Raw genomic sequence first — 144,179 nt, forward strand, 5'->3', positions numbered from 1 at the left:
CTGACGCATCTCAGAAGGACACTGCAAAAAATACTATGTGTGAAGTGCAGTGCAGCTTGATGGTGAGAGGTGCCATCCATTACCTCAAAGGAGGATATGGAGCTAAATTCAAAACCCATTACAGGCAAGGTATTCTTACTGCTCTTTTTCCACATGGAGAGATACTGCCCATTAGCAGAGATTAAATAATTTACCTGAGTTTGTCTTTGGCACTCAATGCCAAGGAAGAATGTATGAGAATGCTAAGAATTTATCTTGGAAGTTGCTTGGTCTACTAAATTACAAATAATCCTCTAGAGAATATTTTATCCTTGTTTTTTCTGGGACTAATAGTAATTATTTTAAATGGAAATGTGAATAATTCTCCTTTGGTGATCTTACGTAGTTTATTTTAAGTTGAATCACTGAAATCTAAGTTCAAAAATGAACCATCAGTATTTATGACCAAAAGAATGTGCTTATGCCTCTTTCAAGGTCTTCATCTTTGAGGCAGGGTCAGTCTTTCAGTGTGTAAAATGGTTAGATGACTATTTTAAATGTGCCACTACTTGTCTTAGGGTATCACGTTTGATGATCTTGATCACTTGTGCCCATTCTTCATTTCCTAGGAAGCCACTAGGAAACATAATTAAGAAATACCTCTCAGGAGCTCTACAGAAACATGTGGTTTCAAGATACTTTGTTATGAAATGAAGAGGTTACAACTAAAAGGAAGGCCCCTTGGAATCACAGCCCTTTAATGGGATGCCTGCACAAATGTGTGAGAACACCTAAGCAAGTTGAGCAGGTGGCTGTGGAATAAAGAGTATAGAGACAGGTGGGGCAAAAATAAAACTTACAGATGGTTTACAGGGGTGACTCATTTCTCTACCCCTTCCAACTTCCAACCCCTTTAGTGTTTAGTTTTGTTTTTAACATTTTGATTGCGAAATTTTTACTAAAAGTGTCAAATCTCCCAATTCTTCTAGTCAAGACAGGAAGAGTGTACCGAAGAAATCCATTTCTATAGCAGTCTCTCCTCATTGCCAAATCTGATATTCAAGAATTTTTTTAATGCTAAAGTTTTGCATGAAATTCTCTTCTCTTTCTCTTACATTTCCCACATCCAGAAACAAATTTTTTTTGAAAATGAAATCAGCAGACTGCACATTGAAAGACACAAATTCACTGCACTAGAATGCCATACTTGCCTTCCAGTCATCAGCTTAAATATATTCAGGAGACACACAAGTACACCCTACACCCAGCTCTGGGGGATTGTATGCTCTGTACATGGCAGGGTCGTGGGTGGACTATCTGGTAATCCCGAGTTTTACATAAAACTTTATTTACTGAATTGACCTGCATATATACAATCACCAGTTCGGTCTCTGCCAAATAGGAGGTACCTAGCATAACATTTAGCAGCTTCCCAGGTGTCAGAGTGGTAAAGAATCCACCTGCCAATGCAGGCGACACGGAGACCGAGGATCGATCCCTGGATCAGAAAGATCCTCTGGAGGAGGAAATGGCAACCCAAGTCAGTATTCTTGCCTAGGAAATTCCACCGAGCCTGGTGGGCTACAGTCCATGGAGGTCACAAAGAGTTGGACGACTGAGCGCGCGCGTGCACACACACACACACACACATACACACACGTCAGATAACCTTCTTCTCTGTGAATAGGGGACAGTCTCCACTTACTGGATGTTTGAGGCTAAGGAGGATTAACCCATACTCCTCCTTGGCTGTGACGTTTTGAATCCAAGCACTGCTCACCGAAGCTCTCAAAGATCCGGTTCGCCCTCGTCAGCCCTGCCCATGACCCTCACATCGGGCCACTCTCGCTGAGCTCTTTTCTGTGCTAGATCAGGTGGGCGCTCCAGGGCCGTGTTGATAGCAGACACAGGGTCTGGTTCCGCTCGCGCAGCGCCCGCGCAGCCCGCCAGGGGGACCCCGACCAGCCCAGGCAGCGTCTGATAAGAGAGAGTCCGAGGGGCGTGGAGCGAGGGTCCTGCCGCGTCGGCTCCAGGAAAACCCGGAATCAGCCGGGGCTTCCCCACTGGTCCAGGGGCTGGTGGGACCCCGGCTCCGAATCCTGGGGTTCCAGTGAGAGGCGCGCCCGGGTGGTGGGTGTGTCCTTTTACACCCTCTGGGCTTCCAGCCGGGAGAAGAGCCCCCAGAAAGCGGGTATTTTGTTCCCAACGATAGGTTTTGTCTGCGGTGATGCCTGCACTGCAAGTACAACTTTGAGGCCAGGGTACGCCTCCTGGGGGCTGGGAGTCCGGGGGAGGGAGATTGGATTTTGTCTGCATCCTCAAGGAGGAGGCTGGCGGCGAGAGTGGGGGCGGCAGGGCCGGGGGAGTTCCTACCGATGGTGGGCAGCGGGAGACTCGCGCGCACCCGGGTCGCGGTCGCGTGGCCACGCTCCTGGAAGCCCGCCCGGCACCCTACGCGCCGCCCCCAGACGCCTCTTTCTGCGACTGGAGCGTGAGGTTCGGTGGGGATCTCTTCAGTGGGAATCTGAGCACTGCTGAAAACTTTTCTCCTTTCAGCCCCCGTGAGTCTTTTGTCTTGTGCGGCTGCGAGTCCCTGTCCGCTGCCCGGCGCACCGCGCCGGCTGACCACCGAGGGCAGGAGCGCTCGGACTCCGTGCGCCCTATGGCTGCGGCCGGCGGCCCGGCGACCCGCGGCGGGCACAGCCAGCGGCGCGCCCCCAGCCCCGAGGCCGCCGCCCCCACCCACCTCGGCCCTCCGGCAGCCCTCGCCGCCCGCCCCCTCGCCTGACTCATCCGCCCGCGGTGGCCGCGCCGCGTCCGCTGCCCGAGCCCCGCCGGGATGGGGAGGGAGACAGCGGCTGCCCAAGGCTGCGGAGGTTTCTGCTGACGCCCCCAACCCCGCTGCCTCCTGCGCTCTACTCCGGAGGCGCCCGACGTCCCACCCGCTCCGGGAGTGAGAGCCGTGAGAGGCGACTGGACCCCCGAGGCCCCACGCTCCGGACAGGTGAGGGGGGAATGAAAGGATGCTGCCAGGGATAAGAAGGTGGGTGGGCAATCGGTGCAGTTGAAACGGGGCGCTGCTTCACCACCCTTTTCCTCCCCGCCCCACCTCGGCCCCCAGAGTTAGGATAAACACTGTCTCCTGAAGTTTGGGGAATAAACCAAACCTGCCATCAGTTCTGGAATCCCCAGTCCCCGGAGCGCAAGAGGAGCGGTGTAGGGCAGCCTCCCAGGACCCCGGAGCCTTGGAGCGCCTGGCTGGGTTTCTCCAAGCTACACCCTCCTTTGTCTCCGTTCCAGAGTCGGCATTCTCTTCAAGATGTCCACAGTGTTAATTTATAGTAGTCCTTGGCAAGAGCCAAGTGTGGTCAGGGTTTCCTAAAGCAAGATCTGTATGTGGTAGGATCTTCACAGACAAAATGGAGAGGCGAAGCAATTATTTGCCAAATTCAGCGCTATTCTTCTCCCTATATAATCTGTCCTTAAGAGAAAGGGCTGACGGTTTGCAAGATTTGCTCCATTAATCATTCTTTTGCTCTGATTAATTGCTCAAGCCAGCATTTCACATTTTGTAGGTACAGGCTCTCTGTGGGTATTTACTGCCACTAGTTTTCCACTGAGAAGTATGTGTCTGTGTGTGTGAATGGTATATATAATCAAAACAATTCATTATTCAGTACCAGGCATAAGCAATGCCAGAAAGTCAGATGCTTCCCATATATGTAATTAACTCACTGAAGTCAGATCAAGTACACCTTAGCCTGGTATTGGACTATGTATGTTGGACCGAAGTGTTTATTACCCCCTTTTTTTTTTTTCTAAAGACCTTCAGAAGTACTTGTGGACAGCAGAAAGCTTTTCAAGAATCGACAACTGTTCTGATTTGTCAGTAAGAATATTAAACTCTTTAGGTTTTGCTGTCAAACCGAGTTCTAAGTTACACTTTTTGTAGTTCTTTATGAAGAACTACAAATTATGAACAAATATTAACAGCTCTATGAAAGCTATTAACTTTGCTGGCTTGTCATGTCTTGCTTAACAGAAACTCATAAAATGACCTTCAGTTTGTTATTTGGCCACCAATACCAGAATATATCACCATTTTGTGAAAAGTAGGCTGAACTTCAAAACTTCTCAAACCTTACTTTATTTTTCCACTAGTTTTTCCCTATACAGAAGCATCCACTTTAGTTTCATGCTTCTCAGACAGCTTAAGTGAAGGAGTTGTTCTTAACAGAAAATAATGTTTCTCTTAAGTAAATTAATGTTTGAGGTTTTTTTTTTTTTACTCTTAAAATATATCTTCTGAAGTGTTAGGAATGATTTTTCTCTAATGAAGTCTTACTATAGAGCTCATTATTGTGAGATGATTTAACTATAATTTGTAACCTTGGTTATAATTAGCTTTGTATCCTAGGCTGGGGAAGCTTTCAGTGAAAGAGAGTTGTGTGGGGAGCATCTGTATGTGGTTTGCAGGCAGCTGGCACAGAGAGATTTAACCTGTTGCTTCTGAGTCAGGTTCAGGGAAATACATGTAATATCCAAAGGCTTTCTGGAAGGGATTCTTCAGGAAAGGTCACTGTGAAGTGTGATGGCTGCTCTTTTTATTCCAATTTAGAGGAATTACTAGTGAAGCTTTAGAACATTCCAAGAGTTAGATTGCTATACTTGAACTTTTGTAGCTTCAGCATTTTGACAAGAGCTCATTGGACAAAGATAACTACTAGCATTTAGGGGGAGAGGATTCAAACCGTTTATTTAAATTCTCTTATTCTCATGATAAATCTCAGCATAAAGGAACAAAAATTTAAGAAAATAGAGAAGAAGAACAGATGTCACTTTTTTATGTTTCTTCAACAAAATCAGTAGATGATAAAATTAAGTCTTCATGGCAATACCTATTACTTATCATATAGAATGCAGAGTCTAAAAGAGGAGGCAGTTTTAAAATAAATTTCATTTAGTGTTAACGTGCGCTAAATGAGAGACAGTATGAGGAGTTCAGTCAAGCAAAGCACATTTGGGAAAAGAACTTGTGTAGAGATGGAAAAAATGTGTGCAGTAAGATGGACCCTTCATTTTATTAAGGGATATATGATTTGCAGTTTTGTCAAGGGTGTTTATTTCAGGATTTAAGATATGCTTTGTCTGCTAAGATCTGATATGTGTCCAACCATTCAGGAAACATGTGTGAACCCTTGTCGTGGTGCCAGGTTTGCTGATTGGTAGCAAACTAGCCTCTTCTCTGGGAGTTTGCAGGCTGGCAGGGAGGGGACTGGGAAATGTGTCAGATCACTGAGCACCTGCAGTAGTCCTTGAGCATCAGGGGTCTGGTCCACACTGGATTTCCAAGGGCATTGGATGGGGAGCTGGAAAACCCAAGTTGTTATCCTGGCTGAGACACTGGTTATGTGGCCTTGGATACCTTTCTAGGCTTTTCAGAGTCTCTCTGCTCTCGTTGGCAGACCAAGGACTTTGGACTGTGATGTTTTCATCCTCTTTGTAGAATGCTGCATGATGAAGAGAAATTGGGATGTGGCAGGGGTGGTGTGGTGAGCAGAGTTTGGGTTTGGGGAAGACAGGCTGGAGACTGAATTGGACACTGGGAAAGAGTAATAACCATGATAGTAGGAGGTCAAGGAGACCAGACATCTGGCCCATCACTGATTCTATGAGTTCAAAATACATAACAAAATAATGAGTTAGCAACGTTCACTTAGTCCTTGATGGTTTTCAATGAATTTTCACAAATAATGGCAGTTGATTTTCATTAGAGTTTCAAGAGGTTATTCAAGTAGAAAGGTGATGAAACCAGGACTAATTTCGCAGAGCATATTTGTGCCAGTATGCTCCATTGCTTTTTTGCAGGATCTGTAGAGACAAGAGACGCTAGAACACACTTGGGAAACCTTGTGTAAATAGGAGACAGAGATAAGGGTAGCATCAGATTTTAGTGGAGTTTCAAATGTCTGAGGAAAAGTTTAGGTTATATTCTGGAAGATGTGTGCTTGCCAAGTTGCTTCAGTTGTGCCTGACTCTGCGATCCCCTGAACTGTAGCCCGCCAGGCTCCTCTGGCCAAGGGATTCTCCAGGCAAGAATACTGGAGTGGGTAGCTCTGGGGGATTTGCCCCGCCCAGGGATCGAATCCATATCTCCTGCATCTCCTGCATTGCAAGCAGATTCTTTACTGTTGAACCACTGGGGAAGCCCATACTGCAAGCTAAGAATCTCCAACTCTGGTATTAAGACCTGAAACATCTGAAATTCTGATTGTTAATCTTTAGTTTGATTCCTCCTGTTCCGGGCTTCCTCCTCATCTCATTCCCGTCCCCATCCCCAGCAGGAATTTTGGTGATTTGAATCTTATAGTCATGGATAAGACTCTTCCAAAAACTTTGAGTGCAATTGGAAAAAGAAAATTCTCATGTGAAGATGGGCTTTCTTGGGCCATTTGTACTATTGATCAATGGAATATGTTCCAGTAGCAAGTTATTCTTTGGAAATTTTGTCACCGGAGGTGAAATTACACAAAATTCATGGGAGTGTGAATGAAGTGTGAAGATGTGGACATGTAAGTTCCTTTCTACAGTGTCCTTGTCACTCTGCTCCAGACATTAAGTACAGTAACGGGGGTCAAGTCCCCTCCCCTTTACCCTGTGTTCCTGCAGAAGGGAGTTATCAGGATTCATCTGGTTATCCACATGAGGAACCTACATTTAACTGTGTTAAGCAAACAAACAAACAAACAAACAAAAAACAAAAAAACAAAGTGTATTTACTCGCTCATATGACTGGAAAATCCAAAGGTGGACTTTACTTTAGTCATGGCTGGAACACAGAGCCTCTTTCACTGTCTCTCTCTCCCCATTTCTCAGTTTCTCTTCTTTCTGAATCAGCCTCATTCTGAGGTCCCTTTCCATGTGTTCCACATGCTGAGAAAGGTGAACATTGGTAGTTCCAAACCTGCATTCCTGGACTTTTGATTCATAAGAAAAGAAGTCTTGTCTCTTCTAGTTCCCATTTATGGAAGTCTCCTGAAAGGTCTCTGATTGGCTGTGCTTGGTGGTCATTGACTCAGTCTCCATGTCTGGCCAAGAGTGCTGCTGCAATAGTCTTGGACTGGATGGAGTGCCCAACCCTGTTTGTATGTGGTGCTGGTGCTGGGGTGGGGCAAAGGACTAGGAGGGGCACCACGACTGACAGTTCTGTCAAGATCATATAGATCCCCCAAACTTGTGAGGTTGCCAGTCAAAAACAACATGTCTATTACTGGGGAGAATTGCTCCCTCCTTTTTGGGGACAGCCGCCTGCACAATGATGTGAAGTTTGTGTGTAGAAGCAACTCAGATGCCCAAGGCCATGCAAATTCCAGAAGTGGGACCTTCCTCCTAGCCAAGGCAAAGTCAAGGGATGAAATAATTCCCTCCATGTCTAGACTTTGGTAATAGGATCCAGAGGATTACAGAGTGAGAAACCCACCATTTATCCACGTCCATGTGCTTTTAGGAAACACCCTTGTGCCCTGTTTTCAGCCTAGGGATTTTACTTTCAGAAGCCTTGGTCATCCTGGAATCATGAGATTGGACACCCCCTACTTTGAGCATTACAGATCTAGTGACACAGTGACAGTCTGAACAAGGAAGTAAAGTGATGAACATAGAACTATTGTTTAAACAGGTTTGTTGAGACTGTGGGAACTGAGCAGAGAGGAGCCTGTGGGCAGAGATTAGGGTTATCACTTAGGAAGCCTAAGATGATTGGTCCCAAGCTAAACTATTGGCTTGTGTGAGCAACTTTATGAAGGTCTGATGAGGACTAAGGAGGCTTTGTGTTGACAGAAGCATTGGAAGGATAAAACAAATCAGGAGGGACAAGACCAGAAGGTAGGCTGGGTCAGTAGGTGAAGTGGCTGTGTGTTGTACGTTTGTTCATAGCAAATGGGCTGTATCGAGAGGCGTCCTGTAGCCACCATACATCCTAGGGGCAAAAACTTTATATGTGTAGCACTGACATTTATCAAAGACCTACCTAGTATGCCAGGTCCCATGTTACATGCTTTACATCCATTACTCATAAAAGCCCTCTAAGGTGAGAAAACAGAAAGTAAGGGAGGTAAATGACTTGCTCAGGGTTATATGGTCATTAAGTGGGTTCAAACCCTGGCAATCTGAAACAAAAGCCTGTGCTTAAACTATGCAACACTATCTCTCAAAGTCAAGATAAGAATCCAGTACATTAGGCCAATTTGAAGGATGGGTGCCGAACTGGACCATCCAGGGGGCAACCAGACTGCCAGGAATACAGGTTAGACAGAGGAGATGGAATGGAGGCTATTGGGGTGAAGAGGTAGAGCATCGGGGTTCAGTAGCAAACTTAGTGCCTCAGTAAGAAAGGCTCAGGCAGCTATTCATGGCTTGGGGTTCGGGTGCAGTGAGGAACGTGGGTAGGAACAGCTCAGGAAGTTGAACAGGTGGGCAGATCAATAGAACAACTAGAGCTTGATTGTTGATTTGAGGCCAGGAACTCTGCCATCTGCCTCGCTTTAAATATCCTTCGTGATGTAAGTCAACACAAATATGGCATGGGCAGCTCCTTAGAGGGAGACGGAGTTCTATTAGTTGTCAGGCACTATACATAATCTCACCAAATCTTCATTAGAGTCCTGGGAGGAGATGTATTGTGGGTTTTTTTTTTTTTTTTTTGGTTGTTGAGCCAGGAAATGAAGGCTTAGAGAGGTTAAATTACTTGCCTGAGCTCCTGGAGCCTGACTGGAAGTTGAAGGAGCTGTCATGGAAACCGAAATCTATCTGTATCTCAACCTCATCCTGAGTCTTCAGGGAGCCATCCTGGTTCTGGCAGGGCAAGGTCAATTTCAAGTCTGGGCCATAGACTTGGGGAAGTCAGCAGAGGCATATGATTGGAAAGGGAGATTGTGAGTTGAACATTTAGACATTTGAATGGGAGCTGAGAGCAGGTCATCTGAACAGAGTTGTCCAGCAGGACTGTATCTGGTTTTGGCAGAAAACTCAATAACCCAGTAGATTTTCCCCCTCAGTGCAGGACCTCTATCATTACGCAAGATAGATACGTCAGCAAGTCAGATGTTTGGAGGGCTTAATTTTAGTCACTGATTTCAGTTGAAGAGAAGAGACCTCTGCCAGCTGCCATGGCCTGAATTTACCTTTATACATGCAGGTATTTTTCCCAGAAATATGATAAATAAGAAATAGATACATAGAGAGAGGAAGAGCATTAGCACATACTCAATGTCGCAAGAATGTAGAATACACTCCAGCTATAAATGTCCATACTTGAAGATGCTCTAAATGGTGAAATATTTAGAGTTATTTACTGATGAAATATGAGTGATATATCATTTCCCAACAAATGCAAGGTCAAATTGGTCTCTGTAAATTTATGACAGAATGTAGGTGTTTGCTATGTGCAGTGAACTGTGTATGCATATGGTAAGAAGAAGGGGAATGACAAGGTACATGAGAAGAAATATTTGAGACATATTTTTGAGACTCCATAGCTCATTTGGAGAGGTAAGACAATCATGTTTAAAATGTTAAAGCAGCAGAATAGAATAGTATGATTTTAGAGTTGACAGGATTTTTCAGACGGTGATCAAGATCACAGTGCTAGCCAGTACTATGAAATACAAACTTATTAGGAGCAGTTGAACATAAATGTTATGGAAACTAAAAAGAATGGAACTGGAAGACAGATCAGGAGAGGTTTCCTAGAGGAGGCAAGTTCTGATGAGTATGTATGGGCAGAGAGAAGACAGAAGGGGTTTCCAGGTAGCATGCTGCTGCTGCTGTTTAGTCACTAAGTCATATCTGACTCTTTTGCGACCCCCACGGACTGTGGCCCACCAGGTTCCTCTGTCTGTGGGATTCCCCAGATAAGAATACTGGAGTGGGTTGTCATTTCCTTCTCCAGAGGATCTTTCTGACCCAGGGTTTGAATGCAAGTCTCCTGTTTGGCAGGTGGATTCTTTACCATTGAACCACCTGGGAAGCCCAAGGTAGCATGACCAGGAACTTATCAATATCCTGCAGCCAGAGACCACCGGAAAATGACTTGTAGTTGGACAGGTTGTGTTTGCTACTTGTTACAGTGAGGGAAAATGTACACTACAGGAAAACATGGAGTGTTGCAGTAAATGTTAGAAATGAGTGATTATAGGATTTGGTCTTGTAAGTGATTTGGAAGAGGGTTTAAAGAAATAGGACTTTGCTCTGCACTGAAGCAGAAATAATTTTATGAGTTTGTATCTTAATAAGTCTTATCTAGAAGGAGCAAGACTAGAGAGGCTACTATAATTGGCAAAGACGAAGCAAACTCTCATTAGCCAGATTAGGAGACTATTGGTCATTTAGGGGATTGGATAATGATTGTGTTTTTGTGTTCAGATAGGATTACACAGTGGTCTTATTTTTGTCCTGATCCATCATGGTCACAGAGTGGCCTTATCTGGTGTTGATGCTCTGTGAAATCATTTCCATCCAACAAGAGAGCCCCAGGGCCAGCTCCCAGATGTCTGGGCTACTTTTGTGCTCTTTCATAAACTGGAAATTACATTCTACAGTGTATCTGATTTTATGCACTGACCAAGATTCCCATTTACAATACGAGCCTGTTAGTGAATGCTTCTTTTGGGGATTATTGAGGTGATTTTCTTCCTTACAATTCTGTAAAGTTGTATTTAATATTAACAGCGTTTATTAAGTTCTCACTGTTTACTGGGTACCCTGTAAGATTCCAGGGATGACAAAATAACAAGGATCTCAAGAATCTCATAATCTAATGAGAAAACCACATGTGAATCAGTGATTATGATGCATTGAAGTAAAGCTGGTAGAGATATGAGAATAGGTAAAGAATAACAGGGGCTTTGGAGATGAAAGTGATGCTGAGAAGAAGCAGGCTTTTCTGCAAACAGTGAGCTAATCACAGAGGTGCTGAATAGGTTGGCTACTGCTGAGGCATGTTTGCAGTTTTGGGAATCAGCATCTTTGGGCTGAAATGCAGTATGAATTCAAAGATTCTCCATCCTCTCTCTAAGCTGATCTTGGCATAGAAGAGGCACGCATTTTTGGCTCACTTGGCAAACCAAGTATCAGATCATCTCAGTGCAAGAATGAGAACATGCAAGCATTTGTGATACAGTTGGGTTACTTAGCATTTCTGAAGGATGTTATTATTTCTAATCATAAAAGTATACATGCTTCCAATGAAAACTTTGGAAAATACATTATGTATTTAAAAAACTCAGGGAGAAAGTTTGCCTATAATCCCATGACCCAAAAGTACCCATAATATTTTGGCATTTTTCTTCCTCTATTTTTAATGAAGTTTTTCCATAGTTAAATGTGCTCTATTTGCTTAACCTTATGCCCTAAATATTTTCCAGCTTCTCGGAAAGCTTTATTAATGTTGTATAATATTTGATTGCGTGATTTACCATAATTTATTAACTATTCCCTTAAAATTGGACCTTTAGGCTGTTTCCAAATATCTGGTGTTATAACTGGCATTTTGATGAAATCTTTGTTCATATTTCAGATTACTTCTTTAAGGAAGATCCATGGAAGGGTAATTCCAGGGTCAAAGAGTAAGAATACTTTAAGATCTTTAGTACTTATGCCAAACCGATTTTCAGAGTAGATGAACTTGTGATTGCCAGTGCACAGAAATCCCCTCTCACCTATTTGCATGAGGGATTATTTATTTTTTTTCTTAAGTGATTAGCAGTTATGCCAATTGCTGATTTTGTTCCTTTGTTACCAAGACCTCTCTTTTAAAATGGTGATTGGTTAGATGTTGCGATGAATCACTCCATTTAAAAAAAATTATTCACAGAGTGGTCCTGAATATCCAGATAGGGGCCCATGACAAAAAGAACATTAGTTTGTGAATGATTTCTTAAAGCCAGTGACAGTCAGGCCCATCTTGTAAGGGCACTCTTCAGACCTTTGTGTGGAGCACCTCCTAGTGAAGATGATGCTGGACAAAGGCCCCACTTTTCGGGCCAAAATCCTCTGCCAACTCTGTCTCTGAAGCTTGGTGGTTGGGTGCTTGGACTCCTGGACTTCTGGAACATTTGGGGTCATTGTGCTTGTGGTCCCTACATTGTTGGAAGGGGCTGTCACCCAGGGAGTGTGGGGCTGTGTCTGTTTTGTTCATGCTGTTCTCTGGGCAGGCGACCCACGAGCAGGTTGTGCTGGTGGGTACAATGTGAGGTCGGCTGTGCCCTGATGTAGGATGTGGACACCTGAGAGATACCCCCTCCCCAAAGCCCTCTGCCCTCTTAGTCACTGATCCCCCCCAAACAAGTCAAGCAAAGATCCTGAATTTTGAACCTTCTGGGTTTACTCCCTTTCCCAAAGCCTAGCCAACCATATCAAAGTGTCTTGTTTTCAGAGTGATAAACCTTGCCTTATTCCACAAGAAGGAGGGACTTGGAGCTTACTCAAACCTCCATGGGGTGTTTGTTGCCCAAAACATTGCTTCAGACTACAAGGGAACTATTGAACTTAACGCTGCAGTCAATTTGAGGTGGTTTTTAAGTTCCAATTTCAGTTTTTTCCACAACTGCTATTTTGCTGCAGAAATAATTTACAACTACAATAAAAATACTTCTGGTTTTCTTCTAAAAGTTGGAGAAGGAAATTATTATAGTGTTACGATTCCATTTTCTTTTGTGGCTCTCAGTCAATAATTTTGAGCAAAATTGTTTTCATTCATTTGTTCACCAAATCATTATTTAGTGAGATTCATTTAGTAGTTGCTGTTGAATCATATTTATGACCCATTTTGTCAAATGTGAGGTGCATCTTATACATGGTAATGTAGAAATACAGGGAGGAAATCATGACCTAAACATTTATTGGTTGCTTTCTGATGAGACATATAAAAGTTCACATATCTTGCATAAAGTGGTATCCAAAGTACCTAAGCTCTGTAGGAAGTTCATTAATTAATAATTGATTCAATAAATGTTACATGCTGGTAACTGGGGATATGGTAGGCATCAAAACAAAGGTTGTGGTGGAGTGTACATCTAAATGGGAAAGACAGGTCTGCTTCAGAGAGTAGAAAGTGCTTGTGAGGAAAGTAAGAAATCTAATGAAGAAAGCACCTGGGTTTTTGTAGATTGAAGGGTAGGAAAGACCTCTCTGTGTTTGAGACATTTGAACTAAGACCAGTCTTGCATACTGGGGAAGGGTGTGTGCTTGCATGCTAAGTCGCTTCAGTCATGTCCAGTTGTGTCCAACTTTTTATGACCTTATGGACTGTAGCCCACCAGGCTCGTCTGTCCATGGGATTCTCCAGGCAAGAATACTGGACTGGGTTGCCATGCCCTTCTCCAGGAGATCTTCCCAACTCAGGGATTGAAACCACGTCTCCTGCAGCTCCTGCATTTCAGGCGGATGCTTTACTACTGAGCTCCCGAGGAAGCCCATTGGGGAAGGGAAGTAGGCTTTATTCTCAGGGCACTGGGAAACCATTAGGAAGTTTTTCTTTTGGCGCATGATATCTGAGGTCATTTATTAAAAATAGGGTTGAGGGAGTTTCCTGGCTAAGTGGTTAAGACTTTGCCTTTCAATGCAGGGGACGCATATTTGACCCCTCATTGGGGGACTAAGGTACCACACACCACAGGGTGCAGCCAAAAATTAAAAACATAATCACAGGGGTTGAGATTAAGAACGTTAAGCAGTACCTCACAGTGACGATGGTATTGGAAGCGGGATCAAAAGTGGCATTCGGACTTAGAAACTTCTTGGGTTGTTCTGTTCAAGGTGTGCCCTATATCATTAAGTGGCTGAAAACAGTCCATAAATAGTATGCATATGTGTGTGTGCGTGCTAAGTCACTTCAGTAGTGTCTGACTGTGACCCTATGGACTATAGCCCTCCAGGCTCCTCAGTCCATGGGATTCTCCAGGCAAGAATACTGGAGTAGATTGCCGTGCCCTCCTCCAGGGGATCTGAATCCACCAGGGATTGAACCCAGGTCTCTTATGTCCCCTCATTGGCAGGCTGGTTCTTTATCACTAGTTCCACCTCCATAAACACTATATCCACCTTTAACAGTATATCACCCTCCATAAACAGTATATCCACCTTCAAAAAGTTTTTAATATAAATACAAATACTTATTTATCCATAGAATATAAACAGCTTAATGAGTCTACCACGAAGTTCTTATGTAAAGCTTTTTTTTAAAAAAAACTGTTTCTAGCACAGTGGGGCTTCCCTGGTAGCTCAGCTGGTAAAGAAGCCACCTGCAATGCAGGAGACCCTGGTTCTATTCCTGGGTAGGGAAGATCCCCTGGAGAAGGGATAGGTTACCCACTGCAGTATTCTAGGGCTTCTCTCGTGGCTCAGATGGTAAAGAATCCGCCTGCAATGAGGGAGACCTAGGTTCAGTCCCTGGGTTGGGAAGATCCCCTGGAGGATGGCATGGCAACCCACTCCCATATTCTTGCCTGGAGAATCCACATGGACAGAGGAGCCTGGCGAGCTACAGTCCATGGGTCACAAAGAGTCGGACACGACTGAGCAACTAAGCATAGCACAGCATAGTGACTTGTGTATGGTATGCATTCAGTAAATGTTTGCTGAATCAGTTATATTGAATCTTCTATACTGTCAGTAAAATAGGATATAAAATCACATTGAAGCCACAGTATTTTTATGAAAAGACCAAATAATATCTTTGGAAAAAAATTAGATAAAATGTCAACTGTACTATGAATATTAATGATTTTTAATTAGAGTCAAAATTAACAGTTGAAATATTGAAAATAAATATCTAATACACAGCTATAATTATCTTCTTTAAATACTTCTCACCACACACTATAGGTGGAAATGTCTGCAAAGTCCACACATTAGATAAAGGTTTTGCTAGTATCAGTTGGTTTTTTCACACTCTATTTAGCACATGTGAAAATTCCTTATTTATTTTATGAATCTCCCAATTGTTGAACCAACCTCTGTTCAGAACTCTTCTGCCAACACCCACAGAATGGAATATAGATGGTGATAGCATATAATCAGTGATGTTTGTTAATGAATGTTTAACTCAGTGTCTTCCAGGAGATTGAGTTCAAAATATACTCTGTGAGTCATCAGACATTTATGGAGAGCGTGCCAAGTGCTGTCCATTGTGGTCAGTTCTGGGACTTAACAGGCTTCTTACAAGGAACTCACAGTCTTGAGGGCAGTCTGGTCAGTACTTAGAGCAAAGAGGAGAGTTTTGAAAGATGATCTTTGGGTGGTGTTCCTGAGTCTAAGCTTGGGGAAAGGAGAGAGTATGAGTGAAGCTGTGCATTATTTCACAGAAGCCTTCAATGTGGAATTTGGTTAAGTGTTTTTTTTAAAGACAGATTACGAAAAGAAGACAAAGATGAAAAAGGCAGCATGTGCCTTCCATCTTTAGGTAATAAGGCCACCTGTGTCCTGATTCTCATTTCTATTGATATTACCCTGGGGATTCCCTGGCTGTCAGTGACTCAGAGTTCATTTGGCACTGACTGGCAATATCCTCCTTGCTTCAACACCAGGCCCCATGAAACCCGCCCCCTTGGCTCACGAGTCTTGGGATCTAACTCATGGCCTCCACTTCTGCTGATCCTCACATACTCCTGCAGCTTTATTTTGTTTTATTTTATTGACTGCACTGTGCAGCACGTGGCATCTTAGTTCCCTGACCAGGGATTGAACCACATCCCTGCATTGGAAATACAGAGTCTAACACACTGGACCACGAGGAGAAGTCCCCACATATTCCTGCAGCTTTAGATTGGCAGATTCTTGATTCTGCTGCCTTCTTGGTTGCTAGCAAAGCATCACTTATTCATTGCTTTATTCATTCATTCACTCATTCATTCTTTCAATAACTATTTTTCTGAGCATCTACTCATTTAAACACTGGCTATATAACGGAAAACAAAGCCAAGTTCCTCTCCTTATGATCCCTATGTTCTAGTTGGAGGAGACAGCCAATGTGTGTATAGTTGTAATGACAAATATTAAGAAGAATGAAGCCCAGCTCAGGAACTGAGAGCACTGGGATGGGGGTAGGGGGGCGGGTAGTATAACCTAGACACAGAAAGCCTCGGGAATCAGGTCTGAAATTTGAGCAAAGACCTGATTGAAAGGGAGGGAAGGAGTCATTAGAATGTCTGGGTGGGAGGAGAGCTCCAGGCTGAGAGCAGGAAGTGCAAAGGCCAGAGGAGGCAGCAGGAGAGGTGGGAGTAGGTTTGGAATGTTTGAATAGCAAAGAGACTGGTGTGTTAAAACAAAGCAAGGGCTTATAGAGGGCCTTGGGACCTTGAGGGAACTTTGGACTTTACTCTGAGAAGCATAGGAAGCACTTGCCAGGATCCTAACCTACAGTCGAGGCTTTGCTAGGCCCAATCCTCATAGAATTAACTAGTCTCAGAAAGGAATATGCAGTGAGTGGAGGCCTATTCATTTCTGGTAGGCCCTGCCTGATGGGCCTGAACTCCAACTCAAGATTCTTGAAAGTGATGTGATCAAATGAGAGGGACATTGACAAAGACTTTGAAGCAAGGATAACCCAGAGAATTTCAAAGGGGATGTTTTACTTTGGGTGTGAGCAAAATTTTGTTGTGGATAGAAAACAGTATGCATTCACAGATTCAGAGCCCTGAGGAGACTTTTTCATACAGTAAGAAATCTGAAGACTGGAGAACCTGTCCACTTTTGCTAAAGTTCACTTACTAAGTATTAGATGCAGATACAAGATTACAATCCAGGCCTTTCTCCTCTTGATCTTGACTCTGGAGGAATGGGGTGACGCACATGGGTTAAGGAAGAGAAACAATATGAAATTTGGCCTGAGATTAGCTACCTAATGAGAACCAGAACTGTCAGGGTTAGAGACTTGGAGCATGCCCAGAAAGTCTCCTTAAACCTCAGCATTCGTTTGGTCAACAGATGCCTGTGGAGCAACTGCTGTGTTCTCGGTACGACTGTATGTGATGCTGAGGGAACAGGGAGCTGTGTTCACAGGGTGAACAGGAAGCTTGTACTGTAGTAATGGAGGCAAAGAAAAATAATAAATCATAAGTAGTAAGTGTGGTTTGTAACATGAAGATGCACAGGCTGCTAGAAGAGAGGGTCATGAGTCAGAGAGGAAATGAAGGCTCTCCTGAGAAATGTCTTGTTAAGATAGGACCAGAGACCAGAGGAGCTTGTCTGGAGAGAAAAATCCAGGCAGGAAGGTTGAGAAAGGAAGGAGTTGGGTTGTTTTTGAGGAACAGGGAGTGAGTTGTGTTATTGGATCAAAGTGAGCCTAGGAGAGAGGGTGGAAGGAAAAGATGTAAGCTGGGCCAGCGCCATCCTGTAGTGTCCTGAGGGAAATGGAAATCCAAAGAGCCAGCTTTGAGAAAAAGAGGAATGACAAATGATTCGCGTTTGGATATCATTCTAGGAGTTTCCTGGTGAGTGGCTGGAGGAAGCAAGAATGCATAAAGGAGATAACAGGGCCTTGGATTGGGTGGTGGCAGAGATGAGAGAAGTGGAGAGAGAAAAGGGAGGTTTTGAAGGCAGAACCAGTGGAGCTTGGTAACTGACAGCACATGGGAAATTGTGGCCCAGGATGCTCCAAGATTTTAGCAGGGATGGTGGTAACATTCACATAGGTGAGGAAGACTTTTCCCAAGTTCCGTTCATGAGTTCCGTTTTGGACACATAACATTTGAGTTATAGGTGAGATATCTCAGAGGAAAGAGCAAGTAGGCGTTTGGACAGATGGGTGTGGAACTTAGATGATAAATTTAGAAAGGGCTGAGCCCTTTCTGAACATTTGGGTTCAGTCTCTTTCTCCAATTTAACCTACCAATGCAACCATAATGTAGCCTGTAAGCTTTTGGGTGAGATGTGATTAGAAGTTACTGAAAATCTTTTTTTTTTTTTTTTTGTATTCCATGGGCATAGTTGTTGATACTAAATTAGAATAGAATAAATGCTCAAATCATACCTTCACAATAAAATGATAATAGAATAGCATATCTGAAGGTCAGTTTCATCTTTATCATGTTCATTACTCATCTGTTTCTGCTATCAATTCCATGGCTGCCTTCCAGTTTAGCAGGTCTTTGAACTTTGTAAAGTATTTGCACATATACTTTTAACAAATTGAAATATAATTGATGTGTAATACATTGGTTTGGGGTATACAATACAGTGATTTAATATATGTATGTATTGTGAGATGCTTACCCCAATAAGTCTTACTAAATTAACATCTATCACAACACATAGTTACAACTTTTTTTTCTTGTGATGAGAATTTTTAAGAACTACTTTCAGCAACTTTCAAATATGCAATACAATGTTATTAACTATAAGTCTCCATGCTGTACATTACATTCCCTAGGACATTTATTTTATAACTTTATTTTAAACCATTACTACATCATATTTAATATATTATCTGTGTGATAGGCAATTTTAAAACCACAAATAGAAGTTTAAGCTATTTTCTTTTCCAGGACAATATAAGGAAAATATATCATGTAAAAGGAAGTTGCTTGGATACCTAGCAAAAGACTCAGAGGATTACCCTGGCTCTTATTATTAAAATGCATTTTAGCTCATTAAAACTGAAGAGAAAAGACACCTGTTAATTGAGGTTGCCTTTCGGCTCTCCCCTTGGGAACTTAGCCCATCCTGTATGTGACAGTGGACCCTGAGGGAGCATCATATCTTTGTTCCTTTATTTTCCTACAGGGAAAGATGCAGTTGAAAGTCACTAGTCACATGAAGCTAATGTACAAAAATTGAAAACCATCTTGTGTGTGCGTTTTCAGATTAGAAGGGATTAACTACATTTACATTTTCTCTAATCTTCTAATGTAGTCTTTTCATTTTTTAAATATGTTTCATCATATTAAAAGACTGTTTAAGATTCAGAAATAACCTTATTTATAAGAGGAGGTTATAAAAGCACTTAAGAGTGCTTATTATGTCCATTGTTATTTTAGTCGCTAAGTCGTGTCCAACTCTTTTGCGACCCCATGTACTGTAGCCCACTAGGCTCTTCTGTCTGTGGGATTTCCCAGGCATGAATACTACAGTGGGTTGCCAGTTCCTTCTCCAGGGGATCCTTTTGACCTAGAGGGATTGAACTCATGTCTCTTGCATTGGCCGGCGGATTCTTTACTACTGAGCCACCAGGGAAGTCCATATTATGTCCATAGTACTTTCTTAAGCTATGATTGAAAAATATATAATAAAAAACCTCTCCTGGACTTTGAGTGTTTTGAGAGTTTGCTCAGGATCCCCTGGATCAGTGAGAATCCTCCAGACCTCCTCGGGCACCTTTCTCTTCTTACCTGAATGCTTAGAAAGTGAGCCTACTGATGGTTTTATGTGTCTTGGCATAAGTGTCTGTCAGTTATATGAGACCTTCACAGCAGTGTGTCCTAAGTAGTACTAAGTACTTGCTGGCTATATTTGATGATCCATCTTCTTGCTTGCTCTTAACAACAAAAAAAAAGAATTTCCCCCCAAATCCATGCCTTTGGGTGAACCACTGCTGAAGATAATCTTTGAGGAGGGAAGTGGGTTTGCGTTCAGCTTCAGAGAGGAATTCTGTAAGTGTTTGTGGAAGTTGGCTCCCCTTGGATAACTATGTCTGGTGCAAAAGTTGAGTGAAAAATAACTCTCAGCCCATGGGATACTGTGCTGGGGACTCCAGTAGCTTTCCTGCAAGTGCAGTGCTGTTAGAATGTCAGCCACTTTTTTCTGTATGACTGCAGTAAATTGAGTGACAGTCCCTAAGCTGTCTTGTGCTATGTTAGACACACATTACAGCATATTATTCCTCAAAGTGGGAGACAGACTTTTTTTTTCTGTTGAGGTACACATTTAAAAAGCAGTTTGTGGAAAGAGAGTGCCATTTTAAAATTTAAGTGTAAGTGCCAGAAAGGTTTATTTGGTTCTTATCTTTTATTTCCGGGCTTCCCAGGTGGTGCTAGTGGTAAAGAACCTGCCTCCCAATGCAGGAGACATAAGAAACTAGGGTTTGATCCCTGCGGGGAGAAGATCCCCTGGAGGAGGGCATGGCAACCCACACCAGTATTCTTGCCTGGAGAATCCCATGGACCGAGGAGCCTGGTGGGCTATGGTCCATAGGTTCGCAAAGAGTCCGATACGACTGAAGCAACTTAGCACACACATATGCATCCTTTGCCAACAAAGGTCCGTCTAGTGAAAGCTATGGTTTTTCCAGTAGTCATGTATGAATGTGAGAGTTGGACTATAAAGAAAGCTGAGCGCTGAAGAATTGGTGCTTTTGAACTGTGGTGTTGGAGAAGACTTTTGAGAGCCCCTTGGAAAGCAAGGAGATCCAACCAGTCCATCCTAAAGGAGATCAGTCCTGAATATTCATTGAAAGGACTTATGCTGAAGCTGAAACTCCAATACTTTGGCCACCTGATACGAAGAACTGATTCGTTCGAAAAGACCATGATGCTGGGAAAGATTGAAGTCAGGAGAAGGGGATGGCAGAGGATGAGATGGTTAGATGGCATCACTGACTCAATGTACATGAGTTTGAGTAAGCTCTGCGAGTTGGTGATGAACAGGGAAGCCTGGCGTGCTGCAGTCCCTGGGGTCGCAAAGAGTCGGACACGACTGAGGGACTGAACTGAACTGAACATATCCTTTATTTTTATAGCTTAGCCAATGAGATTTGAGGAATTGCTAATTAAAGGTTAACCTTTGATAGTCTGGTTCCCATATCTGAGTGTGATGCCCTCTCTGATCTGAACTCTCTCTTCCATTTATTCCAGAATCCCTACCACTTGGCTATTTAGCTGAGGTGGTTCCCCTTCAAGTTTGGTTCAGTTCAAAGATATTTTTAAATATACCTTTGATTATCTGGGCTGTTGATTTAAATGAGATTCTTTTTTGAAAAAGAGTCCTATTGCCAGGGATAATTTGATAGTCACTGGAGAATTTGAACTTTACCCCCAAGAGCCGTGTGATTTTGTTCAGGTTACTTAACCTTGCTGAGCCTCAGTTCACTCTGCTTAGCATGCATGGGACAGTGTAACCTCCTTAGAAAGGTAGTTGGGTCATAAATGGTGGTATTGGTAAAGGGTCTGGCACAGGGTGAAGCATGAGGTGGAAACAGTATGAGGCAGCAAGTCTGGGCATTCTAGCATTCCAGAATGAGGCCAGAGGGGGAGTGCTGTCTCATCAGCTCATGCTCAGTTGTATCCGACCCTTTGTGACCCTGTGGACTGTATCCCACCAGGCTCCTGTGTCCATGGGCTTCTCCAGGCAAGAATACTAGAGTGGTTTACCATTTCCTACTCCAGGGGATCTTCCCGACCCAGGGATCAAACCCATGTCCCTTGCACCTCCTGCATTGGCAGGCAGATTCTTTACCACTGGGCCCCCTGGGAAGCCCGTAAGAGGGGGAGTATTCCATGACAGTAGATAATCCAGTCCTTTACTTGTCCTTTTTCTCCACTGGCTCCCACCACCATGCCCCGCTTTTGCACATATGCTCTGTGTGAAACAACTGTTTTCTCTGTCTGCTACTTAAGCTGAAATTCTTTCTTGGAGTCAGGGAAGTGCTTTTCATTCTAGACCCACTTTGAGGTGCAGTCAAGCACCTCTTCTGTAGAGTCTTCCCCTGCCTTTCCAGGGAGGGTAGGTGTACTTTCCAGCACCTTTCAGATGCTTTGCTCATGCCAGCAGTTAAAACTGATACACAAAGAGTGACTTCTCTACTGTCTCTGTTGCAGACGTAAGAGCATAAGTAGTAAAAGTGGACATAATGTCTCCCTCAGGACAACAAAAATAGTTGAATGGAGAGTGAAAGGGGAATTATTTTCTTCCACTGGTGGTATCATCACCAGCAATGTTACTGGAAAAAAAAAAGGAACCATTTCAGCTCTAAGGATGCTGGCTTGAGCACTTGCATTTTGGAGACCAGTGGACAGGGGTCTCAAGAAGGGCTGCAGCCCTGAAATAAGTCAGGGTATGCAGTGAAGAGATACAAACGAACTACTGTGTATAACATTGAATAGCCACCAGGATATACTGTATAGCACAAGGAATTATAGCCATTATCTTGTAATAAATTATAATGGAGTATAATCTATAAAAATACTATTTTACTGTGCTGTACACCTGAAATTCTGAAACTAAACATTGTAAATCAACTATTGTGTTTAGTTGCTAAATCGTGTCTGACTCTTTGTGACCCAGTGGACTACAGCACGCCAAGCTTCCCTGTCTTTCACTATCTCCTAGAATTTGCTCAAGTTCATGTCCGTTGAATTGATGATGCTATCCAACCATCTCGTCCTCTGCCACCCTCTGCTTCTTTTGCCTTCAATCTTTCTCAGCATCAGGGTCTTTTCCAATGAGTTGGCTCTTCTCATTAGGTAGCCAAAGTATTGGGAGCTTCAGCATCAGTTCTTCCAGTGAAAATTCAGGGTTAATTTCCTTTAGGGAAGTCAACTATACTTCAGAAAAAAAAAAAAACAAACAACAGTAGAAGTACCTCCTTCCCATCCCCAAGAAGCTTCTCTCTCTCTCTTCTGGGGGCAGGGGCAAAGTAGATACACTGGGCATGGAAGTTTCTCTCCTGAGTTTGCTAAGGTCCTGCTATTAAGTTTCTCCTGTGGCCAGGCTCCCGGCACCTGCTCTGGCCCCAATGGGACTCCAGACTGGAAGTGCACCCTCTTACCTGATGAATGGTGTGAGCTCCTTAAGGCTAGGTGTGGCATTCTGTCTATTGTGTTTAAGACTCCTCTCTAGTTTTTGGATGGTATAATTCAGTTGATTTAAGGCAGAAGCTCTGAGGGGTTCAGAGGTGCCTGTAGCATCAGATGGGATAATGTCACCTTGATTGATGGGCAGGTCTTATCAAGTCAAAGGTATTAACTAGTTCAGAGGAAGAGCTACCCTAGACTTAGAGGTTGTCTTCTTTCTGACAGCTGAGAAGTCAGCAGTGGCATCCTGAGTTGAATGAAACAGTATGAGGCAGCAAGTCTGGGCGTCCTGGCATTCCAACTCATAGCCACATGGAGAGTATTAAAAGACAATAGATAACCAGTCCTTTTCTTGGCCTTTTTCATTTTGATATTTTGAAATATCCATGAAGCTATCTTAGTAAAATTGAAAATTGAACACTTGGAATGCCTGGTGGTGACAGATAATCTGCTTCCCAAACATAGTGCATAACTCAACTGTGTATCTAGATATTACTTCCTGGATCTCTCTGAAAACACTGATCAATAAATTATGAGCTGTCAGGTTCAAAACCCAATAAATGTCTTCAGTTTTAATTTTTAGTGTTTTAGTATATCATATTTTGTTGGCATAGAGATAAAAATGAATATCCAAAAGTGTGAATATTGTCTTCATTATAAGTACAGAGGATTATTCATGTATTTTAAAAGTTTTCTGAATAATTCTGACAAATATTAAAATTTTGAGGGCCAATGGACTCAAAGAATGTGATAGGAATAATTTATTCAAAAACATGAAAAAAGAAGAAATCATTTCTTAATTACTTTCTCAACATTATAAGTTGTTTTTATGAGTACATATGTAAAATAAGTTTATTATTTATGAAAATTTTTATTTTATTATAAATATCTGCCTTGTTACTTAAGTTTTGATAAGCATACCTTTCTAAAGACCACATGATGGTCTGTTACCAGCATTTCTAAATTATAGTTTTTAATTAATTAAAAAGGAAATATTGATTCTTCTGATGTTTAAAACTTTGCTTTGCAATTTATTTGCAGTCTTAGGAAAGAAAAGCGTGTTTTTCAGCTGTATCATTGGACACTTTGGTGTTTTTTAAATGAAGCTTAACCTTTAAAGTGATGATCAGATCGTGCTTGTTAACTTGTCAGAGGGCAGATAGCTATTCCCGAAAGTGTTTTGATGGAATTTTTTTCTCTTCTTAGAAGCTTCACTATGTCAGACACTTCGACATTATTTTTGCTTTTCTTTTAATATTACAACAGTTAACATTTGAAGTACATTTATTATCTTTTTTGTACAAGGATGTATCTTTCTTACCATCTCATCCAGTGGTAGAGAGAAACAAGGAAGACTATCAATCAGGTTTAATACAATCTTTTGAATATAAATATGGGAGAAAAATGTCTTTATCTAGAAATGGGATTTTCTTTGTTAACATTATGCTCCATGCATGCATTCTGAAGGAATTATCAGTTACAGAGACTACATGATAAAACTTTTAATTTCCACTAGCCTTAAGCCACTGCAAGGTTTGACGGGGACCAGGGCTCCCTACTGGGACCATGTGCATGGAGGTGAGTGAGCGACAGTGTGGGCTGAAGTCAGGGCCCTGGTGGACTGTTGTCACCCTGAAGGTGGCTTTTTATAATTATTTTTATAACCTGTTTATTCTTCCAAGGATCTAACAGAGTTCCTTTAAATTCCTAACAGTTTATTGTCAGGGATTTGGCAGGCCGTTTGTTTTGTTAACCTGATTATATAACACAGTTGTCTTATTTTGCCAAGTCAAAGTTTCTCCAATAAATACTTTTAACACACAATAAAGATAGACCACTACTCTGGAAAAACACTCACCCTATAAACGAGTTTACAGATTGTTTTGTTGAGGAGGCTTTTTCGCAGGATTGCTCCTCATTCCTCCCAAAAAGAAAATGTCCTTGATTAGAAGCTCATTGTTGAAAGGAAAAATTAATTTCTTTGCACTTCTGTAATTTTATAATTACATTATGTTCTACTTGAGATTAAAGGAGGTTTATAACCTTGCAACCACTGATCTTACCTGTCCTTTTCCTTTTGAAAACCTTTTAAGAGTCTGAGCATCAACTAACTCATAACACTATGTTTATTATAAATAAACTGCAAGAAGAATTTTCAGATGAGTTTTTAAGGATGACCTTTTGCCCTTTGATCATGCTTTGAAATGCAAAATAAACAGTTGAGAAAATTATCCTTCAGTTGAGGAAGAAATTCCTCTTTTTCTGAAATCCTATTGCTGTTCTAAGGAAAACTGTTAATATATTTGTTAGCAGAGGGCTTTTAAATTTACATTATCTAGAATTCTCCTATCTTTTTAATTTCATTTGTGTTTGTATCTGGGTTTATACAGTGACTGTATAGTCATTGGGAAAAAATATCTATAAAGTATGGAAAAGTATTTCAGTATCTAATGTATTAAAAGAAATTTGGGGGTTTCTGCAGGATTTGGTTCCCATCCCTGAAATGATCTCTAATAAAGTAAAACAGGAGTTCCCCCCTGTCCTGTTCACCAAAGCTCAGAAGTGTGTGTGATATCCATGGCACTTGGGTGTTTTGAAATCTTCTGTGCTGAAAGGGTAGTGGCTAAGTTTTGGCAAAGCTGAAAGTTGCACTGGACCCAGATTCTGTATGTCAGAACAAGCTGTGATGCCCTAATAGTGTACATTTACAGTCTGTTTTTTACAGCCACTGAAGGAAATCTTGTATTGTCAGCCATAAACACTGGCACATGGGAATCAATGATCTTTTCAGACCAGTAAAGAGAATCTGAGAAATTGATTAGAAAAGCCTTCTAGCCTCATCAAGCTTCCCTGGTAGCTCAGCTGGTAAAGAATTCACCTGCAATGTGGGAGATCTGGGTTCGGTCCTTGGAATGGGAAGATCCCCTGAGGAAGGAAATGGCTACCCAGCCCAGTATTCTGGCCTGTAGAATTCCAATTCTGTTGCCCCCAATACAGATGTAACAATGCCAATCCCTATCTTTTCTGAACATCAACATTTTAGGGCAGAAAGGAAACTACAGCTCTTTAAAAGCAACTCTAGGTCATTGGCATTGAAATAGTTTTTTACCCCACCCTCGCATATCCAAAAAAGAAAGAAAAAAGAAACTAGTAAAAATGTAATCTCAGCAGATATGACCTTGGAACATATTATAATAAATTTGCTTTGCAAATTTTGCTTTGTTAATTTAGAACCATGCTCAAAAGTCAGCATTTCTATTTCTCCATCAGCAGCAGTTGAAAGCCAAGTCCTTTTATAGATTCCCCTGAAGGATTCCCAGGCACTCCCTTCTGAAGGACCTATTTCTAAACTGGAAACCTTTCCTTTCTCATGAAGGCAGTAACACAACACAGCTCATTCATCAATAATCCTTTAATGCTGTTAAAATAAGTGGGTAGAAGAGGGCCCTTTCATTATTGATTATGAGAACATCTAACCTTTATGATCCTCTTCTATTATCTTGTGATAGTATATCTTTTGTGAAGTTGGTGGTGCAAGACTTTGAAATGCATGAAAAGAAAGAAGGAGGGGTTGGCTGTCTGTAACTGTCTCCTAGACCTATTGTGTTTATAATAAAAATACACTAAATGCCCATAATTCCTTTGTATCAGAGGGGATGTTTGTTTGCAAAGGGTTTTAAAAGGGTAGGTGACCTGGTGCGTTTTGAGTGGATTCAACCATGTGACTTTTCAAGTTTGTTTACAAGTGGTTGAGCCAATGTGACTCAAATCTGTAGAGGGAATTCTAGACCAAAATCATAACACAGTTTCCATACCCTTAACTATGTTTTCCTGGAACAGTTATGTGAAGCTCTTTGGCAGCCAGACTTGGGAACATGTTATGCTGTCTTGTCAGTCGTGTCCAACTCTTTGTGACCCAATGGACTGTAACTGGCCAGGCTCCTCTGTCCATGGGGATTCTACAGGCATGAACACTGGAGAGGGTTGCTACTTGCTACTCCAAGGGATCTTCCCGACTCAGGGATCAAACCCACATCTCCTGTAATGGCAGGCAGGTTCTTTACCGCTAGTGCCATCTGGGAAGCCCTGGGAATATTTCAGTGTAAATTTTCTGACTAGAGCAGCTCAGAGCCCTGTCCAATTGCTGGGGGTATTCTCTTTGGAAGTTTCAAAAATCCTGTTTGCCTTTGTGAAAGTAGGAAAGAATACAGAGATGTGAGGAGTAGGTATGCCAGTGTCTTAGAGAACTGAAAATTTAGTTTCTGCTTCTCAGAATAGTTTTTTCTCACAGATGGCTGTTTTCACAATGAGTAGTATGGGAGTGGAAGGGAGAAAGGCACACTCCCCTCTGGAAAGAGGAGAGTGAAACTTTAAATGTCAGTAACTACCTTCTACTGTACCCTTGTGGATGGCCCATGGAGATTATTGTGTCCACTTCAGTGGTCTCCAAATGAAGAGGGATGTGAGGGAAATCAAAGTTTAGGTGAGCCATAAGGCCTGATTAAGATGTTGCAAAATGCGAAAGGAACTAGAGTTATTCTGGAGAAGAGAAAGTTTATATTAATGGCTTTCAAATACAAGGATCAGATATCTCCTCCTTAAGAAAAAAAATTAAAAAGGAAATTCATTTAAATAATGGTATTAGGAAATTAGCTACCTGGATACTTCCTGAATTAAATAATCCCCAGAATGCATTCTCAAGAGAGGTATTATATATGTACTCAGGGAAAATGGGACCTGTCTTCAGAGTGCGACAACTCACTGCCTAGATAAGCACAGAGTCTGTTGATGTGACATGCGTTTTTGATTATATGTGCTTTCACTCCATAATCTAAGTTCATATAGTTTTTCTATTTTTCCTACTAATGAATTTTTTTGTAAGTGGCATGGTTAGGTAATCATGCTTTCTCAATCTTATTACCAGAAACAAAGACAATTAATTTTTGTGTTTGTAAGCACATATCTGATTTTTAAAATAATTCCAGTACCTAAAAAATACTTGCCTTACTCAATTATAAACACTAAAATTACTAAGACTAAAAAAAGGAAGCATTTCAGTATCCTTACAGAAAGCATAAATTGCACATTCAGTTTATGTAAATTACATCAACCATTAAAGGTATATGTGCTTATAAAACCATATGACTCATGTCATTCAGCATATCACTGAATGGCAATAATTTTAACACTGATCATTATATTTAAGGAGAAGACAAAAATGCTTATAAAAAAACCTGTTCATCATTCATCTAATATTTTATCTTGAATATAAAAATAAAATAAAATATGAAAATACTACTATAGTCTAGCATAGATTATAGATTATAGAAAATCTTCTAATATAGTCATCTAATTTTTACCTATAAGAGAACAAAGAATTAGAGTTAGGACCTGGTCATATAGCAAGATATTAGTGGAATATTAGTGAAAGCAGGAAGCAGACTGGGAAGTGGGGAAAGGGTCTTCTGGTTCCCAGCCCAGGGCATGTTCTACTGAAGTGCACTGTCCAGAATGCTAAGTGTAGATTTTGAAAAGGGCAGTGAAGGCCTGTGCTGGGAATAAGGGTGAGGGAAGTAGATGTGTCAGTGTTTGTACCATTAGGGGAAGAGGGAGGTGTGAGCTTGCAGAACAGGATTAAGGAAAGCTAGGAGCAGGAACTGGGCTTCCCAGATGGTGCTAGTGGTAAAGAACCTGCCTACCAGTGCAGGAGACATAAGAAATGCGGGTTCAATTCCTGAGTTAGGAAGATCCTGTGGAAGAGGGCATGGCAGCCCACTCCAGTATTCTTGCCTGGAGAATCCTGTGGACAGAGGAGTTTGGCGGACTGTACAGCCCATAGGGTCACAAAGAGTAGGACACGACTGAAGCAACTTAGGATGCACACATGAGCAGGAACTGGATTTCACCAAGCCAGCTTCACTGTAATGACCCCTGTGCAAAGTGGCCTTTCCAAATATAAAGGGCTATATGAGGTAATTTTCATTTTAGAACTTGAACTTCATCTTTCTGTGAAGGAAAATGTCTAATATCTGTTAGTATGTACTATGTGTACCTTGCTAGGTACTTTGTTCATACCTTCTCCCTTGATTCTCACCTGACCATGTGAAGTAACAATTCTCCACCTAAGAATATTCTATTAAAGTGAAGGAACTTGTTCTTGGTTGTTCATCAAGTAATGCTATGAATACTTTATCGGTTTCCAAAAGAGTGTAAAACATTAAATGCCCAACAGCCTTCAAACTATTTTTGACTATAATTTAATTTTCTTTGATTATAAGATTTCAGGCCTGATAGACATGATTATAAATCATATAATTTTATTTATTTTATCTCAGCTGTTTGGATCTTGGAGAAACGAGATCTTATTATACCTCTCAGTTATCTAGTGTGTTCTTTTTTAAGATTTTATTTTATTTTCATTAACGTATAGCTGATTTACATTAAAGTATGCTTGATTTAAGGGCTTCCCTGGTAGCTTAGCTGGTAAAGAATCCACCTGCAATGTGGGAGACCTGGGTTTGATCCCTGGTTGGGAAGATCCTCTGGAGAAGGGAAAGGCTATCCACTCCAGGATTTTGGCCTGGAGAATTCCATGGGGTCGAAAAGAATCAGACACGACTGAGTGACTTTCACTTTCACTTTCTTTCATAGTTGATTTACAATGTTGTTATAGTTTCAGGTGTACAGTAAAGTGATTCAGTAACACACACACACACACACATATATATATTTATTCTTTTTCAGATTCTTTTTCATTATGGGTTATTACAAGGTGTTGAGTATAATTCCCTGTGCCATACAGCAGGTCCTTGTTGTTTATCTATTTTGTGTGTGAAAGTGAAAGTTGCTTAGTCGTGTCTGACTCTTTGAGACCCCAAGGACTATACAGTCCATGGAATTCTCCAGGCCAGAATACTGGAGTGGGTAGCCTTTCTCTTCTCCAGGGGATCTTTCCAACCCAGAGATTGAACTCAGGTCTTCCACATTGCAGGTGGATTCTTTACCACCTGAGCCACCAGGGAAGCCCAAGAATACTAGAGTGGGTAGCCCTCCTCTTCTCCAGCAGATCTTCCTGACTCGGGAATCGAACCAGGGTTTCCTGAATTGCAGGCAGATTCTTTACCAGCTGAGCTGCCAGGGAAGCCCATTGTATGTATAGTAGTGTGTATTTGTTAATTCCAAACCCCTAACTTATCCTTCCCCCTGCCCCTGCCGTCAGCTAGTTTTAACCAAGAAGCACTCTGAAGTTCTTCACTGTAGCTATAAAGCAAACTTTCTGTGTCCCATTTTGGTGGAATGACAGGTGTCTTTTGTCGTGTCAGGTGAGTGTGACCCACATTCTGCAGGGTGCTGTCATGCAGGGAGAAGGAGGAGCAGGAAGTGTCAGTGTTTGGAGTAGCACCACTACTTTCTGTGTGGTCTGAAGTATGTCATTTAATCTCAGTGAGCCGTTTCTGAATTTACAAAGTGCAGCAAGTACTACCTGCTTCACAGGAATTACTCTGAGATTTAAATGATGAAGGATGTGAAAAAGTTTGCTAAGAGTTAGTATTCTTTATACCCTTAAGGGTGTGAACTCATCTTTCTTATGAATAGTTCTCCTCCATATCATGGGGAGGATTGCATTGCATATGTGTTAGACTCTCAGTCATTTCCAACTGTTTGCAACCCCATGGACTGTAGCTCACCAGGCTCCTCTGTCCATGCATATAGTAAGTGCTTAATAAATGCTGATAATGGATTGGGACTGTAAAAAAAAAAGAATACTGCTCAACAAGGAACATGGGTGCACCAAGATCAGATATCCACTCATTTTCCTGGCAAATTTCTTCTCTTGGAATCGGCTCCAATGTTGAGGTTGCTCTGATCCTCCAAGGCAGCCTTGAGTTTTCGTCCCTCTGCCCTGGACTTTGTCTCCTCCCGCTCATTACAGCAGGATTTCTCAGCCTTCTCACTATTGATAGTTTGAATCAGATAATCCTTTGTTGTGGCAGATTGTCCTGTGTGTTGTAGGATGTTTAGTCACATCTGTAGTCTCTACTTCTCTTTCTGTGCTGGGCTCAGTCATGTCTGACTCTTTGCAATCCCATGTACTATAGCCCCCAAGGCTCCTCTTGTCCACGGGATTTTGCAGTCAAAAATACTGGAGTGCGTTACCATTTCCTTCCTCCAGGGGATCTTCCTGATCCAAGGATTGAACTCGCATCTTCTACATCTCCTTCTTGGCAGATGGATTCTTTACCACTGAGCTACCTCTTGCCAGTAACTTCAGCCTTACGAGCAGACCAAGTTGAACAATAAAAAAATATCTCTAGACATTGCCTTTTGTCCCCTGAGGACAAAATTGCCCACAGTTGAAAATCACTGTATACAACAGTCATACAACAGCCCCGAATGTGTGAAAGTGAAAGTCTCTCAGTCGTGTCTAACTTTTTGTGACCCCATAGACTATACAGTCCATGGACTTCTCCAGGCCAAAATACTGGAGTGGGTAGCCATTTCCTTCTCCAGGGGATCTTCCCAACCCAGGGATCAAAGCCAGATCTCCCACATTGCAGGTGGATTCTTTATCAGCTGAGATACCAGGGAAGCCCAATGTGTATGTAATCATTATTAATAGCTTGCCTGTGTCCTGTCCCCACCAGACTGCCAACCCCTAGGGGGCAGCACTGTGTCTTTCTCTGAACACAGGTCCCACGCCAGGCAGAAGTACACTGAATATGGAAAGAAAAGGAAAAGACGCTTAAAGAACTACTCAGTTATAGTAATTGTGTTGGTTCATTATACGGATTTTTTGTTTTCTTCTGGACCAAAAGGGCAAGGACTCACCAAAACCTCAAGTCTCGTTTCTGAAACCATTAGTGTCACCACCTTTTTCTCAAGCTTCCTTTTCCCATGCCCTGATTGCTGACAGAATTATTCACTGTGTTCACTCAAAGTGGCATTGGATACTTGAGACTTTAGGCTTCAGTGTCCAGGCAGAGATCAAAGGTGCCTCTTTCTCTCTTTCTCTCCACCTCTTTTTTAAAACTTCATGACACCTTCTACCCCCAGGTTCCAAATACCACTTTTACCTTGAAGATTCCTAAATTCCTAGCTTAGAACCTCCCAATGAATTCCAGAATCATGCATCCTAGCCCTACTAAGGTATCTTCTCTTACATATTTCACAAAATCCTGAAACAAAAACCCCGTGTGTGTACAGTTGAACTCATGATCTTACTTCCTTGCCCATTTTCAACTTCCTTCCGAATTCTTTATTCCAGGGACTGGAGCAGGGCTCTGGAGTCAGAGTCTTCCTTTGTTCCTTGATAACTCAGTGATCTTGTGCAGATGATTTCTTCTTTGTTGCGCTATTGTCCTCATCTGTTAAATGGATACTTGTCTTCCAGGGTTCTTGAGAAGATCAAATTAGGTAAAGCATGTAAATCACTTAGAAAATATTGCCTGAACTGCTTAATAAATGCTAAGTGTTGTTATTGTCCAAAAATATGACTTGCATGTTTACTTATGTTTACCATACTCAACTGTAAGTGGTTATTAAATCCTATTATGTGCCAAGAGATGAGCTACTCACTATAGAAACCAAAATGAGTGAGAAATCAGAATGATTCTTATCTCTTACTCCTCCTTTCACCATTTCCCTGTTTCCGCTCAGCAAATCCCTATGAATCCCTTTTGTTAATCCCACCAGTCATTTTATTCAGTATGGTCCACTCTTATCTATTTCAAGTGCAATGGCTTCCATGAAGATTTTTATCCTTTCTTGCTTAGATTATTACAGCAGTCCTTAAAACCAGCCATTTTGCTTCCAGTTTCATATCCAGCTTGTCTGTTCATTATCTTGCTTCCTAGTGTCTTTCATTGCCTTTATAATGAAGGTCAGCCTCTATAGCATGATGTACATGGCCCTTGGTGACCTGCTTATCTTTTAGGCTCACCATGGGTGGTATCCCAACATACTTTAGCACTCAAACTCCAACATGCCAGATTCACTCATACTTTCATACCTTTCTGGCAACTGTTCCCTCCTCCTTGTTTTCTCTCTTTTCTTTGTTAAGCTAACATCTATTCATCTTTAAGTCAAAGCCCATAATTCCCTAAATTGTGAATTTTTGATATTGTATTCATTTTGATTTCTCATTCATTTTAGTTTCTATAGTAAGTAGCTCATCTCTTGGGACACAGTAGGATTTAATAACCATTTATAGTTTAGTAAAGCTACGATTCCATAAGACTAAGTCAGCCAGTGCAGCCTTATAGAACTGCAGGAATAAAACTCAATCGGAATAAATTGACAGAATTAAACAGCAAGATTAAGAATGAAGAAAACGTGTAGGCATCTCTAATGGATAGAATACAGTGGTCACTAGATACAGAATCTTAAAGCTGAGATCAAGTTAGAAGTCTTGGCAGAAAAAGCTCATCTGTAATAGATAATAGAGGGAGGAATACCTAGGGGCCTGGGGGTTAAGACATGCTACCTCCTTTTTCTGTCCCTGCTTTCAAGGATTTTGATCTCATGAGGGAGAAACACTAGAGAAAAAAGTGAATAATTTGTTACAATAGAGTACTATTTAAAAAGGTACACACCTAGTGTTATGGCAAAAGAGATGAAGTAATTTTTCAACAAATGGGGTCACGTCATTGCCCGGGGGCCAGAAATGACCAGCTCAAACATCAAAGGCACATATGCAGTGGGCAGATGTTTTACATCATTTCCAAGCCTCCCGAGCCAGTAACAGCTTCATAGAAAGAGCCTGATCAAGGATCGCGTTCAGTGGACCAGACTGCCTTGGGATCACATGGCCTGAGCCACAAAAGATGCCAGTGTTTCGTCATTTTCTACCTGTGTTTTTTTGACTAGTTTGCTGCTAAAAGCAAGTCCTTTTTTGTTTTTTTGTTTTCTCTTTTTCATCCCTTTATTTTAACTCAAACTGTTCTGCTAAAAGATTACTCTCAACTTATGTTACCTCCTAACAGTCTCTGCCCACAGTGTGGCCTGAGGCTCTCAAATCCTCCAACTAGCCAGGTGGATTGGGTCAGAGCACAGCACATGCCAGGAAATGGCCATTTTCTGCAGGATACGTGTGGTCCCCGAGTCTGGAGGCCGGCATGGTGGAACCCTGAGAATACCCCCTGGACTGCAAGAGGACTGTCCTGGGCTTCTGAGCCCAGTCCATCTTTTGCTCAGAAGCAGCCCTGGTTCTCCAGAAACCTTCAGCTTCTCTACTTGAACTGCTGGCTGAGGACAGGACCAGGCAGTGTTTGCCCAGGAAGCTGGGAATTTAGGCAGAGCAAGGGAACAGTGGCTCCTTTGTGAGCCTCCATGGGCACCACCCCTCACAACCCTGCCAGCCCCCTCAAATCATCAGATAGCCGATAGCTGGGGCTGAGCTAGAGTTCTGTCTCAGGCTCCCGAGGGAAGAAGGAAGGAAGCCCACCCAGTCTTTGGTGAAGCTGAAATATCCCTGATCCGACAGGGGGCCGGTTGCAGGGAGGAGGGGGATTCTTCTGATTTGATTTTAATAATTACAACAACATCAAAGGTATGAATGTTTAGCACATCCTCTGCATGCGTGTGTAAAAGCACCTCTTTTTTTCAGGAAGATTATTTTTCAGACTTGACATGTGAAGTGGGGAAGCATAGGATACAGCTTTCTCAACACTAAGGAGATGGCCAAAACGTCATTTCGTATCACTAATCGGGAAGATCCTCGGAGAAACGGCAACTCACTCCAGTATTCTTGCCTGGGAAATCTCATGGACAGAGGAAATGGGAGGGCTACAGTCCACGGGGTCACAAAAGTGTCAGACATGACTGAGGGACTAAACAGCAGCAATAAACCATTTTAATCCATGAGTTCCTTGAAGGAACCACGTTGTTCTGGTTGGGTCAAGGAACGCATTTCTTTGTTGTTCAAATATGTGCCTTTATAAATTATATTGGGAAAATCTCTAATCATGTTTTATCTTTTGAATTGTCAACTCATCTTCTTGGGAAGGATTTCTCTTCCTTTTTTTGTTTGACAGATTGAGTATCACATGCTGCCCTTCAATTAGGGTAATGAGACAGTTTCCACTCCTGTAATGTGTACACCACTTCATCGTTGAGGTGAAATAGCAGTGAATCACATCCTTGGTTGTTTTTCAGGATTCAATAAACTGTATTTTCAAGCCAGTTGTTAGCGTTTGAAGTCAATATTTGTCCATTTCTCAGAAACCTTTTACCAACCCCAGAAGATTTGGCTCTTGACTGCTTTGTATGAAAGGAGCCACCACCCTTGCCCTCTACCCAGTCTAGAGTCTGTAAAGCCTGGGACTGTTTTAAGGGAAATGCTGAACTGATGTGCAAGAAAGACCCTTTATGAAGACTTAATCTGATTTTGCTGTTGCACAACTGTCCGCTCCTACAGAAGGGAATACTTACTTCTGCCAGCAGCTTCCTGCCAGAAGTTGGAATGCTTCCCTGTAAATACTTGGAGTAGCGGGGGTGGAAGAGCTTTCTTCTCTCCCCACGCTGCTTCTGCTTCTGGCAAAGGTTTGGATATTGGCAGGGGCGCCCCGCCTCTGCACAGTCTGTTCCTGGAGGTGGGGGATTCCTCTTACTTCCAATTACCAGTTTCTTTACACGTGGGAGGGCATTATTTGGCACAGATTATCCTTTTCGCTTAATGTCTGGCTGACAGTGCCCTTGCTAATTTATTTTTTTTTGGCATTTTTTATGCATTTGTTAAGATGTCAAATGGTACGCGCAGAGCTTTGGAGTGAAGGCTGAGTTTACATCCTGGAGCTTGCAGTAGGTATGGGATGTTGGAAGATCTCTTTGGAATAGAAGTTATAGTACTGGGTAAATAGAGGGTGTTAAAAGTCGTTCAGTTGGGTCTCTTTGCGATCCCATGGACTGTAGCCCACCAGGCTCCTCTGTCCTTGGAATTCTCCAGACAAGATTACTGGAGTAAGTGGGTAGCCATTCCCTTCTCCAGGAGATCTTCCCCACCTAGGGATCAAATGCAGGTCTCCCAAATTGCAGGCAGATTCTTTACTATCTGAACCACCAGGGAAGTCCAAATATAGGGTATCATGTGTGATTTACTTGTCTTCTTGAAAAAGTCTCATGACCCTTTAGTGAAGAGTGAATCACAGAATCCTAAACTTGTAAGTGGGCCAGGATTTGAAAATTCATGTTTCCCATTGCCTTCATTTCCCTGCTGAGGAAGTTAAAGCCCCAAAACACTTAAGTGACTCACCCAAGGCCACCCAGCTGGCCAGTGCTGGAACCTATGCCAGAATACCAGTCTTCTCTCCTTGTCTTGCATTATTTTCACTATATGTCAATGCTTTGAAAGTACTGGTCACTTAGTACATTGTATTAGGTACAGTAGATTTATCTTCATAGTTCCTTCTGTGTAGGATGGGGAAAAAAAAAAGAAAAACCTCACCCCTTTCCCTCACCAAAACAATTCTGACTAGCTGTATAGCCATTCTCGATGGATTGGCTATAATTCTTGCAACTAGATTGAGTTGCCTGGAAAAAGGGTCACGTCAGTAGTTTTCCCCTCTCCCAAGTGGTTGGAACCCTTTGTGGAAATGCCAGCCAGCTGAAACATGTCAAAACCAATCTGTAATTTTGGAGGCTGTGGAAAAGCAGTTCCCATTGCCTGCCCTGGACAGTCTGTTCTATTATACTATCTGAAACATTAATAGTGCATTTGTGAAGGCATACTCAGGAAGAACAGAGCTCACAAATTGTCTCTTCCGAGGGAGTGATTATAATAAACAACTAATTTGAGTGAAAGTGGCTCAGAAAATATTTCAGGTTCTGGCTGAGACTCCTGTATGCTTAATTAAGTAATTTTTACAAATCTCTTATGAAACCTGATATTAGGAAGTGATTTTTTTTAAATAAAAAGATAATGAACACGATATCTGTTTAGAACAATTGCTTTTAAATTCACTGGTCAGATGGGGAAGGTTTTGCTGGTAATGATGCTAGAAGAGACTCACCACACACTTCTTGACTGGATTGTGTTATATATTCTAGAAGGTTACTAGCTGGATCAGAGTCTGATTTAATTTTTTTTTTTAAGCACTGATCTTCTGACTTGAATTTTAGTGCCCTTTATCTTACAGCCCATTATTTTATTTATTTTATTTGTTTTGGCTGTGCTGCACAACATGTGGGGTCTTAGTTTTCTGACAAGAGCTCAAATTCGAACCCTCTGCATTGGAAACCTGGAGTATTAACCACTGTATGCCCAGGGAAGTCCTGTGATTAAATTTAAAGGAAATTTGAACCCCCTGCATTGGAAGCCTGGAGTATTAACCACTGAATGCCTAGAAAAGTCCTGTGATTGAATTTAAAGGAAATACTGCACTAAAGGTAGTTAAAATCCAGAGTGCATAACAATGTGGTCCTTTTTTTGACAGCAGTTATAAAAAGGGCAGGGATATCAAACTTGTGATGGTGTCCTTAGTGGCTAAAACTTAACACTTTAACATTTAAGTATGAAAATGGTGATAAAGGACATTTGGTGTTGGAGTCATTTTCAAATGAAAGTATCAGACATACGTTAGGAACTTCTGTGCAAAATCAGTATGGTTTACATTTTGGAGGGGGGCTTAAGAAAACAACTAAAGCCTTTAAAAATGTTCTCTATTCTCAGACTTTATATTTATTAGTATTTCTGACATTTATGTACATGGGACTGACAGTTTCTTACACATGGTGGGTGTTATGCAGATATTGGCAGGTCATAGTATAGAAGATTAAAAATTTTAAGGTAAATTTTTGCATCAACTTTTTATTCATGTATTTTAAAAATTTATTTTTTGAAGTATAGTTGATTTACAATGGTGTGTTAGTTTCAGTTGTACAGCAAAGTGATTCAGTTTTGCATATACATATATATATTCTTTTTCTATTTTCCATTATGATTTATAATAGGATATCGAATTTAACTTCCTTGTGCTAAATAGTAGGACCTTGTTGTTTATCCATTCAGTATATAATTCTTTTCATCCGCTAATCCCATACTCCCACTCCATCATTCTCCTGTCCCCCATTGGAAACCACAAATCTGTTTTCTAGGTCTATGAGTCTGTCTCTATTTTGTAAATAAGCTCATTTGTGTCGAAGTTTAGATTCCACATATATGTGACATTATATGGTGTTTGTCTTTTTCTTTCTAACTTACTTCATTTATTCGTTTAGTATGATAAGTCTCTAGGTCCATAAATGCTGCTGCAGATGTCATTATTTTTTTTTTTATATTTTATGGCTGAGTAGTTTTCTGTTGTATATATGTACCACATCCTCTTTAACCATTCATCTCTTGATGGACATTTAAATTGTTTCCATGTCTTAGCCACATTATTTATGTATTTTTGTTTGCTTAGAATTTTATTGGAATTTTGAGAAAATCCTCAGACGTTTTGGATTTTTACCAGTTCTTTTAAATTAGTAATATTCTAAATTGACATGATAAAAGTTATAAAAATTCAAATTTCCCAAGAGGAAATGAGGGGGCTGTTTTTGTGGTTGTTGCTGGTGGTGGTTTTGTGAAAATAATACTCAACTTTTCTCTTTAAAAAATCATATAATTTAGGAAAGTTCAGTTCAGTTCTGTCACTCAGTTACATCTGACTCTTTGCAACCCCATGAACTTCAGCATGCCAGGCTTCCCTGTCCTTCACCAACTCCTGGAGCCTACTCAAACTCATGTCCATCATGTCGGTCATGCCATCCAACCATCTCATCCTCTGTCGTCCCCTTCTCTTTCCGCCTTCAATCTTTCCCGGCATCAGGGTCTTTTCCAATGAGTCAGTTCTTCACATCAGGTGGCCAAAGTGTTGGAGTTTCAGCTTCAGCATCAGTCCTTCCAATAAATATTCAGGACTGATTTCCTTTAGGATTGACAGGATGGATATCCTTGCAGTCCAAGGGACTCTCAAGAGCCTTCTCCAACACCACAGTTCAAAAGCATCAATTCTTCAGTGCTCAGCTTTCTTTATAGTCCAACTCTCACATCCATACATGACTACTGGAAAAACCATAGCTTTCACTAGATGGACCTTTGTTGGTAAAGTAATGTTTCTGCTTTTTAATATGCTGTCTAGGTTGGTCATAGCTTTTCTTCCAAGGAACAAGTGTCTTTTAATTTCATGGCGGCAGTCACCATCTGCAGTGATTTTGGAGCCTAAAATATAAAGTCTGTCACTGTTTCTATTGTTTCCCCATCTATTTGCCATGAAGTGATGGGACCAGATGCCATGATCTTAGGTTTCTGAATGTTGAGTTTTAAGCCAACTTTTTCACTCTCCTCTTTCACTTTCATCAAGAGGCTCTTTAGTTCTTCTTCACTTTTTGCCATAAAGGTGGTTTCATCTGCATATCTGATGTTATTGCTATTTCTCCCAGTAATCTTTGCTCTTTAAAAAATCATATAATTTAGGAAAATATAAAAAAATAAATACCCATCAGTATACCCTTCATCTTCCCAATCTGCCATGGCTTAATTTCATATTATTTCTGTCACTGGCAGCCTTGCTTTGCATCTCTTTTTTCCATCACTAGGTGCAGCTGCACCAGGTTAAAACATGGATGGAACATCTGTCAAATTCCTCACACTGATGATCCCCTCCATGCTGAGAGGTATCTGACATGTGACTGCATTAATGATCACTAATTACTTATTTGAATTCTGTTGATAAATGTAACAGAACGTTCATAATAATTAGTTTTTGGTGACAGTAGATCACAGATTTCCTTTCTCCTTGTTCAGACACAATGTATGACCAAAGAAGGTATCACTTTCACACCAAGCAAATTCTAGATTATGTTGAATAGTGGAATCTTCTTTATTATTGTTATTATTTTGATAAATGGTGTCCAGACATAGTTCTCTCTTTTTTTTTTAATTCGAAGACTTTTTTTCCTGCTAATTTACACTGGTGATCATTTATATGATTAGTGTTATTGGAAGAAGCAAATGTATGTTTAATATTACAGAATTTTAAAAGAAAAATGTATAATCTTTGATAGCTCATATTTGAACTGCAAAAGCATGGATCATTTTATGGTTTTTTCGGTGAATCATTCTTATCAAAGAAACTTTGAAGAATTGCTCTACTCACTTAAATCCACTATGGCAGCAATTTGTTTTGATTTCTTCATACCATTTACTTTCCATTAGCTGATTGTGTCTCATGGCAGGAGAGTCATTCTAAGGGGGAGAAAGGATGTGCACTCACATTCATATGAACAGTCACTCACCTCTGACAACTGGATTGCTCAGGGCTGCTGGAGACAACACCGCAACTTTTCAAATCACTGCCCTTACACAGTTGTGGCTTCAGCCTGGAGCTTGCTGTCAGCATTGCCTGGAGGTCCTCTTGGGAGTCTCTTGGCCTCTCCATGTGCTGGCTTACACCATTCCCTCAAGTGTCCTCACCTCCTGTTTCCTGGTCCAGATAACAAACCTGCAATGCTTACCACCTCACTGTACCACAGCCTTTCCACATATTGAACAGAAATATGAAATTGTCAGTGTTTGACTGGTTTTGATTTGCAAAATCAGTAGTCACATCTGCTTCAAGCCACTGCATGCTTACTTTCATGTTTTCATCCTTCTATCGTTCCCTGACTTCTGGAAATAGTTGACCCTCCCCTGAAAGTTTCATTTATCCGTCTCAGGAACCCATAAACTGTTTCTCTTCTGGGATCCATGTCCACCTCCATCAGTTATCCTTTTCTTTTCATAGCTTCCATTTCTGACATTCACCTTGGCTCTTTTCATTAACTTACAACGTAACCAAGTAATTTCTGTCTTTATATTTGATTTTAAAAACTATGGACAACATTCCACATGTATAAACAAGAAATATAAAATGTGTGTGCAGTGTAAAGAATAATTGCATAACAGACACAATTAGTTTAACTTAAAACTAGTTCCTTTCTGATACTTCTGAACAGTTATGTGCTCTGATCACTCTTCCTTATCTCTTCCAAACAATATCCTGAATTTTATATTATTTTCCCCTTCTTCTTTATAGTTTAATCACATATGTATGTCTCTTTAAAAATCTTTCGTAATAATCTCACATGCTATTTAATATAAATGTTGCTGGAGAAGGAAATGGCAACCCACTCCAGTATTCTTGCCTGGGAAATCCCCATGGACAGAGGAGCCTAGTGGGCTACATTCCATGGGGTTGCAAAAGAGTCAGACATGACTTAGAGACCAAACAACAAGTATATTCTACAAGAAGTCCTTAAATAAAATATAGAGTCTTTAAAAAATATAAATACAATGATAATATCTTCTGAAACCAGGCTTTTCACTCACATTTGTGAGATTAATCTACATTAACACGTAGTTTTCTCCATCTGATTTCCATTTTCCAGCTGTGCTGTTGTAGACTCTATACCTGACCATTGTTGTTGTTCAGTCACCAAGTTGTGTCTGACCCTTCGTGACCCCATGGACTGCAGCATGCCAGGCTTCCCTGTCCCTCACCATCCTCCAGAGTTTGCCCAAGTTCATGTCTGTTGAATCGATGATACCATCCAACCATCTCATCCTCTGTCACCCTCTCCTTCTGCCTTCAATCTTTCCCAGCATCAAGGTCTTTTTCAATGAGTCAACTGTTCACACCAGGTGGCCAAAATATTGGAGCTTCAGCTTTAGCATCAGTCCTTCCAAAGAGTATTCAGGGTTGATTTCCTTTAGGATTCACTAGTTTTATCTCCTTGCTTTCCAAGGGACCCTCAAGAGTCTTGTCCAGCAACACAGTTCGAAAGCATCAATTCTTCAGCCCTCTGCCTTCATTATTGTCCAACTCTCACATCCATACATGACTACCAGCAGAGCTATACCTGGTACACGTCCTGAATTCCAAACAAAGTAACTTCTCACTTTTTATTCCCTGACTTTAGCTTGTTTTGTTTCAATTTGTCAGTTTTGTTTCACTTTGTCAGTTTTGTTGCCAGAAAGAAAACTCTTCTGTCTTAAACAGAAAGGCAATACCCTCTGCTTAATTGTGTCTCTACTTCTCACTGCTGTCCTTTCTCTTTTCCTTCAAGACTAAAATCTTAAGAGTAGTTTACACTGATTGTCTCTATGTCTTGGCCTCCCAGCCAGGCTTCGTTTGACCTCTTGATAGTTGACTTCTCCACGTTTTTAATTTATTTTTCTTTAATCTTCGAGACAAAGCTCATGACAGGCTCTTTTTTTTTCTTTTTCTACTTAATGTTAAATGTAAGCCTCCAAGAGTGTATAATCAGATTTTCTTGGTTTGAGAGCACTGTACCTGATTTTATTAAGTGTTCCTTTTATTTTCATATTAATGGCATAAAGACTCCCTTACATAATGTAGAAGGCTCCTGGAACTATAATTATGCTCTTAAAGTCTCATATTAAGACAGTGTGGGCGAGGTGGTAAGAGAAGGAGGAGAAACAACTTTGTATCAGAAAGTGCTTAAACATATTTTAAGTACCTTCTGAATAATAGTGATAGAAGTAAAATTGGAAAAAATTCTAGTGGAATATTTTCTTTTATCCAGGGATTCACTTCACTTTGGAATGTGACAGTTATCAAGACTCTGAAATATCACAGATGTTTGGCAACGGGATTAATAGCTTCTTCTCATTTAGACCAGGAGATTACTAGTAGGATTATTGTGCTTAACACATATAGTTTGTCTGTATTTGCAAAGTTTAGCAAAGATTATTAAAATAATGACCTAGGTAATTCAAAACTAAGAATTTTTTTGCCTAAATTATGAATATCTATTCAAATAATTATCTCAATAATTTAACATCGATTATACCTTTACACCTATGTACATGAAGATACTCAATTTGGTCAATATCATGGGGCTGCATGGAGAAGGAAATGGCAACCCACTCCAGTATTCTTGCTTGGGAAATCCTACAGACAGCAGAGCCTGGTGGGCTACAGTCCATGGGGCTGTAGAAGTCAGACAAGACTTAGTGACTGAAACACCACCCACCATGGGGCTGCAAGAAACCCAGTGATGAATAGTAGAGATAGCCCTCAAGTTGCTGCCAATCTAGAGGAGAAAAAAAAAATCAAAGTAGAGAAATAATTTATATTGCAGAGCAGCCTACAAATGGCATTTACAAAACAGAAAAAGTATATAAAGATTCATGTGAAAAGGGAACTTGACTCTCACAAACCGTATGACAATTTTCTTTTGGAGCAGATTTAAGAGACTACATCTCAAACCTGATTTATGAAATTCCTTTTATTTTTATATAGCAACTGTATTGATGGGTTATTTTCATGTTATCTGTATTCTAACACATGATAAATTTATTTCATTCATCAAACTTGTATTGTTACTAAACTATCTTCTACTACAAAGAGCAGGCACACAAAGCATGATAAGATGTAGTTGAGATGTTTAGGGTAGTAAGGAGGTAGATATGGACCATGGGGTGAGGGAAGGAAGCATTAGAAATTTGAGATTAACAGATGCAAAATATTATATGTAGGATGAATAAGCAACAAGGTCCTACTGTATAGCACAGGGAACTATATTCAATATCCTGTGATAAGTCATAACAATGGGCTTCCCCGGAAGCTCAGCTGGTAAAGAATTTACCTGCAATGAGGGAGACCTGGATTTGATCCCTGGGTTGGGAAGATCTCCTGGAGGAAGACATGGCAACCCACTCCAGTATTCTTGCCTGGAGAATCCCCATGGACAGAGGAGCCTGGTGAGCTACAGTTCATGGGGTGGCAAAGCATCACATGTGACTGAAGCAACTTAACACAGCACAGCACAGCATAAACCATAATGAAAGAGAATATGAAAAAGAATATATATATATATATGTATAACTGAGTCACTTTTGTGTACAGCAGAAATGAAACACAACATTGTAGATCAACTATGCTTCAATAAAATTTAAAAAAAAGAAACAGTATTCTCAGTACAATATAAAAAGTGCTCCAATGTGTACAGTATTATAGTGGTCTGATGGAGAGAGGCAGGTGGGAGCTCTGACTGATGAGATAGAGCAGATTGCACAGGCTTCCAGACCCAGTGGGGCTCTTGAAGGATGAATAGAAACTTACCAGAAGGACACAAAAAAAGAGTGTTCCAGTTTTTCTGCCCAGGTGGATATTTTTCAAGGATTTTTCTCCAGCTACGCGTGGGACTGGCAAAAGTCTATGATAGACCTCTTCCGAGACACTGGGATTAATTCTAACATTGCTCCGGCCTCCACCCTCCATCCTCTGATCCCAGCCTCCTATTTTTTTTTAATCTACTTTCCCTGAATTCTGACTCTAGGCTCTGGATGGTCCAGTATGCATTTGTCAGATGTTGTGGTTTGGATAAGGCTGGGGAATCAGACACAACAGGAAAGAAAGGAGCCTGAGATGAGTCAGAGAAGCAAAATGGGCACGTGGGGAGCATGAGTGAATATGCCTGACTGGAGCATAGGTGGGATGCTTGTGGAGAAGAGGTGGGAATGGAGTTGACCGGAGAAAGCAGGGTCCAGAACCCAAAGCAACGTGTGTGCTTTGCTGAGGAGTTTGGACATGATCATGTTCAAAATGAGAAAACCCTGAAAGGCTTTCCAAGTAGCAGAATGACGTGAAAGGCTTGTGTAGTAAGTATATGTGTACTGTTTAGCTTGTTTTATTGTTTCTACATTGAAGCCATTGATGAGGTTGCTGTTCTGACCTGCTTTCAGGAGGGAACTGCTGTGAGAGTATTAATAGTTGGCCAGCAGCCTGCAGGTGCCATATCTTCTGCTTTGCCACTGCATGCCCACAGGGCTTCAGGGGTGATGACTGAGCATGGCAAGGGACTGGGGCCAGGCCATTTCTGCCCAGAGGGGACTCATTCTAGTGAGCAGTATGCTTGAGGCGAAGCTGGCAGACTTTCTTAGAGCCGAACACATGAGTTTCCTCCTATTCAATCCTTCTCTTTCTTTTCATGGTTGCCAAGGGTTTATGGTGGTCTGTGGGTTCCTCTCTTTCTTCCTGAACCCTCCCTCTTTATCTGTCACAGATGTTTCTCTCAATAATCTCTTTTCGTTCTAATTCTGTCTTGACATTGGCCTTTCATAGGGTATGAACTGACATATGATGCCTCAAAGCCTATTTTTAAATTTTAGTATGTACCTTTAAGTGGCTGTTTACATTTTTACTCTCTGAACTAGCATGTCTTCCTTATACGAACACTGTTTTATGAAGTCAGAGGAAATCTTAAATAAATTATCTCAGGACAGTTTGGACCCCTGGGCGTGCCAAGCATCTCTGCACAAGTTTATCATTACAACTACTTGAGATCTGACAGGCTTCTGGGGGACTAGGGCAGAACTGCCAGCCTTACTTAATTCTACTTAATAATGTATTTCCCACATCCCATCATGGCAGGATTGGCTCAAGTTCAATGAGTTGATGGACAGGAAATGCTTCAGACAGAGGGGATTTTGTTTTTTTCTTGGCTGTCATTCTTATAAAGTATTTTGATATCTCATGACTAGCAGGTGGTTAGATAAAGGAGGAAGATAATTTAGCATCTTAAAAGCCTGTGACCTAGCGTTTGGGAAGACAGGATTAAGGTGATTTACAGCAAATCACCATGTGATTTTTGCGGCAGTGTTTCTCTCTGGAATAGTGTGCCTTATGGATGAAGAGCAATTCCTCTCTGTTTCTTTAATAAAAAATCACTCTAAGTAAAAACAGTGAATAATGTTCTTGAAGTAGGTTGTGATCTTCAAACATGAGAAAAGCATATAAGTTAACTTTTTTGTTTTTAGAAGGTCTGTCATATTGCAGTTTATATAATATGACTAATGGCAAAACTGTGCACATATTTATTTAAAATAAAATGCTAGGCTGAGTATCAAGATTTTTGAAACTAAAATGAATTTGTTCAAGTTGTAGAATTTAATCTCCTGGGCAGACTTTCAAGTGTCCCTGTGGTCAGAGCTCTTCTGTGAATTCTCTGTGAATGGGGATTCCCTGTGTGGTCCAGGATTTAGGGAGGGACAGAAAACCAACCTCATGGTTTTGAGTGTACTGCTTTGCTCTCATTTTATACATTAGGATCTCTTCAGTAAGTAACAACTAAAAGGCTGAGAGAAATTCAAATGGATTCAGAATATATGAAATGATAAAAAGTTAAATATCTTTAACATTAACTTTTACATTAAAGATATATATCTATTAAGTCCTAATGATATAACTGTAATTTGGGGCATTTTCTAGTAGGTTTTCATTTAAAGAGAATACAGTAGGTGCTTAAATGTGAAAAGAACCATGTGACAAAAGATCTCTTATTTCTTTGAATTTGTTTAATAGTACTAGGAAATCTATCTGGTAGAAGGATTTCATCTGATGTAATTTTATAGTATTAAGACCCATGCACAATTGAGATATTGCTCCTGTTCATGTGACACATTCCTTGTTTAAACAAAGCTAAATTATAATCAGTGAACATGACAAGAGAGATTATTTCAAAAGCCCAAGTGAAATACTAATGAACTCATGTCTTAATTTTGATAAGATTGAATTGGGGGGGGAGTGACCTTCTTATTCAATTAAGAATAGGTTATCGGTGTTGTTATCGGTGTTGTCCTTGCTCTAGAGAAACACCAGTGGATTGTAGACTTGGCTACTGTTGGGAGGCTGCATTTGTCAAGTGGAAGTTTTGGAAAAGTCAAAATGGCACCTCCCATTGACACTAGAGATTTCTTTTAAACCAGTAATTGATCGTGTTGGGATAAGTGGATAAGGCAATAAAGCAAATTAGTGCCATTTTTGGAAGTGTTTGTTTATTTTTTAATCGTATGCTTACAGAATTTTTGCAAGTATAGTACAAAGAACATTTTTTCCTAAATCACTTGAAAATATTCAATAACTTGTTGGCATGATACCCTCACCTTCAAGGACTCTAATGTGTGTTTCTTACAAACAAAGACATTTTCTACCTAACTTACACTATAACCACTGAATTCAAAACTTTCACATTGGTACATTACCACCATCGAATATTCAGGCTTTACCCAAGTTTTGCCAGTTATCTCAGTAAAAGATCCAGTCCAGAATCATGTGTTGGATTCAGTGGTCATGTCTCTTTAGTCTCCTTCAATCTGGAATGCTTCTTTAGTCTTTCCCAGACTTTCATGATCTTGAAAGGCCAGTTATTGTAGGATGTCTTTTCGTGTGGGTTTGTCTGATGCTTCTTTGTTAGATTCAGGTTTGGTGGGAATATCAAAGAGGCAGTTTTAGGGGTGGAAAATAACTTCTTTACCATCTTTAGTTCAGTGTTTGGAGGCTTTTGAAATAAACTGACAAAAGACAGATTAGAAGAGGAAAGAAAAATGAATTTAATGCACATATGCACATGAGTTCAGAAAGAAATATGACTCAAAGAAGCAGTTAGGATTTGGGGCTTTTATACCATCTTAACAGGGAATGGGGAGGGCCAGAGGGACACTTCTGGGAGAACAAGTAACTTCCTAGAAGGGGAGTAGAAAGAAAGAGCACTTAAGGAAAAAATGACTTTTTGAAAGACAAGTAAACCTTAGGAGAATAGATGGGATATATAACAGTTTTGTAACTGTTTGGTTGTAATACCAACTTCTTCTTCTGAAAGAGAAGATTGGAGTTGTTCCCAGGGATGGGATTTATGACAATTGAATTTTTTTAGTTCTTTTGAGAGGCTCTGCTTTTAGGCAGATAAGGAATTTCAGGAACTCAAATGGCTTTAGCTTAAAATCATTTTTATGCCACAGTGGCTTATTCTGGATCCCTTCCTGGCACTGTATTCTCATTGTGTCATTTAGTGTACAATTTCAGTTCATCTCATGATAATGATGCTCACTTTGATCCCTTGATAAAGGGGTATCTGCCATTGTAAAGTTTCACATTGTTTTTCATTTTTAGTTAATAAGTAGTTTGTGAGGGGTGCTTTGAATTTATGCAAATATCTTTAAATTTACAAATATGTGAGCTTCTGTTCTTATGGTCACCTGGTTTAATACGTTATAATCTGCTGGGCTGTGCTTAATCGCGTCTGACTCTTTGTGACCCCATGGACTGTATGTAGCCTGCTAGGCTTCTCTGTCCTTGGGGATTCTCCAGGCCAGAATAGTGGAGTGGGTTGCCATGCCCTCCTCCAAGGGATCTTCCCAACCCAGGGATTGAACCCAGATTTCCCTCATTGCAGGCAGATTCTTTACCATCTGAGCCACCAGGGAAGCCCAAGAATACTGGGGTGGATAGCCTATCTCTTCTTCAGGGGATCTTCCCGACCCAGGAATCGAACCAGGGTCTCCTGTATTTCAGGCAGATTCTTTACCTGCTGAGCTACCAGGGAAGCCCTATAATCCCTACTATCATTTATTCTGATGCTCAGTTATCCCATATTTGGCTAGTGGTAGCTTATTCAAACTGACTTTTCTGTTGACACACCCCCATTATTCTTTGAGCATTTCCTTGCTTTTTTGGAAAGCACATGTTGTTTTGAGATCATCTTGTACTTTCCTTGCCTTAGTTCTGAAATTAGCCATTTTCCCAGAAGCCCTGATTCTTAGAAACCAAGATCTGGATGACAAGTGTGCTCATTGCTATCAGGGTGTTGGCTGCTGCTCACAGACCCTCTTAGTATGTATATAATCTCTCATCACTGCTGCTCCCACTCTATCTCTTGGGGACACCCTCTTCAGTATCAGTGCTCTGATGCTCTTCATTGGGCTACTGTGCAATAACACTCCTTCCTCGGGCTACTGTGCAATAACACTCCTTCCTCATGTTGCCCAGATCTCAACACCCCCATCAGACCATCTTGCCCCCTCCCACAGGGAGTCCTGCATCATGTTGCTCAGGCTCTGATACCATGTGCTGGGTCACAGCGCCAGGTAGAAATACTCTTTGTTTCACTTGGGCTCTGAAACTCTGTAACTGGACACCTGCCACTCCTGCCTCCCAAGGGGATGCCTTCTTTCCTCCACTCAAAGTCTGACACCTTGGTTGGAGCTGCCACCCCTCTGAATATACATCGTTCTCATTCTAACAAGGATCCAGTACTCCACTCTCGGTCATCATGGTTCCTCTACTTCTGTGTGGATTTCTGCCTTGCTCAGCTCCACCAAATGACTTTAGAAATGAATTGTTAATGAAGGGGCTGCTGCTGCTGCTGCTAAGTTGCGTCAGTCATATCCGACTCTGTGCGACCCCATAGACGGCAGCCCACCAGGCTCTTCTGTCCCTGGGATCCTCCAGGCAAGAGTACTGGAATGAGTTGCCATTTCCTTCTCCAATGCATGCATGCATGCATGCTAAGTCACTTCAGTCGTGTCCAACTCTGTGCGACCCCATAGATGGCAGCCCACCAGGCTCCTCTGTCCCTGAGATTCTCCAGGCAAGAATACTGGAGGGGGTTGCCATTTCCTTCTCCATCATGAAGGGAAATGGAGCTCAATTACATTTTAAAGTGTGGATTTAGAAGTTATATAATAATTTACTAAACTTGGAAGATCTGCAGTCATAGTTTTTAACCAAGATTCTGAATATATAATTGAAAAGAAATTATTGCATGAGTCTCCGTGTGTCAATTTTTTAAAGATTTATTTTTAATGTAAAAGTACATGTTTTAATAACGAAAAGCTCTGATGTTTAATCGAGTCTGCAATCAATGAGAAACAGACATATTTACAGCTTATCTTCTCCAAAATGTACACGTGCATTAATTACTTAGAAATAAGTTGTCTTCAGAGAATTTTGTGTCCAAAACCCATGATGAAAATTTCAGAATCCCAAGTAGCAGCGAGTTCCTCATTTACATTCCATCAAACTTGTGGTCTTTTAAATCAGACAAAAAGGTCTAAGTTATTTTCTGTTTTACACATGGAATGTATACTTAGGACATGGAATTTATATTTCCAGCCCAGATCTTGACCCTAGAAATACCTTCAAATTCCTCCTGTTTTCGACTACCCTTTAGTTTCAATTGTGCACTGAGATGCTTGTGACATAAAATGCAGATGTCAAGTAGGCATCCCCTGTGCTTACTGCTCCTATAGCCAGTGCCTACGTGACATCTCCCTTTTGATGTGTCATGGGCATCTCACGGGCTTCCTGGTGACTCTGAGATAAAGAATCTGCCTGCAGTGCAGGAGACTCAGGTTCAATCCCTGGGTTGGGAAGATCCCTTGGAGAAGGGAATGGCTAACTCAGCATGCCCACATCTGAACTTTTGATTCTAGATACTGCCCTCTGAGCACAGATCTTCTTTCCAATCTCAGTGAATGGCAGAACCACCCCACCCAACCCTGGCCAGAGATCTGGAAATGTTCTTGGTTCTTATTTTCTTTTGTGGAGAATAGATCAGTGTATTCTGTGGTCTGTTCTGGTTTTTTCAGCACTTCCTGTCTCAAGCCTAGTCCAACCCACCAACATCTGTCATCTGGTATGCTTCTTACTCCATTCTTGCCACCTTGTGATTCATTATCCTCACAGCTGTCAAAGTGATGTCTGTATATTGGATCATCTTTCTAACCTACTTAAACACACTTAACAAATTCCACAATTTTTATATACACCTGCATGACCAGCCCCCTGCTCACCTCTCTAGCTTCACCTGTGTTCTTCACTCCCAAGCACTTGGGCTTCTTTCTGTTCCTGGAACATATCAAATATTTTGCTACGTTAGAACTTTTGAATACCATCTCCCTAAAATATCATTAACTTCCTTGTTCCAAATAGAACCTTTGTATCTTTACACTAGAGCCAAATGCTTACTGATGAGTATGATTTTGGGACCAATTTCTGTTCTCTTACATATTACTTATTTTGTAGTCAAAGGAGAATTTCAGTGACAGTATGAGATAATTGTTAAACTTAATTTACTATTAAGAAAATAACATTAAAGCTGCTTCCAACTGCTCCCAAAATAAAAATCTTAATAAAAGTCAATGTAATTATGACATTTAAAATGTAAAAAAGAAAAAAAGAAACTGTGTTTATAAAATATTCAATATATGAAACACTTTGAAACCTTAGGAGGAAAGAGAATTCAATGTATTATTGTTACCAAATTATTACTAGTTTAATTTTCACAGGACTCATTTCAGTAAGGATGGTGAATTTTTATTAATGGTCTTCATAAATACCATAAAATAATTCCTTATGTATACACTGCACAATCCATTGTGTGCATGCATTGTTTTTCTTGAATTCTGACTCATGAGCACAGAGAAGTGACTTGTAGCATCACTTGGCCAAGTCCAGTCCTTCAGACTTCATCTTCATTCAAGAAATATTATCTGGAAGTATATTGTGCTACTTTGCCTGCTGCTGCTGCTAAGTCACTTCAGTCGTGTCCAACTCTGTGCGACCCCATAGATGGCAGCCCACCAGGCTCCCCCATCCCTGGGATTCTCCAGGCAAGAACACTGGAGTGGGTTTCCATTTCCTTCTCCAATGCATAAAAGTGAAAAGTGAAAGTGAAGTCGCTCAGTCGTGTTGGACTCTTAGCGACCCCATGGACTGCAGCCTACCAGGCTCCTCCGTCCATGGGATTCTCCAGGCAAGAGTACTGGAGTGGGCTGCCGTTGCCTTCTCCGCTACTTTGCCTACAAAGGTCCATATAGTCAAAGTGATGGTTTTTGCGGTAGTTATGTATGGTATTAGAGCTGGACAATAAAAAAGATTGAGCACCAAAAAATTTATACCTACGAACTATGGTGCTGGAGAAGACTTTTGAGAGTCTCTTGGACAGCAAGGAGACCCAACCAGTTAATCTTAAAGGAAATCAATCCTGAATGTTCATTGGAAGGACTGATGCTGAAGCAGAAGCTCCAATACTTTGGCCACCTGATGTGAAGAACTGACTCACTGGAAAAAGCTGTGATTCTGGAAAAGACTGAAGCAGGAGGAGAAGGGGACGACAGAGGATGAGATGGTTGGATGGCATCACTGATTCAATGGACATGAATTTGAGCAAACTCCAGGAAATGATGAAGGACAGAGAAGCCTGGTGTGCTGCAGTCCATGGAGTTGCAAAGAGTTGGACATGACTGAATGACTAAACAACAAATATTGTGCACCCTGTAGAGAGGATAGGATAAAACTGGAAGTTGAAGGGATGAACCATTTAGTATGTGCTTCTCAATTCTGTGTGCTTGACTTACCAACAGCAAGCTTCATTATTAATGAATTACATCATTACTTGGTGAAGAAGTCAGCTCTTTATAATTTAAAGAAAACTACGTGTCAGTAGTTAGCAAAAAAGAGAACCAAAGTCGCCATAACATAATAAATCCTTAACTTCTGAAAGGATATTGGTACTCCTTGGAACCCCATTTTTGTAGTTTACTAAATAATTATAATTAATGTGCCCCCCTTTCCTGCTCATGAGATCTATTTTTCTCTGCTTAGGTGTTATTAGATGTTTCCTTTCCACTGCCCACAAGACAATTCTTGGAGGGTGTCTGAGATTGTGCCCTTAAAAAGGACAACTGCAATCTGATGTGTCATTGAGTTACTGTGCTGTGTGTGTGTGTAAGGAAATGAAAATTTGTTATCTTTATTGAAATAAATCATTGAAAATTAACTTGAAATAATTTGGTTAACAATTATACACTGAATTCCCTTTTCTTCCAAAGCTTCAAAGTATTTCATATACTGAATATTTTATAGACATTGCAGCCTTTTTTCTTTTTGCATTTTACATGTCATAATTACAATGATTTTTATTAAGACATTTATTTTGGAATCAAGCTTTTTTGGGTTGTTGTTTTCTTAATACTAAATTAAGCTTAGCAATTATTTCATACTAATTGCTACTGAGATTCTCTTTCAAGTTATGAAATAAATAATACTGTAAGAGAACAGAAACTAGTTCCAAAATCACATTCATCATTTAGTATTTGACTAGTGTAGAAACACAAAGATTCTATTTCACTATGGAAAAAAACATTATTATGATTCATAGTCATTAAGCCTTATGCTTATTTTATGGATTGAATTTTCAGCTTTTGATTATCATGTGTATATGTCTGTGTGTATATGCATTGTCAATTAACAATAAGTCTTTAGGAATGTAAGATCCAATAACATGATCAAAACTTAAATTTACTCTCCAACAGCTTCGTTTCATTTGTTCCTTATTTCTCTAAAAGTTGCCATCATCCGCATCTAATTGCTCAAGCCAGCCACTGGGCATTGTCTTGACAATTTTATCTCCTTTATCTTCCACATCTACCCTAGTGCCAAGATCTGTTTATTCTATCTTCTAAACTACCTTCTTAGTTTTTCCACTTGTTGATCCCATAGCTGCCACCTAGGTTCAAGTTATGATCATCTCTTACCTGGATTGCTGTTGGGCTTCTTAACTGTTCTTCCTAGACTGTTTTTGCCTCCTTTCCATATAGCAGCAGAAATCTTATAATAACGCAGATCTGATCCTAGTCTGGGCTTCCCAAGTGGCTTGGTGGAAAAAGAATCCGCCTACCAGTGCAGAAGATGTAAGAGACTCAGGTTTGATCCCTAGGTTGGGGAAGATCCCCTGGAGGAGGAAATGGCAACCCACTCCAGTATTCCCACTCCAGTATCCTTGCCTGAAAAATCCCATAGACAGAGGACCCTGGTGGGCCACAGTTCATGGGGTCGCAAACAGTCGAACACAACTGAGCACGCATGATCCTAGTCTGTCTCGGCATGAAGCCCATTCACTCTGTCTCCTAAGATAAAGTTCAAAGCTCTTAATATGATCTGTGAAACTTCATGTGATCTTTCCCCTACTACCTTTTCTCTCATCCCTTTGCCAGAGTGCCACTGCCTCTGTTCATTTCTTTGAGAACCGGGTACTTGATCCTTTCAGCATCTTAGAACATGCAGTTTTTCCCTCTCTTCTGTACACTGTCTCAGTGTGAAGTCAGATCCTTATGCTTCTCAGACTAAGATAGGCCACCTTGACATTCACTTCCATGCCATCCTACATTTTCCCTTCTTAACACATGTAATACATAATTACTTATTCAAAGTCTAGCTTTTCCATTCAACAGATAAATCTAGGAGGTGAAGATCAAGTCTGAGCTGTTCATCATTTTATTCGTTACCCCAGCCGAGTGCTTGACATATAGTGAATGCACAGTAAGCATTTGTTGGGTAAATGAAAATGAATGAATGGAAGACACATATGAATATCACTCAGATATTTACTTTTGATGTTGAATTGTGACAATTGAAGTTAAAAAAAAAAATCAAATAATGAACATTTGATCCCAGGTGAGTGGTGCTTTTTAAGTTTGTTTGAAAGTGTCATCACCAGTTGTGTCCATTAGGCTTCTTGGCAATGTATGGGTACATATAGAAAGAATCTTTCAGGTGAAGAAACTTAAATATATTGGTAAGCCCTGAACAAGTGAAAAGGATTCCTTTTTAGAATACACATGGAATGTAAAATCTAGATGAGATTTGTTTTCCCATAAGCATTTTCTTTTAGCTGTTTAGTCATCTAAACAACTCTCACACATATGAAGGATGATTATATAATTTTAGAATCACTGGAAATTTGCAGATGTAATAAGAATGCAGCAAAAGAAGAAATAGGCACACACCCCAAAAGTCAAAAAGCAAGTCAAATAGATGTCATAAAGCCCAAAGCATATGTATCCTCAAAGTCTTATTCCAACTTTGATTGCTCTTATTTTGCACACAGTGTCAACACACCTATTGCTTGGCTTTTTCATTTCTGAAACCAAAGCCCCAAATAGGAACTGGAGAGGGAAAGAAGTCGTAGGAATCCACTGTTCTCAATGGCAGGGTTAGCAGACAGCAGAGTCATCTCACCCTCATCCAGACTTCTGTGGAAATCTGCATGGCAGCATTAACCATATTCACTTAGTGGCATGATTATGCTTTTAAAAAGTCATTTTCCATTCTTGATCATAAGCTTGTAAGGAAAAACCTTGACTTTTTACAAGGCTTTCAGAGTATCATACAAAACCATGTCATTGTTGATATTCATAATCAAAACAAAGCAAAACAACTCTGAGTCATCAAGAGAAAATTAAATTATGTTCAATATTGTTTGAGGAGCCTGGAAAGAAATACTGTATTTTACAAATGTTTTCTTCTCTAATAATGGAAATAAAAAGCTTTTCTTCTAAAAGAGCTGAATATAAAGTTATTGCTTCCATTTTTTAGAGGCATTCATGAACCATGGAGTGTCTCAGAGCTAAAGTTTTATTATTTACTACTGCTAATTCTATTGATGTTTAGTTAACAAACCCATTAAACAACCTAGCTGATAGCAACCTGTGAAGAAGAAAGGTAAGTGTTCTTACAAGTAAAAACCTGAAGCTGTAACTTAAATTATCATCTCAAGATCACAGCTATTAAAGACCAGAAACATTTGGTCTTTCTGGGTACACTTAGCCATAAAAACAATGTAGCATTGTGGTAAAATCACAAGCTTTAGTCAGAAGCATCCTGGTTTGTACCTTTCCTTTGGTCAATACCAACTGAGCCACAGTGGGCAATGTGCTTAATCTCTTTAGATGAGAAAAAAACTGAGCAACTACTATTTGTTGTTGTTGTTATTTAGTTGCTAAGTCATGTCCAACTCTTTGCAACCCCATGGACTGCAGCATGCCAGGCTTCCCTGTCGTTCACTATCTCCTGGAGTTTGCTGAAACTCATGTCCATTGAATTATGAGTTGTGGTGATGCCATCTAACCATCTTATTCTCTATCTTCCCCTTCTCCTTCTGTCCTCTGTCTTGCCCAGCATCAAGGTCTTTTCCAATAAGTCAGCTCTTAGCATCAGGTGGCCAAAGTACTGGAGCTTCAACTTCAGCATCAGCCCTTCCAATGAATTTTAAGGGTTGATTTCCTTTAGGATTGACTGGTTTGATCTTCTTGCAGTCCAAGGGACTCTGAAGCTATTACAAGCCTAGGCAACGTATTAAAAAGCAGAGACATCACTGCTAACAAAGATCCATATCGTCAAAGCTATGGTTTTTCCATTAGTCATGTATGGATGTGAGAGTTGGACTATAAGGAAGGCTGAGTGCTGAAAAATTGATGCTTTTGGATTGTGGTGCTGGAGAACAGCAACTATTAGTCATGTGATATTATCACTTATCAGTTTGGCAAAGTATGAACTGGAGCCAAGAGGGGAAATCTTTGAGAAATCAGCTAATGAATTTCCTTTGGGTTTTGAAGCCAGTGTGTGTGTATTAGTTACTCAGTTGTGTCTGACTCTTTATGACCCCATAGACTGTGGCCCACCAGGCTCTTGTGTCCATGGTGTTCTCTGGGCAAGAATACCAGAGTGGTTTGCCATTTCCTTCTCCAGGGGATCTTCCCATCCCAGGGATCGAACCTGGGTTTCCTGCATTGTAGGCCGATTCTTTACTGTCTGAAACACCAGGAAAGCCCTAGGATCAGGTATTAAAAAGACATTTCCCAATGACACCAACCCTGTGTGTTTTAGTAAGTTATTTTTTAGTTCATCTGACCCTCAGTTTCTCTGGGTATAACGCTGAAATAACAGTATAACTATCTGTATCAGTCAGAATAGATCATGTGCAGCAACAAACAGACCCCAAATCACAATGATTTAAAATAACAAAATGTATTTCTCATTCACTCATGTCAGTTGTGGGTTGACCAGTAGCTCTTTCACATCATCCTTATATGAGAACCTGGAGTGATTGACTTTTTTTATCTAGAAGGTTGTCAATCATCATGGCCAAGGGGAAGAGACCATAGCAAATCACACACTGACTCTTAAAGGTTTTTGCCAGGAAAAGACATATATCTCTTCACTTACATTTAACAAATCATGGCAATTCATCTCTCTTGCCTAATGTTATGGAGTTGGGACACTGAAATCCAACAATGGGCTGATAGGTCTGGAAAGAGAACTGAACTATTGGTGGACAGCCCTAACGATCACCACTTGGCTTTATTACAATTGTCAGGAGGGTTCATTTAGTGAATGTAAAACACTAAGGCTCATTCCTGGTAACTTACAAGAACTAAGTCAATGTTAGGGACTGTTATGACATACATTGATTACAAACTTTCTTCATAATGATGACTTAAATAAAAATTTTTAAATAAATCCTGTGTCTGGGAAAAAATAGAGTTCCATAAGAAAGCAATACGCATTCCTTCATAACCTGGCATGAAGGAAATGCCTCAGTGTGCTGGAGAGACTCAGCATCAGGCCTTGGATGTCTTAGATGTTACAGTAGTCAGTTATTCTTTCTGTCTAGTTGGGAAATTTGTTATTTATAAACTGCTAAATAACAAAGAAATTTGAAATTATACATTTTATGTTATGGAACCAACTTCATAGTTTTTGAGTGTCCAACCCTGTTTCTGCACATTCCTTGTAAAGGTAATGTGTATTAAAATTGTGGACATGTAAAGCTGAATGTAAAGCTGCAAAGCCTTGCTTATGGTTCAAGGGTTCTTCCAAGTTGAAGATAGGCAGGTCAGATCATAGTCAAATTCATTTAGGCAAAAAATAGGTCTTCTTAGGTTTTAGAGTCCTCCTTCATTTCCCTTTCTTCTTGGGAGGGGACCTTTCTCTTGCCTATTTTTTCAGTCGTTCCCGTTAAACAGGCAAAAACTTGATCTTTGGGTCATTGTGGTGGATGGTTGATTGGCTACATTTTAGCACAAATGACTGTGTCTGTTAGTTGGCTCTTTAGTCTTAAATGCGTTATTCTGGCCTGTGAGCTTCTCTACAGTGAAGACTCTATCATCCTTGAGCTTGGGTCCCCAGTGCCCAGAAGCATCTGGAACTTGGTCTTCATTAACTGTGAGTGAAGAACAGAACGACTGTACAACAAAGGTATTGTTCCCCCAAAAAGCTATTTTGGGCATCAAGAGAGAACAAGGGGGCATTTTCTTAGTGCCGGACCCCTGAAATCCTATGCCAATTTTCTTTTTCCTTTCTCATTTCTTTTGTCCTCATGGCTGGTGGTGACCATTAGGGAGACAAAAAGGGGGTCTCCTGATTCTCCAGCACTGCGGGACACTGTCGCCTCAAGCCATATTTCTCTAGTAACAACATTCCCTTCCCGCTTCCTTCCACCCCCGAAAAAGCATCTGATTTAGAAGAAATAGTCAGCAGTCCACTGCCACTGTTTAATTAGAGTAAAGACAGGGTCTGTTAAGAAAATCCCTTCATCTCAGTGGCTCTCAAACTTCAGTAGCATCAGCATCAACTAGAGGGCTTGTGAAAACAGATTGCTGGGCCCATCCCTAGGGTTCCCGATGCAGTAGAGAGCAGTAAGCCCATTAATCTGCATTTCTAACAAGCTCATGAGTTATACCAATGCTGCCCTCCTTTGAGCGCACTACTCCATCTGAACTCTTCCAGGGCTCCTTCCCCATCCTGCCCCCAAATTTCCCAGTGCTAGTTTTTCTCCAGGTACTGGTTTTGCTTTTTCATATTGCTTTTGAACTATTGGAATGTTCCTAATTATTTCTCTTTCTGATATTTTACGTGTCTACCCAAATGTTGTTTTGATTGTTATGGATTATGAATTCTTACTCTTGTGAACTATCTTATCCCAGAAGACTTTCTAGAGAGAGAAATCTGATGGAATTGCCTGCCCAGCTCATATGAAGGCCGTATTTGGTCAGTAAAGGGATGGTTTCCTTATAGCAAACATCTGGGCCCTTTAACTAATTATTTAAGAAAGTTATCATTTTTGTTGTTGTTGTTATACTCCTGGTATCTAGCTTATTAGCTGGTCGGCCTTTTAGAAATCATTAAAAAAAGAATTACTTCAGTATATTGGTGAAAGATAAAATTAATGTGTCTGCAATTTTGCACAAGGAGTTTTGTCATTTGGTTGACTGCTTCAAGCTTTAAATTCATGGTTGTAGCTCTTAAGTTGACCTTGACATAACAACAGAGTAATTTGAGTCTTTTTAAGAATAAAGACACATGTGAGCCTAAAGAAATGAAAGTCCAGGGGCTTCCCTGGTGGCTCAGTGGTAAAGAATCCACCTGCCAATGCAGGAGACACGGTCTTGATCCCTGATCCAGGAAGATTCCACGTGATGCGGAGCAACTAAGCCCATGTGCCACGACTATTGAGCCTGTTCTCTAGAGCCCAGGAGCCACAATCACTGAACCCACGTGCTGCAGCTACTGAAGCTTGCACACCCTAGAGCCCTGCAACAAGAGAAGCCACTGCAATGAGAAGCCCTCACGCTGCAGCTAGAGAGCAGCCCTGCTCGCCTCAACTAGAGAAAAACCTGTGCAGCAGCGAAGACCCAGCACAGTCAAAAATAAATACATAAAATTCTCAAAAAAAGGAAGCCTAGATTTTGAGTGACCTTCTGTTTGAAATGTTTGTTAATAAAGGAGTAAACTAGAATTTACATTTAATTAGACCATAAAATCAGCTTTTTCCAGATGGCTTATCTGGGTATTTTCTTTATGTATATCTTTTCTCTGTGTATATCTCTGGTTACAAGTGGGGCATTTGTATACCTCAATCGGTAGATTATGAACAGCTGTGTACATTTGGTGTCCGTTCTCCAGTGGTGTGTGTGTGTGTGTGTGTGTGTGTGTGGTATATAAAATATATTTTTTGAATAAATAAGAGCTTACTACATTTTTCTTTTTATATTAATTAGCATATTTATTGAACATTTCTTCCTGTCATTAAATGATTGTCTACATTTTTAAAACTGACTACATAGTATCCCTTTATTTGAATGTATCCTAATTAGTAAATCAAATCATTGTGCTAATATAGTCAAAAGAAAAAAGAAAACCATGCTGCCAAATTACCCTCTGGAAAGAGAGAAAAAACTTTTTGTATAAACATTACTAGCAAAAAACTTTTTGCTGATATTTCCTTAGTTTATACTTCTTATCTGATACTTTAGGTAAAAAGTGAAATCTTTATATTGATTGGGTGCTAAAATATTATCTATGAGTTTAGGGTAATAGGAGTCAATTTTTTTATATTCTTTTCAGTTTGGGAAATAGATAGCCCAATCTGTAGCAATCAAAAGATGAAATACCAAAAATTATGCCCCAAAGTAATGAGATACATAAGAAACTAAATAGATTGAGTGTTACCATCTGTTACTTTCTTTGGGGAATATTTGATCTTTATTTTATCTATGCATTGGGTGATATCGTGTTTGTTTTTGTTTTGAGGAACTTGATTACTTCTCACATACCATCTTGATAATTTTTATGCAACTAGTTCTTATAAAGGTTAGAAGCTGAACTCATTTTGTCATCACAACACTTGGAAGTTATTGAGGGCATGCCACTGTGCCATTCAATTCAGAGATGCATATGATTTCATTCTTCAACGTATTTTTTCTTTAAATGATAAACTTTGTTCTTTCTTTAAATAACATATTTTTCCTCACTACATTCTAAATTCATGATCATAAGCTCTTCTTTCTCCCCTTTATCTCCTTGTTTTCTCTCAGCCTTTCCAATTAGACCTCCTTCCCCTAATTCTATTTCTGTTAACAAGCAGTACATTTGAAGGAGGAATCACATGATTTCAAGCTAAACAGCTCTGGACTTGAAATCTTGCTTTTCTACTTCTTCACTGTGTGCTGTTGAGCAAATTACCCTCTCTGAGCATCAGTGAAATGGTACAGTTTTTCCTCCCTGGCAGACTTTTTCTGAAGATTAAATATGATGATATGTATTAAGTTCCTAAAAAAACTTCAGTAAACACTAATACCTTTCTCATCTTAAATTTTTCATTCTTTCTTCTCAAGTTGCATCCTTTCCCCCAGAGTCTCCAGATGACTCATTTGAAGTTCTTGGCAGTTCTCTTGGAAAAGATTCAGAATAAACCTTTTCCCCTTCTTTCTGGGATTCATCAGTATTAAAAAGTCACCATTTAACTAACATTTACTTTGATCTCAGTAAGTCCATAGAGTTTAGTTTAGTCAACTTTATTCCATTTAAGTCTGAATGAATCCTAAAATGACTTTTTAAGCAGGACATAGTCCTCAAGTCTTTTATAAGAAGGAATTACTATCTGAGATCAGGGGTCAATCAGGGAGCTATGATGGTGACTAGTGTCTCCATCAAGCAAGGCTTAAGTATGTTACTACTGAATTCTGTGTTCTGCTTGGGAATTGCTGACAGAAAGTGATACTTCTTGGGTTTAAACCTCCAGCCAGTCTGAGTTCATGCGAGTCCACTTGTGGCTTATCTTGCTTCTGTTTCCTCTGCTGGGAATTCCTCTGCCTCTCTGCTTTCGCTCCTCCCTTCTTTTAAGACAGCTTGAGGGTCATCTTCTTTATGAAATCTCTCCTACTCATTCCTTCTCCTCCCCCATCCCAAGGTCATTATCTCCTTTTGACCTTCTCCATACCCCATGATACTTGCGTCATTGTGCCGAGAACATTTTTCAGGACTTGCTTGTCCTCCTGCTCTAGGCGCTCAGCCTGATAAGAGCACAGAGGATGTCAGATTTACTTTGAAGCTCTGGACAGTCTGTTCAATTGGAAGAATTAGGAATGTTATTTGATTTACTTAATTACTTGATTTCATTATCTTACACAGATTTTAAGAAGAAGGAAAAGTCCTCTTCATCATTCAAAAAGTAATAAAAAAAAAATAATCCAGACACCCTATAAATAAATGGTTTAAAGCAAAGGATACTGAATCCTGAATAAGCTGGGTGATCAATTCTCTACACTGTTTTTGTTTTAATGATACAACCAGTTCTTCAGGAAGTGGTGTCATGGCTACAGAAGTTGTATAGTCAGAACTGCAGTTGGAGATCCTACAAAATAGTTGTTGTTGTTTAGCTGCTAAATTGTGTCCAAGTCTTTGTGACCCCATGGATGCTAGCCCTCCCGGCTCCTCTGTCCATATTTCCCAGGCAAGAATACTGGAATGGATTGCCATTTCCATCTTCCCAACCCAGGGATCAAAACTTACATGTAAATTACATGTGTTCTTGGACTCTTTGTTCATTGGTATGATGGGGATGTTGATAACAGCTTTTCACAGTTATTGAGAATTTACTGAGGCAATACGAGAATAAGCCAACCTATGTTTGGTTAAACTCCAAGAGGCTATAAATAAAAGCTGTGGTATAAGCATGTAACTACAGAAAAAAAAAACCTATATATATATATATATATATGTACCCAGTACACAAATGAAAATTTACCACTTTAACCCTACTAGTATTTGATTTTGATGAAAAAAAATCAAGATTGAAAGCATTTTATTCATTTATCTGGAAGAAAATTCCTTTACAATGTTATGTTGGTTTCTGTGAACAACAAGGTGAATCAGTCATAATTGTATATATAGTTCCCCTCCCTCTTGAGCCCCCCTCCCTTGAAGGCATTTTAAAACTCAGATTGAAGTCAAGTGATTAGAAAGCTCAAACTTGGCATAAACTCATCTTAAATAAGCCCCAGGGATGTTAATGCCTTGAAGAAAAGTTAAATGTAAATATTAATAAACTAGTTACTCAGTCATGTCTGAATCTTTGAGACCCTGTGGACTGTAGCCCACCAGTCTCCTCCATTCATGGGATTCTCCAGGCAAAAATACTAGAGTTGGTAGCCATTCCCTTCTTCCAGGGTTCTTCCCTATCCAGGGATGGAACTCGGGTCTCTTGCATTGCAGGCAGATTCTTTACTGTCTGAGACATTAGATTAAGCATGGAAAAGGCACGTATAAGGTAACCCTTGAGTGCATGCATGGTTTCCATGCAGCTTCTGCCATAAGGACCTGCTAAGTCAGACCCACGCACCGGGATAACTCATGGGTCTCTGTAGACATTAGCTGTGTTGCACATGAAGCATGAAACAGGGTAAATGGAGGGAGCAGAAGAGAGAGTTCATTGCAGAGTTTGCAAATTAAATAAAGTTTAGTCTTGCTCCATCATCTTTAGGAGAAGATGAATGTAACTCAGGTTAAGTGGAAGACCCCTTTCCGGAGCCCCAGCCCAGTTTCCCTCTCATAATGAAGCTAAAGATCTCCATCCAGCCTTGGTGGCTGCATGCTTTATGAGAATAATAATTTTGAAGTTTCAGAGTACTTCTCCATAAGAAGCTCATTTGCATAACTGAATCAAAACTAGAGGTCAGAGTAACTGAAGGCTGTGAGCAAGGGCTGAGCATTGGGCAAAGGAAGCAAACCACACCACCTCCGAAAGCCAGAAGGGAGTTGTGTGAATAAGTTAGGATGACCCAGGAACAGAGATAGCTGATCGATCCTGATAAAAGATTTGCTTTACAATACACAGAATCATCCTTGAGAATATTCTAGATTATAAATTTCTTCAAGACAGATACCAGTTCTTGATTCATCCTTTATATTGCCTTGTATCCAGTAAATACAGGTGTTACCAGAAAAGGAGAATTGTTTTCTATGTTTCAAGATTGTGATGTACTGTAAGTAAACCTTTCATTTCTGAATTTCTGGTTTAGTCAATTTCTGGTTTAGTGATTTTAGCCATTTTCTACTTTTTCAAGCTCTGCATTTTTGCCTCAAAGGTTATATTCACCTGTTTTTAAATTAGCAAGTCCACTGAATTACCCAAAGATCTAACAGGTCTACCTTTTACTCTATTTTCCAAGTTGCAGGACCTTTTTTGTTGTTGTTGGTCTATATTTAATTAGAGTCCCACAATGGAAATGAAATAAAAGTAACGCCTGCTTCATGCAGAGGTGAATAATTAGATATGCAGAAAGTGAGTGTTCTGTTTCATGTTCTCCACAACCCCACTCTTCAAGCATAAGCCTTGTTAACGGTGATGCTGCTTCCCACATCACTTCAGTGCATATCCAAACACATATCTGTATGTTTGACGTAAATAGGACCTTACTCTTACAGTTGTTATAAAATCTCAAAAATATGATGTGAATGTTTTTCCTTATTGGTGCATATTAATCATTTTGAATATCTGAATAATATTCTATTATACAGATGCAGCACAATCTTCTGTTGATGAGTCTTAAGTTGTTTCCAAGCATTTTCTATTATTGTAGCACTGAATGCATGATTTTCTATGTACTTGTGCAAGTCTTTCTAAAGGATGTCTTCTTAGAAGTGAAATGGGGGGCATTGCAAAGAGAATGAGCATTTAAACTTGGAAAGTCATTCCCATATTAACCTCAAAAAAAATACCAATTTGTCCTCTCATGCCAGCTTGTTAGAGTTTGTTTCCTTGCACCTCACCAGCAAGGGGCATAATTAATCTCTCTTTTTTCCCCCATGTTTATCAATTAGCAAGTGAAGTTATAGCTTTACTTCTGAAATAGCTTTTGTTTGCATTTCTTTGCTTACTACTGAGTTGCCCCCCGTTTTTTATCGGAGTATAATTGCTTTACAGTGTTGTGTTAGTTTCTGCTGTACAACAAAGTGAATCAGTGTAAACATATACCTGCTCCCTCTTGAGCCTCCCTCCCATCCCCACCATCCCACCCCTCTAGGTCATCACAGAGCACTGAGCTGAGCTCCCTGTGCTATACAGCTGCTTTCTGCTTGCTGTCTGTTTGACACGTGGTAGTGTAATACACATCTCAGTCCTACTCTCCCAGTTCCTCCGTCCAACTTACTGCCGTTTTCAGTTGTTAACTGGACATTTGAATTTTTTCTTCTGTGAATTGGCTATGAATGTCTTTGTCCATTTTTCTCTTGGATTGCTATCTCTCACAGGAAACTACCAATGAAGCAAACCATTCTAAAGTATAACAGATAGTTGAAGCTAAAAATATTTCAGGCGTGATCGCCAAATGCCCTGCCCCTGTAGAAAATCATAATGCGTATGTATAATGTTTTTAGAAACACGGTGTTATGCCCCGTTGATTTTAGGTTAGGTCTCTCTTGAATCATTTTTACTGCTAAGCATTCTTTCCAGTCTTTTTCATATTCCTGACATTTCATGTAGTCTATCATTCTTCTCAGTTTTCCCTTTTTAGCTAATCTGTTTAGAGCTAGGATTTGTGGAAGATTCAGTCATCCCAGCAACCCTAGGAGGACAAGTCCAGTCCTTATATGAATGTTTTTTCAAAAGAGATGAAAAGAAGCGAGGACTTTAAGGAAATATACGGGAGTTGTTTATGCCTTCAGGTAGTTAATGTTTGCAATAATAATCCATAGTTCCCCCCCCAGTACATTCCTCCTCCGCCACTTTTCCCACCTTTCCCTCTTCCTTCTTTTCTGTCTTTTGCCCATTTTCTCTGTCTCTCTTCTCCAGCAGCAGCTCTGAATCCATTAATTTTGTCTCCTGGAATTTTAGATAGAAACTCTCAGTAAAATAGGTATTATTGGTATTTCTTCAATGGTGAAACAGTGGTTGTTCCCATTCAGTAGACCAGAGAAAGGCAAGGATGTCCACTTATCCTGTTGTTTACTTGTTTGCCTTTGCTCTCTGGGTGGTAGGGGATATAGCTAAGTAATAGCAATTGTAAGTTTAAACTTGGGCTTCCCTGGTGGCTCAGATGGTAAAGAGCCCACCTGCATTGCAGGAGACCTGGGTTGGATCCCTGGTTTGGGAAGACCCTTGGAGAAGGGAATGGTTACACCCTCCAGTCTTCTTGCCTAGAGAATTCTATGGACAGAGGAGCCTGGTGGGCTACAGTCCATGGGGTTGCATAGAGTCAGACATGACTGAGTAAAGATTTAAACTTGGGAAAAGGGAAGCTAAAATATATTTGGATGCTATAATTATATTTCTAGAACACCTAAGAGAATGAACTGGAAAGTTTTTTCTATTTTATTAATAAGTGAGCAAGTTCAGTAGAAGTAGCTTAGTTCAAAATTAATGTACAAAAATCAGTAGGCTTCCTACATCCAAACAGCTACCTGAAGATCGAAATGATACTGACAGAAAACATACCAATGTGCAACAGAAATCCAGTGACAAAATACCCAAGAAATAAAAAGTAACAAAAAATAAGAAAGATCAATGTTTAAAAAAACTATGACATAAAACTTTTTAGATAAAATACAGCAGTGGTATAACAATGCCAAGTTTCCTTTGGCATTATCCCATAAAAATACTAACCAGATTTTTAAAAATCAAATTCATAAGTTCATAGGCAACATAAAATATGTAACAATAGACTAGAGACTTTTGGCTAAGCAAAATGAGAATGGGCTAATCTTATCAGATATTCAAATATATACTTTAATACAAATGCTAATTAAATCAGTTTGATTCTGGCAAATTAATAGACTAGTTAATGGGACAAAACGGTAAGTCTTAATATTGACCCATGTGCACATGAGATTTGGTATATAGTACAAATATATGAAATTAGTATGTAATGGAAGTAGCATTTTAAACCAAGGAAGGAGAGATTGGTTACCTGTTCAACAAAGTAGATCTTTATCTCAGTTCTTACACAAAAAGAAATTCCGGATACATTAGAAAGTTAAAATGAAAGAGAATTGGAACATAGAATTATTGAAAGAAAACATGGGGAATTTTTAAAATATAATCTAATCTTGAAGATCTTTCTAATGATTGTATGAGGCTGATCTTGGGTGGCCTTGACCTGCCTGCCACGGCTTGAAGTGGAGCTTAGCTTTCCAGGCAGAGATTGAGACTGGGTCGTGTTGGAGAGAGCACCAGATCCTAGCCACTAGACCAGTGGTCAGTGACAAGGGCCCTGGCCCTTCAGAAAAGAATTTCCACAAGGGAGGAAAGTAGTGAAGCAAGTATTTATTAGGAGGAAAAGAGAGGATAGTACACGTGGATAGACACACAGGACACAGGTGGACTCACACACAGAGAGAGGGAGAGACGTGCCCTTGTGGTAGTTTAAATCACTTATGTGGGACATTTCTCCTGACTTTTCTTTGGCTAGTCATTATAGTTTGCCCGGTTCACAGTCCATATCTGGGCTTCCTTGGTGGCTCAGTCGATAAAGAATCCACCTGTAACGCGGGAGACCCAGGTTCAATCCCTGGGTTGGGAAGATCCCCTGGAGAAGGGCATGGCAACCCACTCCAGTATTCTTGCCTGGAGAATCCCCATGGGCAGAGGAGCCTGGTGGGCTGCAGTCCATGAGGTCACGGAGTCAGACACGACTGAGTGACTGAGCACAGCACAGCTCTGTCCATATTTGGTATATCTCAGGATCCTCCCTTGTGTGTGCATGCATCTCCTGACATCACTCCCCTTTGACCAACAAGGAGCCTTTCTGCATGTGTGGTCAGGGAGGTCTTCTGAGTTGAGAATGAGAAATATGTGGTCTGGGCAAGGCCCAGCCGCCTCCTTAAATTGTCCTACTAGTCTCACCTTGGAGTTTCCTCCACAGGGAATGAATCTCCAATTGCTTTACCCTGGGGTGGGGGAGGGGGGGAATCTACCTCCTGCCTCAAGGCCATCAATCAACATACTGATATTTTCTATTTGCTTAAAGATACAATCAAAAAAAGTAAAAAATATAAATTAACTATGGCTGCCAGCATATCACTACCAGAGAGCTGATTTCTTTGGTATATAAACAGCTTGTATAAATCAATTCTAAAAAACCAAATGAGAAAAAATTCTCCCCCTTCTACAGAAAGTGGTATGAGAAATCCAACACTGGGCTTACCTCTGGGAAGGGGAGCTAGAGAAACCAGGAGTGGGAGAGATTTCCTCTTTACTTTGTACTGTGGGGTTTTTATAATACCTTGAGCACAAGTAGTTCCCAAATAAAGAAGAGGAGACAAAGACAGATTGGGCACTGAGTACTTGTTGAAGCTGGAAGCTTCAAAATCTGTTTTCCCCAATTCCCCTTGCTGCCACCAACCTGTACAAGTAGGAGAAGAGGGGGAAGAAAATGAAAATAGAAATAGTTGCATGCATCCCCACTGCCTTCTGGTTTTTTTTTTTCCTTTAAATACATTTACCATTAGCAGAGGCTTCCCTGGTGGCTCAGATGGTAAAGAATCTGCCCACAGTGTGGGAGATGTGGGTTTGATCCCTGAGTTGGGAAGATCCCCTGGAGAAGGGACTGGCAATCCACTCCAGTATTCTTGTCTGGAGAATCCTATGCACAGAAGAGCCTGGCAGGCTACAGTCCATGGGGTCGCGAAGAGTCAGACACGACTGAGCAATTGACGCGCACACACACCATTAGCAGCGTTTCTCTAAAGGACCTATGGAAAATGTCTTGCTCTGCTCACTGCAGGATAGGCCAATAAATCTGAGACAAAGTATTGAGACAAAGGGACCTTATTTGGGAGCTGGCTGACAGATAAGATGGCAGGCTAGAGCCTCAAAATAACCATCTTCTCAGGGCCTGGATGGTTCTTTTAGGGATCAGAGAGGGGGTGGGAGGTGAGGAAACAAACAAAAAAAACATTTAATTCTTGCAGATAACTCCTAGAGCAGCAAACCTCAGGCAGGGGGATGTATTAGTTTCACTTCCATACAATGCTTCACTGGTGGGCAGAGTCAGGCTATCGCCCTGAGGCAGGCCATGATGTATGCCTACAATAACAAAAGTGGCTAGATTAGGGATCAAGTCACAGAAGCAGATTCAGTATGAATTCAAAATTAACCACTCCTGGTTACATATCCTCTAAATGCTGAAGGGCTTTTGTATTTCCAGGCTTAATAGATTACTTTGTGTGTGTGTGTGAGTCAAGAGGAGTTTGATCTTGCCATCCCTCACAAGGCCTCTCTTCATACCACTTTCTATCTTGCCTGAAAGGCATGCCTGCTCAGATTTTACTTATGGGAAAAATAAGTTCTCTAGAAGGAATGATGGACTTTGAACTATTTCCTCGTGTTTTTCTAGGATTTTTAAAACGCTACGTAGCTTAGCGTTACTGAAATTTGATGTACTATCTTGTTACTGAGGATTAAAAAGATGACGTGTGTGTGTCTGACTTTTGTGACCCCATACACTGCAGCCTGCCAGGCTCCTCTGTCCATGGGATTCTCCAGGCAAGAATACTGGAGTGGGTTGCCGTGCCCTGCTCCAAGGGATCTTCCCAAACCAGGTATCAAACCCGTGTCTCTTTTGTCTCCTGCATTGGCAGGTGGATTCTTTACCACTAGTGCCACTTGGGAAGCCCAAAAGATGACAGGGCTCACCTCTAATTTAAATGGTGTTTTTGCTCTGGTGCGAGATGTTCCTTCTTTACAGTAAAGAACAAGGTAAGACCTTTTGCCTTATTAATGGTATTGGCACAGCTGTGTCACACACAAAGCTGATAGATGTATACAAGATACTGGCTTCAAAGTGGAGCAACTGGAATTGAAACTTCCTAGTGCACTCTTGCTTTTCCCCTCATCCCATAGGAATATCAGCCCATGTTTGGATTTTCCAGGCATTTAAAATCACCGGAAAGGACATTGCTAATACTTAGAGTCTCACTTGGAGAAGGAAATGTCAACCCACTCTGGTGTTCTTGCCTGGAGAATCCCAGGGACTGGGCAGCCTGGTGTGCTGCCGTCTATAGGGTCGCACAGAGTTGGACACGACTGAAGCGACGTAGCAGAGAGAGAGTCTCACTTTCCAAAACTGTCTTCAAAAACATGGTCATGCTACCTGTAAGTGAAGTTACCAGGTATGCTTTCCTGCAGAGGAGGAAACCATATAAAAGGTCCAGTTTGTGATTTAGATACTTCAGCTCTTTTTCCAGGAGTATCTCACCTAATTTCATGCACCTTAGTAAGTTTGTGACTTCTTTAGCGATAGCTTCTTTACACCAATTCCAAGTCCACACCTGCCAGGAAATGCAGTGAACATGGGTCATTACAATCCACGTAAAAACTTATTCAGATTTGAAGAACTGGGGTCCAGGGTGAGAAGTATATTTCAACTTGGGGGAAAATAGGTTCTGATTTCTTCTGTTCCTGCAGAAAATATCTCCCACTGGCTCTCTGCAGGGTTTTACAAAACAACTCATTATGGGGCTGTTATTTGGCCTCCTGAAGATTTTTGTCTTCTGTCGGCTTCCTGGCTTGTAGCCCTTGGAGAAAATTGTTCCATGTCATTGTTTGACAGCTCATAATTGGTTTAGGCCCATATTTTATAGTTTGTCAGGCTGGCAGGTTATGGAAACATCAGTAACAAAGAATATATATAGATTTCCAAGTGCATTCTACATCCTTAGCATTTTCTGTATGTTTAGAGGGTACTTGACCATAAAGTGACATTTTATCTTTAATAGCTGGGTATCGTGTTGATAATTATAAAAAATTCTGTATATCCCCTTAGTTCCAGCATTCATGTGGAAGTTGAACTATAGTAAGTATAAAGAAACCATTCTCTCCAGGGCAGACCAGCAAAGGTCTTCAGAATGTACATAAAATCATAGCTTAAACTTCTTGTCACAAAATTCACATTTCTTAAATTTTCGCTTTCTATCAATATCTTCCCTAGTTCTCATATTCCCAACTTATATTCTTCATTTTCAATCAGTTTTATGTTCAGGTGTCCCAGTGGAAACAGAATGGTGCTTGCAGAATTGATCAGATTACTCAGGCATTTGTTTTAATTGCATCATTAAAATAAGTAAAAATATCAGATGAACTGGCTTGGGTTTGTCTACTTTGTTTTTATTATTGCTAATATTATTTTTTGACAGAGACATATCTCTAAATCTCAACAAATAGAATGAATTGAAAAAGGAAATCATGCTTTATTCTTTTGGTAGTATATTTCCCACCTATCTCTCTCTTATATACATTCAACTCTTCTTGCAACTACCAAATTATTAATGCTTCTGCCACTAAAATACGCAGACTCCACTCAGATAGTTTTTGACTGTAAATCCCAGAACAAACTTGCAGTCATAATTTCCTTCCCATGTACAGTGACCCATCACTAACTATTTAACTCAATATATTAAAATATGCTTTCAGTTTGCCTACCCGAGCAAAGAAAGGGTTGATAATATTGAACAATGAGTTTAAACAACACTATAGTGGACAGTTTACATATATATATATATATATATATATATATATATATATATATATATATTCAGTTCAGTCGCTCAGTTGTGTCCGACTCTTTGTGACCCCATGAATCGCAGCACGCCAGGCCTCCCTGTCCAACACCAACTCCCACAGTCTACCCAAACCCATGCGCATTGAGTCGGTGATGCCATCCAGCCATCTCATCCTCTGTCGTCCCCTTCTCTTCCTGCCCCCAATCCTTCCCAGCATTAGGATCTTTTCCAATGAGTCAACACTTCACATCTGGTGGCCAGAGTATTGGAGTTTCAGCTTCAACATCAGACCTTCTAATGAACACCCAGAACTGATCTTCTTTAGGATGGACTTTTTGGATCTTCTTGCAGTCCAAGGGACTCTCAAGAGTCTTCTCCAACACCGCGGTTCAAAAGCATCAATTCTTCAGCACTCAGCTTTCTTTATAGTGCAAATCTCACATCCATACATGACCACTGGAAAAACCATAGCCTTGACTAGATGGACCTTTATTGGCAAAGTAATGTCTCTGCTTTTTAATATGCTGCCTAGTTTGGTCATAACTTTCCTTCCAAGGAGTAAGCGTCTTTTAATTTCATGGCTGCAGTCACCATCAGCAGTGATTTTGGAGTCCCCAAAAATAAAGTCTGACACTGTTTCCACTGTTTCCCCATCTATTTCCCATGAAGTGATGGGACCAGATGCCATGATCTTAGTTTTCTGAATGTTGAGCTTTAACCCAACTTTTTCACTCTCCTCTTTCACTTTCATCAAGAGGCTCTTTAGTTCTTCTTCACTTTCTGCCATAAGGGTGGTGTCATCTGCATATCTGAGGTTATTGCTATTTCTCCCAGCAATCTTGATTCCAGCTTGTGTTTCTTCCAGCCCAGCGTTTCTCATGATGTACTCTGCATATAAGTTAAATAAGCAGGGTGGCAATATACAGCCTTGACACACTCCTTTTCCTATTTGGAACCAGTCTGTTGTTCCATATAAATATGCTGTGCTTAGTCTCTCAGCTGTGTCCAACTCTTTGCAACTCTTTGCAACTGTAGCCTGCCAGGCTCCTCTGTCCATGGGGATTCTCCAGGCAAGAATACTGGAAGTGGTTGCCATACCCTCCTCCAGGGCATCTTCCCAACCCAGGGATCGAACCCAGGTCTCCCACATTGCAGACAGATTTTTTTTACCATCTGAGCCACCAGGGAAGCCTATGCATGTGTAAGTGTGTGTGTGTGTGTGTGTGTGCGTGTATAAAACTTAGCTTTATCCCTAAGATCTTAAAGTCAGACACAGATGCTCTCTCTGATGTAGACCTTAGCTCCCAGACACTGAGCTGTATTATTTCCTCTGCCTATTAACAACCCTATCAGTATTATCTTCACTTTACAGGCAAGGAAACTGAGGCTCCAAGAAGATGAACCAGTTTTTCAAGGAGAGTTGTTAACCGATATGTAGGGATTCAAGTTCCCTCAGGTCTTCTGCCACCAGTGTACTGTATCCTCTGTATTCAGGACAGGTTTTGTCATTTTACACACGGAGGAACCAACGTAAGAAAAGTTTAAAATAACATGTCCAAAGTTGCATGGCTATCAAGTGATGAAGCAAGGGTGTGAACTCTTGTCTTTCTGATTTCAAGGCCCATGTGCAAAACCATTATGCTACACATTAAAAAATAATTTCTAATCTATCCTTATTTTTTAAACTTTTATATGATTGAGCTATAAGTCACCCATAGGCATTTTCTCTTTCAACTCTGGGAAGTATGTAGATTAGAAATACTCTTCTCAAAAAGTTTCAAATGTCTCTACAGGGAAGAAAGTCCTAAAACTGTTCTAGCTTGAACAGAAAATATTTCCATCTGTCACATTTGTGGATACCACATGGGATTTTTATATAATGCTTTTGTTTGGTCCTGAAGGCATAGATTAATTTTTACTTCCCTTTGGCAGATAGCCGCACCGTCTGGCAACTTGTTAAACCTTGAGATAAGAATAAAATTCAAACAAAAAGTAAGGCGATATCAAGTATATTTAAAATAATAGGCAGACTTCAGCTGAGAAGATGAAGAAAAACCATGGAGCAAGGACCCCTGTGAAACAGTGAGAAATAATGATGACTTTGAATCTGTGTGGCAAACTCCTCCTGATGCACCAGGTGTCCATGACCTGCTGCTGCTTCTTGGAAGCCTCCCTAATTCCTCCAGGTAGTATGGAAGAGCATTCTGCTGTAACTCCATCAGAGCTGTTCATTCATTCAATTTTAAATATATACTTTGTGTTCCTGCTGGACTCCATACTCTTTGAAATCAGGGACTGAGTGTTATTATCTTTGTGTCCCTAGTACCTAGCATATTTCAGTTGTATTTAAGCTTTCATCAAGGCAGTTCACAGTCAACAGATAAACTTGCTGAACACTTTTTACATTCTAGACACTGTGTGAGGCATTGGAAGATAGCACGAAAAATAATAGAAAAAAGGATGTCTAACCAAGAATGAACATTGGACTGGGAGTTGGAAAACTTGAATTCCAGTCTTATTTTCTGCTACTTCATTGTTGGATCTTAGACAGCATTCTTGGTTCTTAGTTGGCTAGAAGGAATGTCTAGATTCAGAGTCCTCTAAAGCTTTTAACTCTACAAATCTAGTTACTTACCATTACCTCAGATATAAGCATGTGAATGCATCTAGAATCATGTCTGGTGGATAGTAGGCTCATGTGTGGTCAAAATAGTAGGTCAGTGTGGTTAGCAGAAAACTTAAGTGTACAGGAATAAACTTCCATGAGGCTCTGTATATTAAAAACTGGATTAGGGCTATGAACAGCTAATGCTAGGATGTACTTAAACTTGTAAAAAAAAAAAAGTAAAGGACAACAAAAGTAAGGATTTCAGAATTACAATCAGAGCAAGAATAAGAGAGGATAAATCTGACGGTTAGATGAGATGGTATAGTGTTGATATGTAACACACAGGCAGAAATCTTCATTGTCAAGGAGAAAGAGCTTTTGGCTGAGATGGGTAGAATAAAAATGATATGGAGGGGATATGAGCTCGAGGTGATGAGTAGATGGTAATAGAGTCCCTGAAACAATGCAAGAGTCTGCATGTCTAGCCAGAAAGGTAGCCAATAAGACTGAATTCCTACTGATGATTTCTGAGATCTGCAATGAATGGGTATGATCGCAAAGGCCTGGACATGGCCCAATAACATCCTGGTATGCACAGTGAAGAAGCAAGCAAGTTATGTGAAATTGAAGCTGCTGATCCTGATAGCTAGCAATTTTGTTAGCAAAATTGTAACTGATTTATGACCACTGAGCATGAAAAATAGGGTAATTGATATATAGCTAAAAGTTAATCCAAACTAATTTTTTGTTGTTGTTGTTTTGGGTTATTTACAGAAGAATATCTGTCAGCTTGTCATTTCAAAAAAATCATATCTCTTGGGAGAATATGGAACCACCGAGTGTAGTTGACTCTCTTGTTAGACTTATTTATAACTAGTTGAATGACTGCCTAAAAAATAGCTGCTAATTATTATATTCTTCAGGCCAGGATGCATATTTTGAGTCCTATATCTACTATAGTACCAGATACCATTTTTTACCAATTACATGAATGAATATCTATGTAAATTAAAAATGCCCACTTCGGAGGAGGTCTCCAGTGGAATACCACAGGGTGTAATTCAAGTTTCAGAAGCTTGGGTGAAGCCTTGGATCCAGAGAGATGGATAAACAAAAACTCTGTGCCCAGGTTAACAAAGGGAAATTCAGTGTAGAAAACTTCTTCACTTGGATCTTTGAGAAAATAAGTCCCAGCCCTACTCTATCCAGGGTGGTGGAGAAAGGAGGAGAGTTGGGGTGGTGACTGGTTTGTTCTGAGTCTGCGACTTCATAGGCTGAAAGGGATCTAGACGGATGTGAGAGGTCAATGCTTACCCAAGGACACGCCTTCACTCTCATCTACTCCCAATAAAAATGGAAATGGAAGTCAGTTGGTTCATAGTCACCATTCTAAAGAGGGCTTCCTAGGTGGCATAGTGGTAAAGAATCCTGCCATTGCAGGAGATGCAGTTCCATCCCTGGATTGGGAAGATCCCCTGGAGAAGGCTATGGCAACCCATTCCAGCATTCTTGCCTGGAAAATTCCATGGACAGAGGAGCCTGGTCGGCTGTCCATGGAATTGCAAAGAGTCAGACACAACTGAGCAACTGAGCGTGTAATCACTGTTCTAAAGGTACAAAGCATTCTTTAGGGTCTGGTGTTCTGATAGAAACAGGAATCAAAATTAAAAAAATAGGTGGGTAAAGAAGACCTCAAGTGAAAGCAAATGTGGAAGCGCATGACATCTCAAATTCTGTAAGAGCACAGGCTTTGTAGCCACCTCTGAGCCATGCGACCTTAGGCAACCTACCTAGACTCTCTGAGCCTTAGTTTTCTCATCTGCAAAATAGAGATCATAATGATTGTGTCCATTTCCAGAACTGCTGTGATAATAAGTATGTTCTTATACCAAAACACTTGGAATGGTGCCTGACTGTGACCAGTGTGTTACCTATTATTACTATTATTATTATTAAAACTTAGAAGGATGCTATGATTTGTTATGGTAAGAAGACTGTAGTTTACAGGATCCCTATTCTCCCATCCCTTCATCTCCAGCAAAATTAACAAAAAGTGGTAAAATATAGAATAGAGGAGATGTAGCTTTGCAGAGTAAATAAACAAGTAGACTTAGGCTATTTTGCACATACTGAATACTTTGGATCAAGTTGACAGTGCAGTTTGAAGCTGCTGAAGCCTGTGTATTCACTGCTTCTAGATTTTATAGTTTCACTAGGTTTCTTATTGTAAAACTGCCTTTGGCATCCTCATGTGATTTTCCAATATCAACCCCTCATGTACAAGTTGAGATTAATTTTCCTAAGATGACGACAAATGTATTTTGCATCTTCCTCTAACTCCACTGAGAGTGAGTCTAGCATTGAAGCATTTGGGAATGACTGTTGCTACCTTCCAAGACCTGGCCCTCCGTGTCTCTCTAGCCCAGCCTGGTTCCCTTCCTTGGTGCTGTGCTGTGCGCTAAGGCTGGCAAGAGCTCTATTCCTCAGCCTTTCTTTCTTGACCTTATTTGAAATGCCATTCACTTGCTTTTTTTACTCTGATGAATGTTAGAATGCTCTCTTCTGCATGAAGTCTGCTGTAAAAGTCCTGCCTGATTGAAACTTTTATTCTAGGGGTTACCACATTCTGTTCTAGGTAAATATACCAGCCCCTTCATTAGCTTTCAAGCTCTTTGAAGCAGTGATTGAGTGTGCATATTTTTGCTTTTCCTTGAGGGTCAGTTTGGGGCTCTGAGTCCTGAAAGAGGCTCACTTAGTGTTGAATTGTTTTGAATGGAATTGAGGGAGGACATTGACATCCAACCTGAACTTGCTAATCCTTGGGCGTCTTGGTGCCTCTGTCTGGCTGGTCAGGGTGGTCTGGCTGAAGAAACTGTGTGAGCTCTTATTTTCCCCTCATTCTAGACTTAATTTCCTTACTCCTTCAGGTATCTTTCCTCCTCTCAGTCACACTGTCATTCAGCCTGTGCTTTTTCTTCCTGTCCTGTCTAACCAGCTTTGCTTCTTCCTAAAAGAACCCAGTCCCTCACTGCTCTTTTCCACCTTCCTCTCCTCGTCTGTATTTCTCAAAATACTTTTTTCTCTTCCAGCCCCTTTTCCTCTATCAACCTTAGGAATAGAAAATGGCATCATAAGGAGAAAATGATTTAACAAGTTGGGGAGGACTCGGAATGTATATGGAGTGGGAATTTACCGTGGTTGCCTTTAATCCAGATGCAAGCCTTTTGCCCTTGTTTTCATTCTATCCAGACAGATTTCAGACTAAATCCTTATCCTCCTAAATGGAAATAACTGAGTTAGATGGCTGCTATCTAATCTAAGCATTTTTTTCAAACACTCGAACTGGTATTCGGTTTAAGAAAACATAAATGGACACAGCTTTGTTTTACCCAAGGTTTAGTGGATGTCCTCAACTGTAGTGTGCATACTTTGCTAAACTTCATAGGCTAGAGATGTGGGTTAGATTATGGTTTGTTCTTCCAACATTCAACTATTTTAATCCAAGCTATAATTCCAATGAACGCTGGATTTATTCACCAGCTTGTTCAGCTAACTAAAACCGTAGGTACCATCCACCACCATGTTATTTAAACACAATTCAGAAATCATAAATAGAAATCCAAAAGGAGAGCTTGACTTCACAAGACAGAATTTGATACCATGAAGAAACTCGTGTAGAAATTTGCAAGAGACCTTGCAGGTCTTAAAATATTCTCTGTTTTCTACGAGCCAGATTTGGCAGCTTGAGAACTATTCATTACAAGTAATGACAAATATTTTACCAACTCACAAAGTGTTGTTTTTTTGTTTTGGCATTACATTTGTTCAAATTTTAAACTAGGAAAGTTAGTATAGTAGTCCTGTGGTCATACAGAAATCTCAGGAGAAGTATTATTCCCATACTGAGCATTTTAGCAAATATTTCTTGACACTAACTATGTGTAAGGTATTATACCAAATATTTCTGGTAACAAAAATGTGAGTTAAACTTGATATTTGACCACAAGTAGTGGAAGAACTAAGACACTGGAACATGGTAAAGTGAAGTCGCTCAGTCATGTCTGACTCTTTGCAACGCCATGGACTGTAGCCTACCACGCTCCTCCATCTATGGCATTTTCCAGGCAAGAGTACTGGAGTGGGTTGCCATTTCCTTCTCCAGAGAATCTTCCCAACCCAGGGATCGAACCTGGGTATCCTGCACTGTAGGCCGATGCTTCATAGAAAATTTGCTAAAATGCTCTGAGGCATGAACTCATGTGGGATTTGCTTAGCCAGAGAAGGCTTTATAAAGAAATGGAATATTAATTAGCTTTATAGATTAGCCAGAGGATAATATGTGAAATATGTGAAACAGGTAAAGGAGGATCTAGACAGATGAAACATTATTAACGAAGTCTCAGAAACATTGTATGGAGTATAGGCAGTATGGTTGGGTTTTAGTTTTACGTAACTGAAAGAGAGTAGTTGGAGATGAAGCTAAATTCCATGGGTCTTAAAGCCCAGATTAAAACTTTGGTGAGTAGTGAGAAATATTTTATCTATTCTTCCACTCTTTAAACAACTTCAGAACCATATTTTTGGATAATTAATCTAAGCTTGATTGCGGAGGAAGAGAAATGGAGTTTGGAAGACCAGTAGGGAGACTATTATTATAATAGTCTAGTAAGTGTTAATAAGAACAGCACTAAGCTGGGAAGAGCAGGATTGGAAAGAAGGAGTAGAATTGAAACATTCTATAGTGAAAATTTTTAGGATTTAGAACCTGATTAGAAGAGGCAGAAGAAAAGGAGGACTTAAAGATAACTATGAAGAGTCAAGCACGAGAACTGAGGCCACTGAAAAGTCAGACAACTCAAGTGGTAGGGTGGAAGGTGAGTCCACCTCTGTGTGGTATGGGATGGAGGGGGAGCTCAACTTTGCTGGAGGAGCATGATTGTACGTAAATATGTTCCCCAGTGGGGAGCTGGAAGTGTGAAACTAAAACTCAGGCTAAAGTTCAAAATACAGACCTGGGACTCATTAGTGTTAAGGAAATAGTCGAAGGTGTAGGAGGGAATATGAATGCCAAGGGAGAGCATAAAGAGAAGATGGCCACAGGCAGGACACTTGGGGGAAGCTTGTCTACTTTTAGGTGAGGAAAAATAAGCCAAAATCAAAATAGTCAGTGAGGTCAGGGAAGAGCCATGAAGACACAGTATCATAAAAAAGCTGGACAAGAGTGAGTTTGAAGAAATGGGGGGTCAGGTTATATCATGGAAACAGAGAAGTCAGGAAGATGAGAATTAAGCAGGAGAAATTAAATTTGATAGTTGAGAGTTCATGGGTGACTTTTGCAAGAATAATCTTAGAACTGTGAGCTGATGGAATGTATTCTATTTGTAAACCTAAGGTTTGTTTGGAGCCTGTTAGGTGTTTTGGATGTTTTCATTTCTTTAAAATAATAGATAATGAAGGATGGGGTGTGTGTGTGTGTGTAAGAGAGAGAGAGAAAAAAAGAGAAAATGTGTGCCTTGTGACCAGGAAACCATTTTATAATTTTTAGCAATAAAATATAATTTTAAGCAACAAAATATAATTTTAACTGATAAAGTTACTTAAGGAAAATGTACCTTGATCTCACATTTTCTTAATAATGGAAACACTAATTCAGCCAAAAAAGAAAATCTCTAGAATTTTATATTAGCCGATAAGCAAAACTTCTACCCAAATTATGTTGATTAGAAAGACAGTCTTCTGCCCCATCGCATTACATGAAACAGTAACAACAAAAATATAGAAAACTTACTGAAATGATGAGCGTATCTCAGAACATAGATTTATCATCTTCTTCTCTTCTTTCCAGAATAAAAGACCAAGCTATGATAGCAACTGGTGGAGTGATAACTGGCCTGGCCGCCTTGAAAAGGCAAGACTCTGCCAGATCACAGCATCATGTCAACCTTAGCCCGTCGCCTGCTGCCCAGGAGAAGAAACCAGTCAGGCGTCGACCTCGGGCCGATGTTGTGGTTGTTCGAGGCAAAATCCGGCTTTATTCCCCATCTGGTTTTTTCCTCATTTTAGGGGTCCTTATCTCCATTGTAGGAATCGCAATGGCAGTCCTTGGATATTGGCCTCAGAAAGAACATTTTATAGATGCTGAGACGACATTGTCAACAAACGAAACTCAGGTCATCCGGAACCAAGGCGGTGTGGTGGTTCGCTTCTTTGAGCAACATTTGCATTCTGATAAAATGAAAATGCTTGGCCCTTTCACAATGGGGATTGGCATTTTCATTTTCATCTGTGCCAATGCCATTCTTCACGAGAACCGTGATAAAGAAACCAAAATCATACACATGAGGGACATCTATTCCACAGTCATCGACATCCACACTCTGAGAATCAAGGAGCAAAAACACATGAATGGCATCTACACTGGTTTAATGGGAGAAACAGAAGTAAAGCAGAATGGGAACTCCTGTGCTTCGAGACTGGCAGCAAATACCATTGCTTCTTTTTCAGGTTTCAGGAGCAGTTTTCGGATGGACAGCTCTGTCGAGGAGGATGAGCTTGTGGTGAATGAAAGTAAGAGTTTTGGGCATCTTGTGCCACCGTTGCTCTCGGACAGCTCTGCCTCTGTTTGTGGTCTCTATCCACCTCCTTCCAAGACAACTGATGATAGAACCAGTGGCCCTAAGAAATGTGAAACCAAGTCAATTGTGTCATCGTCCATCAGCGCTTTTACATTACCTGTGATCAAACTTAATAATTGTGTGATTGATGAGCCCAGTATAGATAACATCACTGAGGATGCTGATCACCTCAAAAGTAGGTCAAGGAATTTGTCAATGGACTCCCTTATGGTCCCTTTGCCCAATGCCAGTCAGCCCTTCCAGCCAGTCAGTCTGATGCTGCCAAGGAATAATTCCATTGGAGAGTCATTGTCAAGTCAGTACAAGTCCTCTGTGGCCCTTGGACCTGGAGCTGGACAGCTCTTGTCTCCTGGGGCTGCTAGAAGACAGTTTGGGTCCAACACATCCTTGCATTTGCTCTCATCACACTCAAAATCCTTAGACTTAGAGCGGGGTCACTCCACGTTAACTGTTCAGGCAGAACAACGAAAACATCCAAGCTGGCCTCGGTTGGATCGAAGCAACAGCAAAGGATATATGAAACTAGAGAACAAAGAGGACCCAATGGAGAGACTTCTTGTGCCCCAAGCTGCAATCAAGAAAGACTTTACTAATAAGGAGAAACTTCTTATGATCTCAAGATCTCACAATAATTTGAGTTTTGAACATGATGAGTTTTTGAGTAACAACTTGAAGCGGGGAACTTCTGAAACAAGGTTTTAATGTGGAAAACATATCTTATTTTACAAGGATATATATTTTAAACCTATTTTCACTGTTGTTTCCTTGTTAAAGTTTTGGTTACAAGCCTTTTTAATCAAATAGTTTGTAGTATATTAGACCTGGCTGCTTAACTGTGTAATGGAGATGGTTATATGTTTGGATTACTTATGATTGCAATACTCTGTATACTATGTGTGATTTTATTTTTTCCAAAAGCATGGTCTCTTTTATTAATATGAATACAAAATACTTCCATCCAAATTAAAGTTCCTTTCCTTTCAAGTTCTTTCATCGATGATCATGTTCTTTCATCGATGATCACACAAAGAGCAAAGTGTCCAATTTAGAAAAGCCAGGGTACCAAAGTGTGGGCTGGAAGTATAAATGCAATGCACATCTTAGGTGTCATTTTCTGAAAAATTGCTTTAGGATAGGTTAAATTATTTAAAAGGCAAAATATTTGGCTTCTATTCAAGCTAAATAATTGGATTGGTTAAACTTGTTTAGTTCTGTGTGAGTAACTGGTATGAATTGGTAAAGCTGGTTGTGACTAGTACCCTGAGCTCTAGGTAGGTTGTATTTTTTCAAAATCAGTTCTATTTTAGTGATATTTTAGTAAGAAACCATGTATTCAAGAGCTATGGCTGAGAATGCCAGATATTCTTAGGGGTAAGTATCAAAATGCTCTTAGCTTTAACTTTAGATATTCAGGATTGACATTTTTTTGCAACTGACTTGAAAAATGAGTGAAACAATTTAGTGTTTAGAAGTGCTATCTTGAAATAATTATATATATGAAGAAAATGTTGACTAATGAATGAAAATATATGCTAGTAAATGCTAACTAGTCTCAGTACCTTTCCCTAGCCATCTCTCTCCTTATCTAATATCCACTCATTCCTACATCCTTGTTTTCTCCTAATATTTCTTAGTTCCTGTTATTTGGAAGAAAATCAGCTAACCTTGACATTTCTTTTATCTTCGCATATCACTAAGTTGGTGGTTGAAGAAAATTTAGTCCTTGGTACATTGCCTTGAAAGTTACCTTGTTCTAGAAAAGCCTTATGATAATTCCAAAGACTTTCTTATGGTATAATAAATATTTAGGATTATAGTTCTCAGTTATTGAAGATAATAAATATTAAAATAGATTTTCCACCAGGAAAATTTCATGTTTTCTGTTCGGGTAACCTAACTTAAAAAACTTGTTTAATGGAACACTCAGGAAATTTTACAAGTTTTTCTCAATGTGTAAACATTTCTGAACATCAGTATTGCAGTTGTAGAAGACAAAAAGGAAGATATCTCTGTATTTGTAATTCCCCACAATTCCACCTTGTATTGGCATCACAGACTTCCCTGGATTGAGGCACAGTGTTACTTGTTAGAACATCAAGCCTGTGTATTGTAATAGTGTGGGCTTAATATTTTATGATAAAGCATTTAATAAACCTCCAGTCTTAATATAAGTGTGTGTTCTTCATACATTTGCTATTATTTTTTGAATGAAATACATTTCGCTTAAAGTACTGTTTTTCAAACTTTCAGATACATTCTACCAAAGGCACTTGATACCCTAACATCTGCACTGGGTGCTGTGACTTCTTTATTTTATTTTTTTATTTTTTATTTTATTTAGATTAATGAGCTAGGTCCATCCACCTATTGAATTAAGCTATTTTGATATCTTGTTATTTGGATGTGATGCTTAATTTTATGTGTCAAGTTAGCTAGGCTGAAGGATGTTCAGATTTCTAGGTGTGTCTATTAACATGTCTCCCAAACAGACTACCGTTTCAATTGGTAGACTAAGTAAATTGCCCTTACCGATGCAGATGGATATAATCTAACCCACTAAAGGCCTGAATAGGACAAAAAGGCAGAGGAAGGATGAATTCCCTCTCTCTACGTTAGCTGGGGCATCATTTTCTCCTGTCCTAAGAAGTCAGTGCTCCTGGGAACTCCGACTGTGACTTATACCATTGCCTTAAACAAAAGCTCCTTGGTTTTTAGGCCTTTGGGTTGGGCTAGAACTACCACCTGCTTTCCTGGGCCTTTCTAGCTCAAATAGTGGGACTTCTTGGCTCCAGAGGTAATCCTTCATAATAAATATATGTATATATATCTAAAAATATCTACCTGTTAATATCTATCTAATCTCCTATTGGTTTGGTTTCTCTGGAGAACCCTGACTAATACACTGAGGATCATTTTCACTTAAAATTTCTCTGATTTTCAGAAAAATAACCAGATACATAGCATCTAGCAAATGTCAGTGATACTCCTAGATTTGAAAACAATGGCTCACAACACCCCTGATGTGACAAATGACTAAAGCAATATAATTTGCTCAGCTCACCCCTGAAAGAGCTCTAGCAATTTGAAGAGGATTAAACAGCATGGGTCTTGGAAGATTTAAAAAAAGGAATTGGGAGCTCAAGCAGTGATTTCCGTTCAATCTCCTCTCCATCAAAAAGCCTGAGTTTTTACTTCTAAACAAATCAGTTTGTTAAGCAACAAATAATTTTCTTATTTTAAATTAATCAAAAATGCATATTGCTAAGTAAAGCTTTCGATAAATGTGAAGTAGCTATGTTGCCATATTGACTTGATGTCATTCCACCCCAAAGCAATGAAGCTGGAATTTATTAGTTAGACTATATTTTGAACATTTCCCTTAGTCTTTTACAAATACTGCAGATTATTCATAAACTTCATGTCTTCTTCTAGTAAACCCCAGAAATCTGAACCGTGAACTAGCTGCCTCCAGCCTAAAAAGGTTCTAAGGCCTGTGACCTATCTGGGTTATATTAGTTTGCTCAGGCTGCCATACAAAATACCACAGATTGAGTGGCTTAAAAAATAGTACTTTATTTTCTCACAAGTCTGAAGTCTAAGATCAAGGTGTTTGGCCTGTCTCCTTGGCTTACAGAAGGCCACCCTCTCACTGTGCGTCTCTAGTGTGTCTTTGTCTTCTTATGACCATACTAGTCATGTTGGATTCAGTCCCTACCCTCAAGACCTTATTTCACCTTAACTACCTTTTAGAAGGCCCTGTCTCCAAATAGGGTTACATTCTGATGGACAGGGGGTTAGGACTAAACATATGAATTTGGGGGGTGTGCCCATCAACTGAGGTGTGCCCTTAAGAAGCAGGAAAGCTGAGTGTTCTTAGCCTGGAGTAGGTGACAAGAACACAGTATGCAAAACAAATGGCTTTGTCACCCCCGCTGTGTAGCTTTGAATAAGTCACTTAATCTCTCCCTCTTGATAAATACAATTTCAACTAATTTCTTAATTTCAAGTCTTTGTTCCTCAAACGGGTAGTAGAGATGAGTAAGAACAAACTATAAAGTACTTCCTAACTCTAAACGTCCAGGGTTTTTGGTGCCATGGGGTAAAGATCCATTGCTATATATTAAATGGTTCAATGCTCATAGAGAATCCAGGATGTGCTTGAATGGGCCCATAGTGAACATTCAACACATATAAACTATTACTTCCTGAAAGTATCACCTAAGAGCTTTTCAACCTTCATGCCACCCCTACCCTATGCCCCTGTGGTAGGGTGAATAAAAGGCCTTTAAACATGTCCATGTCCCATATAGCAAAAAGGACTTACAACTCTAAATTAAGGATCTTAAAGCAGGGGAGATTATCCTGGGTTATTCAGATGCGACCAGTGTAATGAAAAGGTCTTTGTAAGGAGGAGGCAGAGGAGAAGCTGAGGTGAGCAAAGCAGCCAGAGAACAGAAGATGCTGATTGGGCTTTAAAGGTGGAGGGAAGAGCCATGAGCCAAAAAATGCAAGGAAGGATACTAGAAGCTGCTAAATGCAAGGAAATGGATTCTGCCCTCAGCGCTTCTCTAGAAATCAGCCCTGCTGGTTGGCCTTGACTTTAGCCCAGTGAAAATGACTTTGGACTTCTGGCCTCAGGAATTGTAAGAGAGTACATACATGTTCTTTTAACCCACTGATTTTGTGTGGACTAGCTAATTAGCACATGAGCCAGTAGTCAGCAGACTCGTGTGTGTGTGTGTGTGTGTGCTCAGTCACTAAGTTCTGTCTGATTCTTTGTAACCTTATAGACTGTAGCCTGCCAATGTCTTCTGTCCATAGGATTTCTCAGGCAAGGATACTGGAGTGCACTGCAATTTCCTTCTTCCAGCAGACTCACAAGCAGGATCATAAGCAGACTCATACCAGGTGATAGCAGGTGGCACAAAGCTTATGTGATCAATGTATGATCAATTTTAGGTTTACGTCAACACTGATAATGTAAGTGTAATCATTTAAACAAAAGTGGTAGAGCTTTTTTGAAGCAAGAATTACTGATTTTGATACATAACAAAAAATAGAATAGTTGCTTAGGAGCAACCATCAATTATAAAAGCTTTCAGGCTCAAATTAGTGTTTCCATGTACATAATTTTAGAAGAAACAGCGGTAGTCAGTAGAAATCAGTAAAAAGAAAAACATTTTAGTGAAACTTTGTCTCAGAATGGATATTATGCCAGAATTTAACAATTTGCTAGATGAAGATGGGTTTTTAGCTATTTGTTTTAGCAGTAGAAATGTAATCCTTTTTAATTCTTATGGGAACACACCATGAAAAACTAAAAAAAAAGTAAAATAGATTCTTGAAAAGACCCACCAGTTTGCCAAAATTTTATAGTGTTTTAAATATTAAGACATTGACCTTCCCAGTGGAGTATATTCAACTTCTATAGCATTTAGCTTGTTCAAAGGTCTTAATCACTAGTTCTCTAAGTAGGAACCATAAAAGCCATACATAGATTACTCTGTCTCATACTTTCAATAAATTGCCCTGTTCCCCTTCACCCACCTTACATGTAATTCTGTTTAAGACATTATATCAATAATAAGGCACATAAACTTGATATTAGATCCCCATTTGATGATTTTAGTTCTTTGTGATCTGAATTCAAACTGAAATAATTTCATTGGTTTCTCTTTATATGCTCTTTCTCCCAGGATGATGGCACAGGTGTAAACGCCCACTTCATTGAAGTGCCTTTTATCAAATAGTTGATGTCATCTTGATATAATAATTTAAAAATCAAAGAATTAAATATTGCCATTTATGGCAACATGGATGAATCTAGAGAATATTGTACTAAATGAAGTAAGTCAGACAGAGAAAGACAAATGTTATGTGATATCACTTATATGTAAAATCTATTAAATGAATTTATTTACAAAAGAGAAACAGACTCACAGACATAGAAAGCAAGCTTATGGTTATCAAAGGTGAAGAGGGGATAGACTAAGCATTTAGGATTAAAAGATACACATCGCTATATATAAAATAAACAACGAGGATGTACTGTATAACACTGGGAACTATCTTTCAGTATCTTATAATAACCTATAATGGAAAAGAATCTGAAATATATATATATACACACACACATATGTTTCAGTCACTTTGCTATATATCTGAAACTAACACAATATTGTAAATGAACTGTTCAGTTCAGTTCAGTTCAATCACTCAGTCATGTCCAACTCTTTGATACCGCATGGATTGCAGCACGCCAGGCTTCCCTGTCCATCACCAACTGCCGGAGCTTGCTCAAACTCATGTCCTTTGAGTCAGCAATGCCCTCCAACCATCTCATCCTCTGTTGTCCCCTTCTCCTCCTGCCTTCAATCTTTCCCAGCATCAGGGTCTTTTCCAATGAGTCAGTTCTTCACATCAGGTGGCCAAAGTATTGGAGTTTCAGCTTCAGCATCAGTCCTTCCAATGAACATTCAGGACTGATTTCCTTTAGGATTGACTGGTTGGATCTCCTTGCAGTTCAAGGGACTCTCAAGAGTCTTCTCCAACACCACAGTTCAAAAGCATCAATTCTTTGGTGCTCAGCTTTCTTTATAGTCCAACTCTCATATCCATACATGACTACTGCAAAAACCATAGCTTTGACTAGATGGGCCTTTGTTGGCAAAGTAATGTCTCTGCTTTCTAATATGCTATCTAGGTTGGTCATAGCTTTTCTTCCAAGGAGCAAGTAAGTGTCTTTTAATTTCATGGCTGCAGTCACCATCTGCAGTGATTTTGGAGCCCCAAAATATAAAGTCTCTCACTGTTCCCTTGTTTCCCATCTATTTGCCCTGAAGTGATGGGGCCAGATACCATGATCTTAGTTTTCTGAATGTTGAGTCTTAAGCCAGCTTTTTCAATGAACTGTATTTCAATTAAAACCTTTTTTTTTTTAGTAATAAAAGTCAAACCTGCCCAAGAATAGGGCTCATTAACATGACAATTTGGTCACTCAACCTTCATGTGTTAATAGGTCAATTCATATTCTTAAAACACAAATTTAGTAAACCTGTATGTAAAAAAGAAAAAAAAAATATATATGTAAGACAGTATAAGAAAAGAGAAAATAGGCCATAAAGAAGATATAGGAAACATCTATACATAGTATCTTGTCATTCTCACCTCAGGTTGGCTTTTTCCACGATCTTAAAATTCATTTATTCTCTTTTTTTTTGTTTCCCTCTACTACTGGTTGATTCAGCAATTGTTTTATACCACAAATGCTTGAGAAAATTACTTTTATTTTTGTCTCTTCCCCTATTAATTCACTATTTAGTGGTTTGAGATTTTCTATTAATTTTCTATTTCTCTCTCATTACCAGGTAGTATAGACTTTCCAATGGCTCCCCTGATAACTCAGTTGGTAAAGAACCTGCCTGCAATGCAGGAGACCCCAGTTCAATTCCTCGGTCAGGAAGATCTGCTGAAGAAGGGATAGGCTACACACTCCAGTACTCTTGGGCTTCCTTTGTGGCTCAGCTGGTAAAGAATCCACATGCAATGAGGAGACCATGGTTTGACCCCTGGGCTGGGAAGATCCCGTGGAGAAGGGAAAGGCTACCCAGTCCAGTATTCTGGCCTGGAGAATTTCATGGACTGTATAGTCCTTGGGATCTCAAAGAGTCAGACACGACTGAGTGACTTTCACTTCACTCTAGACTCTCCAGGAGCGTGTATTCTCTACAAATTAAATGTAGAGATTTTGTTAACAGTCTAATGGTTTATAATCTAAAAAGGTCACAATAATTTTGGTACAAAAGATAAAATACTTGCTAATAGAAACATACAAATCTAGAATCAAGAAGCAATAAGAACATAAGTGTTAACGCACAGTGGAACATACAAGTTCATGGCAGCATCAAGACTTGAATCCAGAACTATTGATTCCCAATATCAAAGTCAATTAAAATCAAATCAAGCTTTTTTAAAAAATTAGTTGAACTGAAGTAGGCAAACCTAGAGCCTGTTACATGGAGTGAAGTAAGTCAGAAAGAAAAAAACAAATATCATATATTGATGAGTATATTAATGAACATATATAGGGCTTCCCTGGTCATTCAGTTGGTAAAGAATCTGCCTGTAATGCAGGAGACCCAGGTACAATCCCTGGGGTAGGAAGGTCCCCTAGAGAATGGAATGGCAATCCATTCTAGTAGTCTTGCCTAGAGAATTCATGGACAGAGGAGCCTGGGGAGCTACAGTCCATGGGGTTACAAAGAGTCAGACACGACTAAGCAACTAACACACACACACTCACACACGTGTATACACACAAACACAGGCAAACCTAGAGCCTGTCATACAGAGTGAAGTAAGTCAGAAAGAGAAAAAACAAATATATATTAATGCACATATATGGAACCTAGAAAAATGGTACTGATGAACCTGTGTGCAGGGCACAAATAGAGATGCAGATGTAGAGAAGAGACTTGTAGACACAGCAGGGGAAGGAGAGAGTGGGATAAATTGAGAGAGTAGCTTTGAAATATACACATTACCACGTATAAAATAGATAGCTAGTGAAAGTTGCTGTATAACAGGGAGCTCAGCCTGATGCTTTGTGATGATCTAGAGGGGTGAGTACTCTTGCCTGGAAAATCCCATGGATGGAGGAGCCTGGTAGGCTGCAGTCCATGGGGTCGCTAAGAGTCGGACTCGACTGAGCGACTTCACTTTCACTTTTCACTTTCATGCATTGGAGAAGGAAATGGCAACCCACTCCAGTGTTCTTGCCTGGAGAATCCCAGGGACGGGGGAGCCTGGTGGGCTGCCGTCTGTGGGGTCGCACAGAGTCGGACACGACTGAAGCGACTTAGCAGCAGCAGCAGCAGCAGAGGGGTGAGATGGTGGGGTGGGAAAGAGGCTCAAGAGGGAGGGGATATATATATATATGTATATATATATATATATACACTTATGGCTGATTCACATTTTTGTGAATTCACTTTCACATTTTGACAGAAACCAACACAAAACTGTAAAGCGATTATCCTCCAATTACAAATAAATAAAGATTTTTAAAAAAACATACATTCAAAATCTGATAAATAGATTTTGGGTTTATTATGCTAATGCTAATGCTAAGTCACTTTAGTCGTGTCCGACTCTGTGCGACCCCACAGACGGCAGCCCACCAGGCTCCCCCGTCCCTGGGATTCTCCAGGCAAGAGTACTGGAGTGGGTTGCCATTTCCTTCTCCAATGCATGAAAGTGAAAAGTAGGACTGGTTAAAATTTCAGCCAGAATCTATAGTTCAAACTTTTCATCACATCTTAGAAGTGTATGTGGGGTTATTGGGGGTGTGGTAATATACTGGAGACTAACATTAGAGAAAGCACAGTGTTTGGAATGAGAATTTTCAATACCTATTTTATAGTTTGGCTTCCTGTGTTTGATTTATTAACTTTGTAACTCTGCCATGAAAATTATGCCATTAAGCCCTTCTGAGCCATTATGTTATCTTTGAACAAGATCTATGGAACTAAAATGAGTCATTTGCATCCATATTCAATAAACCACATGTACTAGAGGAAAGACAGCAAGATAAGGAGGAGGGCAGGAAGAAGTATGGGACTAGGGGGAGAGGAGAAAATGCCATATGTTTTTTCTGCTTATTAAAAACCCATGCCCAGCAAAAGGCATTCCATTTATATTTTATTTTGGAATAAAAGCAAGCTTATAATTTTTAATCACTGAAGCAGTGAGGAAATATTCTTAGTTGATTTTAAATACATTTTAGTACACATTAATAGTGTTTGTTATACAGCTCATTTGAATCAGTCACCCTCAGGGTTTGTGAATTAATCATTAACTTTAGGTTGTCAACTAATGATTCATCAATAACTCTAAGATGCTCAGAGATTATTATTCTAAAAATGAAATCACTTTTTGCTGCACTCAGATATTTTCTGTGTTCATTAAGTATATATTTTTTCTTAAAGCATTTCCAAACTCCAAATGTGTTACTTTCTGTTATCAGTTATAATGTTAATACCCTGAGACGTCATATTGACTTTTCAGCCAGTTAGCTGAGGAGTTAGGGAAATATCTTTCAAAGGCTCTTACATTTTATGAGCACACTATTATAGTTTCTTACAGTTTCAGCATTAAGGGGGTTGAATAAAATATATAGGAGCAAAAATATGGAGAGCATTTAGAACCTGGATCATATTCCATATAGGCTATAAATAATTGTCCTGTACAGTGTAGCATGCTCATTATCATTTGACAGATAGGAAAAAAATTATGAACTAATCTAAGTGAAATATATTCACTTTGGCATGTGAATACTACCTTGTATTTTATATTGGCTAACAAAATATGCAGCAGCTTACAGAATAAATTTCATATAAACCGTCCTTTTCTTACTCTAGAGGTCTGGCAATGATATGCACTAAGAAATTCCAACACAAAATTATTATGTGTTTATAAAATTATACCAAAAAGGCCTAGTCCTACAAGTATAGCCTCAGTCAGTCATTCAGTTGCTCAGTCATGTCTGACTCTTTGCAACCCCATGGACTGCAGCATGCCAGCTTCCCTGTCCGTCACCAACTCCCAGAGCTTGCTCAAATTCATGTGCATCGAGTCAGTGATGCCATCAACAAGCACAGCCTACTCTCATATATTTATTTAGTGTTTAATATATGCATTATTCACATTCCTCTCTTTCAACTTTTAAAATATATCTGTATATTTTATTATTTACGTTTGTTAACATAATGTTATGGTTATGTTCTCTTTGGATGACAGGTTAAAGGAGAGGTAACATTGAATACCTGAGAAGGCAATGGCACCCCACTCCAGTACTCTTGCCTGGAAAATCCCATGGATGGAGGAGCCTGGTAGGCTGCAGTCCATGGGGTCGCTAAGAGTCGGACACGACTGAGCGACTTCACTTTCACTTTTCACTTTCATGCATTGGAGAAGGAAATGGCAACCCACTCCAGTGTTCTTGCCTGGAGAATCCCAGGGACGGCGGAGCCTGCTGGGCTGCCGTCTATGGGGTCGCACAGAGTCGGACACAACTGAGGTGACTTAGCAGCAGCAACATTGAATACTGACCATTCTGCAACAGAGTAGTAACACTGCCATGGGTTCACAATAGAAGCAAAGAGAGAATATCTGAAAAAATGGGGGTATCTCAAAGTATGTATTCTATATTTGTTATTTTTGTTCTTTCACTCTTGTTGCCACAGTCTACCAAGAGCTGACTCTTGGTCAGAATAGAAGTTATTGTTAATTCAGATATGTGATTGAATTATTTATATATGGGAAAGTTTGGGAAATTCTGGAATTGATTTTAACATATTCTTTGTAGACTCTTTTCTCAATATTTCTATTTTTCTAGACTTCAGACTTTATTCATCAAGATGCCTCAGAGTCTTGCACAGTGTTGGTACTTATTAGACTCCCAGTAGACACTGATAGAATTAATTTATATTTTTTTTCATGGGTGAAAAATAAAGGTTATATTTCGATGTACTACACTTAAGGGTCAGTTCCCAAAAGACCCTATGATAAGAAAGGGAGAACATACGTGGGTGATTATAAAATATTAACTTTTAATTTAACTATAAATTAAATTTTAATTTTCAATATTTACTGGAAAATAGCATGAACTGGCCTGTAAACCAGTTTCTAGAAGTGAAGAAGGAATTAGTCCAGTGGAACTCTTGGTCCTTTAATCCTAGAATGAATAAGGAAAGTGATTTCAAAAGCTAGGTTATCTTTTCTAAAACAAAGAACATAGAAAAGCTATTTTTGAAATGCAAAAGCAATTCAGTACCTGCAGAGATGGTCAATGGCCTTTTTGAAAATTAACTTTGTTTTATCTGTCTGCCATATACTTGCTTTTTAATTTTAATGCCCAAGCTCTATTTGAAGTAAAGCAGATATTTCCATTTGACCAATGGAGCAGTTCCCCGGTGTACATAATAATTCAATTTCATGAATTTATATGTCAAAATGATCATTTGCAGTTAGTGTTTCTAGAGAGCCACAGGTTACAATCCATTTACCAAGGTCTTGTGATTGGTGTGGCACATCTTCCTCATTCTCCAGTCTCACAGGAATTCCAGCATTACCTCAGCATGCAAATTATCTTCATTTCATAGATATAAACCTGAAATAGAAACTTGATCTTAATGAGATTTTATACCTATGAGCTAACAGCAAATACCAGAAGCGTGGGAAAATTGAAATTTAAGATGCAAATATCTCTCTTTCAAGTTATGTGAGAAGAAATTCAGATGTTACTCATTTTATTAAAAAGGTAAGGAAATTGATTTTTTTAAAAACTCAAGTATTTCATGGGCTTCCTAGGTGGTGCTAGTGATAAAGAACCCGCCTGCCAATGCAGGAAACGTAAAGAGACATGGTTTTGATCCCTGGGTTGGGAAGATCCCCTGGAGGAGGGCTTGGCAAACCATTCCAGTTTTCTTGCCTGGAGAATTCCCCGGAGCCTGGTGGGCTACAGTCCATAGTTTTGCAAACTGTTGAGCACTACTGAAGCGACTTAGCATGCATGCATGCAAGTATTTTATATGCATTCATGGGATGCTGTTGATGGCATTGGGAACCAATTATGAGAACTGCACTATTCTTAACACCCTGAAAGAATATCAAAGAGAAGGTAATGCTCTCTGGAAGAAACAGCTTGAGGTAGACTTTGAAGATTTGTATAAAACAAGGAACCATCTCAAGAAAAATCACTTAGAGGAAAATAGCAGCCATAGTTAAGAGTTAGAACCAGGAAGAAGTAAAGCCTGCAAGACACATGGCCTGTCTGAAGTACTGAGTTTGAACGGAAGAGACCAGAAGATAAGTTGCAAAGGAACAGAGTTCACATTCACACTAGTCTGCTAGTCACTAGTCTGCTTTTCTCACCCTCATCTTTGGCTCCTTGGACACCATATCTTGATTTTTTTTTTTTTCCTGCCTCATTAGTTCCTTCTTCTCAATCTCCATGGCTGGTCTTTCCCTTTCTTCACTAACACTGGAGTGCCCTAGGGCTCAGCTCCTGGTTCTCTCTTCTGGATCTACCCTCACTTACTTAGTGATCAGATAGCTTTTTAAACCATCTCATGTCCATGACTCCTAAACTCTCCCTTTTCCACTTGTATACCTACTAGACAAATTAAATTTAACATATCAGATAGTGAACTCCTGTTTTTCTCTCTAAACCTGATCTATCTGTAGTCTTCCCCTTTTCAGTTGTTGGTGACCCCATCATTCCAGTTGCTTGGACTCACAACCTTACCACCTTCACTGACTCTGGTTTCCCCACATCCAATGTTTCAGCAAATGCTATTGGCTCTACCTTCAAAATATATCTATAATCCTGACATTTCATACCCACCTTCACTGTTTCAATTCACCATAATATCTCACCTGGAAATCTGAAATAGTCACATAACTGGTCTTCCTACTTCCATCCTTCAGTGTAGTCTACTCTCAACGTGGCAGCTGGATGAATCTTGTCACCTGTCTCCTCATGCCCTGCAGTGGCTTCTCAACCCTGGCAGGACCTGCATAGCCTTCCCCTTTGTTAAATGCCTCCAATCTTCATCTATTACTACCTGCCTTGCTCAGCTCCACCCACTCATTTTCCTTCCTTATCATTGAACACAACAGACATTTGCCTGTTTCAAGGTTTTCCGCAGTGTGTGCCTTTTTTCCCAAAATGTTGTTCCTTCAGATACCTGTCCCTGCCCAACATCAAATGGCATGCCTGGGGAACTGTTGAGCCACTTCTTCATTTCAGAGCCTGAGATAAGTATTTATGGATTACTCTTTCCTTTCCTGCCCCGCAAGGCATAGATTGAATTTACCTGTGGGTCCTGACTCATTTGGACAATGGATGCTGATTCTGACCAGAGCTCTGTCATCTACATCTCCCTCTCTTACTCTTCCTGCCACTTACTAATTTCTGTCTATTTAATCTCTCAACAGTATCTAGGGTTTTTCCTTTAGATTTGAGCATCCCAAGCTACTGCTTCACCTTTGCTTTCAGGACTTTCTTCAACTATTATTCATACGTCTAAAATCATTTGCATGACATTACTAGTTTGGAAATAATCTGCAGTCATTATTATAAAAAACACACATATCCTCAAAAGAAGAAACTGCATAACTTAGAAAGTGAAATATCTCCCATGATCCCATCCTCAGATAGCCACAGCAACAATCACTTTTAGCAAGCCCACTGGGCACCAGGCATTGTGATAAGTACTGTGGAAACAAAGCAAAATAAGACATAACCTGACCTTCAAGGAGTTTACAAGCTCAAATAACCAAGTACCTCTTTGCTGCACAGGAATAGCCACTGTGCTATGACCTTTAGCTAATACCTTGCTCTGGACACTAACCATCCACTCTGGATGCCTGCTCTGGCCCTGCAGATGCACAGAACCCCCTGCGGACAGCATGAAGGCTGAGGAGGTGGAAACAACGGACTCAGAGTGAAGAGGCTGGATGAGACCAGGAAGACCAAATGCAAACAGTTTTGAAAAGACTGTTGCTGAGATGATCCAGAAACTGAAAAATTATTCTCATGTCACCTATGCTTGAACGGATTTGAGTATACTCTGTTTCTTTCTTTCTCAGTGACAGATCTCAGAACTTTTAAAATTATTTTTTAAAAAGTCCCTTAGTCTAAAGCAAAATATTCTCAAAACTTGAGAAGCAGAGGAACGCATCGTCTTAACTACACTTGAAAAAAAAGCCAGGCAAGGAGGGGTATTTGACCCAACTCAAGAGGGTCCTAGGAAATTTGTAGTATATGTCTGTTTGCAATTCAGCCTTTGTGACTCTCCTCTTCCTATCTCTACATATGGCTCTTTGGAACAACTTCCTCCAGCCTCTGAGCTTCTAAGAGGAGAAGATCTAAAATGACAATTCATGCTATTTAACTATTAGTAATTGATGACACTTTGATTTTTAGCCTTTTTATCTCTAACTGTAGGATGAATGTCTTTGTTCTACAGTTAAATTATCCCAGTCTTTGCAAGAAGTTGGGGCAGGGGAAAATAATACTTCTACAGGCTCTATTCTTCTTCTGGAAACTTCTTTCTCAAGAAGAAAAAGCCAGGCTGGCTAGCTACCAGAGAACTTTTCCAGGAATTCCTGGGAATGAAAGAGCTGAAGTCCCAGAATACCTGCTATTTCTAGGACCTAGAAAAGCCTCTGCATTCCCTCTAGGACCTAGAACTGCCCCTACCCCAACTCCTCCTCCTCTCTTCTTGAGTTTGGACTCCATTCTGTCTTCTCATCCTTTCGCCTTATTTTCTCCTCCAACTTCCTTAGTCTCTATTCCAAGTCTCCTGAGCATTAGCTTTATGGTTTTCATTATTGCTACATAGCTGATCTAAGCCAATATGGACACAAATAACCAAGAAGTTCTCACCAACAGCTACAGATCAGAGTAACTAGTCTCTTTCTTGCTACCAGGTTATAATGAAGGCAAGTCTCTTACTGACTTGTGTGATAAGATAGACATTAATTAGCAAGTAAGAGGAAAAACTGTTCTGTAAGTTGAGCAAAGTTCAAATGTTTTCCAAAATGTATACACTCCTATTACACCATAGCAGAAGAAAAGTGTCCCTCCACCTTCTGAGAGTCCTTGGTTGGGTCTGAAATTAAACTGACAAAGGCAGACAAGCAGGAGAAAAGCACAGACATTTTAATACATTTTTATGTATGCATGGGAACCTTCACCAGAAAATGAAGACACCTGAAGAACTGATCAGAGCAGGAAGCTTCCATAGCCTATTAGACAAAGAAACAATGAATGTGTGAAAAATTGACACGACAAAGGGGTTTGGACTGGGGTAGTAAATGGTAAAGTAACAAGTTTGTTTATTCAGCTTTCTCAGCTCAGTATTCCCTATCCTTCCCCCTTCCTCCAGAAACAAGGAGGGTGTGTTTCACACAGGGCATTTATCTCTTGCTTTCAGGGAAAATAATATGAGTGGGGAATATCACAGTGACCTTCCTTTTTCTGCCATTTTCTCAAATTTCTCCATCTTAAGATATTCAAAACATCAAGGTGCCATATTTTGGGGTAACATGTCCTGAACCCCCTCAATATCTTCCATGACAATTTCACTCAAGGCAGATATGGTCATCTAAAGAAGGGGTTCCCAAACTTTTGGAGCTCAAGAATCCTTTACATTCTTAAAATTTATTGAAGACTCCAAAGAGATTTTGTTTATGTGTCTTATATCTGTGGTTATTTGTTGCATTGGAAGATACAACTGAGAACTTAAATAAATATAATGACATCTCCCTCTAGTTGTCAGAGCAATGATGCTTTCACATATGGAGTCTCTGGAAAACTCCACTGTGTACTCATCAAAGAATGAGAAGGAGAAAAGCAAATAGAACCTTATTATCAGGGAAATAATTTTGACCTCATGGACCTCTTTCCAGCCTCTAGAGCCCCCGAAAGTCCCCAAACTGTACTTTTTTTTTTTCCTAAAAAAGGGTTTATGTATTTATTATGTATGTACTTTTGTTTTTTGGCTGTGGTGAGTCTTCACAGTTGCAGTGAGAAGGGGCTACTCTTCATTGTCATGTGCGCAGGCTTCTCATTACAGTGGCTTCTCTTATTGCAGAGCACAGGCTACACCCTGCTCGGGCTTCAGTAGTTGCAGTGCATGGGCTCAGAAGCTGTGGCTCACAGGCTTATTTGCTACATGGCATGTAGGATCTTTCCAGATCAGGGATGGAACAAGTGTGTCCCCAGCGTTGCAAGGTGAACTCTTAACTACTGGAACACCAAGGAAGCCCATGAACTATACTTTCAGAATCACTCATCTGCGGTTACAATTCAGTAAAAGAACAGATGCAGCTAGAATCTTCTGAATCAATATCTTGGATGTTTAAAAATAAAATTCTCAGGCACAATCCCTATGAATAAAAGAAGAAGAATGAGATAAAAGGTATCTCAAGTCTTTAGAACCTGCTCATAAAAGTGTGGGAGAAACTCCAAAATGGTTCAGCCAATCTCCTTGCCTTGAATATCACAGATTTCATAAATAGGAGCTCATCTCTCACAGCCATTTTGCTTTTAGAAAGCCACTGATTTTAACAATGGAAGCTTCCTTCTAATATCATAATACTAGTTAACAAAGTCTCTGTTGTTGCTAGAGATTGAAAAAACAAAAAGGTGAAGGTCTCACCACAACTACCCCTACCTCTAAATTACCTTGGAGCAGATCCCAGATACCCCAATTCTTCTGTAAATGTTTCAGCATTTATCCCTAAAGGAGTCTTCTCTCATCTTAATCTGATAACATCATTATCATACCCAAAAGTGTAACAAGAATGTCTTAATATTATCAAATACTCATTTGGTATTAAAATTTCTCCAGTTGTTCCATAGTTTTTTCTGTCAGTTTCCTCATATCAGGATCCAAACAAGATCCACACCTTACAAGTGAATAGTGTCTTTTAAGTCTTCTTTAATCTGTAGATTTCTCCTTTTTTCCCCTCTTGCAATTTCTTTGTTGAAGGAAATAAACCATTTGTCCCATATTGTTTTCCACATTCTGGATTTAGCTGACTACATCCCTCTGGCGTTATTTGACAAGTTTCTCTGCCCCATATGTCCTGCGTATGGCTTGTCAGGACTGAGGGTTTTTTTGGATCCCCTTAAGGAGGCACATGAAATGCATGGACTCTTTTTTGTGAATTGCAATAACAAGAAATATATGTAATGGTCTCTACTCCCAGTTCCTGGCAGCAAGCTCCTGAAACCCTTGTCATGTCCTAAGTGATAAGAGCACTAGGAGCATCTCTTAGTCTAATATTTGTCTTTGACTTGACCTCATTCCTGACACAGGGCTCCTTAAAGTGTTATGATTTCCTAAGTGATAAGAACACTAGGAGCATCTTTTGTTCTAATGATGCAACTCTAGGTGGGTTCCTGGATGACTCCTGGGTGGGGACTGGCCACCAGGAAGACCAAGTCATGATTAGAAGCTTGGAATTTTCAACTCCAATCCTCATTTTCCAGAGAGGAAAAAAGGAGGTGAAAATGGAGGTAATAATTGATCAGGGCTGCATGAAGAAGCCTCTGTAAAATTCCCATGGTAGGGTATGCAGAGCTTCCAAGTTGGTTGAACTCATCCACACCGAGGGGACACACCCCAGCTCCAGGAAGACAGAAATTTCTGCACTCAGGACCTTCCCAGACCTCTTTCTATGTATCACTTTATCTGGCTGTTCATCTTTTATCATTTCTTTACAAAAACTGGTAAGCTTGAGTGTTTCCCTGAATTCTGCGAGCTTCTCTAGCAAATCAGTCAAGCCCCGGGGTGGGGTGGGGGAGGTCTTTGGAACCTCTGACCTACAGCTGGTTGGTCAGAAACACAGGCATCCAAAGTGTGTATGGGGGAGGTGAGGGAGGTCTTGTAAGACTGAGACATTACCTGTGGTATCTGACACCATCTTCAGGTAGATAGGCTCAGAATTATGTTAAACTGTAGGACACTTGGCTGTTGTTGCAGATAATTATTGGTGTGGGGAAAACCTCCACATATTTGGTGATCAGGAGTAAAGTGTTTTGTTAAGTCATAAAGGTCAACTCACAGGGGAGAGAAACACTTTAGGGAAGAACTCAGTTTTTCCTTACATAGCCAGGGAAGAAACGGAGTTTTACTCAAAATAGTGGCATTAAGGTGAAGTGAGCTGTTAAAATTGGATTGTGTAGGGATTGAGAAAAAAATCTTCATTGAATTAAACCCTGTGATTTATCAGATTATCTGCTACAGAAGCCATGTTACTTACCACTATTAATAAACCTATAGTAATATCACTTTGTCCAGAAGAAACTGAAAGTAAAAGTTTAGTCACTCAGTCGTGTCCGACTCTTTGCAACCCCATGGACTGTAGACTACCAGGCTCCTCCATCCACGGGATTTTCCAGGCAAGAGCACTGGCTTGGGTTGCCATTTCCTTCTCCAGAGGATCTTCCCGATCCAGGGATCGAACAAGGTTTCCCACATTGTAGGCAGACGCTTGACCGTCTGAGCCACCAGGGAAGTCCAGGAGAAAGTTCAGTTCAGTTCAGTCACTCTTTCATGTCCGACTCTTTGCGACCCCATGAATCGCAGCACGCCAGGCCTCCCTGTCCGTCACCAATTCCCGGTGTTTACCCAAACCCATGTCCATCGAGTCAGTGATGCCATCCAACCATCTCATCCTCTGTCATCCCCTTCTCCTCCTGCCCCCAATCCTTCCCAGCATTAAGGTCTTTTCCAATGAGTCAACTCTTCATATGAGGTGGCCAAAGTATTGGAGTTTCAGCTTCAACATCAGTCCTTCCAATGAACACCCAGGACTGATCTCCTTTAGGATGGACTGGTGGGATCTCCTTGCAGTCCAAGGGATTCTCAAGAGAAAGTACTATAAAGTAAATTACAGGCATCTCAATAATCATCTTTAACGCTATCAATTTTAATAATATTTTCCTAATGTGGCCTTCTTTACCTGAAAAACACAACTATTTCGGTTATTATTTCTCCCTCTGATATTTAAATTTCTGAGAGCCATATGTGACTGAAACAGTATTGATAATGATTTTATTGTCTTCTAAAGTTAGGGCATTCTAATCTTCAACCAATGATGCCCAGTGACAAAGACATTTTATTGTCTCAACATCCTGTTAAGAATTTTTTTTATTTCAGTTCAGTTCTGTTCAGTCTCTCAGTCATGTCTGACTCTTTGTGACCCCGAGGACTGTAGTACGCCAGGCCTCCCTGTCCATCACCATCTCCAGGAGTTTACTCAAATTCATGTCCATTGAGTCGGTGATGCCATTTAACCATCTCGTCCTCTGTCATCCCCTTCTCCTCCTGCCCCCAATCCTTCCCAGCATTAGGGTCTTTTCCAATGAGTCAACTCTTCACATCAGCTGGCCAAAGTATTGGAGTTTCAGCTTCAGCATCAGTCCTTCCAATGAACATTCAGGACTGATTTCCTTTAGGATGGACTGACTGGATCTCCTTGCAGTCCAAGGGACTCTCAAGAATCTTCTCCAACACCACAGTTCAAAAGCATCAATTCTTTGGCGCTCAGCTTTCTTTATAGTCCAACTCTGACATTCATACACGACTACTGGAAAAACCATAGCTTTGACTAGACGGACCTTTGTTGGCAAAGTAATGTCTCTGCTTTTTAATATGCTATCTAGGTTGGCCCTAACCTCTCTTCCAAGGAGTAAGCGTCTTTAATTTCATGGCTGCAGTCACCGTTTGCAGTGATTCTGGAGCCCCAAAAAATAAAGTCTGACACTGTTTCAACTGCTTCCCCATTTATCTGCCATGAAGTGATGGGACCGGATGCCATGATCTTAGTTTTCTGAATGTTGAGCTTTAACCCAACTTTTTCACTCTCCTCTTTCACTTTCATCAAGAGGCTCTTTAATTCTTCTTCACTTTCTGCCATAAAGGTGGTGTCATCTGCATATCTGAGGTTATTGATATTTCTCCCGGCAATCTTGATTCTAGCTTGTGCTTCATCCAGCCCAGCGTTTCTCATGATGTACTCTGCATGTAAGTTAAATAAGCAGGGTGACAATATACAGCCTTGACGTACTCCTTTTTCTATTTGGAACCAGTCTGTTGTTCCATGTCCAGTTCTAACTGTTGCTTCCTGACCTGCATACAGGTTTCTCAAGAGACAGGTCAGATGGTCTGGTATTCCCATCTCTTTCAGAATTTTCCAGAGTTTATTGTGATCCACACAGTCAAAGGCTTTGGCGCAGTCAATAAAGGAGAAATAGATGTTTTTCTGAAATTCTCTTACTTTTTCGATGATCCAGCAGATGTTGGCAATTTGATCTCTGGCTCCTCTGCCTTATCTAAAACCAGCTCGAACATGTGGAAGTTCACGGTTCACATATTGCTGAAGCCTGGCTTGGAGAATTTTGAGCATTACTATTACACAATAATAATTTCAATAATAAACTTTCTCGATAGCATCATCATGTATTTGATGGTTCTGGTAAAGTTCTCTCAAGCAGGGCAGCCTCTGGAAAAGTCAGAAATTTTTAAAACCTCAAGGATCGTAATAATTTAATTCACCTGATTCTCAAAAGATGAGGTTTCATAGCAAAAGGAAAATGATAATGGGAAAAATAAGCTTGAGAGTTTTCCTTTATGAGGTGGACTTCCTTTTCTGCACCATTCAATACCCCCTACATTTGAACTAGAAAAAAGTTGTTCAGTCTATGGAAACATACTTGTTTACCAGGAGACTTCTTTACTCACATAGAATAAAGCTTGATAATGTAACCAAAAGTGGGGTCTGGGTGCTTGGCACTTAAGGTTGGTGGAAAGAGAAGTTTGCTTTATTTTGGATGCGGGCAACTGAGGGTGGAGGAGAGAGGACAGATGCCTGTCGAAAGTTCAACCCTCTACACCACCCCAGAAATCAGGGGGCAAGAGCTTTTATAGGCAGCTGGTTGGTGGGGGGACTACGTCTAGAAACAGAACAGTTAACTCTGACAGTCATCTCGAAGTTTTCTTCGGTGGGCTGATCAGCATCATCCTGATTGTTTTAAGTACAGTTACTCTTCAGTTCTAGGGTCAGTTTGTTCCCATCTTCTTGAGGTCAAATCTCAGAATTGTGGCAGTTTATGTCATAACTACAGTCTGGTCATCATGTAGTTAACTTCTACTGGATAAAGGTTTCAGTATGTATAACACGGCTCACAGGATTAGCTCAGAATATTATCTAAAGCCCTTGAGAAGGAACTAAAGGTCCTTGACTATGCTTAATGATTGAATGATTATTATTTAGTCTGTTGGACTGTTTTCCTTTGTTTCTGCATTTTCTCACTTCTCTGATTAAACTTATTCTTTGGCTAAAGTTTTTCCATAGACAAAAGGCAAGCAGAGGACATAGGGGACAAGCACCGTAGGGTCTTGCTCCTTTTCAATAATACTTGAGTGGTCTGGAAAAGAGGATTTAGGCTTATGTGCCTTTATAAAAGTGTTTGTTGCTCTTTGTTTGATCATGATTAATTTGGCCAAAAATGATGTGGTTGCAGCCTCCACTGTTAGCCCTATGGGTATTAATCATCTCCTAGGTGATCTCGGTTTCCATGGCAACTGTAATATTTATGTTTTCACTGTAGCACTGGCTGGTCTCCAATGGTTGGAAGGGCAGGGTAATCCTGAAACATTAAGTCTCAATCATAAATTTCTCATTGCTGCTATTAGAAAACCAGTTCACCACCTCCAAGTATTATTATTGATCTGTATTCAGATAAGTGAATTACAAACAAAAGTGTTCTGAGACAACTCTGTCCTTTTTTTCCATGTTACCAGGCTTTTCTGTCCAAAGGATTTTTGCTGACTAAAGAAGTTTCTGGTATTTGCATCCATATTTTTATGATAACTTTAAACATACATAATATATCATTCTTGCATTTGTATGGAAATACATTCAGTAGGTCTAGTATAACTCCCTAAAGGGAAAAGAAAATAAATATTAAGTATAACTTTATATATTCTTTAAAACAGAGAGATCAATTAAGCCCAACAGACAGTGAATTAAAGTTTCAGAATTTTGTTAAAATTAAAAAGAATCAAGAGTGAATTGTCCATGAGAAAAAGTCTCTGATCTTTCCTGCCTTCATCAGAAGTCATAAATATTGTATCAGTTATCAAGATTTTCCTAGAAAGAGTTTCCATAACAATGAAATCAAGCAGACTGTCTTACATCTAGGGGGATTCAAAGGTGGAAGAAAGTCTTTTCTGAGAGATGGCCTGGAGCAAAATTATAGATTCTTGGTCCCTTGAATTAATGGTGTCAGTATCCCTGCCGCCTTTCTTCAAGTTCTTTGCATCCTGCATGTCTTCTAAAATATACAATTAACCCGTTAGGCTAATAAATTTTAAAGTGATAGTTCTCTCAGGCTTAAAAAAATCATGCCACGGAAGCATCTTCCATTCTGATCATGCACAAAATTGGCCCCATCTTTTTCTTTGGCCAAAGGTTGCCAATGGTACCACAGAATGATGCACTGCCCTCCTAGAAACTTGTTTGTATCATGTCTGGTATAGGAGGCAGGGAAAGCTGCAGGGGGTGGGGGGCAGAGAGGGGAAAGGATGAGGACAGAGAGTGAACCATTGACATTGAGTCACTTTGTGGGGTCTCACTGCTCTGTGCACCAGGACTCCTAGACTGTCCTCTAACAAGCAGTACATCCACTAAGTTCAGAAGTGTCCATACCTCATGCCTGGTGGCTGAAGAGACACAGTTTAGTGAAGTCGAGCACTCAGAAGAGCGTCTTTACACACCAGGTGCTCAGAGGACACTCTGCAATAAAATTGAAGGAAAACTTTAGTCCGGCCAAAGGGCACAGTTTTAAACAGAGAGCTCTTAAATGGGAAGATTGGGATTGACATATACACACTACTATATATGCAATAGATAACTAATAAAAACCTACCGTATAGCACAGGGAACTCTGCTCAATACTCTGTAATGGACTACATGGGGAAAGAATCTAAAAAAGAGGGGATATATGTGTACATATAACTGATTATCTTTGCTGTACACCTGAAACCACCAACACTGTAAATCAACTACAATAAAAATTTTTTAAAAAGAAAAGTGATCCCAAAGAACTAGCTAAAATGTAGCAGCAACAGCAATAATAAAAAAATCTGGAAACAAAAAACAAAACAAAGAGCGATCTCTTAGGTGGCATATATTCAAACTTTTGAATTTTTCTACTGTATTCCATAATTCAGATACAGTGGATATCTCCAAATATGAAAATAGGGCTATACAAAATGAATTCCATACTGAGTCTCTCCAAAATTGGAAACTCAACAATTAAGAGACTGTATTTCTCTCTCAGTGCTTCCAATATAAGGGGGCATGGGGAAGACAATAAAACACTGCCAGTGGTGGGATACAGTAATTAGGTCTGCTTCTCTGTGATGTTTTTGTGCTCACATTATGGAAAATCCCCATAGAATCTCAAACTGATTTCAAAGTCTTCTGTCATTATGATAAAAGAAATCATTTGAATTAGACATGCATGTAATTAGCTCAGTTCTCTTAGAGGGAGCACTTTATCTTTGAAGTGGCTATTCAGAGTGGACACTCCCTGAGCAGAGCCTTTGCAATAAACAAGATTGATACAATTCTTTAAAAGCATGTTGTTTTATGAACGCAAGCTCCAGTGTCTGGGTTCCTGGTAGTGGCTGCTCTCTCCTAGATGAATGGAAACTAAGGTTTCCACTTCCATTTGTGTGTGTGTGTGTGTATGTATGTGTGTGTGTATGTGTGTGCATGCGCAGAAAACAAGTCACTTCCTGTGTAGAAGCCAGGTTCTGCCTCCTATATTTCTGTTCGACTTTGAGCATTTTTCCCCTTATGTAATGGGCATGTCTGCGTTCCAAACATGGAAGCACGAATATACTTGCCTAATGTTGGAGTGAAGAGCTCACGCAGCACAGGACACAAGAGCCTTGGAATGAAAGCTCACCCTTCCCACCAGTTGGCACTTTGCAAAGGAAAACAGGTATTAGTGGTCTATTTTGAGCTAAATCCTCCCCAACAATAAACATAAGTGTACCAGCCTGAAGTGTTAAGAGACCCTGAAGGAAGTGCTAGAAAAGCCTTCAGCTGCAGCATTTTGGATTTTGCAGGTCGCTTACAGGATGAAGAAAGAAAAGGGGACTTTGTGTGGCCGTCTTCCTTGGCAGGTCTGTCTGTGCCCTCTGGCCAGTGCTGGTCCTCTCTGGGGTGTGTCCTACTTTTTCTTGTTTTTGTTTAGTCACTAAGTCCCGTCTGACTTCTTAGCGACTCCATGGACTATAGCCCTGTCCATGGGATTTCCCAGGCAAGAATATTGGAGTGGGTTGTCATTTCCTCCTCTAGGGGATCTTCCTGACCCAGGAATCAAATCCACATCTCCTGCGTCACCTGCACTGGCAGGCAGATTCTTTACCACTGAGCCACCCAGAAAGCCCTATGTCCTACTTTAGGGGCACCATATGTTCTGAAGACAGATATATCTCAATGTTATGTTCTGACTGACATTCCCTACACAACTTGAGGAGATGGGACTTGGGGGACTGCAAGCAGGATAACCAGGTAACACTGTGCTGGTAACTGGAAAAGTCCCATTGTCAAGGTCTTAAGTTCCTGCCTCTGGAGGTACCGGTTTTCCAGACTGGTTTCTCAGACCAGGTGAGAAGGGAGAGTGAACACAAAGGACATAAAAGATAACTGAATCATGGAGGCACAGAGTATACCGATACAAATAAATTCTAATGTTAATCCATTTGATGGAGTTTAAGATTCTGTGGTCTGATAAGAACATCACATGTTCTCTCTTTGGCTCCCGTTTTAAATAGAGCCAAGCCTGTGGACACTTCTGTTCAGACACTCAGCTCTGATAGCTGCCTCCCTTTCAGCCCTCTCCTATCTCTCCCCAGTGATGACTGGTGGCTCACAGACTCCTCTGGGGTCTCCACAGAACCAGAGACACAGCTTTCCCTGTGGGGACACAGAGCTAGAAAAATCAGTTGGAATTGTCCTCCTCATCTCCTCTTTATCTTTAAGTGAGTGAATTCAAATGAAAGAAGGTGTCTTAAAGGGGAAAAGAAGGCACAAAATGACGGCTGCAGCAGAAAGGCAGAGCATAGAAAAAGCAATCGGAAGACTCTGAATTGTGTGAAGGGCTCCAATCCATGTTTGCAGCCTCTGGGAGAACTACTTCCAGTTCCACAGGCCCTGGGGTGCTTGCCTTGCTGACCATCCCTGGGGGATGGTCCAGCTGACCCCATCCACATTCCTTCAGGACCCACCTCAGCCCTGGGACCACTCTGCTCCTTCATCCCACCACCCACCGCAATCTTGGCAGGCAGATATGATGCAGATACAATAGAAGCCCCAATTGTGAACCAAATCAAAAGCCATACTCATATACTAGAGTGACTGCTGGATCCACAGAAGCCTGTGAACCTCTCTTCCCTCCAGGGTGTTTTTCAAGTCGAATTCTTTGGCGTCTAGTGAGAGGACTGATTTGATAAGAGAGGTCTGCATTCAGGTCATGGTTCCACCTCTAAATTGGAGTTTTCTCATCTGCCATAAGAAATAAGAAGAGTGCCTGCCTCCTAAGGCTGTTGAGAAGATTATAAGAGATGATACCCATTAAACACATAGTAAACGCATCACAAATGTTACCTGTTGTTATTGGCAGAGTCAGCCTTAAGCAAAAAAGGAAGGCAGGCTCTGTTAACTTTTAGAATCTTTTTGTTCTACTTGCAGTTCTCCCACACCTTGGTGGGCAGCTTTCAACCTCCAATGCCCAGAAGAATGTCTGTATACTACATTCCCAGGAACCACCACATCCAGGCCTCATAACATAAGCTCTTTCCCCGAGTTAATCAGGCACACAGCACCCAGCCACCATGAATCAAAGAATGTTCAGACTGAAGTGGTCTCCACAGAAGTATCTTCAGACATAGTCTAGTCTCTAAAGTTTAAGTTTTATTCAAAATTCAGAAAACATCTCATCTAGATTTAAAGATCTGTTTTTACATCCTTCTATGAGGCTAACACTAACCTTAAAACTAAGTGGTACTAAGTTTTACAGAGTTTCTTTCATAATCAGTGAACTAAGATGGACTGGAATGGGTGAATTTAACTCAGATGACCATTATATCTACTACAATGGGCAGGAATCTCTTAGAAGAAATGGAGTAGCCATCATAGTCAACAAAAGAGTCCAAAATGCAGTTCTTGGATACAATCTCAAAAATGACAGAATGATCTCTTTTCGTTTCCAAGGCAAACCATTCAATATCACAGTAATTCAAGTCTATGCCCCGACCAGCAACACGCAAGAAGCTGAAGTTGAACGTTCTATGAAGACCTACAAGACCTTCTAGAACTAACACCCAAAAAAGATGTCCTTTTCATTATAGGGGACTGGAATGCAAAAGTAGGAAGTCAGGAAACACCTGGAATAACAGGCAAATTTGGCCTTGGAGTACAGAATGAAGCAGGGCAAAGGCTAATAGAGTTCTGCCAAGAGAACGCAGTGGTCATAGCAAACACCCTATTCCAACAACACAAGAGAAGACTCTACACGTGGACATCACCAGAAGGTCAACACTGAAATCAGATTGATTATATTCTTTGCAGCCAAAGATGGAGAAGCTATATACAGTCAGCAAAAAAAGACCGGGAGCTGACTGTGGATCAGATTCTGAACTCCTTATTGCCAAATTCAGACTGAAATTGAAGAAAGTGGAGAAAACCACTAGACCATTCAGGTATGACCTAAATCAAATCCCTTATGACTACACAGTAGAAGTGAGAAATAGATTTAAAGGACTAGATCTGATAGACAAAATACCTGATGAACTATGGATGGAGGTTTGTGACATTGTACAGGAGACAGGAATCAAGACCATCCCCAGGAAAAAGAAATGTAAAAAAGCAAAATGGCTGTCTGAGGAGGCCTTACAAATAGCTATGAAAAGATGGGAAGCAAAAAGCAAAGGAGAAAAGGAAAGATATACCCATTTGAGTGCAGAGTTCCAAAGAATAGCAAGGAGAGATAAGAAAGCCTTCCTCAGAGATCAATGCAAAGAAATAGAGGAAAACAATAGCATGGGAAAGACTAGAGATCGTTTCAAGCAAATTAGAGATACCAAGGGAACATTTCATGCAAAGATGGGCTCAATAAAGGACAGAAATGGTATGGACCTAACAGAAGCAGAAGATATTAAGAAGAAGTGGCAAGAATACACAGAATTGTACAAAAAAGTTCTTCACGACCCAATCACAATGGTGTGATCACTCACCTAGAGCCAGACATCCTAGAATGTGAAGTCAAGTGGGCCTTAGGAAGCATCACTACGAACAAAGCTAGTGGAGGTGATGAAATTCCAGTTGAGCTATTTCAAATCCTGAAAGATGATGTTGTGAAAGTGCTGTACTCAATATGCCAGCAAATCTGGAAAACTCAGCAGTGGTCACAGGAATGGAAAAGCTCAGTTTTCATTCCAATCCCAAAGAAAGGCAATGCCAAAGAATGCTCAAACTACTGAACAATTGCACTCATCTCACATGCTAGTAAAGTAATGCTTAAAATTCTCCAAGCCAAGCTTCAGCAATATGTGAACCATGAATTTCCAGATGTTCAAGCTGGTTTTAGAAAAGGCAGAGGAGCCAGAGATCAAATTGTCAACATCCGATGGATCATCAAAAAAGCAAGAGAGTTCCAGAAAAACATCTATTTCTGCTTTATTGACTATGCCAAAGCCTTTGAGTGTATGGATCACAATAAACTGTGGAAAATTCTGAAAGAGATGGGAATACCAGACCACCTAACCTGCCTCTTGAGAAATCTGTATGCAGGTCAGGAAGCAACAGTTAGAACTGGACATGGAACAACAGACTGGTTCCAAATAGGGAAAGGAGTACATCAAGGCTGTATATTGTCACCCTGCTTATTTAACTTCTGTGCAGAGTACATCATGAGAAACCCTGGGCTGGAGGAAGCGCAAGCTCGAATCAAGAATGACGGGAGAAATATCAATAACCTCAGATATGCAGATGACACCACCCTTATGGCAGAAAGTGAAGAAGAACTAAAGAGCCTCTTGATGAAAGTGAAAGAGGAGAGTGAAAAAGTTGGGTTAAAGCTCAACATTCAGAAAACTAAGATTATGGCATCCGGTCCCATCACTTCATGGCAGACAGATGGGGAAACAGTGGAAATAGTCGCTGACTTTATTTTTCTGGGTTCCAAAATCACTGCAGATGGTGACTGCAGCCATGAAATTAAAAGACGCTTACTCCTTGGAAGGAAACTTAGGACCAACCCAGACAGCATATTAAAAAGCAGGGACATTACTTTGCCAACAAAGATCCGTCTAGTCAAGGCTATGGTTTTTCCAGTTGTCATGTATGGATGTGAGAGTTGGACTATAAAGAAAGCTGAGCACCGAAGAATTGATGCTTTTGAACTGTGGTGTTGGAGAAGACTCTTGAGAGTCCCTTGGACTGCAAGGAGATCCAACCAGTCCATCCTAAAGGAGATCAGTCCTGGGTGTTGATTGGAAGGACTGATGTTGAAGCTGAAACTCCAATACTTTGGCCACCTGATGTGAAGTGTTGACTCATTGGAAAAGACCTTGATGCTGGGAAAGACTGGGGGCAGGAGGAGAAGGGGACGACAGAGGATGAGATGGTTGGATGGCATCATCAACTCGATGGACATGGGTTTGGGTGGACTCAGGGAGTTGGTGATAGACAGGGAGACCTGACGTGCTGTGGTTCATGGGGTCGCAAAGAGTCGGACACGACTGAGCAACTGAAATGAACTGAACTTTCATAATAACAGGGAATTTCCTTGCCCAAACTTACATACATCCGTTCAGTGGTAGGGCATTTTCAGGCTATGATGGCCAACTAGAGTAGGAGAGATGCTGACTAGTGTAGTAAGGAATGTCAGAGCCAGGTAGATGACTGCATTTTATTTTGGAAAATATGTTAAGGGACTGTGCAAGGGTTAGTTAGGATATCAACAAGCCCTGACCTTGAGACATGGAAATGTCTTCTTAACCAAAACTGAAATGTGTTTAAAGGAAATTCATTAAGACAGTTTTACTTACAGGCTGTATATTATTGAATTATCAAAACAAACCCTTATTTCAAATATTAGTGAAAACCATACAGTTCAAATTTCAGGTGTATAAGAATTTCTCAGAACACTCATCAAACATACAAATGCTACCATCCCAGTGATTCTGGAATGGTCTGTGGGACTCTGTATTCTAATGAGCATACCAGATGTTTCTGAGTCAAATAGGTTAGAAAAATGTTTTGAGAAAAACTGCTGTAGACACATTCTATACTCAGCCATTCTCAATTGGAGGTGAATTTTCCTTCAGGGAACATTTGACAACGTCTAGAGCTATTTTGGGCTTCCCAGGTGGGGCTAGTGGTAAAGAACCTGACCGCCAATGCAGGAGACGTAAGAGACATGGGTTCTACCCCTGGGTCAGGAAGATCCCCTGGAGGAGGGCATGGGAACCCAGTCCAGTATTCTTTTTTTTTTATTTTTTTTTATTTTTATTTTTTTATAAATTTATTTATTTTAATAGTTTTTGCCATACATTGACATGAATCAGCCATGGGTTTACATGTGTTCCCCTTCCTGGACCCCCCACCCACCTCCCTCCCCATCCCATCCCTCTGGGTCATCCCATTGCCCCGGCCCTGAGCCCTTGTCTCATGCATCGAACATGGAATGGTGTTCTGTTTCACATATAGCCACTATGGAGAACAATGTGGAGATTCCTTAAAAAACTGGGAATAGAACTGCCATATGACCCAGCAATCCCACTGCTGGGCATATACACCGAGGAAACCAGAATTGAAAGAGACACGTGTACCCCAATGTTCATCGCAGCACTGTTTACAATAGCCAGGACATGGAAGCAACCTAGATGTCCATCAGCAGACGAATGGATAAGGAAGCTGTGGTACATATACACAATGGAATATTACTCAGCCATTAAAAAAAAAATACATTTGAATCGGTTCTACTGAGATGGATGAAACTGGAGCCCATTATACAGAGTGAAGTAAGCCAGAAAGAAAAACAACAATACAGTATACCCAGTCCAGTATTCTTGCTTGGGGAAGTCCATGGACAGAGGAGCCTGGCAGGCTACAGTCCATAGGGACGCAGAGTCGGACACAACTGAAGCAACTTAGCATGCACACATGCAGAGGTATTTTTGATTGTCACAACTTGGTGAGGTGGGGGTGGGGAACAGCACTATTGGCATCTACTGGGTGCAAGTCAAAGATGCTGCTATACATGCTACAATGCACAGACCTGTTCCCCAAAACAAAGAGTTACGATTCAAAATGATACTGGTGCTGCTCTATAACTACACTGACCTTGGCAGACTTGGGGCCCAAACTCAGAACATTCTGCTTTTAGTTTGCAGTTTCCCTACAAGTCAAGCTGGTGTTGGTGTTTGCTCATCACTCACCCCACTCTCCTTGGTGTCCACTTAGTCTTAGGGGTTTATTACAGAGCATTCTTACAACCTGGGTACAAAGATATAGGGTGGAAAATGCTGGATCATCTCTGACCCTTTGGAGGCAATTATCTTCAGAGGCTTGAAGGATGATGGGCCCTCTCTGCGGTGACCCCTGAGTCATCACTGCTGTTGGCAGACACACTGATGCTGGAAAGATTTCTCTGTGGATTTCAACTCCACTTGCATTTCGGAAATAGTGTGGATTCAAAGTAGATGATCGAAAAGCATGGTTAAACAAGAAAGCTGTGGAGGCTTTGCTGACCAATTAAGTCTGTCTCATTTCAGCTCAACAATTCAACAAAGGGTTCTGTGCCAGGCAAAGTGTAAGACATGGGGAAGGATTGAAAATTGCATAATATTGTTCCCTCCTCAAGGAGTCAGCTTCAGCTCCCTCTGCCTTTCTTCTCTCTGAGGTATACCTTCCCCCTCAGACACCTGAAAAGCCCTTCCTTATGACTGACTGCTATTTATTGGCCGCTTAAGACCTAAGAAGCTAAAAATGACCCAAAGAGACTAATCTAGAAGTCCCAGAAAGGGCAACAGAACAATATCCCTCTTTATAGGAAGGTTCTGGTTATTTATCATTAACAAAGAAACAGCCTTCAATGGGGCTATTAAATACTGAGTTTCTATATACAAGAACTATCTCAGCAAGTGCCTCTAATTTCTAGACAGTTTCTATTTGCAAATGAGGTTACCCTGCTTGCTTAGGTGGAATAACCATAGGACTTGAGTTTTGCTGAGGGAAAAATACAAAAGACATTGAAGTGTAACATTCTGGAGTCAGAGTGAGAAGAATGACCCCTGCCAGCCCACCCAGTGGCCTTATGGTCAGAATATTCAAAAACTCCGTGACAATTTTTGAGAAAGAAGCGTTCAGTGAAACTCCACCCATTCCCCTTTCAGTCATGTCATTTACTCTCCTTTGCAGTTTTTGAAAGGTTCGTATTTCTGGGCACTAGGTTCAGGATAGACGCTTCTTTTCCAGGTCAAGAAAGGCAGTCTGAGAAGGGTACCCACAGAGCTTTAACTGTGGGCAATATTCTTTTTTTTAAGCTGGGTGGTGGATATTTGATGTAATGTAGTGCATCATTTTTTTAAAATATTTGTGACTCATATTCCTTGGGATATATTAACTATTTCATTGTAATGAAAAACAGAAGCTCCCAAGGTAAATCTCACCATCAGCAGATGTACATTCAGGGTTGTTTCCCCAACGTTCGTCGTTCTTCTCTGCTTCTTCCTGTTCCTCTCTCTCCTATTCCCTGCTCCTGAACTCCTTCTCCATCGTTCTCAATCCTGTATCCCCACCTGCCACTTCCTCCCACTGCCTCCTCTCCCCGTCTGGCTCCGTGTCCCATTTCTGCAGAACCTCCTACTCTTTCCTCCTACAGCCTGGGCATCTGTGAGGAGGGAGGGGCTGGTGTGAGCAGGCAGTCAGGTTAATTCTAGACCAAAAGCTTCACTTTGAGATTGTCCACATGGTCCCCAAATCCTCAAATATTTTCATAGCCATACTTCTTTAAAATGTTCGTTACCTAACTTTCTGCACCAAGGATTTGAGATTGATTATAAAAACATGTAGACTATAGCAAGATTAAATAGTTGAGAGAAGCAGAACAAAGATCCCATCACTTTGTTGGGCTGGCTTTGTATTAAATTATTCTGTTATCAGCTTAATTAAACTGCAGCTGTATTTCCTAGAACTCCCATTGTTTGATGGTTCCAGGTTAGAATTGGCCGTAAGAGAACTGGGTATAAAATATGGGGGGTAGGCTTTAGCAGCAGCCTCCCTCTCTGGATGTTTTGTGATCAGAGGTGGCAGCAGGTTCCAGTTTCAACTCACTCTCTTCTGCTTCTTTTCCAACAATCCTTCTTGACTTTTCACCCTGTTGACCAACTTTTCACCCTGCAGCCAAAGTCTATCTTCAGACACTTGCTGTGGCCCCATCGACTTCTCCCGTAGATTCCTCCAAAAGCTCCCCTTCTGCTGGCTTCTTCTGTGCCTGCCTGTGTTTGGCTTCTCAAATAAGCAGGTCAGGCATTCTGTTGTCTTTCACCTCCCTTTGAGACCGTCACTTACCCAGTGCCCTCTCCCTCTCCACAATTGTGAAAGGTCTGTGTGCTCAGTCACTCGGTCATGTCTGATTCTTTGCAACCCCTGGACCGTATGCCGCCAGACTCCCCTGTCCGTGGGATTTTATAGGCAAGAATACTGGAATGGGTTGTCATTCCCTTCTCCAGGGGAATCTTCCTGACCCAGGGGTCCAACCTGTTATCTCTCATGTCTCCTGCATTAGCAGGTGGATTCTTTACCACTAGTGCCACCTGGGGTTTCCCCTGAAAGGTCTAATGCTGGTAATAAATCTACTGTCCCTTAATTCTTACAGGTTCAGCTTCTGGGATTGACACCATGAGAACAGTGTTAAAGATCAAAAGATGACACAAATTAGACATTCTCTTTGAAACACTGATTGCGTGCACAATTGAGTCAATCTATCTGCTGATCTCATTTACTGATGAAATACTGAAACCCAATGATATGAAGTTACAACCATCATCCATTGAGGTCACAGCTGCACTGGCAGACATGGGGACAGAGCCCAGATTACTGATTTATACAGTTTCAATTCTTTTTCTTAACAGTGACTATAGCCATATTTTAAATGAATGACTATTGAATCCGTTTGCTTTAAAAAAAAGAAAAAAGGATGTGTCAAAGCAGAAATTAGTACTTTGACACTGCTTGGATCATTCTTTTAGAAAACAGAGAACTGTTATGATTAATCTGTTTAATAACTGACAGGAAGCTGGATGGCATATCATACAGGTGCTGAATCTAATTTAAAAAAACAATAATAAATGTTATTAGAGTGAAAAAATTTTTGAGCATATGAGAACATCAAAGTTGATCCTGAATCTAAAGTAACTATGGAAACATTACTTAGAAAAATTATATGTATTAATTTTGTGGTTCACTGAAGACATTAGCATCTACAATATTTAAAAATAAACAGTCTCAAGATGTTCCTATTTATATTTTTAGCAAGTAGATATTTAGTCTATGGAGTATATTTTAGCTGTCATTAAGAGAGTCACTAACACTGGAATTTCCTCACTTCTAGCTTTGAAATTTCCCCCTTAAAACAAAATTTGCATTGATGAAAATATAAATAGGATATGTCTTGATTGAAATGGCGGTAGCTACATGAAATTATTTTCTGGGTATGAAAGAAAAGAAAGACAGAGTTCATGCAACACATTGTTTGTACAACTCCTGGATAAGATGTGTAGCCCAGCTGTCCTCCACACTGGTGTGTGGGGCTTATTCTCAGGCGACTCACGACTAGGAGAAGGGGCTCCGGCTACCTGCCCTGAGGTGACCCTGGGAAAATCATGTCCCCACTCCAATTCTAATCTGTTTCCTCATCTGCAAAAGAAGAGAGTACATCTGGATAATTTCTGAAACACCTTTCTCTCCTCAAATCTCACTTTTATGTTGTGCCAAGACATAGCTTAATGGTATAAATGAATTTTTAAAACTTATAATTTACAATGTTGTGTTAGTTTCAGGTGTACAGCACTGTGATTCAGTCCTCTCTCTCTCTCTCTCTCTCTCTCTCTCTATATATATATATATATATATATATACACACACACATATACATCAGATTCTTTTTCCTTATCTTGTTGTTCAGTCACTGAGTTGTGCCCAGCTCTTTTGCAACCCCATGGACTGTAGCCTGCCAGGTTCCTCTGTCCATGGGATTTCCTAGGCAAGAATACTGGAATGGGTTGCCATTTCTTCCTCCAGGGGATCTTCCTTGACCCAGGGGTTGAACCACATGTCCTGCATTGCAGGCTGATTCTTTACTGCTGAGCCATTAGAGAAGGCCTTTTTTCTTACAGGTTATTACAAAATATTAGCAAGGTTCCCTGTACTATCCAGCAGGTCTTTTGTTGGTTATCTACTTTATATTTAGTAGTGTGTATATGTTAATCCTAACCTCCTATTTATCCCTCCCTTTCATTGTCCTTTGGTAACCAGAAATTTGTTTTCTATGTCTGTGAATCTCTTTCTAATTTTTAAATAAGTTTATTTGTATTGTTTTTAAAGATTCAACAGACAAGTGATATCATATGATATTTGTCTTTCTCTCTGTCTTATTTCACTTAATATGATAATCATTAGGTCCATCCATATACTGAAAAAGCATTATTTCATTCTGAAAATTTATTATTATTATTTTTATTATTATAATTTTATTTTACATTATTATTAGGGCTATTGTACTGGTACAAATATACTCCTATAATTTATGTAATTATAATTCTGACAAATTTCTAGATATTTTGGCAATCATTATCAAAAATTGATTTTTTTCTAGGCATCTATGATGGAGGCAGGATGACCATCAGAACAGCCTTTGGTCTAAGATAAATTTAGCTCCACTTCAGAAAAACTTCTGGAACATGCTGATGAAGATGCTATGATTTGTTTACCCACAGCCATTTACAGCCCACTACCCATTCCTTTTTACCCTCTATCATGAGAATCTGGGAGACCCGGGTTCGATTCCCGGGTCAGCAAGATCCCCTGGAGAAGGAAATGGCAACCCACTCCAGTATTCTTGCCTGGAGAATCCCATGGACAGAGGAGCCTGGCAGGCTACAGTCCATGGGGTCGCAAGAGTTGGACATGACTTAGTGACTAACCACCACATGAGAATCCAGAAAGTCAAACACCCACTTGCCCAGGCTTTCTTCTATCTGAACTTACAATATGATCCAGCTCTGGCCAGTGAAAATCAGACAGAAATCACTGAGAAGAGCTGTGGGAACACATTACAGAAGAGACAGGCAAGCTGGTTCTCTCTTCTGTCCTTTGGCTCATGTCCCTCCCACCTGAGACCTGGACTCAGAAGCTGAGAACTGCAGTAGTCCTCCAGCCACAACAGGCTAAGGCCACATGCTGAGGAAGGAGGAGCAGCCAATAGGAATCTGGGCCAGATGGTATCTCTGAGCTATTATCCAAATTAATCTACCCCAGATTCCTTGTTGGGGGAAATAAAATCCTGATTGGTTGAAGCTTTCAGTGTCCTATTGCCTGTAGCCAAACACGTCTAACTAGTACACATGGACTCTGTGGACAGTGTTAAAACAGGGCTCTGGACCGCTACACACCAGTGCCATTATCCAAAACCACAGATTTTTTAGGTATACATGGTGAGAGCAAGAGTAGTCACAAACAGAACTGCAGAGAATGTCACTGCTTTTTAGAGAAGATGAGGAGCAAAGCCACAAGAGAAGTGAAGGGAAACAATGATGAGGTGCCTCCTGAGACAAGTGAGGAAAATGGTCTTGCTCTTCCTTCCCTTCCATGGGGACTGCACCTAAAATGGCAAACAGTCAGAGGAATGTGTTTTTAAATTGTTGGTTGAAAGGGAATACAAGTTTTTAAAACTTAGATCATAATATTTCCTCTCTATCCATCACTATTTATGTGTTGTGTAGGATAATTCTCATATCTCCACATTCTCAACAACATAGATTATTTCCAATCATTGTGTGTAAGGTGAGGAATCCCAGCTTGGAAGTTGGACTGCTAAGATTTACTGGCATGTGGGCTTGTGCAACGTAGTAGTTTTCTTCATTTATGAAACAGTTATAAGAACAAATATCTTACAGGGATAGGGTGGAGGTTTGAATATTTGTGAAGTGTTTAGGGCTCATAGTAACTGTCAGTAAGCATTAGCAATGAATGTTGATGACTTGGGGTTATTTCATTCAAAGTCATTTGGAGTTTAAAAAGGGCCTTTTCAAGAATATCACCTTAACACAAATCATTTCATTTTTTATTACAAAATTTCCCTCGTTATGACACATTAGTTTGGGTGATGTTGGTGCCCAGGAAGGTGTTCTCTGGCCCATTGCATCAACTGGACAATCTATATGCATTAAGCATCTTCAGTGTGCTTACTAATGTAGTAAGCCCTGTATGTGTGTGTGTCTGTGTGTATGTGGTGAGGAAAGACAGATGAATAAGAACATCTCTCTGGGAGTTCACTGTGTTACAGCCATCTGGGCTTCTTCTGCCAGGGTTGTCCTGTCCACTAGATCATCTAATGCCCTGGGTAGGGGGAGTGAGGGAAGATGATCATTCAGGCTGCAGTGAGGTGGTTGGGAAGCAACCTACTACATTTGGGAACTCGATGGCAGGAACAGAACTGGCTCTGCTTTGTGCAAATCAGCTTTATCATCTACCTACCATAGGACTGGGGCTCCTCTGGTGGCTCAGGTTGCAAAGTGTCTGCCTGCAGTGTGGGAGACCTGGGTTCGATTCCTGGGTTGGGAAGATCCCCTGGAGAAGGAAATGGCAACCCACTCCAGTACTGTTGCCTAGAAAATCCCATGAATGGAGGAGCCTGGTAGGCTACAGTTCATGGGGTTGCAAAGAGTCAGACATGACTGAGTGACTTCACTTCACCATGGGACCACAAGGGACACCTCAGATGCTCCCACAAAAGGAGATGGTGTTCTGAAGTCCATAGCATAATTACCTTTGTTCTTAGCCTCTCATGGCCTCTCTCCACTGTTAGGGTGATTTTTCACATTTTCTAGGTTTTAGTCCAACCAATTTAACTGGTCATAGGGGCAGGTTGGAGATGGAATGAAAGACTATGAATCAAAAGTAAGACCGTTTCCACTAACATCAAATAAGGGTGACAAACAGGTAATTAAGGCTAGCATGTTTCTAATTAAAACTCTCATTGCATCAAGCTCTTCTAACCCAAATAGCTAAGGGACGATTCCTACTGCTTAATGAAAGCAAAATTCTTACCAGTCGATGCTCTAGCCTAATGCTCATTCATTTATATAAAGGTCAATTGCCACATAATATCCACTGCTGATTGCCACCCACAGAAAAAGTAGTGGGAGGTAAAAAAATCCATGTGATGTCAGTTACTCCTGCCTAGTTTTTGAGCTTTTAAAAATACCTGTGTCTGTGTGATGACTAAACCAGGAGGGCTTGATTACAGCCTGTTTTCATATAACAGAAGGAACTGTGCTTTTTAGCTGTTATAATATAATATTGGCTTGCACCTACAGGACAGCAAGTCCTTTTGTTTGTTGTCATTATCATGGTTAGTCATAGAAAGAGAGTACGTAAGAGCATCCAGCTCAATTTTCTTAAAATGCCTCCACTGCTCATTGGAAAAGGCATTGTCAGACACGATTCATCTTCCCACCTGTCAAATTTCAATCCTGTTTTCAAACACTTATAGAGCAAGATAACATAGTATAACCAAAATCAGAAAAAAGATCTCAAGGGAGCTGGCAGCCAAATCATGAAGCAAAACGCTTCCCTCCAGAGGCTTGCCTAAGTTTCATGCTAGAAATTGTACCTGCTCTGCCAATTAACTGATGCTTAATGGCAAAGCAATATCTCACAACTCAACAGAGGCTGGGAAAATCTTACCGAGTATAACGTAAGGAATCGCTGGTCTTTTTAAATCAGAAAAAAAGTTATTGGTGAGTTAAGTCTAGTAGTGAGAAGGCGTACTTAGTTTTGGAGGCAAATTGCAAACATCAAAGAAAATTTACTGGCAAGTGTTCTTCTGAAAAGCAGAAGGGAAGCCGTACAAGTGGGTTTATTTGTCCTGCAAACAAAGATAAAGTAATGTGCTAGAAGGGAGTGAAATAATTCCGAGGCTTCTCTAAGACACTGAAATCAATCACGTGGGGGCATGCCATCCTGTGACTCAGTTAACAGATGCATGCCCTACTTTTTACGTGTTTCTTGAGAACCCTTGTTTCCTCTCCTCTCTGGAGTCCATTGTCAGGTGACCCAACTCTCATTTCACATACCTGCAGGCTCTCATTCCCTATCTATTTATGGTTTCACACTATGGAACACCTTGGACCTTTCTTTACCCACAACTTATCTCTTCTGTTCATTTTTTTTTTTTTCCTCAACAAATGTTCTTATTCTCCCAACCTCAATGAACCTATTCTGCCTAAAGTGTTCATGGTCCTCCATGAACTATGTGTTTTACTATGTGGTTACACCACGTTATCCCCTACCCTCTGCAACCACCAGGTACTAGACTTGCAGTTAGAAGGGAGCTTTCTCAAAATAATATGTTAATATTATCATATTTTAAAATAGAATCTGGGAATATCAATTGTCCTGTGAGCAAGAAATGTCCTGCTCCTCTCCTCGCAGAGCTCCACACCAGTCTCAGGTGGGGCTGCTGGAGTGACTGCAAATATCACTACAATGCAAGGGAAAATTCTGTAGCTGGTCATGGCCAATCATGGCTAACGTCTTTTAGGTCCAGGAGGACTGAGGTAAGGGAACAGGGGCTTGAGGAGCTCTAATAGCTGTGGGCTGACAAATCGGGGAGGTGGACTATTGCCTCCCCATCCTTACTGGGAGGCAGCCTCTTGTGGAGCAAATTTGCATACATATATATATATATGCTAGTTTTTCTTCCATGCTCCTTTGCATTTTGTAAAGAACTTTAAACTGGTTTTGTTGTTCTTTGTTAAAGGCTGGAATGTTTTTTTTTAAATACAGATTTGATAATGTCACTATGTGTCTTAAAACTTTTCAAAGTCTTCCTGGTCTCTCCTAATTAGAGACCAAAAATTTTATTTTGGCCTGAGAGCCTCTGCCTGATCTGGCCTGTGTGACTCCCCCAACTTCTTCCCTTTGCTTCTTCCTACTCTTAAAAATGATTCAAGAGGATAATTTAGATGATATAAGCAAATTGTACTTAATATTTCACAAAGCAGAGAGTCTCTATCCCCAAGCATTCAGAGAACTACAAAATGGGGCAGAAGGCAAGAGGCTTTTACAGGATAAAGAGTGAGGAAGAAGGAAGAAAAAAATAGAAAATGACTCAGGAACAAGTAAATACATATAGAGCCCAGAGCTGGCTTGGAGTTTGGGGACTGGCTGAACAGACTGCGTTTCTGGTCAAGCAGAATATTTACAGGGACACAGAAGTTACTGAAAGTTTGATTTGTTGACATAGCACCCTTGGCAGGAATGGCTTCATCTTGGACTTAAAAATTTATTTCAACACCCCTTCACTCATCTTTCCGCAATTCCTTGCTCTTCTTCCTATTAAAGAAAAAAGAAAATCTAACATTTGTTAAAATGGTAAGGAAGACTTTATTTAGGACTGTTGCAATTGGTGTTAAGACTATCACGATAGGGAGAGAGAGCCAACTCAACTCTGACTACAAGGAATTTGTGTTCAATGTAAGAATTTTTAGGCAAGGAGTAGAGTGAGGAGATACACGGATGGAAAATTATTAAGAGGGGGTATCAGGGTAGGGGGATTCTTGCTAAACTCATTTAACAGGATTCTTTTTAAAACTGGGTGAGGCAGGACAAAGATAGGACTGGAGAGGGTGGGACCAGGGGCAAAGTCAAGGCTTTTTCAAGAAGAGGGCTCAGTGGAGACCGGCTAAAGCTTTGTCAAGGAGAGGGTCATTGTCACTCCCCAGCCCCTCCAACAAGGCTTCCCTGGTAGCTCAGATGGTAAAGAGTCTGCCTGCAATGCAAGAGACCCAGGTTTGTTCCCTGGGTCAGGAAGATCCCCTGTAGAAGGAAATGGCAACCCACACCAGTATTCTTGCCTGGAAAATCACATGGACTGAGCCTGGCGGGCAACACCCAGTAGGGTTGCAAAGAGTCAGACACAGACATGACTGAGTGACTAACACACACAGCCTCTCAAACAGCCTCCTTTCAGGCCCTCCTGCTTCTAGTTCTCCTGATTATAAGAAGTATTCTTCACTGCTTCCCCTCTCCCAGCACCTCCACATCACTGAGGCATCAGCTCATGGGTCCGCTCCCCTTAGAAGCCTTCCTTGATCTTGCAGATCTCAGGCTAGGTCTTTCTAACCAAAGATCATGTGGATATATTTAGACTGTCTCCTCCATTAGCAGAGCATAGGACGCGGACTCTTTATTTCAACCTCAGCCTGTTGTCATAAAGACATCACCCACCATCTGTAGTTATGGGGGCCAAGCATAAATACAGATGACACTGGTAAATGCCTGGGAAACTGCTTGGAAATTAGCTTAAAAGTCTTAAGTTAATGAAAAACATATTACAATTTAAAGATAAGAGACTGAAAAATTATGTCAAGGCCTCATTCTTTTTTTTGTAAGATTCAAAACCAAGTTAATGTGTTGCAATGAACTCTTAGTTCTTTATCCAGTGCTATAGCAGAGATCAAATTGCCAACATCTGCTGGTTCATCGAAAAAGCAAGAGAGTTCCAGAAAAACATCTATTTCTGCTTTATTGACTATGCCAAAGCCTTTGACTGTGTGGATCACAATAAACTGTGGAAAATTCTGAAAGAGATGGGAATACCAGACCATCTGATCTGTCTCTTGAGAAACCTGTATGCAGGTCAGGAAGCAACAATTAGAACTGGTCATGGAACAACAGACTGGTTCCAAATAGGAAAAGGAGTACGTCAAGGCTGTATATTGTCACCCTGCTTGTTTAACTTATATGCAGAGTACATCATGAGAAACGCTGGGCTGGAAGAAACACAAGCTGGAATCAAGATTGCCGGGAGAAATATCAATAACCTCAGATATGCAGATGACACCATCCTTATGGCAGAAAGGGAAGAAGAACTAAAGAGCCTCTTGATGAAAGTGAAAGAGGAGAGTGAAAAAGTTGGCTTAAAGCTCAACGTTCAGAAAACTAAGATCATGGCATCTGGCCCCATCACTTCATGGGAAATAGATGGGGGAACAGTGGAAACAGTGTCAGACTTTATTTTGGGGGGCTCCAAAATCACTGCAGATGGTGATTGCAGCCATGAAATTAAAAGATGCTTTCTCCTTGGAAAGAAGGTTATGGCCAACCTAGATAGCATATTTAAAAGCAGAGGCGTTACTTTGCCAACAAAAGTCCGTCTAGTCAAGGCTATGGATTTTCCAGTGGTCATGTATGGATGTGAGAGTTGGACGGTGAAGAAAGCTGAGCGCCGAAGAATTGTTGCTTTTGAACTGTGGTGTTGGAGAAGACTCTTGAGAGTCCCTTGGACTGCAAGGAGATCCAACCAGTCCATCCTAAAGGAGATCAGTCCTGAGTGTTCATTGGAAGGTCTGATGTTGCTGAAACTCCAATACTTTGGCCACCTCATGTGAAGAGTTGACTCATTGGAAAAAACCCTAATGCTGGGTAGGATTGGGGGCAGGAGGAGAAGGGGACGACAGAGGATGAGATGGTTGGATGGCATCACCGACTTGATGGACATGGGTTTGGGTAAACTCCGGGAGTTGGTGATGGACAGGGAGGCCTGGCGTGCTGCGATTCATGGGGTCGCAGAGTCAGACTCGACTGAGCGACTGAACTCAACTGATATCCATATCAATACCTGCATTAATTTTAAAAATATTCATGGATGGGCTGCCTTATTTTTTGTCGAATGCAGTTTGTTTTTGTTGATAACAGACAATAAGATTAATTTTAAGGAACAGTGCAATGTTTTCTGCACTGTTTGATGGTACTTTCATCCATTTTAATGACACTGTATGATGTGACTGTTCTTTTCTTGGTTGTATCCTTCTAAGGCATCTGACAAGGAAGTGCTTATAATGTTTTCTAAACATAGGTGATTGAATTTAGTCTTCAACTTTATCTTTGGATGTTGACTCAGTTTCTGAGCCTCATTTCCTAATAATTATTACTGAAAAACTTCAGAAAAGTCTCATTTTTGGTGATTCAAGGTTCTTAAATATTTTACCATAGATGATTTTTCACTAATTTAAAGTGGGCATTTGCCATCATTAATTAGTCCTTTTGTTACATAACCCCCATTTAATGGCACTGATTTAGAAACATTGAAGTCTTTTCTCTTGTGCGAACTCAACAAGTCATTTGAATCATGCGACGTTTCCTATAATATGACACATTGGGGATTACAGTTGAACAATTTAAAGTTGTGAAGTGGTTATTCACCTGATTTGCTGAACTATTGATCAAAGTATCTTGTGTATCTCTTTCAATGTGAAAACAATCCAATCCTGAACCCACAGTGATGCCCTGAAATGTGCAGTCAGCTTACCACTTACTCACTCAGCACTAACATATGTTGTTTTCTCTGGGCCATCATTTCATTTATTCTTCAAGCCCATAAGTTGTGTCATATAAAATGTGGAGTGATTGTTGCCATCATTATTGAGAAGACATAATTTTAAATTTGCTGTGAAGTAAAAATTGTATTATTTAATGGATCAACCAGTTGTGAATATCACAAGAGCTGACAGTTCTGCTTACAAGGAGCTAATCATAATTATAAGACAGCTAACATTTATTGTACACCTATCAAGTGACAGGTACTAGGCTTAGCTTTTACATATATTTCCAGTATAATCCATTAGGGTTATGATTATCAAGCAGTAGAGAGATTCTGTCAGGGCTATTAGAATTTTATTAAGCATAATCAATTCCATATTTAATTTCTTTATTAATCATGATAATGAATTTCTTTAGTTTTTTTTAAATAAGATTTATTGATATCATTTAATTGTTAGCTTTAGGAAAAAGGCATCTTTGTAAATTTCTACTGTTTGTAGGTTCACACAATACCTGAAGCTTGGATTACGGGACACTCACTCACTTATTTGTTTTGTAAAAATGTATACTTCAGTCATGATAACTCATATCTTGTGAAATCCCCAAAACATTAATTTGGGCGGATTTTTTTTCCATAAGGAAGCATAGAATAAAGAAACTAGGACAGATTATTCTGAAGGAACAAATGGGTATAATATAAAACAGAATAAAATAAATGTCATGAAAAATGCACGAACAGAAGATCTCTTCCAGCTCGAGAAAGGGAAGGTAGTGGTCAGAAAAAAAATCTTAATGAAAGAGGTTTCTGTTGATAGAGATTTTGCATGGCCGGTGGCATTTTTTTTTTTTCACAAAAATGGCATAAAATTGGCACAAATCAAAAAGGGGAAACAATTCATATGGAAGAAACAGAGTTACAGAGGCAAGAAAGGGATGGGGGTTGTTCAATGAATGGGAAGTAGATTGAGTCTGGTGGATATTTGGAGGAGAGTTAAGTGAGGAGTGAGAGAGGATTCTAGAAGAGGAAGGTACTTAAGTGAGGGGCTGGGGTTTAATCTGATAAGTAGTGGGGATACTGAGCAGAGAGGTGACATGGTCAGCACAGTGCTTAAGGAAAATGAATTTTTGAAGGCACAGGTCCAGAAGGAGGAAACTTGAGGAAACTGGTTAAAGGGCTCTTCCTGCAGTCTAGGTGAGAGGTAATGAGGACCTGAGCCGGAGTGGCGGCAGCGATAATGAGGAGCTGGGGAAGAATGAGCCCTTCCATTAATGGGTAAATGACATGAAATGTTCTCACAAGCTGTGAAAACACCTCATGATTTTATGTTTCATTCAGCAGATCACTTCCTGTTTTCAGTCCTGGATGAAGCTCTTCCTGGTTTCTTACTTTTAATAGAAATGATTGAAATTTTTCTGAATCATAAAACAATAAGAATTATTAGAAAAATACAAAGACATTTTCAGTTGATTTCTCTGATGATTAAGAGAATGTGACAAGTCTAAGTGTAAGTGATGCTAGGGGCACAAAAGCCTTTTATATGGTCCATGTGTGTGACTGTGTGGGCTGTATCGTGCTATATTTGTGCTATATTTAACTTCCAAAATATATAGTTAAGAGGAGACTATTGTTACTGGAGTGACCCTTTGTTGAAATAGCACAATTGATTTTGAGTTATCAAAATGCACAAAGCAAGAAAATGGAAGTTTCTGACCATGTCTATAACCGCGGAAAAGTCTAATACCTGCAATACGATTAATTCATATTGCAATTATGTTTTTAATTAACTTACTCTCACTTTCTATGTTAATTCCTAAAAATGTATTAAACACGTTGCGCTTTATAGAGTCAATTATCAACGTTGATAGCCTCTAGTTTGGAAAAGGTTGAATTTGACCATTGCTATTAAATTCTGACTTTAGAGGAGACCTCTGATGGGTAGTGGCAGCAGAATTTTACAGCTGCTTTTTAATTTTTTAATTCTCCCACCAGTGGCTCATGCTGTGCAGTTTGTCTCTAAATCTCCCTGCAAAGTTTCTGCTTTTCTTTATATGTAACAGGCCGGATGTCAGTAAAGAAAATAAAAATGAGTCTGGAAATTGAGGTGAACGTAAGTGGCTCTCTTTCTTTTTTTTTTTCATCTTATTAATTATTGAATGTATTCACAAATATTTATTAATGACTTGTTCTATGCTAAATACTGTCACGTGGATAATCTTCTTTTTTTTTTTTTTGCTTTATATGTATTGACTTTATTTATTTATTCTTTTTTCGTTTCACATATGATAATTTACGTGCTTCCATGCCATTCTCCCATATCATCCCACCCTCGCTCTCTCCCATGGAGTCCATAATACTGTTTTATTTATCTGTGTCTCTTTTGATGTCTTGCATACAAGGTTATCTTTACCGATTGACTAAATACATATATGGCCCTCTTTCTTTATTTGTCTGTGTGTGACAAATGTCTGTCATGACATGTCTGTCATGACTATGTCTGACTCTTTGAGACCCCATGGACTATAGCCCACCAGGTTCCTCAGTCCATGGGATTCTCCAGGCAAGAATACTGAAGTGGGTTGCCATTTCCTACTCCAGGGGATCTTCCCAACCCAGGGATCAAACCCTCATCTCTTGCATCTCCTGCATTGGCAGGCAGATTCTTTACCACTGCACCACCTAGGAAGCCCCTTTCTTTATTTGCTAACCATGTTTTCTCCCCTTTAACTTCCATTACCATATATCCTATTATTAACCAGTGATTTACTGGTATGTCACCTAACCAGGTAGGTGGCAATTTCAAATTTCAGAAATGTGCGGAACCACTGCTATGTGGTCAGGTGGAAGCATTCTTTACTTGGAAACTGAAATGCCTAAAATCACCAGATTCATAAGTTTTGAGTATAGGAAGCAAACATTTCACTAGTCAATCTCTTGTGAGAAGAGCTACCCTATTGCTAGTCCCTTGATTTCTAGACCTGCAAGCCTTTGCTCTGGGAGAAATGGCACTACTTATTGGTTGCTGATTTAGGGAATGTACCACATCCTGGAGGATGTGACTCCAAGTCTTGTGCTGCCATCCATAACCTAGTCTTCAAAAACCATTCTACCGTTTCTATCAGGCCAGCTGCATCAGGTGGTAATAATGAATATAATCATACCAGTACATACTATGAGCTTGAATTCATTGCTATACTTCATTAGTTATTAATACAAGGAACAGGTCATTGAAAGTGCAAGTGGCTAGTCATGTCTGACTCTTTGCGGCTCCATGGACTATACAGTCTATGGAATTTTCCAGGCCAGAATACTGGAGTGGGTAGCTTTTCCCTTCTCCAGGGGAACTTCCCAACCCAGGGATTGAACCCAGGTCTCTCGCATTGCAGGCAGTTTCTTTACCAGCTGAACCACAATGGAATCCCAAGAATACTGGAATGGGTAGCCTATCCCTTCTCCAACGGATCTTCCCGACTCAGGATTCGAACCGGGGTCTCCTGCATAGCAGGAGGATTCTTTACCAAATGAGCTATCAGGGAAGCCCCAATGACTTCAGATCAAATCAAATCAGAGAATCAATCCCAGATAATGCAAAACCAATTCAGAGAAACTACCCATAAGGTTCTGTCCCTATGGAAGCACTTCTAGTAGCAACATCTGTTATCAGTCAAGGTTCAATCAGAGAAACAGCATTGGAATTTATTAAAACCATTTAACTGTACATATTTCTGGGAACTTGTTAAATAGTTATGTAAGGTCATCATCTTAACATCTGGAGTTTGAGGCCAGTGAGAAGGGAAAATGGCTGTGAAGAGGGAGAGAGAGAAGAAAAGATGGACCCCACAAGGTTAGATTAGAAACTGTGATGGCCTTTGACTGGCTGCAAGCCTCCAGCTTAAGTGACATGGGTGTACCATGGGAGCTAAACATGCACTTGGCTCAGAAGTCAGAGATGCTAAAGGAGGATCTTGCAGGAATTGGAGTAGCTACTTGCCCCAAACCTACAAGGGGAGCCAGTAGGTAAGTTATTATATGCAAGAGTTTGGTCCCACAAATCTCGCAGCATAAAAGAACATGGCTGCTGCTCCATAACCACTTCCAAAATATCAATCAAAATATTTCTTATGGCCTGTGCTAACATGGAACTATTCAAGGAAGGAGATTTTGGAGATACAGCTCCATTTTTGGAATAGTACAAAATCATCAGAATATGTAATCATTCTAGGTAACACTGTGAACTGAAACTAACCCCAGGAAACAATACAGCAGTATTTCTGAACTTTGAGATACCAGGTGTATGCTGGTTTCACTCTTTTCTGTCCTGTTTTAAGCACTTCTTCTATCCTACAAATAGTCATTGAGGTACACTGATCATCTTGATTATTTTTAAAACTGTTGTTATGAGCAGTCAAAATATATTAAATAACCAATGTCTATGGCTTGTGGTATATTTTGTGGAACAGAGTATGCTGAGTTTTGTACAGAACATGGAAATGCAATTGGACTGTGGACAGCTGGCTTTCCATCTAAATATAGTCCTGTGCTGATAGGATCTGTTTCTTGGTAAAGGTTTTAAATCTAGCTCTCTAAACAGATTTTTTTTTCTCTCTTGTTTTATTTTCAAAGGGAAAGTGATTGTAACTTACCTTCCCCAATTTACTCTTCCTTTGTGAAGATTTAGCATCAGTAAAAAGATATGAGTGGTGAATATTTGAAGACAGGGTTGATCCTGTGTTAGAAATATTGCTGGAAGTTGAGCGAATAGTGGAGCCATGAAGAAGCATCCCTCTTCCTTTCCAAATTGCAATCAGAGAATAAATTCACAAACTGTCAGCTCCATTAGTGTTTGGGTGCTGTGCTTAGTCATTCAGTCATATCCAACTCTTTGCTACCCAATGGGCTGTAGCCCTAGACTTTATGGCTTCTATAGACTGTGGTGGTGTATGTAGCTTAGACTAATAAGACGTTACTCCCCATATTTAGACTAGCTGTGAGGACAGCTGAACTTGTAGGGAATATATCAAGTACACTTGTGTATTCTTACCTGCTGCAAAAAAATTAGCAGGGTGGCTTCATTGTACCTGGTCCCTGGTAGAACAGGGACAGAATAACAAATAACAAGCCTATACATGTGGAGGGACAGAGATGCTTATGGTAACAGGGTAACAGGAAATTAAGAGGAGGGCTAGAATAAAGGTTATGGCCAACCTAGATAGCATATTGAAAAGCAGAGACATTACTTTGCCAACAAAAGTCCGTCTAGTCAAGGCTATGGTTTTTCCAGTGGTCATGTATGGATGTGAGAGTTGGACGGTGAAGAAAGCTGAGCGCCGAAGAATTGATGCTTTTGAACTGTGGTGTTGGAGAAGACTCTTGAGAATCCCTTGGACTGCAAGGAGATCCAATCAATCCATCCTAAAGGAGATCAATCCTGGGTGTTCATTGGAAGGACTGATGTTGAAGCTGAAACTCCAATACTTTGGCCACCTCATGAGAAGAGTTGACTCATTGGAAAAGACCCTAATGCTAGGAAGGATTGGGGGCAGGAGGAGAAGGGGACGACAGAGGATGAGATGGTTGGATGGCATCACTGACTCGATGGACATGGGTTTGGGTGGACTCCAGGAGTTGGCGGTGGACAGAGAGGCCTGGCGTGCTGCAATTCATGGGGTCACAAAGAGTCAGACTCGACTGAGCAACCAAACTGAACTGAGAATAAATGAGAATGAATTTCCTCTAATTCCCTGGAGATGCCTAGAAGTCAGGAACTGTGTCCTCTATTCACTGAAAACCTGGGCCATTTTGCTTCCTACAGGCAGGGAGGAAGAATAGGTGCTCAAAGAGTTCCCCCCGATACTCACCCCTTGTAGGTTGGGACAGAAGTCCTTGGTTATACAAATGTAAGGCAGATAGATAAGAACTGACCCCAACAGTAGATTTGTATAGTGCCACAGTTTTGAACTGTTTGCAAATAAACATTCCAGTCAACTCTTGCAGTCATTTGGTGAAGGAAGCTGTTTTTCATAGAATCAAGTACATTTTATCCCCATTCACTAAAAAGAAAACCATCATTTGAGGAGGTTAAATGGCTAACCCAAGGTCACACAGATATCATGGTTAAAACCAGGACAGAAAACTAGGTCCTCTGATTGCGAGTCCACTCTTCGCATCACTGCATGTGATCCTGCTATTGTTAAGGAATTTTGGAGGTCATCCTGCACAGCATCCACAAAGCAAACCTCAGACTATGGTGCATGTGTAAGGTTTCATCACAGGGAAGCAAGAGGGAGGGAAAGGAAAGTTAGAAAGAAGAACGATAAAAACTGTTGAATATGTTACTGAGTCAGGCACCACTGTGTAGCAACCTGACATTTATTGAGAGCATCTTCTTTGCCAGGCACTGTTCTAAGGATTTTAGGAGTAATAACTCCCTTCACCCTTGCAAAAATCCCATGAGCTATGTGTTATTATAATTCTCATGCAATACACTAATACACAATACACACTAATACACAATGCACCCCCACTCATATGTTGAAACCTAATCCCCAGCGGGATGGTATTTGAAGGTGAGGACTGGAAGGTGAATAGGTCATGAGTGTGATAAGCACCCTAAATCAGAGGGCAAGAGAGCTCCTCCAAGAGAGCTTCCTCCAAATGAGGACACAACAAGAAGATGGCTCTCTGTGAGCCAGGAAACAGGCTCTCACCAAGTGCAGAATCTGTTGGCCCCTTGATCTCAGAATTTCTAGTTTCCAGAACTGTGAGAAATAAAAGTCTTTGTTATTGAAGTTACCCAATCTATAGTTTCCTTTCATAGCAGCCTGAATGGATGAAGACCCCTTATTTTATATAAACAAGTCAACTGAGGCAGAGAGAGGTTAAATAACTTACTGGTGATCATCCAGCTAGTAACTGCCATGTTAGTCACTCAGCCACGTTTGACTCTTTGTGACCCTATGGGCTGTAGCCCGTCAGGCTCTTCTATCCATGGAATTCTCCAGGCAAGTAGATGGGAGTGGGTAGCCATTCCCTTCTCCAGGGGATCTTCCTGACCCTAGGATTGAACCCAGGTCTCCTGTATTACAGATGGATTCTTTACTGTCTGAGCCACTTGGGAAGCCCCATAACTGCCATGCTGGGGTGTAAAACCTGCAGGCTGCCTGAGGATGCCACACACTCAACCCCTGTACTCCTCTGTCATAACAGAGCTTTCGCATAGGTAGCTAATGAGAGAGGCAGGATGTAACCCATTCTCCCAAGACAAGACTGAGCCACTGCTGCACACCATTCAGCCTTGAGAGAAAACTGCGTCAAGGTGATAAGCTGTTCGATTTAAACCTGTGTATGAAATCTACCTAATCACTAGTAGAAGCAAAGACTTTCTATTATATTACAGATTGGTTTTGTAGATTTTACTTTGGCAGGGGTTAGGGAGCAAAGAAAAAAAGGCTGTTTTCATACTTAGAATAAATTCTTTTACAAGTAGCATTTGAATCAAAATTCTTGTATAATCATAAGAGTTTCCATTTTTAACCATCAGCCCACTTATTTCTCCTGGTATTTTATGTAACTCAGTCCTAGAATAAAAAGTAAATAAGACAGAATCAAGGGCATGGAGTCCTCTTAGTGATGAAGATAATGATGCCATATGAAATCCCCAGATCACCTGGTGTGAATTTATAGAAGCATTTTCGTTGATATTAACCACTGTAGAGACAGTGTCTCTGAAAGGGCCAAGCATTAAAGGTAGCTGAGAACCAAGCTAGCGATCTCCCAGGAATAGATAGCACACAAAAGGGATGACATCTGGTATATGAGTACAATAAACGCAACTGCGCCTCTAGCTTACAAGGTTTCTTCAGAGATTTAGTAACTCTTCAAAAATTCAGTGGCCTATGAGTAGAGAGGAGCTATAGAGACACTCATGAATGTTACAAGATAAAAACTGCCTGAGAACTACTTTAATACTCCTTCCATCAAAGGCAAGGATTTTAACTTTTTGTTTCTATACTATTGAATTTGGAGTGCCTAAAACAGTCCGACCATTAGAGATGCACAATATATATTGAATGAATGAATCAAAAAGATTTTGAAACAAATGTTTTCATGTGGATGTTTATAGTATGTAATATGGCAGTGGTAATCTGTTCTCAGCACTGCCCAATGGATAGTGAGTAATGACCAAAGGACATCACTGAAAGCAATCCCAGTTCTAAACTAGGGAGGAGGACTCTCTCCATCTCTCTTAAAAGAGGCATTTCATACTAAAGAGGAACATTCCAGTCTTTTATTTCTGATTTATACTGTCCCAGCAATATTTTGAATTTAATTTTGCTTTCCAGCAAATATAAATTTGCTTTCAATTCCGTGAGAGAATGCATTGAATTTTTGATTCAAGCGCTCTAGTCTTTCTCGTCAGTTTTATATCTCATTGTACACTTATCAAACAGCACTCTTTAAGTAAATCAGTCTCCCATGAATTTTATTAGAATGAATCTGTCCTTAAAGCTTTAATCAATTTTTGATGTACTCAGAAAAGCTTCCCCTAGCCTTGCAGAGTTGTAGAAAGAACACCATTGTTGGAAAAAGACCCAAGTTTAATTCTTAACTCTGATGACTAAGTCTGTGAGCTGTAAGTGACAATTTTTCTGAGCTTCCGTTTCATGATTTCTTGTTATGAAAACATGAACAATAAGTAGGGATAAGATGAAATAGAAACAGAGCGCCTATAGATGGCCTATGTGCTGTGCTGTGCTCGCTCACTTCAGTCGTGTCTGACTCAATGTGTTATGAGTTGAACATGACTTGGGATCAAACCCACGTCTCCTGTGCCGCAGGTGGATTCTTTATCACTGGGCTACTAGGGAAGCCCAGATGGCCTACAGTAAATACAACATATGTTCTTTTTCTTTCTTTTCTTTCAGCTGAGAAAAACTAGACAGACTAGTACTTGCTGACTTCAAAATGATGCTACCTGCACATGTGTCACCAGAAAAACCTGCAAGTATTCCAGATGAGGTTGCCACTCTGTGTTTTTCAAACTGTCCTCAATGACACAGCAGAATTTGCATGACTTCAGGTGTCAGCCCCTGTTTGATCTCATTCAGGTAGAATGAGATCTACCTGAATGGAAGAGCCCCTCTCCACCTACCATCAGCCTTTTCTGGCTTCTTTCTACCAGTTCCATTCCTAACAGTAAGCGGATCTAGAAATAATCTCTTTGCCTTAGGCCTGTGGTGGACCTTAAGGTCCTGCATGCCTGTGTTAGTCGGGGTTCTCCATTGCCTTCTAGATTGTTAATTAGAACCCACATTTTGGAAAAATCTTAAATATGTTATAGTGTTAAAGAGAAACTCAACAAAGACAGGAAAATTTGAAAAGACTCAAGGTGAGATCAATTATTTAAAATAACTAGACATAAATTCACAACTAGACTAGTTTTAGTTCAAACATGATGCACTAAAAGCTGTTTGGTGCTGAACACATATTTTTTATACTGTCTGTATATTCTTCAGAAACCTAAATGAGTTTCTAGATTTATAAACTTTAGCATTGTGACAATTTTTTCTGAGGGCATCACTTTCATTTCTTTAAGGAGTTCAATTGTCCAAGAAGGAGTGATTGTTCTGCATAGATGTTTTATTCTTAGTCACACCAACTTCTGAAAATTTGTAGCTTGGTCCACTATTTTTATTTAGCTACATAGGCTTTTCATTTCAGAAGCTCCAAATACATGATATCTTCTTTAGTTTCCCTTGTGTTACAACTCTTCTCTATCCCCCTAAAGGATGGGCAGCTTGAGGTACTTATTTCTCAGGCTGGAAGGAAGTAAACATGACAACTAAAATTAAAAGATCTATGTCACCATTTCTGAACAATTCATTTGATACCTAAACTATCTGGAACATCTCTGCCAACTCTATCTCAGTTGTTAGTTTGTTCCAAATCAAAGTATTTGGTTTATATAATTGAAAGAAGAGCATGGCATTTTATTTCTCTTCTGTTCTATCCTTTATGCTTTTATTTTTTTACTTAAAATTCCCATGCTGAAAATAATATCCAAACCTCCTAGGGATTAGCACTAAAAGTGTTAAGCTACTTCCCTTTATTCAAGACATTGTTGCTATTCAAACTCTCTTATCCATACAGACATGGATGATAGATTAACTTAATAGACATTTTATTCCATAGTTTCTATTATCAGTACAAGCCAAGCAAAGGACACAGGTCCATTTATCAATTGATTCATCCACCTACTCACTCAGCAAGATTGTACCAAATCCGTTACCATAGTATGCAATGATGAATTGAACAAATATGGTCTCTGCCCTCATAGATCTTATAGTACCAAGTGAGAGCTGAATAGATAACATATCAACACAAAATGAGTAATTTTGTGACAAGTTATGAAAGAAACAAAAGCCTTTGTGATAGAGATGAACAGGAGCCAGGAGATAGAGTTGTCAGCAAGGACTCAAGAGGTGACATGGAAGCAGAGACATAAAGAATTAGAAGTCAGCTCTGCTCATGGAAACATGTAAATTATCATAAGTGAGGTGAATCGCCAGTCCAGGTTCAATGCATGATACAGGGTGCTTGGGTCTGGTGCACCAGGATGGCCTGGAGGGATGGGATGGGGAGGGAGGTGGAAGGGAGGTTCTGGAGGGGGAAAGCATGTATACCCATGGTAGATTCATGTCAATGTATGGCAGAACAAATACAATGTTGTAAAGTTAAAAAATAGAAAATAAACTAATTAAAAAAAAAAAATAAAGTCAGCCATGCAGAGATGGGTGAACTTCCCTGGCAAAGGAAACTACATATATTAAGACTAGAAAAACTTGCCATTTCAAGTTACTGAAAGCAGGCACATGAATTGACTACAGTGGGCAAGTGAGAAAGTAATTGGAAAAGCATGCAGGAACCAGATTATTTAGGACTTTTTGATGATGGTAAAATGACTGGATTTTATTATCCATGCAATAGAAAGCCTCAGAAAGAGTTAAGCCAAGAAATTATATGAGATAATTTATTTATTTAAAAGATATAACCTACAGTATGGAAGCTGGATTGGGAGGAAAGGAAAGTCAAAGAGTAAAGCAGAGAGGTAGTTATTATAACAGTCTACAGGAGAGATGACAGTGCAGATAAAGAAGTAATTATAGCTGTATGTGTAAATATGTACACTGCCATTGGTGGGGGTGAGAGATAGGGAATGAGGGCATAGGGAAAGGAAGGGAGGAAAAGGAAAGAAACTGATATTACTTCCATGTTTTTAGATTGAACAAGTAGGTGGAAAGAGGGCCATCTACTGAAATGGAGGGAAAATAGGAAGGAAGTGATGAATTGTTCATATTTCAAATTTTCAGATCCATTCAAAGCAGAATTAACATCATCAACTGAAGTACAAAATCATCCTTGTTTCCCTACTTTATTTATAGCTACCAATATGACTTGTATATTCCCTGGTGGCTCAGGTGATATAAAGAGTCTGCCTGCAATGCTGGAGACCTGGGTTCGATCCCTGGGTCAGAAGAGCCCCTGGAGAAGGAAATGGCAACCCACTTCTGTACTCTTGCCTGGAAAATCCCACAGATGGAGGAGCCAGGTAGGCTACAGTCCATGGGGTTGCAGAGTCGGACACGACTGAGCGACTACACTTTCTCTTTCATTGCAAAGAGAAAACCAACAAATGCAACAAATGTTCCTAATTCTGCCTGAAATTCTAATCTTCATATTACCAAAACTATAGTTATTTTTCACATTATATGACCTATACCCAAGTAGTTCATAATTCTCCAAAGTATATCTGAATAGGTTAAAACTAACTTTCAAAATATCGTAAAGGTCTTAGACATTTTGTTGCTTTGCTGAAGTCCTTCATATTTTCCTTTGTTTATAAGCTTTGATATGAGAAAAGTCATCCTGAGTAACAAAGGTTTAAGCCACCTGAGAAAGTTTGTAAAGAGGCTCGTTAAAGAGGTTTCCATCTGTGCGATGATTGGATGCCTTCTACCATCGACAGAGAAGAGACAGCAGGCATTTGTCCTCCCAGACATATGGAATACACTATCATTTTTATATGATAATGATCTATACTATCTGTACCTGACTTGTGTAGAAGTTTTAACACATTATTATTATTTTTAAAAATTTATTTACTTTTTAATTGAAGGATAATTGCTTTACAGAATTTTGTTGGTTTCTGCCAAACATCAACATGAACCAGCCATGGGTATATGTATGTTCCCTCCCTCTTGAAACTCCTTCCCATCTCTCTCCCCATCTCACCCCTCTAGGTTGTGGTAGAGCCCCTGTTTGAGTTCCCTGAGTCATACAACAAATTTCCATTGGCTATCTATTTTACATATGGTAATATAAGTTTCCCTGTTACTCTCTCCATACATCTCACTCTCTCTTTCCTCCCCCTACCACCTTAACATCTTATTGACTGGGGTTTTTTTTGCAGACACTAACATCTATGGCTGGCAAGTTATTATGTGAGTGAATACTGAAACATCTCCAGTCAATAACGTTCAGGTAACAAAAGATGTATTAATACACCTCTGGTCAAGGAGCTGTTAGCATAAGTGATAAACACATTTAACTTATTAATTGAATGCATCTATTTATCTCTTGCCACCATTGACTCACCTCTCTACTTCCTGGACACTTGTATCAGAGACAATTCCACATGTTTCAGGTCTTACCTCAGGCATCACTTTCTTTAGTAATTTTCTTTGATATTCTCCCTTCTCAACATTTGGCTGGATGAGATGTCTTTTTTATATGCTTCAGTAGCATTTTTTTTTATACTCCTCTCTGAGTACAGGCTGTACTGTAATTACTGGTTAATAAGATTACACATTTCTTTGTGGTCAAGGAGTATTTTTATAAGTTGAGAGTCAGTTCAGTTCAGTCACTCAGTTGTGTCTGACTCTTTGTGACCCCATGGACTGCAGCACGCCAGGCTTCTCTGTCTATCACCAACTTCCAGATCTTGCTCAAACTCATGTCCATCAAGTCAGGGATGACATCCAACCATCTCATCCTCTGTCATCCCCTTGTCCTCCTGCCTTCAATCTTTCCGAGCATCAGGGTCTTTTCCAATGAGTCAGTTCTTAGTGTCAGGTGGCCAAAGTATTAGAGCTTCAGCTTCAGCATCAGTCCTTCCAATGAATATTCAGGACTGATTTCCTTTAGGATTTGACTTGTTGGATCTCCTTGCAGTCTAAGGGACTCTCAAGAGTCTTCCAACACTGCAGTTCAAAAGTGCAATTCTTTGGCACTCAGACTTCTTTATGGTCCAACTCTCACATCCATACATGACTACTGGAAAAACCATAGCTTTGGCTAGACAGACGTTTATCGGCAAAGTAATGTCTCTGTTTTTTTATATGCTGTCTAGGTTTTTCATAGCTTTTCTTCCAAGGAGCAAGGGTCTTCTAACTTCATGGCTACAGTCATCATCTGCAGCCATTTTGGAGCCTAAGAAAATAAAGTCTGTCACTGTTTCCACTGTTTCCCCATCTATTTGCCATGAACAGATGGGACAGGATGCCATGATCTTTACTTTTTGAATGTTGAGTTTTAAGCCAACATTTTTCACTCTCCTCTTTCACTTTTATCAAGAGGCTCTTTAGTTCCTCTTTGTTTTCTGCCATAAGGGTGGTGTCATCTGCATATCAGAGGTTATTGATATTTCTCCAGGCAATCTTGATTCCAGCTTGTGCTTCCATCAGCCTGGCATTTCGCATGATGTTCTCTGCATATAAGTTAAATAAGCAGGGTGACAATATACAGCCTTGCCATACTCCTTTCCCAATTTGGAACCAGTCCATTTTTCCATGTCCAGTCTAACTGTTCTTTCTTGACCTGCACACAGATTTCTCAGGAGGTAGATAAGATGGTCTGGTATTCCCATCTCTTTAAGAATTTTCCACAGTTTTTTGTGATCCACACAATCAAAGGCTTTAGCATAGTCAATGAAGAGGAAGTATATGTTTTTCTAAAATTCTCTTGCCTTTTCTATGATCCAAATTGAGGATACTGGCACAAAATAAATGTATGTGATATGAATAAATGAGTGAATAATATAATAGTAGAGGGTTTTGTCCTTGCACTATAATTCTGCTCATTGTTTATAAAGATGACATATATAAGAACATAGATAAAGGCAACAGCAGCATCATTATACTCTTATTGAGTCAAAACTTCCCTTCCTAGGCTAGAGTAGAGTAGAGCATTATGGTGGGAGTGGGTGATGATGGGTGAAGCTAGATAGAAGTGGGTCAGAATCTTCTTATAACAAGTTTTAGAAGGTGGATTAAGCCCATACTTAATACACTATCATCTCTGAAAATATATGCAAGCTGATTCTTTACCAAAGCATCTATCTGATATCTTGTTGACATGAATTCAGATAGAATTTTATCGTTTCAAGGTTCATTTAGCTATTTAGGTTTGCAAAATCAGTTCTGACAGATTTACAAATCACTAGGGGTTATATTAATCCAATAAGGAAATGTGCTCTTAGAATTTGTTATCTGTGGGGTTTTCTTCATTCTGAAAGTAATAATTGCAACCAAGTTTATCTCCTTCTTTTCTTTTCGCATGTTAAAGCAAAAATAAGCCAAATAAGTTAGTATCTGAGTCAGATTAATATTATAACTAATTTTCTCCAAATTCTGTTTTTAATAATAGCTTTAAATTAAATTTTGTCAAGCTGAAAAATGTAATATCTTTTTTGGTTTGGAAATATTTTCTCTAATCACTAGTAAGTTGGAGTATCTCTACAATTGCTTTGTAGCTGTTTGGTTTGCTTCTTTGTAATTCACCTATTGTATGACTTGTCAGATGCCTGTTTTTCTAGTTAGGCTCTAGACTTAGTTTTGTTGATTTGTTGAAGTTCCTTTATGGTCTAGATCAGGAGTCATCCCACTTTTCTTTAGAAGGGCCAAATAGTATATATTTTAGGCACTGTGAGCCTTATAGGATCTCAATTGCAATTAGTCAACCTGTGCCATGAGGTGACAAAGCAGACACAGACACTGTATAATCTTTGTTAGTGGAATATAAGATAGTGCTAAGTCATACAATCAATAAATGGCTTGGATTCTGTGATGTTTGATAAATGTTTGTGATGTATATTTGAGTCATTATCCTCACTAAATTGGAAAAATTTTCTTCTATTCTTAGTTTGATAAGATGTCATCATACTTAGATGGGCTTCCTTGGTGGCTCAGTGGTAAAGAACCTGCCTGACAATACAGGAGATGCAAGAGATGTGAGAGACACAGGTTCAATCCCTGGGTTGGGAAGATCCCCTGGAGGAGGGCATGGCAACCCACTCCAATATTCTTGCCTGGAGAACCCCATGGACAGAGGAGCCTGATAGGCTAGTCCATGGGGTTGCTAAAGAGTTGGACACAACTAAGTGACTAAACAACAACAACAATCATAGTTAGATATTGAACTTGAGCTCATAATTTGACCACCTTTAGTAAGAAAACCAGTTAAATTTCCTCTAGTCTATTAATGAGAATTACATTCATTTATTTTCTGATATTTAACCATTCTTCCATTTCTGGAATAAAACCCATTGCTTGTGCTATGGGATTTTTAAAAATATGCTATTTGTCTCAGTAAGCTGATGTTTTACTTAGAAATTTTTCATCCCTGTTTATCAGTGAAATAAGCCTGTGGTTTCTTTTCTTGTGTTGCCCGTCTCTGGTTTTGAAATCAAGTTACATCATGCTCATGAAATAAGCTAGGAAGTGTCCTTTTTCTTTTTACTAGAAAATTTTATATATAAGTCACCGTTTAACTATTCCTTTAAATTGGTAGAATCACTTAAATAAAACTGTCTTGGTTTGTGGCTTTTGGGGATGAATTTTTAAAAAATCAAACAGTTTATTTTTCTTTAATATTCATTTGTCTATTCAAGTTTTATATTTCTTTTTCTGTTCATTACTGGTATTTTGCTTTTCTTCAGAAATGTGTGTTTTATGATGAATTTCAGTTTTATTAGCATACAGTTACATACTTTATAAAACATTTAAAAACTTTTTAATCTGTAGTGTCTCAATTTATTTATTCTGTAATTTGTGTATTTTAAGCTTTTTGTAAAGTTTTGCTTGAGTCTATGTATTTAATCAATCCTTTCAAAGAACTATTTTTGTTATTATACATGATTTTTCTATTTCACTTATTTCTATCCTTTACTTCTTCTTTCTTGTTCCTTTGACTTTGCTCTACTGCTTTTTCTGTTTGAATTAATTGAATGCTTAGCTCATTTTAAAAATAGCTTTTGTTTCCTGATAAATATGCATAAAGTAATAAATTCATATTGTTTCATCTGTGCCACATGATTCATGATAAACGTGTTTTCATTCTCATCCAGTTCTGAGTATTTTGCAATAGCCTTTATGAATACCTTTTACAATAGAGCTATAGAGTAGTATACTTTATAAGTGCTATAATTGAGGGTTTTCTAAACAATCCACATATTTCCTAATTTTATTTAAATTATTGCCAGAGAATATAGTCTGTATTTTTTTTGGAATTTATTGCTGTTTCCTCTGTTCTCTAGTACATGGAGAGATCCTACAAATTTTCTGTGTGTTCGAAAAGAGTTTGTTTTTCTATTTGTCTATATATTGGATATAATACCTTAGCATATTTCTAGCATCCTATTATATAGCTGGTTTCAGCTTGTTAAGAATTGAATTATTTATGTATTCAAATATTTATATATTCAGATCTCTGTATCTTTTTGATGGGGGGTGGGAATACATAAAAAAATTCTAACTAAAATTGGTGATGACTCTATTTCTCCTTGCTATTGTCAGTTATTACTTTTTTATATGTCTGGTTATATTATTATGTGCATATGCATTCATAATAATAATACCTCCTTACTCTATTGTTCTTATTTTTCATTTTTAGCAGTATAAAACTGTACATTGTATTCATAATATTTTTTTGGTCTCAGATCCTATTATATCAGACCACACATCTACTACAGTTTCTTTTTCTCTGGTATCTCATCTTCTATTCTTTAATTTTCAAATTTTATTATTCATTTGCTTGAATTATGTTCCTTGAATGCAACATATTGCTATATCTTGCTTTTCTAATAGATTACTGGTTTATTTTATCAAACATTTAAGAACCAAATTAGTATCAATTCTATACAATAGTAGAAAAGGGAACATTTTCCAACTCATTTTAAGAAACCAGAATTATCATGATGGCAAAACCAGACAAAGATGTTGTAGAGAAGAACACAAGAGATCAAATCAAAAAGTCTTCCACAAAATTTTAGCAAAGCAAACCCATTAGTATATAGAAAGGTTTACACTTCACAACCAAGAGTAATACTTCACAACGATTCACACTCTGGGAATGAAAGACTGGTTACAAAGTTTGAAAGATCAACATAATTCACCATATTAACAGAATAAAGTACTACCATATGATCACCTCAGTAGATGGCAGAAAAAGCATTTGACAAACTCAGCTTCTGCTACAATTGAACAAGTGTCCACCTCTCCCTGCTGGTCCTCTGTCTCCTTAAATTCTGAGCTGCTTGGTCATCCTGTGACCTCAGCTCCGTGATAGCTCAAGAAAAGCCATAAACTAGCAGTTTGCTCAGGTTTGTGTTGGTGGTGGTGTGACTGTAACATACAAGGGTGAGAGCAATGCCTCTTTCAGCTCTCTAATCCTAAGCAGAAACTAAAAGTGGTAATAACTGTCTTTTTATTTCTAACATTTATAATATATTATTTTTTCACATCCAGCAGAACTTGTTTTATTTCTGATGAGTTTGACTCAAACTTTCTTACATTAAAATAGAAGGCACAGATTTCTCTTTTTCAGGAAAACGGAGCTGACATAATTTCCCCTATTTTAGTTACCAAGCACAACTAAAATCCCTGGACACTATATATAAAACAAATGTAACACGACTCTAAAAAGGTGAGGGAAAAAGGCAGATTGGCCAAAGACCTTGACATACAAGGAACAACAGAGTACTGAGTTCCCTGGGATTTCTTTTTGCTTCAAATATATCAGATTTGGACCTGAAGCAGCTGGCAGTCCAGTTACTGTCAGGTATAGACAATAAAGTCCCAAGGAAAGCTTGGTTTCTCTAGCTGAAGGACCGGAAAACAGGAAGTCGAAGTCTGGCAAGACAGAACCCTTTTAGGCAATAATTGCTTTCTTCCAGCCAAACATTATAGGAAAAGCTGGCTGTACCCGTTCACACCAACAAAGGCCAAGTGTGGATTCTTCGTTTCTACCCTGCCAGGCTGTCATGAGGTGCCCCATCCTCTGGGCTGGGAAGGTGTCAGAGAAGCAGGGTTCATCTCACAGGGTGCTAATGACATCTGTCCCTGTAGGGTCAGTGGAGACCATGTGGGAAGCCTGGATTTTAACTCTCCCAGCCCGATCCCAGGACTAAGGAGGTACCCTTTCCCTTCCCCCTGGGGTGATACTGGAGCAGGACCAGTGGAGACTCAGAACCTTCACCACCACTCAGCAACAATGAGGCTGCAAACTCTTTCCTGACTTACCACCAAAAGCAAGATTCATGAAAGTGGAAACTGACAAATTGCGGACTCCATCAAAATTAAACATTTTTGATCTGTTAAAAACCACGTGAAGAGGATGAAAAGTCAAGTTAAAGACTGGGGGAATATTTTGCAAACCACATTTCCAACAACTGATTAGAATCTGTAGAATACATAGAGGACTCTCAAAACACAACAGCATAAAAGCAAACAATAACATTAGAAAATGGGCAAGGAATATGGACAGACATTTCAGTGCATGGGATATACAGAGAGTAGCAAGCACATAACATACCATTAAAGAAATGAAAATTAAAACTACAATGAGATATCACTACATATCTATCAAAATAGTTATGAAATGGTGGCAACACCAAATACTGATGAATACGTAGGGAAACGAGATCACACTATACACTGCTTGGTGTGCTGCAGTCCATGGGGTCACAAAGAGTCAGACACAACTTAAGTGACTGAACAACAACATATATTGCTGGTGGGAATGTAAAATGTTACAACCACTCTGCAAAGTTCTTTGGTAATGTCTTAAAATGCAACTACCTTATGCTTCAGGAATTGTATGCCTGGACATTTTTTTTTTTAAGGAAAATGAAAATCTTTTCCACTGTAACTCTATCTATAATAACTATAAACCAAACCCCCCTAGATGTCCTTCCACAGGGGAATGGTTAAATTGTGGTGCATCCATACCATGAAATTCTATTCAGCAATAAAGAAAAACAGGCTATTCATAAATGCAGCAACATGGATGACTCTCTGGAGAATTATGCCTAATGATAAAAGCCAATCCCGAAAGCTACATACTATATGATTCTATTTATATAACATTGTTGAAATGACAAAATTATAGAATGTAGAACAGATTAGTGATTGCTCGGGAGGGGATTGGATGTTGTCATAAAAATGGGAAACAAGAGGGGTTCTTATGGTTGGAAATATTGTGTCAGACTGCATCAAGCAATATTCTGGCTGTAATGTTGTATGATTGTTTTTGCAAGATGTCAACACTGGGGGACACTGGGTAAAGAGTACGTGGGTTTTCTCTGTATCATTTCCTAACAACTGTGAATCTACAATCATCTCAAAACACAATTTTAACTCAAAAATAAAAGTTACGTATTCTTTATCTCTTTAAGCATCCTGAGCACATTTAATACTGCATGTAGTGATTCACAGTTTGTTGTTAGTGCTCCTTATAATTTAATTTTTTCATGCATTTGGATTTTTGTTTTATAGGTTTATGTGAAAATTTTGTGATTTTTCCACCTCCTTCTCCATGTTCCCTCCATTTGCCTCTCCCTCTTTCTGTCTTTCCCCCTCTCTCTTTCTCCCTCCCTCCTTTTTCTCTCCTCTCATCTTTTCTCCTGACAGCTGTCACTCCCTCCACAACATATATAATAATCTGATCTCATTCTTTCCTGCCTAGAAGTTCTTTTTTTTAATCACTACCACTCAGAAGTTTGGAAAGCAAACAAGGAATAATTAATCCAAAACAAGGAACTCAGTGATGTTTTGGGATTTCTATGCTGTGACAATAGTGTGTGTGTGTGTGTGTGCGGGTGGGAGGGTGTGTGTGTGTGTGTGCGCACACGCACTCAGTCATGTCTGACTCTTTGCGGCCCCGTGGACCATAGCCTGCCAGGTTCCTCTGTCCATGGAATTTTTCCAGCATGGATTCTGGAGTGGGTTGCCATTTCCTACTCCAGGGGATCTCCCCAACTCAGGGATTGAACCCACGTCTCTTACAAATCTCATGCACTGGCAGGTGAATTCTTTACCACTGCACCACTTGGGAAGCCCCTATGGATATTGGGAACATTGAAAAAGCAAGCTTGAATCAGCAGATGGTTTTTGTTCATGGTCATGAAATTTGGCTTGCTCCAATCATTTCCCTAGGTCCTCAGTTTCCCATAAAGCTGAAAAACCAGGATGAATGTTAGCTGCTTGTATTTATTCTCATTTCATGGGTCAGAGGGCTGTACACGAGCCCACAACCTCATCCAGCAAACCTCTCTCTCTGATGCCTCATTGTGTGAAGACTCTGGCTGTGCTGCCTGGCAGGAATGGGACTCCCAGACAACATTGCTGGCTTCTGGAACCAGTTCCCAGAAACTAGTGGCTTCAGTCCCAGTTATTCATTCATTTCTTGGAAGTTCCTGCTTCATGCACATGTTCCTCTTGTTTTTGAGCCTGAAGATATATTTTTGGTTTTTCTATTTCATCATTGCTACAGGTTTATAGGTTATAGCTGCTAGAAATATCAATAACCTCCGATATGCAGATGACACGACCCTTATGGCAGAAAGCGAAGAAGAACTAAAAGAGCCTCTTGAAAGTGAAAGAGGAGAGTGAAAAAATTGGCTTAAAACTCAACATT

General features: G+C 40.1%; 1 protein-coding gene and 1 long non-coding RNA gene across 3 annotated transcripts; one reads left to right on the forward strand and one right to left on the reverse strand.

The window, feature by feature from the left end:
* Nucleotides 1-1,942: 1,942 nt before the first annotated feature.
* TMEM200A (transmembrane protein 200A) lies at nt 1,943-82,116 on the forward strand. Of its 2 annotated transcripts, XM_081530862.1 has the most exons (3): nt 1,943-2,240; nt 2,536-2,983; nt 79,156-82,116. In XM_081530862.1, the coding sequence occupies exon 3, from the start codon at nt 79,172-79,174 to the stop codon at nt 80,645-80,647; it is 1,476 nt and encodes a 491-aa protein (XP_081386988.1). In that variant the 5' UTR covers nt 1,943-2,240; nt 2,536-2,983; nt 79,156-79,171; the 3' UTR covers nt 80,648-82,116. The 2 variants fall into 2 exon arrangements, with proteins under 2 accessions (XP_081386988.1, XP_081386987.1); XM_081530861.1 differs by lacking the exon at nt 1,943-2,240 and having other exon boundaries at nt 2,495-2,983.
* On the reverse strand, nt 79,861-98,516 carry LOC145521858 (uncharacterized). The gene is made up of 3 exons (XR_014065749.1): nt 98,425-98,516; nt 92,011-92,114; nt 79,861-79,985 (listed from the first exon to the last, which is right to left on the reverse strand). It is a non-coding gene; the product is annotated as an uncharacterized LOC145521858 (long non-coding RNA).
* Nucleotides 98,517-144,179: the final 45,663 nt, after the last annotated feature.

Source organism: Giraffa tippelskirchi, chromosome 9, assembly GCF_054371585.1.
Source record: "Giraffa tippelskirchi isolate mGirTip1 chromosome 9, T2T-mGirTip1v1.2.pri, whole genome shotgun sequence".
In the NCBI taxonomy this organism is placed as follows: Eukaryota; Metazoa; Chordata; class Mammalia; order Artiodactyla; family Giraffidae; genus Giraffa; species Giraffa tippelskirchi.

What these genes read in the sequence shown, in the direction of transcription:
- TMEM200A (XM_081530862.1), top strand. Translation starts at nt 79,172, where the DNA reads ATGATAGCAACTGGTGGAGTGATAACTGGCCTGGCCGCCTTGAAAAGG.